The following is a 144,179-nucleotide window of genomic DNA, read 5'->3' on the forward strand; positions in this document are numbered from 1 at the left end:
TACGATTTAGGAGACAGTCCTGGCACTTGCTGAACTTTTTTGGGTGCCACAAAACCTTATTCACAGCAAATTAACCTCTCTTTCAAGTTATAGCTGATACGATAAATAGTTGATCTAGGGGCAATGTTACAAGCAGCAATGTCCTTACCTGTAAATCCCTTTTCATGCACTGCAATGATGACTGCACATGCTTTCTTGGAGCAAGCCATCCTTAACAGGAGACAAAACTGATTTCAAGCACCAGCCCCTTTTTGAAGCAATCGGTCTGCTCTTATAATTTAGTCAGCCTGGCAGATTGATATCAGCTGCATTGCCCTTGTTAACACTTTCTCATGAGCTAACAAGAAGATCACTGAAATATTGTAAGCAGTTTACTGCGTGGTAGGACTGAAATTCAGTAGATTTTTTTGTGATTAAATTGATTTTCATGGCAAAGAAAAGACTTTGAAGTTTTTACAGTTCCTCTGATCGTTCACCATAACTATCTGGAGTTAAAGAGAATTGTGAAAACTAAAACTTGTGACTAGAGTTGAGCGAAACGGGTCGGTCAAATTCATAAGTCGCCGACTTTCGCTAAAGTTGGGTTTCATGAAACAAAACCCGACCATAGCGTGAGGTCGGCCATAAGGTCGGCGACCAGAGAGCCAAAGTCGTGTTTCAAATGATGCTTACAGCGCCCTTTTTCAGCCAATGATGGAGGACACACACTGTGGGCAACGCGATGACATGGGCAGCGGTCACCACCATCTTTGAGAAGGCGGCATCAGTGCTTGCGAAACGCGCGTCGGAGGCGGACATCTGGCTGTGGGGCCCTCTTTCTGACATCTATTCACCTCAGTAAGCTGCATTGTCTTTATTATTTCTTCTTTGGGGTCACTTGACCGGAGCGCTTACAAACATAGGATTATACTGTCAGACGGGTGCCCCTTTGCTTGCCTGCATGTTCCTTGGTGCACTATGACTATTTTGTTATACCTTTTATGTATTTTTGTATGTACAATAAACATTTATATTTATTTATTTCTTTTGTTTCCACCGTGTACTCCTGTTTCTCTGGTATATCATCTTTGAGAAGGGCATACAAGTGATTGGCTTGCTTTGTGTGGCGTCACAGGGGCTTAAAAGGGCGTGCACGCCGACCGCCATCTTATTTCTGCTGATCTGAGCATAGGGAGAGGTTGCTGCTGCTGATTCTGAATAAGGGAGAGCGTTAGGCAGGGAAGAAGAACAAAAAAACTGCTTCTGCTGGTAGCAATTTTCACTGTACAACACAACAGTTTGTGTGCAGTGACAGGGGAGGCTATATTTTTGTGCATCAGCTCTGTTGGTTATTAGGCTGCCTTATAAGGCTCCCTGATTGCTGTTTGCACACTGCTGTGCAAACTGCTTTTTTAAAAGCAAAAATACTTTTCTTCCTCTTTTCTGCACAGCTACCAAGCGTTCATTTTTCCACACTTTTGTGTGCAGCAGTCTTGCTTATTAGGCTGCCTGCTGCCATACTTGGACTGAAAGCATCATTGGGTGGGCTGTGCTGGGGCAGCTGTGCTGGGGCTGGGGCAGCTGCGCTGGGGCAAGGGCAGCTGTGCTGGGGCAAGGGCAGCTGTGCTGGGGCAGGTGGGCTCTGCGGGGTAAGGGTGGCGGCAAGCTGTGCTCCGGTGCAGGGGCAGCGGCTCTGCTGGCATTTCCTCGCAGCCCGGAGGCCCCCGCACACCCCTTGCTGGCTGCCGCCATGTTGCGGTGGCCTCCGGGAACATGGACGCCGGAAAGATGGCCGCCGGTCCGGGGACGGCGCATGCGCGGGATCAGATCTCGTCCCGATCTGCCACCACCGCACCGCAGAGCCCCGCCCGCTGCCACCACCGCATCGGAGGTTAGTATATTTCGACCATAAGACGCACCCCCAACTTTCCCCAAAAATTTTGGGGGAAAAAAGTGCGTCTTATGGTCCGAAAAATACGGTAATCTATAGTGGGCCTGAGATAATAGTTCAGCCTCCTAAAATCTCTAGGGAGATTCAAATTCTCCCCAATACTATATAAACACCTTGTACTTTGTCACACACCAGCCAATTTCAGCCTGTTAAATTGAGGTGTAATCTATAGTGGGCCTGAGATAATAGTTCAGCCTCCTAAAATCTCTAGGGAGATTCAAATTCTCCCCAATACTATATATACACCTTGTACCTTGTGTGGCAGGGCTAAGGGTCGTGTAATCGATGGGCGATATGTGCCTCATAAATGGCTTGTCTCTATAATGTAAAGCCTACCAGATATTATTATTGTTGTTGTTTGAAGGACCTGTGGTGAGGTCACAGTCAGGTGACCAGTCAGCTACTGGGTTCGTGGGTGTGGCTACAGCCTTATAATGTGGCCTGCTCCTGAACCAGGGAGCTGTATGTGGGGAGGACTAAGCCTCCCATGTGTGCTGAGACTCCTGCTCTGAGTCTACAACCACGGACATTTTGTGTTATTTTGCCCGAGCTAAAGGCTACTTTTGGTGTTATGCTGCCTTGTGCGTTTATGACGTGAATAAACCGCAAGCACTGTTGAAGAACCTGTCTCATATTTGTCTCCCGCTGCACCTAAGCGAGTCACATCCCCACAATTGGTGGTACACGTGCGGGCAGCGGTCCCAGCAGAGACTTGAGACAGTTGCTGCATGTCCTGGGTGAAGTTTGCAGCGGGGCAACAAGCACTGCCGGGAATCATGGAGGACCTGCTGAAACACCTGGTCCAGTCCCAGGCACTGCAGCAGGAAACCAACAAGCTGTTGTTACAACAGATCCAGCAAGGTCAGCAGGAGCAGCGGCAGCAGTTCCAGCAGAGCCAGCAGGAACAACGGCAGCAGATGCAGCTTCTGGCAAGACGAGCGCCCCAACTCCAGGTCGCGCTGATGCCACTGACGTCGAGAAGGCGGTAAGACGCGCATTACAAAAAATGACCCCTGAGGATGATGTTGAGGCCTTCCTGACGGTGTTTGAAAGGGTGGCTGAGAGGGAAAAACTTCAGCCACAGCGGTGGGCGGAGGTACTGGCCCCATACCTAACGGGAGAGCCCCAGAAGGCGTACTTTGACCTGACGGTACAAGATGCCAGAGAGTATCCCAAATTAAAAGCTGAAATTCTCGCCCGCTTGGGGGTAACAATGACTACCAGGGCACAGAGAGTTCATCGTTGGGCCTATCACCGGGACAAACCCCCGCGCTCCCAAATGTTTGACCTGTTGCACCTGGTCCAGAAATGACTGCAGCCAGAGTTGGCTTCCCCTGCACAGATGGTAGAGCGAGTTGTGATGGATCGGTTTGTGCATTCCCTGCCGAGACCTCTACAGACTTGGCTTGCCCAGGGTGATCCCCAAAATGCTGATGAACTGGTTGGGCTGGTCGAGAGATACCAGGGGATGGAAGGTTCCTTGGGGAAGCAGCCCATTCCGTATTGGGGGTCCCAGCAGGGGGCGGAGTCACAAAAAGGGGTGGTGTGTCCAAGGTCAAAAGGGGCGGGAGAGGCGGTGCCCAAGGTCCCCTCGGGTGTTATTTGCTAGAAGTGTCATGAGCCAGGACATATAGATATATAGACATATAGCCCAGACCACCGAGCAGATGGACTGCAGCATGGGACGCCGTAGTTCATACTACGCATATCCAGCCTGCAGTGTGAACTCGCTACCTAACAAGGGGCCACAAGCGTGTCCCGCGAAGGTGAACGGTCGAGCAGTAATGGCACTTCTGGACTCCGGGAGCTTGGTGACCCTTGTGAGGGCCAGTTTTCCTCTAAACATACTCCCGAGTAAAAAGATTGGTGTTCGGTGCATACATGGCGATGCAAAGGACTACCCTATGGCTAGGGTGAAGATTGAAACGGCGCATGGCACCGAGTCGCATGAAGTTGGCGTTGTTCGAGACTTGTTGCATCCCATAATTATTGGCCGGGATTTCTGTCTGTTTTGGGATCTGTGGGGGATGGGTTCTGAGTGTGCTAGCAAGAGCAGGAAACCAATCCACCCCACTGAGGTATCGCCACCACCAGACGCAGACGAGTTTCCTTTATGTGTCCTTGTGGGGGATGAAGAGGAAGGGTCCCCTGTACCTGACATCCCAGAGTTAGGTGTGGCCGGGGAGAATTTTGGGACTGCCCAACATAGGGACCCCACACTAAGGGAAGCCTTTAACAATGTCACCGTCATTAATGGGGTTGCACAAGAGCCGGGAGCAGACACAAGGTTTCCCCATTTTATGTTGAGTGGGGAATTGTTGTTCCGGGTCACGAAAATAAGGGAGGAGGTGGCAAAGCAGTTAATAGTACCAGCCCCCTATAGACGAAAAGTGTTGGACATGGCCCATTCACACATCTTGGGGGGACACCTGGGGGTGGAAAAAACCCAGGAATGGATTGTACAGAGGTTCTATTGGCCAGGGTGTCACCGGGAAATAGTAAACTATTGCAGGTCCTGCCCGACATGTCAGTTAACTGCCCCCACATCTCATTTTCGGAACCCTCTTGTGCCACTGCCCATTATTGAGGTGCCATTTGAGAGAATTGCCATGGACTTGGTCGGTCCCTTAGTTAAATCAGCTCGGGGCCATCAGTATATATTAGTCATCCTGGACTATGCCACACGCTATCCTGAGGCCATTCCCCTGAGAAACTCCTCCGCGAAGAGTATAGCCCGCGAGCTGGTCCATGTGTTTTCCCAGACGGGTTTGCTGAAGGAGATCCTGACCGACCAGGGGACACCTTTTATGAGCAAGGTGATGAGAGAATTGTGCAGAGTCTTGCAAATTTCCCAGTTAAGGACTTCAGTGTACCATCCGCAGTCAGATGGCCTTGTTGAGAGGTTTAACAAGACACTGAAGAGCATGCTGAGAAAAGTCATAGAGGAAGATGGTAGAGACTGGGATTGTCTCTTACCGTATTTACTGTTTTCTATCCGTGAAGTTCCCCAGGACTCCACGGGGTTCTCCCCCTTCGAGCTTCTGTACGGCCGGCATCCGCGAGGTCTCCTAGATATAGCCAAGAAAACCTGGGAAGCCGAAGTCACGCCCCACAGAAGCGTCATTGAGCATGTGGCAATGATGCAGCAGAGGGTTGCGAAGGTGATGCCCATTGTTAAAGAACATCTCCGCCAGGCACAAGAGGCTCAGGCCAGGGTCTACAACCGGTCAGCCAGAGTGAGGCAGTTCAATCCGGGAGACCGAGTTCTCGTGCTAATCCCGACGGTGGAAAGTAAGTTCTTGGCCAAGTGGCAAGGGCCATATGAGGTGGTGGAGAAGCTGGGAGACGTAAACTACAAGATCCACCAACCAGGAAGACGGAAGCCATACCAGGTTTACCATGTTAACCTTATCAAGCCATGGCAAGATAGAGAGCCAGCGGTAACTCCGTGCTTGCTGAGCAACCTAGAAGGGGAGGTTGGAGCCGTTACCATAGCGGAGACTCTGTCGAAGGCCCAGAAACAGCAGTGCCGGGAGTTACTCCAGAAAAACCGCGACCTGTTCTCAGAGTTGCCGGGGTGCACGAAGGTGGTGGAGCACGAAATTCTGACCGAGCCACATGTACGGGTGAACGTAAACCCTATCGTATTCCTGAGGCCCGGCGAGAGGTAATCTCCAAGGAGGTGCAGCGTATGTTGAAGCTCGGGGTCATTGAGGAATCCAAGAGCGGCTGGTCGAGCCCGATTGTCCTGGTCCCAAAACCTGATGGTGAATGGAGGTTCTGCAACAGTTACCGAAAGCTGAATGAGGTCTCCAAGTTCGACGCTTATCCCATGCCACGCATTGATGAGCTCATCGAGAGACTTGGACCGGCCAGATACATAACCACTTTGGATCTGACAAAGGGATATTGGCAGATTCCCATGGCACAGGAAGCCAAGGAGAAGACGGCATTCTCCACACCAGACGGGTGCTTCCAGTATGTCCGGATGCCGTTTGGCCTACAGGGAGCTCCAGCAACCTTCCAGAGGGCGATGGATAGAATCCTTGCGCCTCATAAGCTATATGCTGCCGCATATCTAGATGATATCGTCATCTTTACCCCGGACTGGGAGACTCACCTGGAGAAGGTCCAAGCAGTGTTTGATGCTCTAAGAGAGGCGGGGTTTACAATAAACCCGAAGAAGTGTGCCTTGGGGAGAGAAGAAGCCAAGTACCTCGGATATGTAGTGGGGCGTGGCGAGATCAAACCCCAAATCAATAAAGTGGAAGCAATTCAGACATGGCCGAGACCTCTGTCAAAGAAGCAAGTTAAAGCTTTCCTGGGGATTGTGGGATATTACAGGAGGTTGATCCCAAACTTCGCCACAATGGCTGCACCTCTAACTGATCTGCTAAGGGGACGAAGTCAGTGATGGTCAGCTGGTCCGAAGAAGCAGAGTCAGCCTTCCAAGAAATGAAGGGAGCTCTTTGTAAGCAACCCGTTTTGGTGGCCCCAGACTTTAAACGTGAATTTGTCCTCCAGACAGATGCCTCAGATGTCGGGGTAGGAGCAGTCCTCTCCCAAGAGATACATGGGGAGGAGCATCCTGTTCTCTACTTGAGTAGGAAGTTGACTTCTTGTGAGAGAAATTACTCAGTTGTAGAGAAGGAGTGTTTGGCCATAAAATGGGCAGTGGACACACTACGGTACTACCTGGTGGGACGGAAGTTTAGGTTAATATCCGACCATGCCCCACTCAGGTGGATGAGGGAAACAAAGAGCAAGAATGCTAGGGTCACCCGCTGGTTCTTAGCCCTACAAGACTTCAGCTTCCATGTAGAGCATAGGGCCGGGAAGCTACATGGGAATGCCGATGCCCTCTCCAGAATTCCTTGTCTGGTAGGTGAAAGTGCCAAGCCCTACGGCTTTAGGCAGAGGGGGAGGTATGTGGCAGGGCTAAGGGTCGTGTAATCGATGGGCGATATGTGCCTCATAAATGGCTTGTCTCTATAATGTAAAGCCTACCAGATATTATTATTGTTGTTGTTTGAAGGACCTGTGGTGAGGTCACAGTCAGGTGACCAGTCAGCTGCTGGGTTCGTGGGTGTGGCTACAGCCTTATAATGTGGCCTGCTCCTGAACCAGGGAGCTGTATGTGGGGAGGACTAAGCCTCCCATGTGTGCTGAGACTCCTGCTCTGAGTCTACAACCACGGACATTTTGTGTTATTTTGCCCGAGCTAAAGGCTACTTTTGGTGTTATGCTGCCTTGTGCGTTTATGACGTGAATAAACCGCAAGCACTGTTGAAGAACCTGTCTCATATTTGTCTCCTGCTGCACCTAAGCGAGTCACATCCCCACACTTGTTTTACAGTACCATATAGCTGGTGGTATTTTGGGTACATTTTCCCAAAAATGAGGAAGTCTGGTGGAAGAGGCCACGTGGGCTGGGGATGTCAGCTAGTACTGATGGTGGTGGTGGTGCATCTGCTGGTAGTGGCAAAAGCACAATAGCACTTAAGGCAGGAGGTGTTGAGCCTGCGTCATCGTCTGGCTCCACAAGGCCCCGAAGGCTCCCTTTTCTGGGAGTAGGTAAACCACTTTTAAAGCCGGAGCTTCAGGAACAAGTTTTGGCTTACATTGCTGACACAGCCTCCAGCTCTATTGTCTCCTCTTCTGAAGTTTCAAAAAATAAAAGCACTGAGTCGTCAGTTGAGGCTCCTGGTCAGGAACAACACGTTTCCTTGTGTCCTTCACCCCTACCAAAAGTGAAGGATGAGGCAGGCCACACTACAGATTACTCCATGGAGCTCTTTTCACATACCATGCCTGGGTTATCAAGTCAAATCGTGAATTCCCCAGTCCAAGATGAATCTGACATGGAGTGCACTGATGCACAGCCACTGCTAGATTTTTCTGCTGGTACATTCACTCAGAGCACTACATTGTCCTCGCAGTGTACTTAGCCAGAATCTGATCCTGATGAAACTCAGGTGCCCCTTCCAGATTACTAATGTATACCAACTTACACGGTGACACAGAGGAAGGTGTACATGAAATTGAAGAGGAGGTGATGGATGACCCAGTTGTTGACCCAGATTGGCATCCATTGGGGGAAGAGGGTGCCGCTGCCAATAGCTCAGAAGAGGAGGATCCGCAGCAGGCATCGACATCGCAACAGCTGTTAGCTGGCAGGCCCGTAGCAGTCCAAAAACGGGTTACAAAAACCAAAAGAGTTGCAGGGCAACTTTTCCAGACGGTCAAATTAGCACAGCGTGCAAGGCCTCAAAATGTCTTCCATAGTAGGAAGAGTGCAGTGTGGCACTTTTTTGAACAAAATCATAATGATCAGGCAAAGGTTATCTGTAAGAAGTGCACAAAGACCTTTAGCCGAGGGAAAAATCTGAGAAATTTGAATGCCAGTTGCATGCTTAGACATTTAACCACCATGCACTTGCAATCGTGGACGGACTACCAAACCTCTCTTACCACATGTGCACCTGCTCCGAATGAAGGTAGTCAGCAACGCTACATCGCTTCCCCCACTGTAAGCCCACCGGTTAGCACACCACCAGCAGCAAATGTTGAGGTGTCATCGCAAGGCCAAAGCAGTCAGGGAATCACAATGTTATTGCTACAAAAGACTGAATCTAGGCCATCAGCAAGACCACCAACACCATCAGCATCACCAACCCTGTCTCAGTCCGCCATGTCCACCGCTAGTTCCACCATATGCAACTCTCAAGTACAGCTCACCCTACCAGAGACTCTGAGTAGGACAAGAAAATACTCATCCTCTCATCCGCGTACACTGTGTTTGAACGCCCACATTGCTAAACTAATCTCGTTAGAGATGATGCCCTACCGGTTGGTTGAAAGCAAAGCTTTCCGCGAGCTCATGGCCTACGCAGTACCACGCTATGACCTACCCAGTCGGCACTTCTTTTCTCGAAAAGCCATCCCAGCCCTCCACCTGCATGTGAAAGACCGCATTGTCCATGCACTCAAGCAATCAGTGAGTGGAAAGGTGCACCTCACAACAGATGCATGGTCCAGTAGGCATGGCCAGAGCCGTTACGTGTCCATCACTGCGCACTGGGTTAATGTGGTGGATGCAGGGGCCACAGGGGACAGCAGCGGTGGGACAGTGCTGCCTAGCCCACGGTATAGGAAACAGTTGGCTGTAGGCCTTCGACCCTCCTCCTCCTCCAGAAGTGAAAGCTCTTCCACAGAGCGCAGTCGCATGAGCACTCCATCCGCAGCTGCCAGTGTTGCACACGAGGTGTCCGACTATCAAACAGCTAGTGGTAAGCGTCAGTAGGCTGTGTTGAAGATGATGTGTTTGGGCGACAACAGACACACTGCGGAGGTATTGGCCGACTACTTGCAGCGACAAACTGAGTCATGGCTGGGCAGTCTACAACTTGAGGCAGGCAAGGTAGTTAGTGATAACGGCCGGAATTTTGTGGCAGCCATAGCCCTTTCAAAACTCAGACACATACCTTGCCTGGCTCACACCTTGAACCTGGTGGTGCAGTGCTTCCTCAATAATTATCCGGAGTTAACAGCCCTGCTCCATAAGGTGCGAAGACTGCGCTCGCACTTCCGCCGGTCGCCTGTACACTCCAGTCGTATGCAGAATCTGCAGCGATTGCTCCACCTTCTCAAGCACCGCCTAATTATCGACGTTGCAACAAGGTGGAACGCCACCCTGCACATGGTTGAGAGGCTGTGAGAACAGAGGCAGGCTGTAATGCGTTTGTGGGAGGATACATGGGCAGGCAGTTTGAGGGCAGACATGGAGTTGTCTGGTGTGCAGTGGTCGAAGCTGAAAGACCTCTGTAAAGTCCTTCAGTGTTTTGAGGAATGCACACGGCTGGTAAGCGTAGACGACGCCATCATAAGCATGAGCATCCCACTTATGCGTCTGCTCATGCAAACTTTGACGCACATTAAGGAGCAGGTGTCTGCAGCCGAGGAGGAGAGGAAGAGGAGGAGGGAAGCCTTGATGACAGTCAGTCATTGTCTGCTCAGGGAACTCTCCTGGACAAGGTGGAGGAAGATGAGGAGGAGGAGGAGGATGATGGGGATGATTATTTAGGGGAGGAGGATGCTTGTCAGGGGGCAAGAGAAAATGTTGGCGTGGCAAGGTCAGGTACAGGGTTTGTGCGTGACTGGAGGGATGTGGATTTGCTCCTCCACCCAGCACTCGCAGTGGATCATTGACACCTGGAACATTGGCCCACATGTGTGATTATGCCTTGCAGATCCTAAAAAGGGACCCCCGCATTGCCAAAATGATGAACGATGACGACTACTGGTTGGCCAGCATCCTGGATACATGCTATAAAGGCAAATTCCAAAACATCATGCCACAGGAGAACCTAGAGCTAATATTGGCTAACAAACAGGCAACTCTGGTAAACCGTTTGTTTGAGGCATTCCCAGCACACAGCGGCAGTGTTGGTTCTCACACGAGCCGTAGGGGGCAACATGGAAGAGGTGTTCGTCGTGCACACATCCGAAGTGGCATTGGAGACAGGGGTTTCATGACCATGTTGTGGACTAATTTTTCAAGTGCCGCTCACACGACTGGTTAATACTGCATCAATTGAAAGTGACAGGAGACAGCAGTTGTCAACTATGGTTACAAACTACTTCTCCCATATCGATGTTCTCCCTCACAGGTCATTCCCCTTTGACTATTGGGCCTGTAAACTGGACACCTGGCCTGAATTGGCACAATATGCCTTACAGGAGCTTGCTTGCCCTGCTGCTAGTGTGCTATCCGAAAGAGTCTTCAGTGCTGCTGGATCAATCCTGACATAAAAAAGGACCCGTCTGTCGACCCAAAATGTTGATGATCTAACCTTCATTAAAATGAACCATGCATGGGTTTCAAAGGATTTTGTCCCACCTTCCCCTGCAGACACATAGGTTGCCAGAAAAATGGTTCGCTTTTCTCCTCCTCTTCCTCGGACTTCTCCAATTCCTCCATTTGCAGCTGCTGAATGTCCAACATCAACATATGCCATTTTTTAAACATAACTAGGCTGCCTCCCCCCCAGGACCGGGGTCACCACCTGGCGCACGCACCTGTGCGAGTGACGTTGCCCTGGACAGGTGGGTGGGCCCACTCTTGGGCGACGGCACTGGCACAGGGTCCCTCATAGTACAATCAAGTGTCTCTCACGGTGGGGGTGCACACCCGCCGTCAGACACACCGGCGGACTATGAGGGGCCGTTTGTCGAACTCGAACACTTTGCTTAAAATTCGGCTGCTCGAGGTTCCGTTCAAGAACGGTTCGTTCACCAAAAGCGTAACTTTATTTTCACATTAATAATGCTTTTCAATGTTAATAGACAGTTTCTTGGCATAGCAGTGGTGTCTGGTAGCCAGCGGTGTAGTACACCTGTCAAGGAGCTACACCGTGTGTGTTTCTAATAAATTTTTACCGCATCTTGTCCAGGAAATCCTTTTGGGCCTTGTAGCACTGTCTGCTACTCAGCAGAGGAGACCACCCATGAACCTAGCTATGCCGCCTGTTTATGAAAGAACCAGTTTTTGACTGCATTTAGCCCAGTTAATACTTTAGGCCTAGTAACTGTGTCTGCTACTCAGCAGAGGAGCCCACCCGTGAACTAAGCTGTGCCATCTGTTTATGTAAGAACCATTTTTTAACTCCATTTAGCCCAGTCAATACTTTGGGCCTAGTACCTGTGTCTACTGCTCAACAAAGGAGCCCACCCGGGAACCTAGCTATGCCGCCTGTTTATGTAAGCACTGTCTGCTACTCAGCAGAGTTGCCCACCCGTGAACCAAGCTATGCCGCCTGTTTATGTAAGAACTGTGTGCTACTCAGCAGAGGAGCCCAGCTGTTAAGCAAGCTACAGCACCTGTGGTTTGGACACTTAATTTTTGCACATTCTTTCTGGAATGCCGGTTAGGCATAATTCCGGAATTCCGGTTGACCTGCACTTACTGGGAAATCCTCGTTCGCGGGGAAGAATTGGAATCCCAGATCCCCATCACTAATGGGGTTCAGCGGGTTATCCGCACCTGTAAGCGACACACGCTGGTCCTTTCAGTGTAGCGCGCGTGGAGCCCCGGACATGTAAGGTCATGACAGACCGGTTATTGCTCGATCTCGCGTGTCAGAGCCTCGCGTGTCCCTCTAGTAAGCTGGCCCTGGACCACGGGGGCATGCCGGAGTCTCGTTCGTTAACGGAATTAAGCTGACAAATCGCTAGCACAACTAAAAACGGCCATGCACCACCACCCACAGAATCCAGAAAGTTTGCAATCTGTCCATCTTTTCCGTGGCTGGCATGGTTAAGGTTGCCCGTGTGGAGTCCAATGAATCTGGTGATAATGTACCCTTTCTGCCAGAAAGTCCTCCTCCACCCACCACTCTAAGTGTATCATTGACACCTGGAGCATTGGCCCACATGTGTGATTATTTCTTGCGGATCTTCTTTTTATATTGTGGTGTGATCCATCCTGAGCATGTGAGAGCCTGTGGATTACTCCTGCAATTTATATGTAGATTTAAAAATTACCCCAACACTGTATACAGCTCTACGCTTGTGATACATTACCCATTTACTGGTTTTTATATTCTGGTCTAATCCAAACTGAGCAAGTGAGAGTCTGTTTCTGACTCTGGAAATAAATACTGAGATTGACAATGACCCCTACACTGTATACAGCTGTACGCTTCAGATCCATTACCGTTTTACACCATTTTATATTGTGTTGCATTCCATACTAAGCCTGAGAGCGTCTGTGTCTGCCTCCTGAAATATATACGGAGATTTAGAATGTTTAAACTATACTATATATACCTGCTATCTGATGATACTATACCCTTTTTCTACTTTTTATATTCTTGTCTAATCCATACTGAGCCTGTGAGTGTCTCTGTGTGACTCATGAAATATATACGGAGATTTACAATTATTCTTTGACTGTATACAGCTGTACACTTCTGATACAGTACCGTATATCTGATGTTATTTTGGGTACATTTTCTCCAAAATTTGAAAGTATGGTGGAAGAGGCCGCGGACGTGGGCGTGGGGGGGCCAGCTGGTACTGATGGTGGTGGTGCATCTGCTGGTAGTGGCAAAAGCACAATAGCAGCTAAGGCAGGAGGTGTTGAGCCTGCATCATGGTCTGGCTCCGGAAGGCCTGGAAGGCTACCTTTTCTGGGAGTAGGTAAACCGCTTTTAAAGCCGGAGCATCAGGAACTTGTTTTGGCTTACATTGCCGAAACAGACTCCAGCTAATATGCCCTCCTCTTCTGAAGTTTCAAAAGATGCAAGCACTGAGTCGTCAAGTGCTGGCTCCTGGTCAGGAAGAACCCCTTTCCTTGTGTCCTTCACCCCCACCAAAAGTGAATGATGCAGCAGGCCACACTTCACATTAGTCCATGTAGCTCTTTCTCACATACCATGCCTGGGTTATCAAGTCAAATCGTGAATTCCCCAGTCCAAGATTAATCTGACATGGAGTGTGGGTCGCCAGCCAGGGCAGTGGGGTTAATCGGTACCGGGCCGGTGTCTCAGAGGGATGTGTCACCGTGGTGGTGACCCGGTCCGTGGCCCTGGGCGTCCATGCAAAGGGGTGAATAACGTTTATAGGTGAATGATACGTAACGCCACCTGTGGTTTCTGATCAGATTGACCAGCGCTGCAGTGTCGCTTCTCTGGGACAGATGTTGTGGTGCAGCTAAGATGTAAAAGCCCTGCACAGGTAGGGCCGTAGTCTCAGGGCAGATGAAAGAGTTGGTAGATGCTGTGCAGTGCAGGATGTAGCAAAGCCGTGCGCCAGGCGCGGAGAAAGATGACATATACAGTCGTGCAGTTCCTTTACATGTACTTGGTAAGTGCCGTCCAGGACCCAGAGTACAGATGGAGAAGGAGTTGGTCAGCCTGGAAGCAATTTAGGAATTCTCTCTCTGCAGATAGGTAGTGTGGCCTCCGTTCTAGCGCTTATCTGAGGTACTCGCAGTACTGAGTTCACTTAAGTTCCCCCTGTTGACTCTCTTTTGGAACTTTCTCGTATGGCAGGCAGCCGTAGCCTTTTCCTTCTGGCTCACACACGTCGCTGTTGGGGACTCCGTGCCTTAGTTGGGACAGAGCATTTACAGCTGCTTCCTCCGGTTTCTGCTGCAGGACCGTCAGTGTCCCTACAAACTCGGAGACCGGAATCAGGACCATGCGCTCCAGCTAGGAGTGAGCCTTAACTTTGCTCATCCTCCAGCTCCCCTTCTCACGTCCACACACTTCCCCTTCCCTTCACAGACTGCCCTAACTTCCCTCCTCCCGACCACAGATAGCAGCGCCTCAGCAGTCAGGTTCAGAGCTCTCCCTGCTGGCCTGGAGTGGGAACTGTGTTGTGTGTTGGTTTAACTGCTAGAAAGATCCTTCGTTGCTCCCAAGCATGACATCGCACTCCCTAGGAGGAAGGTAATGACACTGTGGCGACCGTACTCCTGGGGGTGCCACAAGTGCACTGATGCCCAGCCACTGCTAGATGATTCTGCTGGTACATTGACCCAGACCACAACATTCCCCTCGCACTCTACACAGCCAGAATCTGACCCTGATGAAACTCAGGTTCCCCTTCCCGCATACTATACCACCTTACACGGTGACAAAGAGGAAGATGCAGATGAAAGTGCAGGTTCCTTGAGCAGGTGGGGGGGGAGCATACTCATGGGCGACGGCACTGGCACAGGGCCCCTCATAGTACGCAAAAGTGAGGGCCCACCCACCGTCAGACACATCGCCGTACTATTAGGGGCCCTGTGCCAGTGCCGTCGCCAACGAGTGGGCCCCCCTGTTTGCTCAGGATCACAGCACTTGCAAAGTTAAAATACTTACCTCTCCCTGCTCCACCGCCGTGACGTCTTCCGCATTTCGTGACAGTGACATTCTGGTCAGAGAGTGTGATGACATCACGTCTGTACGCCCTCTGCCAAAACAGTCCAAGTGCAGAGAGATGGAAGATGGGGACGACGAGGAGTCCAGAGTACAGGGATTGCCTAGCGAGAACACTTATTTGATTGGTTTAAAAGTTGGGAGCAATTTTTGGGGAGCACTATACTCTGGAGAATGATATATGGGGCCCACCATACACTGGAGCATTCCAAAGGTGGACATCAGACACTGGAGCAGCATTTACAGGTCCCATTATACAATGGAGCATTAGAAATGGGGCCCATTATATATGGAGCATTACTTGGGCCCATAAGACAGTGGAGCTTCATCCATGGGGACCAACATATACTGTAGCATTATGTGGAGCTCATCATATACTGTATCGAACATTATATGGGACCAATGATTCTGTATGGAGAAATATATGGGCCTCATTACTCTGTATGGCGCACTATGCGGTGGCCATAATACTGTATGGAGTAATATACTGTCCGTTTTTGGAGCTATTGGACAATTTTAAATGGATATCAGTCATGTGATGTAAGAAGTGAAGTATTTTTCATTTTACTATAACGCTATTTCTCTGCCGTATCAAAGGATCATGAATTGTGGCATGTGTTAAAGGAGCCCAGTGACACTCTTTGGCCCTGGGCCCACGAAAATCTGGACCCAGCCCTACGCCCCACAACTTTAGCCAAATAACCCCTAGTTTTCAATGCCTAGCTATTATAATAAAGTAAATAAAGGTTGACAAGCTTAAGTAATAAGAATTGATGTTTTTGGCATTAAAATGGGCACTGTAGGTGTGTTTCCTGTCCTCCACTCACTGCCGACTTTTCTTCCCCATTGACTTGCATTGGGTTTCGTGTTTCAGTCGGCCTTCGACTTTTCACGATAATCGGCCGATTGCGTTCGACCCGACTTCTGCGAAAGTCGGGTTTCATGAAACCCGACTCGACCCGAAAAAAGGCAAAATCGCTCATCTCTACTTGTGACAGTATATACTACTAATGAACCCCGATACTCCATCATCTGTAATAATGATATACAAGAAAATATCAGCTCATCAACTGTCATACTGACACATCCAGTAATTCAGGTTATATTAGTAAAATAGGAGATTAATTGACGTGTATTTGTAGATGATATTTTGGAATGTACTGTATCTTCATTACCTGTGATGAGGACATGAGGGTTTTAGTAGTAAAGGTGACGATACAGGGGATATATATGGGAGTGTATTATTACTGTATATAGTTTGGGGTGATATTTTGGGGTGTATTTAGCAGTATATATAGTTTGGGGTGATATTTTAGGGTGAGTGAGCAGTATACAGTATATAGTTTGGGGTGTGTGAGGCAGTGACCGGTGTCATATGCGATGGTCGCTATGTGTCCCCCAGGATGCACACAGGGGCGTATTGAGTCCACGGGATTGCATTGCAGTCACAGGCATAGCTGTGATTGCAATGCAAAATAAAAGTAAGTGCTGGTCTTGGGCGAGCTACTTGTTCAAGGCAGATTTAAGAAAACCTGCTCTGGGCTTTTATTTTTGAAACGGACTACAGGATGGTAGTGGGACAGTCCATTTCCTTCCCAGCTGTGTTTTCCATGTGGCCTATGGCCACATGTTCCTTGTAGAGACCCCTGTAGGAGAGGGTTGGGTGTGTCAGTTTGGTTTTGCAAGAATGCAGAGCAGAAGGCTCTGCAGAGAGCTCCATCAGTATGAAGCAACACAGGGCCAAGCGGAGCCAAAAGGCCTGGCACCCCTCAGCGTACACGGCGGTGCAGTCGCCCACGGAAAGGGTCCCAGTTATGGACTATCTTGTTTCCCGGCTGCGATCCGGAGGATCATATTTACTTTCTGTTTGTGATTACGCTGAGCATTCAAGAGCCGTTTTGCTTTGAACTTTGCTGGTTCACTGCCTCGTCACTGCACAGTGTGGATACCGCTGCACTACAGGTGATATTTCTGATGTATTAGCAGTATACAGTGTCGGACTGGGATTTCAAAGGCCCACCAATGACTGACATTGAGGGGGCTCTCTGTTCACCTGCATACAAATATTTCACTACTTTTGTTCACAAATTTACCTATATCGGTATATAATAATAAACTGGATAATTTGCTTAATGAATGGTGAGATGCTGCTTTTTTCTGTACAAAGTGAATCAAGTGAATTATGCCAAATACTGCCCATACAGTAGGATTGAGGGCCCAGATCTGCACAGGGGTCCACCGGGGGGATTCCCCTGTTACCCTATGGGCCAGTCCGAGCCTGGCAGTATATATAGTGTGGGGTAATATTTTGGGTGTATTAGCAGTATAAATAGTTTGGGGGGAAATTTCTGGTGTGTTAGGCCTCTTTCACACATCAGGTTTTCGCCGTCAGGCGCGATCCGGCGCTTTTGACAGAAACCGGATCCGGCGAAATGCAATGCCGGATCCGGTTTCCCCCCCATTGACTTGCATTTGCGCCGGATCGCGCCGGATGGCCATGCGTTTCATCCGGTTTTCGCCGGATCCGGCAATGTGTCGCGATCCGGCGTCTGGAAAAAACGGCTACTGTAACGTTTTTTGTCTCCGGCGAAAAAGCCGGACACGCCGGATCCGGCGCGTCCGGCTTTTTCACACAATGAAAGCCTATGAGCGCCGCAATGCGCCTGATCCGGCGAAAGCCGGATCCGGTGGCCGGATCCGGTTTTTTTGGTCTGAGCATGCTCAGTAGCTCTGCCCACAAGACATATATAAAAGCAAGACAGTGGGACCCACAGCCACCCCAACATGCCACCCAAGAAAGCAACCAAGCGCAGCAGGAGAAGGCAGGAGACCACTGCAGCACCATCAGCACCACCACCACCCCAAATGGAGCAGCAAATGGAACATGCTGAGGAGGGGAGGCCAGCAGCAGATGAGAGACGGTAATTATCAAATCCCCCATTCCTCCAAACTAGGAGGAGGTGAAGACACTTCTGCAAACCATGCATTCAGAAGCAAGATCTTCGCCAAACCACACCTTTTTCAGGTCTGTTGTGGAGCGCATGGCAACACTATCTCCTACCCAGCAGATGCATGTAATGCATTCGTGCCACGGTGCTCTACAGCAGGTTACCTCCCAACCTCCACCTCCCACCACTATAGTTCCTCCACCTGCACCCCCTCCAGCCACTTTCCATCCTCCCCCTCCTATTACATCTGCACCCCCTCCAGCCACTTTCCATCCTCCCCCTCCTATTACATCTGCACCCCCTCCAGCCACTTTCCATCCTCCCCCTCCTATTACATCTGCACCCCCTCCAGCCACTTTCCATCCTCACCCTCCTATTACATACCAGCAACCTCACCAGTACCAGCAACCTTCCCAGTACCAGCAACCTCCCCACTTCCAGCAACCTGCCCCGTACCAAACTCCTTCCCCGTACCAAACTCCTTCCCCATACAACTTTCCATCAACATCATCTGCTCCTACAGTCCCTGCCCAACCCTCCACTCCACCGCCCACCACCTCTTCTGCCTCCCACATGTCCACCCATTCTGTAGCTTTTTCCACACCATCACCTCTAACTGTTCCTTCCCCACCACGATCGCAGTCCTCTCTCCACACTCCCATTGTCGAAGTGTCCCGCAGCCCCTCCAGCAGTATTTCCACCCCACACTACACCGAGTTATAATGTTTTTTTTGTAATAAAAATGCCCATTTGGTTGGTTTCAAACCTTTATTAAAAAAGTTTTTTTAACTTTAAAAACAGTTTACACAAAAAAAAATATTTTAAATAAAAGTTAAATTATTGTTTACACTGGTTGTCTGTCATTTCTTTCTGCGGCGAAATATGTTTAAAAAAAAGGTTAAATACAGGGTATTTAAAAGGTAAAAAGGTATTCAAAACCAGGTATATAACTGTGGGTAAATTTTAGCTTTTTGCCACAGTTGTGTTCCTGGTTGTGTTTGAAGCAAAGTATTTCACCTGAAAAGTTGTGTTTATTGTTGGTGATTTCCTAACAATGTACACAACTTTTGTTAAAAGGTGAAATACTTTGCATAAAACACAACCAGGTACACACCTGTGGCCTAAAGCTAAAAATAGTAAGACCATGACAAGATAGCCAACTTTGGTTGGCAAAGGTATATACTGTTGGTCCAGAAGGTACACAAGTTTGGTTAGGGCACAAATCTTTCACACTCTGTCATCCTGCCAGTGTACTCTGCCTTGAGGTGACATAAAGTATAGTGCAAAATTGTCCCTCATTACTGAAACCGTCACAGAACTTCTAGTGGTAATATTTCCAATGACAACATCCATCTTCGCCAGTAACTTGCTCTTCTCTCCAACCTGCACTTTCTCCTCTACAACCTGTCAAAGAAGGGCTGTAGGAACATGCTATATATAGTTTTCCAGTAGCCAATCCCGTTCGGAAGGCCACAAGGGTCAATTTTAAAAACCAGATCCGGCGTAATCCGTCGAAAAACGGATAGAAAAACGGATGAACCGGATGAGACGGATCTGGTTTTGTCTGTCAAGAACAAGACGGATCCGGCAGAAAACCGGATCCGGCACATCAGGTTTTACAAAACATTTGCCGGATCCGGCATTCCGGCACGACGCCGGATCGCGCCTGACGCCGAAAACCTGATGTGTGAAAGTAGCCTTAGCAGTATATATAGTGTGGGGTGATGTTTTGGGGTATGTTAGCAGTATATATTAGTTTGGTGTGATATTTCAGGGTGTATTAGCAGTATATATCATTTAGAGTGATATGTCGGGTGTCTTAGCAGTATATATAGTTTGGGGTGATATTTCGGGGTGTATTAGCAGTATATATATAGTTTGGGGTGATTTTTGGGTATATTAGCATTATATATAGTTTGGGGTGATATGTCAGGTGTATTAGCGGTATATATAGTTTGAGGTGATTTTCGGGTGTAGCAGTATACATGGTTTGGCGTGATATTTTGGGTATATTAGCATTATATATAGTTTGCGGTGATATTTTTGGGTGTATTAGCAGTATATATAGTTTGGGGTGATATGTCGGGTGTATTAGCAGTACATATGATAGTGTTGGTCCCCTTAAAAATAGTCTGGGCGTAATGGTGGATGAGGATGAGGAAAAAGCCAGTATACTAAATGACTTTTTTTCAACAGTATTTACACAAGAAAATCCCATGACGGATAACATGTTCAGTGATAAAAATTCTCCATTAAATGTCACCTGCTTAACCCAGCAGGAAGTACGGCGGCGTCTAAAAATCACTAAAATTGACAAATCCCCGAGTCCGGATGGGATACACCCCCGAGTACTGCAGGAATTAAGAGCAGTCATAGATAGACCAGTACTTTTAATCTTTAAAGATTCCATAATAACAGGGTCTGTACCACAGGACTGGCGTATGGAAAATGTGGTGCCAATATTCAAAAAAGGGACAAAAACTGAACTTGGAAATTATAGGCCAGTAAGTTTAACCTCAACTGTGGGTAAAATCCTGGAGGGTTTTCTAAGAGATACTATACTAGAGTATCTGAAGAAGAATAACCTCATAACCCATTATCACCATGGGTTTACAAGGGACCGTTTATGTCAGACTAATCTGATAAGCTTTTATGAAGAGGTAAGTTCAGGACTGGACCAAGGGAATGCAGTGGACGTGGTGTACATGGACTTTTCAAAAGTTTTTGATACGGTGTCACACAAAAGGTTGATACATAAAATGAGAACAATGGGGATAGAGTAAAATATGTGTAAGTGGGTTAAGAGCTGGCTCAGGGATAGGAAACAAAGGGTGGTTATTAATGGAGCACACTCGGACTGGGTCACGGTTAGCAGTGGGGTACCACAGGGGTCAGTATTTGGCCCGCTTCTTTTTAACATATTTATTAATGACCTTGTAGGGGGCATAGAGAGTAGAATTTCAATATTTGCAGATGACACTAAACTCTGCAGGGTAATCAATACAGAGGAGGACAATTTTATATTACAGGAGAATTTATGTAAACTAGAAGCTTGGGCTGATAAATGGCAAATGAGCTTTAATGGGGATAAATGTAAGGTCATGCACTTGGGTAGAACGAACAAGATGTATAATTATGTGCTTAATTGTAAAACACTGGGCAAAACTGTCACTGAAAAAGACCTGGGTGTATGGGTGGACAACAAACTCACATTTAGTGCCCAGTGTCAGGCAGATGCTGCAAAGGCATTTAAAATAATGGGATGCATTAAAAGAGGCATAGATGCTCATAAGGAGAACACAATTTTACCTCTATATAAGTCACCAGTGCGACCACACTTAGAATACTGCGTACAGTTCTGGTCTCCGGTGTATAAGAAAGACATAGCTGAACTGGAATACTACGTACAGTTCTGGTCTCCGGTGTATAAGAAAGACATAGCTGAACATGGAGCGGGTGCAGAGAAGAGCGACCAAGGTTATTAGGGAACTGGGGGGTCTGCAATACCAAGACAGGTTATTTATTTAGTTTGGAAAATCGAAGGCTTAGTGCTGATCTTATTACAATGTATAAATATATGCGGGGACAGTACAAAGACCTTTCTAATGATCTTTTTACTCTTAGACCTGTGACAGGGACAAGAGCACATCCTCTATGTCTGGAGGAAAGAAGGTTTAAGCATAATCACAGACGCGGATTCTTTACTAAAGAAAACAAAAAGCAAAAAACACAAATATCCTGAACTAAGAGTAAAAAATATACTGCAAGTAATGCATAAAGGTAATAATAATAATAAGGGTGTTTAGTAAACATAATTTTGATCAAAATAATGTACAAGCCATCCCGCCACGTCACGGCAACCCTTGTGGGACAGTCCCTACTCTAGTATTTAAAACCTTTTCACTTGCCAAGTGGCGTGAATGTGAATAAGGGTCGAGCGGCTGAACCACTAGTAACAGCTTAGGCCAGACTGGATGGCTTTCCCAGCTCAGAAAGAGGGCGGTCACACCCATATATGCACTGAATGCACAATGAAATGAATAAAAAAACAAATCTGAACTGAGAAAAGTAAGTTAATGTGTATGCACAATGTAAGTGCATATTATCACATGACCATTAACCAGAGAAAACAAAAAGCAAAAAACACAAATATCCTGAACTAAGAGTAAAAAATATACTGCAAGTAATGCATAAAGGTAATAATAATAATAAGGGTGTTTAGTAAACATAATTTTGATCAAAATAATGTACAAGCCATCCCGCCACGTCACGGCAACCCTTGTGGGACAGTCCCTACTCTAGTATTTAAAACCTTTTCACTTGCCAAGTGGCGTGAATGTGAATAAGGGTCGAGCGGCTGAACCACTAGTAACAGCTTAGGCCAGACTGGATGGCTTTCCCAGCTCAGAAAGAGGGCGGTCACACCCATATATGCACTGAATGCACAATGAAATGAATAAAAAAACAAATCTGAACTGAGAAAAGTAAGTTAATGTGTATGCACAATGTAAGTGCATATTATCACATGACCATTAACCAGAGAAAACAAAAAGCAAAAAACACAAATATCCTGAACTAAGAGTAAAAAATATACTGCAAGTAATGCATAAAGGTAATAATAATAATAAGGGTGTTTAGTAAACATAATTTTGATCAAAATAATGTACAAGCCATCCCGCCACGTCACGGCAACCCTTGTGGGACAGTCCCTACTCTAGTATTTAAAACCTTTTCACTTGCCAAGTGGCGTGAATGTGAATAAGGGTCGAGCGGCTGAACCACTAGTAACAGCTTAGGCCAGACTGGATGGCTTTCCCAGCTCAGAAAGAGGGCGGTCACACCCATATATGCACTGAATGCACAATGAAATGAATAAAAAAACAAATCTGAACTGAGAAAAGTAAGTTAATGTGTATGCACAATGTAAGTGCATATTATCACATGACCATTAACCAGAGAAAACAAAAAGCAAAAAACACAAATATCCTGAACTAAGAGTAAAAAATATACTGCAAGTAATGCATAAAGGTAATAATAATAATAAGGGTGTTTAGTAAACATAATTTTGATCAAAATAATGTACAAGCCATCCTGCTTTTTGTTTTCTCTGGTTAATGGTCATGTGATAATATGCACTTACATTGTGCATACACATTAACTTACTTTTCTCAGTTCAGATTTGTTTTTTTATTCATTTCATTGTGCATTCAGTGCATATATGGGTGTGACCGCCCTCTTTCTGAGCTGGGAAAGCCATCCAGTCTGGCCTAAGCTGTTACTAGTGGTTCAGCCGCTCGACCCTTATTCACATTCACGCCACTTGGCAAGTGAAAAGGTTTTAAATACTAGAGTATGGACTGCCCCACAAGGGTTGCCGTGACGTGGCGGGATGGCTTGTACATTATTTTGATCAAAATTATGTTTACTAAACACCCTTATTATTATTATTACCTTTATGCATTACTTGCAGTATATTTTTTACTCTTAGTTCAGGATATTTGTGTTTTTTGCTTTTTGTTTTCTCTGGTTAATGGTCATGTGATAATATGCACTTACATTGTGCATACACATTAACTTACTTTTCTCAGTTCAGATTTGTTTTTTGTTTTTTTTTGTTTTTGCGGATTCTTTACTGTAAGAGCAGTGAGACTATGGAACTCTCTGCCATATGATGTTGTAATGAGTCATTCACTACTAAAATTTAAGAAGGGACTGGATGCCTTTCTTGAAAAGTATAATATTACAGGGTATATACACTAGTTTCCTTGATATTGCGTTGATCCAGGGAGCTAGTCTGATTGCCGTATGTGGAGTCGGGAAGGATTTACTGTTTGCCACATGGTTTTTTTTTGCCTTCCTCTGGATCAACATGTTGAACTAGATGGACTTAAAGTCTTCCTTCAACCTTAATAACTATGTTACTATATAGTTTGGGGTGATATGTCGGGTGTATTAGCAGTATATATAGTTTGGGGTGATATGTCGGGTGTATTAGCAGTATCTATAGTTTGAGGTGATTTTCAGGTGTATTAGCAGCATATATAGTTTGGCGTGATATTTCGGGTGTATTAGCAGTATACAGTGGGGCAAAAAAGTATTTAGTCAGTCTGCAATAGTGCAAGTTCCACCACTTAAAAAGATGAGAGGCGTCTGTAATTTACATCATAGGTAGACCTCAACTATGGGAGACAAACTGAGAAAAAAAAATCCAGAAAATCACATTGTCTGTTTTTGTTTCATTTTATTTGCATATTATGGTGGAAAATAAGTATTTGGTCAGAAACAAAATTTCATCTCAATACTTTGTGATATATCCTTTGTTGGCAATGACAGAGGTCAAACGTTTTCTGTAAGTCTTCACAAGGTTGCCACACACTGTTGTTGGTATGTTGGCCCATTCCTCCATGCAGATCTCCTCTAGAGCAGTGATGTTTTTGGCTTTTCGCTTGGCAACACAGACTTTCAACTCCCTCCAAAGGTTTTCTATAGGGTTGAGATCTGGAGACTGGGTAGGCCACTCCAGGACCTTGAAATGCTTCTTACGAAGCCACTCCTTCGTTGCCCTGGCGGTGTGCTTTGGATCATTGTCATGTTGAAAGACCCAGCCACGTTTCATCTTCAATGCCCTTGCTGATGGAAGGAGGTTTGCACTCAAAATCTCACGATACATGGCCCCATTCATTCTTTCATGTACCCGGATCAGTCGTCCTGGCCCCTTTGCAGAGAAACAGCCCCAAAGCATGATGTTTCCACCACCATGCTTTACAGTAGGTATGGTGTTTGATGGATGCAACTCAGTATTCTTTTTCCTCCAAACACGACAAGTTGTGTTTCTACTAAACAGTTCCAGTTTGGTTTCATCAGACCATAGGACATTCTCCCAAAACTCCTCTGGATCATCCAAATGCTCTCTAGCAAACTTCAGACGGGCCCGGACATGTACAGGCTTAAGCAGTGGAACACGTCTGGCACTGCAGGATCTGAGTCCATGGTGGCGTAGTGTGTTACTTATGGTAGGCCTTGTTACATTGGTCCCAGCTCTCTGCAGTTCATTCACTAGGTCCCCCCGCGTGGTTCTGGGATTTTTGCTCACCGTTCTTATGATCATTCTGACCCCACAGGGTGGGATTTTGCGTGGAGCACCAGATCGAGGGAGATTATCAGTGGTCTTGTATGTCTTCCATTTTCTAATCATTGCTCCCACAGTTGATTTCTTCACTCCAAGCTGGTTGGCTATTGCAGATTCAGTTTTCCCAGCCTGGTGCAGAGCTACAATTTTGTTTCTGGTGTCCTTTGACAGCTCTTTGGTCTTCACCATAGTGGAGTTTGGAGTCGGACTGTTTGAGGGTGTGCACAGGTGTCTTTTTATACTGATAACAAGTTTAAACAGGTGCCATTACTACAGGTAATGAGTGGAGGAAAGAGGAGACACTTAAAGAAGAAGTTACAGGTCTGTGAGAGCCAGAAATCTTGATTGCTTGTTTCTGACCAAATACTTATTTTCCACCATAATATGCAAATAAAATGAAAGAAAAACAGACAATGTGATTTTCTGGATTTTTTTTTCTCAGTTTGTCTCCCATAGTTGAGGTCTACCTATGATGTAAATTACAGACGCCTCTCATCTTTTTAAGTGGTGGAACTTGCACTATTGCTGACTGACTAAATACTTTTTTGCCCCACTGTATATAGTGTGGGGTGATATGTTGGGGTGTGTTAGCAGTATATATTATTTTGGTGATATTTCAGGGTGTATTAGCAGTATATATAGTTTAGAGTGATATGTCAGGTGTATTAGCAGTATATATAGTTTGGGGTGATATGTCAGGTGTATTAGCAGTATATATAGTTTGGGGTGATATTTTGGGGTGTATTAGCATTATATATAGTTTGGGGTGATATGTCGGGTGTATTAGTGTGGCGCCCCTGGGGCTCGGTCGCCGCAGAGGTACTGCACCTTCTCCTAAGGTGTAGTGCCCCACCGCCTAGGTAAGTTGAGAGCTCCTTTCCACACTCCAACACTAGCATCCCACACAACAGGGTAGTTCTGCACAACCACATTGCGGCTCAGTGCTTAGAGAGTAGCAGAGCACCTCTGGTAGTTCCCTGCTTGGATCACTGGATGTGCTGGGAGGTGGGTGGAGTTGAGATCCATATAAAAGATGGGGAAGGTTTAGAGTTACAGGTTCAGTCTGGCGGTCAGGCGAGAGGGAGAAGGACAGTCAGTCAGGAGAGTCTGAGGACCGGTCCGAGAGGGAAGGAGATCCCTAGAAGAGGGAGAGAAGAAGGAGTGCTGCAGCTACCTCAGTGATCTGAGCCAGCTGGTACGGGAAAGGAAAAAGAAGGAGAAAGACGTAGAACTGCAACCTAAGCTTCCATAGGAAAGAGAGACAAGTACGGAATGAAGGAGTAGAGAACAGAGAGGAGTTGTGGGTTGGAAGAGGAACCCTGCCTATAAGTTCTCAGCGCAAGGTCGGGGCCCAGTCCCCGAGGTTGTATGGACACTTATGGTTCTGCAGCAGACACCAGTGGAGTAGTTGGCTGTAAATGCACTACTCCCATCTAAGACTTGGGGCACAACAGCAACTGAATAGAGAGACAGGACTCTGGAGAAGGGAGTACCCGATAGAGGCTACAGCTGTCTGCCATACGAGTAGAGTTGTTAGGAACATCTGACAGGAGGAACTCCAGAGTACCACGGTACTGGAGCTCTTCACACCTTAAGGCGCAATAGAGGAGTCGTTCAGGACAGGTACATGTTGGCGGAGTGTTGCAGAGAGCGCTGACTTGCCCGGGAGGTTGACTGAGTCTCTGCCCCGGAGGACACGGCATGGAAGCGGGCACCAGTGTGTACCACGAACTGTGAGTAAAGCCTTGAAACTGCAAGCACTGGTGTCCTCCATTCCTTCTTGCGTCTGCCCAGCACTGCTACATCCCCTGCGCCGGACACTACACCACCTAAGTGTCCCCACATCTACACTGCCCTGGGACAACAGCCCTGCCTGTGGAGGGCTATACCATCATTGCTGCATCACACCATCAGCCCAGAGGATCTGTTGCAGCGTCGGCTTAACACCTCCCTTGCCGAACACCACAGGTGGCATCACGAACTATTCCATTCCATTAACTACATATACCGCCATTGACTTGAGCGGGAGGGCGACCCATTAGCAGTATAGTTTTGGGTGATATGTCGGGTGAATTAGCAGTATATATAGTTTGGGGTGATATTTCGGGTGTATTAGCAGTATATATAGTTTGGGGTGTATTAGCAGTTTATATAGTTTGGGGTGTGTTAGCAGTATATATTGTTTTGGGTGATATGTCGGGTGTATTAGCAGTATATATAGTTTGGGGTGATTTTCGGGTGTATTAGCAGTATATATAGTTTGGGGTGATTTTCGGGTGTATTAGCAGTATATATAGTTTGGGGTGATATTTCGGGTGTACTAGCATATATATTGTTTGGGGTGATATTTTGGGGTATAATAGCAGTATATATAGTTTGGGGTGATATTCCGGGTGTATTAGCATTATAGTTTGGGGTGTATTAGCAGTATATATAGTTTGGGGTGATGTCGGGTGTATTAGCAGTATATATAGTTTGGGGTGATATTTCTGGTGTGTTTGTAGTATATATACTTTGGGGTGAGATTTCGGGTGACATTTCGGGGTTTCGGGTGATATTGCGGTCGGCACTCCTGTGAGTGAAGTTCCCGCCATTATGGCGCAAGCAGTTCCAGCCCTTCAGACACCTTAGGCCACGCCCTCCGCTTGCATCAGACGCGCGCCGGTCTGTGGACACGCCTGCTTGATTTGCATGCGCGCCCCCGCGGCGGTCGCCAGGCTGGGGATCTCCTCGGTGACGTCACGGTGACGCTGCTCCCCCGGTTTCCATGCTGCACAGGTGACGGCGGCCGCCATATTGGCGGAGCCTGTGGCGGCAGCGGGGACCGGGAACAGGCGGCTCCGGAGGGGGGTATTCTCACCTCTCCGCTCCCCCTTTAGGAGCTGGCGGGGGGCGCTTGGACCGAGCCGCCCAGGAGGGGGATGCCGCAGCGGCTCAGCTATCTGGAGGATCCGGGGATGAACATGGAGGTGTACGGGACCGGCGGCAGTGAGGTGTGTCTGCTGCTGCCCGTGTGTCGCCGTCCCTGGCCCCCAATGTCTCCGGCCCCCTGTGACACCAGCCCCGTTTCCTCCATGCTCTGCCCTTGCTCCCTGCTCTCCCCGTTCCTCATGTCTTCGTAGGTCCCCAGGTTCAGGTCATTGTGCTCCTCCGGGCCCCTGTACTGCCTTGTCCCTCCTCCCCTGCTCCTCCAGGGCTCCCCATGTCCCATGCCCTGAGTCCTCCTGCACCCCCCATGCATTCCCTGCCCCTTGTCCCCGTGTGACCTGTCTGCCCTGCTCTCAAGTATCCCCTTGTGCCCCCCGTCTCTTGTCCCCTTGTGAGTCTCACTGTGTGTCCCTCATCTACGCTGACCTCGTGATCCCTGTGCTCCCTTCTTCCCTGTCCCCTTGCAGCCCCGTCTCTGTGTGTCCCTATCTTAGTCTGCCCTTGGAGTCCCCATTTGCCTGTCTCCCCTGCCCCCCTTGTGTCCTCCCTTGCCCCCTAATCCACGTGTGTCCTCTTGTGCCCGTCTCCCTTGCCCCCTAGACCACGTGTTTCCCCTTTTGCCTGTCTCCCTTGCCCCCTAGTCCACCTTTGTCCCCTTTTGCCTGTCTCCCCTGCCCCCTTGTATCATCTTGTGCCCGTCTCCCTTGCCCCCTAATCCCTGTGTCCTCTTGTGCCCGTCTCCCCTGCCCCCTTGTCATCTTGTAGCTGTCTCCCTTGCCCCCTAATCCCCGTGTGTCCTCTTGTGCCCATCTCCCTTGCCCCCTAGTCCACCTGTCTCCCCTTTTGCCTGTCTCCCCTGCCCCCTTGTGTCATCTTGTGGCTGTCTCCCTTGCCCCCTAATCGCCGTGTGTCCTCTTGTGCCCTTCTCCCGTCTCCCCTTGTGTCCTTCTCCCCTGCCCCCTAGTCCACCTGTGTCCCCTTTTGCCTGTCTCTCCTGCCCCCTGGTGTCATCTTGTGTCCTCCCTTGCCCCCTAATCCCCGTGTGTCCTCTTGTGCCCTTCTCCCGTCTCCCCTTGTGCCCTTCTCCCCTGCTCCCCTAGTCCTCGTGTGCCCGTGTCTTTCTCACTGCCCCTGTGTGGCCCTCCACCTTACAAGGGTCTCATGTTTGCACCATCTCCTGTGCCAATATAATGTCACTTGGTTGTGAATTTTTTTCTTATCATTGATTTCCGCTTTCACAAATGCATAAACACCAGGATGCATTTTTTTTTTGCTCTGCACTTGTATATTGTGTGTAGTATTATCTGACATAACTGGTGCGGACGACGCCATGCTGCGCCACAAAGCGGAGAAACTGGTAACAGGAGGCTACAAGCGTGTGCGGAACCTAAGGCTGTGTGCACACAATAGGAATTTACAGCAGATATTTCTGCATCAAAAAACATTTCTCCTGGCAGGAAAAAAAAGTTTAAAGAATTGACAAACGGCAGATATGAAACTGCTTGAAATCTACGAGGAAAAAATGAGCACATCATTCATCAGATTTCAGAAATCCCAGTTTGTTGGTATAGGAAACCTATCATTTTTTGTGTAAAAACATTCTCTCTTGGAAGAAAAATTGCTGCAGCAGCCGATTAAGTTGCTTTACTCGCTACTTGTGGTTGGCTGGACGCCGCTCGTCTCTGCAGCGTCTCCTTCCACCGTGCGGTTTTTGCTTTGTATCGTTGTATAATGGAAAGTTCTGCAACTTTCTGATACCATTTATCTTTCAATCCCTCTTTGCTTTTGAGATCTGCCGACTGTCGGTGCCGTGTCCTTGCCTGGTCCTGCATTATGACTAGTGTTTACAATGTTTCTTTGCCCCCAGACCAGTAAATTATTGCGAATTGTCTAGTCTTGGTACATTGTAGCAGGCAGAGATCTCAACCTAGAGGCATTCATAGGTGAAGTCTATTAGAAAGTTGCAGAAGATTTTTCTCTGCAACTTTACTCTTCATTACTGCAGGAAAGCCTATGACCTATTTCTGTCGGAGACGTAATTGACGCATGTGAAGCTGGTGTGATTAATTTACAGTAAACTTTTACATCCTGTTCCATTTGGATCCACTTTTTTTTGTTTAAGCAAATCAGGAAGTTGCTTAAGGGACTTTTCAAACTTTGGAGACTTTATATGTATGAAAATGATAAAATAGTCATTTTTCGCTGCCAGTCTGTTGACTTGGCGGCAGTGGGGACATTTACGTCTAGTGCATGACTGCTGCTGCCAATCACTGGGCCTCACTGATGGAGACCGGCCGTATCGGCTGGGGGTAGAATTGATGATCTTTGTACTTTCTTACACATTGAGCTTATGGACAAATAAAGATTGAAATTCAATTCGACCATTAAGCAGTGGTCTCTTTAGATATTGAAAGAGTTGCTGCAGCTGAAGGGATGGTCGCAGAAATCTCTGCAACAGATCTGTCATTTCTGAACATCCCCTATAGGTGTTGGTGTATAGGTTTTGTACACTGAGGCAGTCTGCTCCATCCGTATCATCCGCCTGGTATTCGGTCATTGGGTTGTGGAGGATTCAGAGCCCCATGCCCTGTGTGTCCATCCGCAGAATACAAGTCGCTGTGTGTGGTCTATCGATAAGCACATACAGACTTGCCCTAAAATAGTTGAGGTCGCTCACAGCGGCTGAGAGTTCTATTCGCAGGAGATTTTCTGATAATAGACTCTTAGGGAATTGCTTTTCTTGCAGTCGTCTTCCCGGTGTTGTGAATAATACAGGTGGGAGGTTTTGGAGAGCGCTGCAGTGACTGTGAGCTGCCGCCTCTCATGCGTTCTCTTGAGTTTGGTGTCGACGTTATGTTTTGAGCTGCAGATCTTGGGGCGCTCTCTTTTGATTGAAATAAAAATCAGTGTGCGGTTTTTTAAGATAAGGAATTGGTCGCCCGCCCTGGCCTTGCTGACGCCAAGATCTGTTACTTTTCCTATTTCTCTTTCTCATTACTGCAGGTTTTATACTCTCGTTACTAAGGTAATGGTTGTGACACGGGTTGTGCGTCTTCATTACGGCTCGTCTTGATCGTTTAGCCTCATTCCAGGTCACGCTTCTCTTTGTTGCATACAACTCCAGGGGAAAAAAAGCAAAGAAAATCTTTGCCATCAGAGCAAGGATTAATTAAAGGACCAACGTTCGCTCTTATTGTAAAAGTTAACATAACTTAGTTTTGAAGGCTGAAGGAAGACCTTATGTCCATCTAGTTCAGCCTATTTTTAGTGCAGCTGTTCTGCATTGTTGATCCTGGGGAAAGCAAAAAAACCCACAGAGTAGAAGACAATTTTCTCCATAGGGAAAATATTTCCTTCCCCTAAGCTGGGTCAACCATCTACCTATAATATTATGTTATTTGTAACCTTCTATACTGTTACTCACACAAGAAAAGCATCCATTCCTTTCTTAAATTCATTCAGTGAGTTGGCCATCACCACTTCCTCAGGAAGAGAATTCCAGAGCCTCACTGCTCTTACCGTGAAGAACCCTCTTCTATGCTGGTGCAGAAATTGTCTTTCCTCCAAACAAAGAGAATGCCCCCTTGTTCTTGTCACAGTCCTTGGTACAAACAGTTCATTGGAGAGATCTCTGTATTGGCCTCTGATATACTTGTACATATATATTAAGTCTTCTCTTTTCTAGAGTAAGTAGACCTAATTTTGATAACCTTTCTGGGTATTGTAGTGAACCAACTCCATTTATCATTTTAGTAGCCCGCCTTTGAACCCTTTCAAGTTCAGTAATGTCTTTCTTGAGCACCGGCGTCAAAAATTGCACACAATACTCCAAGTGTGGTCTGACGAGTGATTTGTACAGAGGGAGAATTATGTTTTTATCTCGTGTCCCCAGACCTCTTCTAATGCATCCCATGACCCTATTTGCTTTGGTGGCAGCTGCCTGACACTGGGCACTCCAATTTAGCTTCTTATTGACTAAGAAGCCTAAGTCTTTTTCCATGTCTGATTTCCCCAGCAGTTTCCCATTTAGTAAGTAATTGTAGCATCTGTTTCTCTTTCCCATGTGCATAACCTTACACTTATGTGTGTTAAACCTCATTTGCCATTTTTCAGCCCAATTCTCCAATTTACTCAAATCTGTCTGTAGTTGCAAACTGTCCTCCTTTGTGTTAACTACCTTAGGCTACTTTCACACATCCGGTGTGTGGGGTCCGGCGGCGTGCGGCGAAAATCCGGGCCGCCGGATCCGGCCTGCAGCCGTGACACCGGATGTGTGTGCGGCGAGACGATACGGCTCGGACATTATTAAAGGAGCCGCAGGACAGAGGCAGCCAATGAGACAGCTGCTGAAAGGGAGGTGAGGGGAGGAGAGGGGAGGGGGGTGGAGAGAGACATGGGGGGTTAACATTAGTGTCCAGGCAAGAGAATCTCTCTCTTGCTGGGCACTTGTGGGGTTAACCCCACAGAGAGATCTCTCTCTCTCACCCAGACACTGTGAGTGTTAACCCCACAAGTCCCCGGCGAGAGAGATCTCTCACAAGTGTCAGGGTGACAGAGAGAGATCTCTCTCTCTCTCGCCGGGCACTTGTGGGGTTAACATTCACAGAGTCCGGGCATGCGCTGTGGAAAAAGCCGGTCCGGCGCTGACAAAAAACGTTGCAGGGAACGTTTTTTTGCAGATGCCGGACGGCTAATTTATGCCGTGTCCGGCAACAACCGGACACGACGCATAACCATCCGGCACGATGCGGCGCCCATGAAAGCTTATGGGACAAAACCGGATCCGGTGCTGGATCCAGTTATTAAAAATTTTGCCGCATCGTGCCGGATGACAAAAACCGGATGTGTGAAAGAGGCAAATACTGATATTTTACTGTGTAAGCCATCCACTAGATCATTAATAAATATATTAAATAGTAGGGGGCCCAATACAGAACCCTGTGGTACCCCACTAGTAACCCTGGCCCAATCTGAGTATGCACCATTAATAACCACTCTTGTTTTCTATCACTAAGCCAGCTACCCACCCATCTACACACATTTTCCCCTAGACCAAGCTTTCTTATCTTACTTACCAATCTTTTATGTGGGACAGTGTCAAATGCTTTAGAGAAGTCGAGATAAATGACATCCAATGATTCTCCTTGGTCCATTTGAGAGCTTACATCCTCATAGAAGCTGATCAGGTTAGTTTGACAGGAGCGATCCTTCATGAATCCATGTTGATATGGAGTTAAACATTTATTAACATTGAGATATTCCATAATGGTATCCCTTAGAAACCCTTCAAAAATGTTACCCACAACAGATGTTAAGCTTATCGGCCTATAGTTTCCAGGTTCCCTTTTACACCCCTTTTTGAATATTGGTACCACATTTGCTTGCCGCCAATCAAAAGGAACAGACCCTGTTTCTATAGTCTTTAAATATAAGGAATAGAGGCCTGTCTATCACATTACTTAACTCCCTTAATACCCGAGGGTGAATGCCATCAGGGCCTGGTGATTTGTCAATTTTAATCTTACTAAGGCGGTTCTGTACTTCTTCCAGGGTTAGGCAGGTAATACTTAATGCAGGGTGGATAAAAATCAATGTTTTTTTAAAAAAAAATCAAAAAAATCGGATTTTTTTATTTAAATCGGATTTTTTTTATTTAAATCGGATTTTTTTCAATAAACTGCTTTTTGAGGAAAATATTTTACCATCCAAAGGTTCTTCCATCATGAGATAAAGCTGAGTTGTTTAACTCAGTAGAATAAAGGCTGTATATGTGTAACATTCACAATGCCATGCTCTTCCAGAGGTTTCTGTAGGATTAGTGGGCAGTTTCTCTCCTATATTATCACAGACGCTCGCTTTACTTACGCAGTTCTCAAAACTGAATTTGACTCCGCAGAGGTCCCAGCCTCTTCTTCACGGCAAAAATGTTACAACATGAACAGAGTTGAGAAAAAGACCTTAATCCTATTGTTCTACAAATCTATGAATACAGAATCAACCCCTTCAGTGCCAAGTCCAAGAAGTTAGACAATATGTTTCTGATTGTTTGGAGTGGAATAGATCTGCACAACACAAGAAGAATGTGAATCTAAGTGTGAGGAGGAGGAAGGGCAAGCAGACAAGAAAATGAAAGTGAAACTTTGAGCACAATACTGCAGCATAGCCACAGACAGACAAGTCTGGATCTGTTTGTGTGTACGATCTGAGGTTTATTACATTCTTTCCTTATAATGGCAGCAGGCCGTAAAAGAGACCCAGTTTGGGAATATTTTAATGAAGCTCCTTCGCCTATCGGTAAGGCAGGCATGCGTGCAAAATGCAAACGATGCAACAAAGAGATGCAAGGCCTGGTGGCGCGAATGAGGCAACATCATGAGAAGTGCGGTGATGAAGATGACCAAAGAAACACTTCTGAACAGGCAGGATCTTCAGGTTGGTAAACATTTTTATTGAATCCTATTTCTAAAGACTGAACTGTCATGTGTGAGAAAAATTATATTTCTTATTATTACTGCATGTTACTGTCATTTGGTACAGTTATGAAGAAAAACAAATATTCCTTTTGGGGCAGGGGCAGTGATGTGTTGTGTACAATAAGCAGAAATTGTATAAACAATAAAATAACAGCATTGACTTTTTTTGTTTAGGGGAATTCATGGATTCTGGAAACTATCCACCTCCAAGATCACCATCATCCTGTTCTACAGTTTATTATTATTATTATTATTTATTGTTATAGCGCCATTTATTCCATGGCGCTTTACATGTGAGGGGGGTATACATAAAAACAAGTACAATAATCTTAAACAATACAAGTCATAACTGGTACAGGAGGAGAGAGGACCCTGCCCGCGAGGGCTCACAATCTTCAAGGGATGGGTGATAATACAGTAGGCGAGGGTAGAGCTGGTCGTGCAGCGGTTTGGTCGATCGGTGGTTACTGCAGGTTATAGGCTTGTCGGAAGAGGTGGGTCTTCAGGCTCTTTTTGAAGGTTTCGATGGTAGGTGAGAGTCTGATATGTTGTGGTAGAGAGTTCCAGAGTAGGGGTGATGCGCGAGAGAAATCTTGTATGCGATTGTGGGAAGAGGAGATAAGAGGGGAGTAGAGAAGGAGATCTTGTGAGGATCGGAGGTTGCGTGCAGGAAAGTACCGGGAGACGAGGTCACAGATGTATGGAGGAGACAAGTTGTGGATGGCTTTGTATGTCATGGTTAGGGTTTTGTAATGGAGTCTCTGGGCAATTGGGAGCCAGTGAAGGGATTGACAGAGGGGAGAAGCTGGGGAATAGCGGGGGGACAGGTGGATTAGTCGGGCAGCAGAGTTTAGAATAGATTGGAGGGGTGCGAGAGTGTTTGAGGGGAGGCCGCAGAGCATGAGGTTGCAGTAGTCAAGGCGAGAGATGATGAGGGCATGGACTAGGGTTTTTGCAGATTCTTGGGTGAGGAATGAACGGATGCGTGAAATATTTTTGAGTTGAAGTCGGCAGGAAGTGGAAAGGGTTTGGATATGTGGTTTGAAGGAGAGATCAGCATCAAGGATTACTCCGAGGCAGCGAGCTTGTGGGACTGGGGAGAGTGGGCAGTCATTTACTGTAATTGATAGGTTCGTAGGGGGGGTCACGTGAGATGGGGGAAAGATGATGAATTCTGTTTTGTCCATGTTGAGTTTCAGATATCTAGTGGAGAAGAAGGATGAAATAGTGGACAGACATTGAGGGATTCTGGTTAGTAGGGAGGTGATATCTGGTCCAGAGATGTAGATCTGTGTGTCATCAGCATAAAGATGATACTGAAAGCCATGAGATTCTATGAGCTGTCCCAGGCCAAAGGTGTAAATAGAGAACAGCAGGGGCCCTAGGACTGAACCTTGTGGGACTCCGACAGATAGGGGGCGAGGTGAGGAGGTGATGTGTGAGTGGGAGACGCTGAATGTCCGGTCTGTTAGGTATGATGAGATCCAGGAGAGGGCCAAGTCTGTGATGCCGAGGGATGAGAGGGTCTGTAATAATAGGGAATGGTCCACTGTGTCAAAGGCAGCCGACAGGTCCAGGAGGAGGAGGACAGAGTAGTGTCGCTTGCTCTTGGCAGTTAAGAGGTCATTGGTGACCTTAGTAAGGGCAGTTTCAGTGGAGTGGTGTGACCGGAAGCCAGATTGTAAGCGGTCGAAGAGGGAGCAAGAAGAGAGATGGGAGGACAGTTCAAGGTAGACGTGTTGTTCCAGTAGCTTGGAGGCGTATGGGAGAAGTGATATAGGGCGATAGCTAGATACAGAGGATGGGTCAAGAGAGGGCTTTTTGAGGATAGGTGTGATGGAGGCATGTTTAAAGCTTGAGGGGAAAACACCAGTTGTTAGTGATAGGTTGAAGAGATGGGTTAGGGTTGGGATGAAGACTGTGGTGAGGTTTGGGATGAAGTGGGATGGGATCGGGTCGAGTGCACAGGTGGTGAGATGTGATCTTGAGAGTAGAGTGGAGAGTCGATCTTCTGTAATGGTGGAGAAGTTGGTTTTGAAGGTGGAGGGCTGGGAAGTCGGGAGGAAGGGCTCTGGGGGTTGTTGACCAAAACTGTCCCTGATGTTATCAATTTTCTGCTTGAAAAATGAGGCAAAGTCTTCAGCTGAGATGAGTGGGGAGGGAGGAGGTGCTGGGGGGCGGAGGAGAGAATTGAAGGTGTTGAATAACTGTTTAGGGTTGTGAGACAGGGAGGATATGAGAGATGAGAAGTTTCAGAGTTATCCATCCAGGATAGTGCTTCATTAGCAGCAGCATCATCATCAGACACCCACAGCCACATATCACCATCACCCAAAAGGAAGAAAAAACCTTTACCTCCTGGAACCACCATAGATAGGTTTGTGATAAGAACTAGCAGATTAGAAAAAAAGTTGATTGATGAAAAAATTGCCCAGTTTATTTATGCAACGAACTCTTCTTTCCGTCTGACTGAGAACCCACATTTCATTAATATGGTTGAGTCACTGAGACCAGGATACAGTCCACCCAGCAGAGCTGATGTTGCAGGGAAACTGCTGGATCAAGTGTATGACAGAGAAATGGAGCAATGTGCAACAGCTCTGGAGGGTAAAATTGTTAACCTAAGTATTGATGGGTGGAGTAATGTCCACTGATCCTATTGTATGTGCTTGTATAACAACAGAAGAAGGTAAAGTCTTCCTTGCACAAACAACTGATACGTCAGGAAATGCACACACAGCAGAATACTTACAAGAAGTGGCAGTAAAAGCTATAACGACATGTGAACAAAAATTCAAATGTCTAGTACGCAGTTTGGTCACTGACAATGCTGCAAACGTATCCAAGATGAGAAGAGATTTAGAAGAGCAGGGAGGGAATACAAAGCTGCAAATAACATATGGTTGCAGTGCTCATTTGCTGCACCTCTTAGCCAAAGACTTAAGTGTTCCAGAAATAAAGGCTAATGTTGTTGAAATTGCTAAATACTTCCGTAATAATCATTTTTCTGCAGCAGCTCTGAAAAGGATGGGTGGAACCAAGCTAACGCTCCCACAAGATGTTAGATGGAACTCTGTGGTGGACTGTTTTGAGCAGTATATCAAAAACTGGCCTATTCTGATGACACTTTGTGAAGAAAATCGAGATAAAATAGATGGCACTGTCACGGCCAAAATCCTCAACATTGGGCTTAAGAGAAATGTTGAACATATGCTGAGCTTCCTGAAACCCATCTCTCAAGCTTTAAACAAAATACAGAAAAATAGCTGTTTTATTGCGGATGCTGTTGAAATTTGGAAGGAACTGAGTGAACACTTAAAAACAGAACTACACATGGACAGAATTAAATTACAAGCAGTAAACAAACAAATGGGACAAGCACTGACTCCAGCTCATTTTTTGGCAAATATTGTCAATATCCAATATCAGGGTCAAAACCTAAGTGCTGAGGAAGAGGAGTTAGCTATGACATGGGTATCCAGCAATCATCCATCTTTAATGCCAACTATAATAAACTTCAGAGCTAAGGGGGAACCATTCAAGAAATATATGTTTGCTGAAGATATTTTAAGGAAGGTCACACCAGTAAACTGGTGGAAGTCACTTAAGAGCTTGGATTTAGAGACTGTTCAAGTAATGATTTCACTTTTAACAGCAGTAGCTTCTTCTGCAGGCTTTGAAAGAATATTCTCTTCCTTTGGACTCATTCATTCTAAATTGAGAAACCGGTTGGGACCCAATAAAGCAGGAAAGCTTGTTTTTCTTTTCCAGATTATGAATAGGAACAAAGAAGAAGATGATGATGAAGATGACGACAAGTGAGCTACAGAGGACAGCAGGGACAGTAGTATTTAAGTTTTTCATGTGTCGGCTGGGCTGACAGTCTAAGTTTCTTAAAATATATATATATTTTGTTTAGCCAAATTAGTTAACAAACATGGATGTTTGTTTAAGCAAATAACTTATGCTGTAATGTTGTTATTGTTTCAGTTGAATAAATCTATTTAAATTGTTATTAAGGTCAGGATTATTTTTCTCCTTCCTAAGTACAACAGAACAGTGGTGTCCAAATATGAATGATTAACCCATTAAACTGGGGAGCAAAAAGTAATATAAAAAGTGATTCTAAAAATCTTCATCTACTTGCATGTTAAAGTAGCAAGAACTAGTTTAGGTAGAAACTTTGATTTAAATCACTGATTTAAAACAAGCCTTACTGACTAGTGATTTAAATCGTGATTTAAATCAGTTAGATTTAAATCAAATCCACCCTGACTTAATGGGGAGTTTACATTATCACTCTGCATTTCCCCTGGCAAATCCTTTTCCTGTGTGAACACTGTTGAGAAAAAAGTATTTAAAACATTTACTTTTCCCACATCGCTCTCTATGATTTCACCCTCATTGTTCTTTAAAGGGCCGACACCTTCAATTTTAATCATTTTACTGTTTATATAATTAAAGAATAGTTTGGGGTTTGTTTTACTTTCCTTAGCAATGAGTCTCGGTTTCCACTTTTGCTAAATGTATTTGTTTTTTACACATTTTATTTTTTTCTCTAACTTTTTAATGTTTTTTCATTGCCGCCTTGTTTTAGCTTCTTAAATGCCTTGTTCTTGTTATTTATTGCCCTTTTTACATCCTTATTTAGCCACATTGGTGTTCTCCTGTTCCTAGCCCTTTTATTTCTGTACGGTATGGCTAGCTCGCAGTGGGTGTGTAAAACTGATTTAAATATTTCCCATTTATTTTCTGTGCTCCTATTTTTGAGTACATTGTCCCAATCAATTCGGCGAAGGTCCTCTCTAAGCTGATCAAACTTTCCTTCCTGAAATTCAGCGTTTTTGTAATCCCCTTCCAGGGCACCTTACTAAAAGACAAGTGGAATTGTATTATATTGTGGTCACTGTTCCCTATGTGCCCATCGACTCGTACTTCTGTTATTCTATCTGGCCTGTTGCTTAAAATTAAGTCCAGAAGGGTTGTCCCTCTAGTTGGGCCCTGCACAAGTTGTGACAGATAATTATCCTTGGTCACTGACAGAAATTGGTTTCCTTTCTGAGGTACGCATGTTTCAGCTTCACAGTCTATGTCGGGGTAGTTGAAGTCCCCCATAATAATCACCTCATTGTGATTTGCTGCTTTGTCTATTTGTTTCAATAATACATTTTCAGTGATTTCTGTTATATTTGGTGGCTTATAACAAACCTCTATGAGGATTTTATTACTTTTCCCTCCTTGTATCTCCACCCATAGAGACTCCACCTCTTCATTTCCCTCTTGTATATCTTCTCTTAGTGTGGGCTTTATATATAGACAGACTCCACCCCCTTTCCTTTTTTTTACGATCCCTCCTAAACAAATCATATCCTTGCAAGTTAGCCGCCCAGTCATAGCTGTCGTCTAACCATGTCTCAGTTATTCCTACTATGTCGTATTTTTCCTCATACATTACCCCAGATCTTCAATCTTATTGGTCAGGCTTCTTGCGTTGGTCAGCATGCAGGAAAGAAGTTTTGCTTCCTTTTTCTTAGCTTCCTTCTGAGTACCCTGTCTTGGGTCCTCTTTACCACATCTAGTATCCTTGATTAGTTTGTCCTTCTGCTGCATGTTCTTGTCTGCTGTTTTTCCTCCCATCCTCTCTTCTTCTAGCTTAAAGCCCTCCTGATGAGTGTGGCAAGTCTTCTGGCGAATGTGTGTTTCCCCGGTTTTGTGAGGTGTATCCCATCTCTTGCGAGAAGCCATCGTAGAGGTAATTCACGCCATGGTCCAAGAATCCAAATCCTTGCTGCCTGCACCACCATCGTAGCCAGTTGTTCACCTCTAGTATCCTATTCCATCTTCTGATGCCATGGCCATCGACTGGGAGGATTGATGAGAAAACAACCTGTACATTCCCTTCCTTTATTTTCTTCCCCAGAATTTCAAAGTCTTCGCAGATAGTTGGTAGGTCATTTCTTGCCGTGTCGTTTGTGCCTACATGTATCAGTAGGAAAGGGTAGTCGTCCTTGGATTTGAGGATAGTTGGTATCCTGTTGGCCACATCCTTGATTTTTGCTCCTGGGAGGCAGCATACTTCTCGTGCGGTTATGTCTGGCCTGCAGATAGTTGCCTCCGTGCCTCTTAGTAGTGAGTCGCCCATAACTACCACTCTTTTCTTTCCGGACGCACGGCTTGTTGCTCGTGAGTTTTTGAGTGTCATTTGTTTCCGCTTTTGTTGACGGAGTAACTTCTTTTGTTGATAGTGTGTCTTCTCTTGTAGATACGGTATCATCCTGAGCTGTGCCATTTTCGTTCTCCAGCATGAGGGCTTCATATTGGTTGCTAAGCTGTGTGGGTGGTGATGACCACTTGATCTGTTTGCTTCTTTTCGTCACATGGCTCCACTTTTCAGCCTCTGTATGTGCTCTGAAGCTTTTCTCACTTTCCAAATTCTGAATGGTTGCTTCTTCTTCATCCAAGAAGTCCTCATGTTCTTTACCTTCAATGTTGCTATTCTTTCTTCCAGTCCCTGCACCTTTTCCTCTGAGAGGGCAACAAGTTTGCACTTCTGACAGGTAAAGTTGAGTTTTTGGGCCAGAAGATCCGTAAACATGTATACAGCATGTGTTGCAGGTGACCATGTGGATTTTCTTCTCTTCCATATTGCTATTGCTGATGCAGTCTTGATGTCCTCAAACAGCGAGATCCGGCAAGTCCCAGCAAATCGATCAGCTTAAGGCGACTCTTCTCCTCTTCCCAGAATGCACCGGAAATATGCAGATGAGCATCCTGCTTCTCCAATCCCTGGTTTTGCGATGTCCTCAAACAGCGAGACCCAGCAAGTCCCAGCGATCAATCAGCTTAAGGCGACTCTTCTCCTCTTCCCAGAATGCTCAGGAAATATGCAGATGAGCTTCCTGCTTCTCCAATCCCATAGACTTTAGAGGCAACGTACAATTAAGATCACTTTTTGCGCTTATAGCTTGTTGCAGCATTCATTAAAAATATATTTTTGGGGGGTGTACGTTGTGCCATAAATTTGTAACAAGATCATTAAATGAACTAATAAGTAACAGTTCAAAATATTATTCTCATGATAACTATACCCACATTTTGTCTCTTTCTTTTAACTTTCGATTCATAAATTTGCAGAGATTCTTTAGCCAAAATAAAAGGGATGCAAGGTGCAAATCATCAGAAAAATAGTGCAAAAACCTGTCCTGGTCCAACTACAATGCTGTTGCACTTGGTAAAGGAATAGGTTTAGCGTGCACTCGGTCTTATTAAGGACGAGGTGCTGGTGTAACGGACCTGGTGGTCCCAATATAGAATAATTATATAATTCACCGCACACTCTTGTGGATTATCATGCCAAATAGTTTAAATTTTATTAACACACAATCTGGGAGCGTAACAGAATAATGCAATGGAAGCGATATATAGAACGTTTCGGCTCCACCGGAGCCTTTATCACACAATCGCTTAATCCAGTGCCATACAAGAGAAGGGTATAGAGAAGAGGGATGAAAATCCCTGTGGTGTCCCGCGCCTGGCTGAGTCGGGAGCGCCGCTTTAGACAGCAACCCCTGCAGGTCCCCACTAGCCATTGATGGTGATCCGGCACCTTTATAAGGATTTTAGCATATGACTAGTCTCTGTGACACCACAGGGATTTTCATCCCTCTTCTCTATACCCTTCTCTTGTATGGCACTGGATTAAGCGATTGTGTGATAAAGGCTCCGGTGGAGCCGAAACGTTCTATATATCGCTTCCATTGCATTATTCTGTTACGCTCCCAGATTGTGTGTTAATAAAATTTAAACTATTTGGCATGATAATCCACAAGAGTGTGCGGTGAATTATATAATTATTCTTTGTTGCACTTGGTAAGGCATGTTCACACTGTGCTTTTTTTTTTTTTTTTTTTCCATGGGAAATGCAGTGTTACATTACTTTTTTTGCTTGCATTTTTTATGTGTTCAATCACATGGGTATAAAAACAGAAAATATGCTGAAAAAATTGACAAGCTGTGTTTAAAAACAAACACCGTGTGAATGAGTTTTATACCATCATTTATTTTTCTCCTACTGTAAAATATTTTTCCCATATGGAAAGCAGACTAGAAATGCTGCATGTATACAAGTCCTTACAGTTTGTTAGTATCCGCAATACTGTGATCTAAGCGCAGCACAAATCTGATCCTCTGTATGGTATCCACCGTGGGTATCTTTTTTTGAGGTGGTCAGCAGGTCACGTGGGGTAGTTGTGACGGCCTGGCTTTACTGTGTAACGCATGTAGGCCACTGGTGGCGGATAACCTGCCTCTGGGGGTAGCATGTACAATAATAACTTTTCTTCAGAGGCTGATAACCATTGCAGGCTGTTCTCAATATTGGGCCACATTCACACATTCAGCATTTGGTCAGTATTTTCCATCAGTATTTGTAACCAGGAGAGGAACAATCAGAGGAAAAGTGTAATAGAATCACGTCACCACTTCTGGATTTATCACCCACTCCGGGTTTTGGCTCATATATACGGATGTAAAATTCTGAGCAAACACTGATAGTGTGACCATAGTCTTAGTGTTTTTCTCTGTTACCAGTTTTTGTGCTGTTGTCTCATTTGCAATCTGTTGTCACAATCAGGTGTCAGCTGTTTTTTACATAAACTTCCCTTTCAACTTTTCCCTTAGTCACCTTCTCCCGGGAATATGTCATTGCGCTTTGGGTGTGGGTTTCCAAATGAGTTTAGTGTTAGAAGCAGGAGGAGCACAGAACATGAGCTGTACAGCCCCGTCCCGGGGAGACGCCGCCGCTGGTCGTTCAGGTGTGTTCTCCTCTGAAGGTCCTGCTGAGACGTGAGAGTGCGATGTGGCAAAGGGCAGCGGGGTAACTGTACAGGCCCTGTCCCGGGGAGAGGCAGATGCTGGTCGTTCAGGTGTGTTCTCCTCTGCAGCACCTGCTGAGAAGTGAGGGTGCGTTGTGGCAAAGGGTAGCGGGGTAAATATAAAGGATTGGTCCAGGGAGACGCTACCACTGATCGTTCAGGTGCATAATCTACTTCAGCATCTGTTGCGATGTAGCAGAGGGCATCCAGGTTATTGTACAGGACCCATCCCAAAGAGGTGCTACCGCTGATCGTTCAGGTGCACTCTTATCTGCAGCACGTGCTGAGACGTTAGGGTGTGATGTAGCAGAGGGCAGTGGGGTGCACCTGGAGACGCCGCTGATGGTTCAGGTGTATTGTCCCCATCTGTATTGATAATGTATTTCTCCCTCAAATTAGACGCCACTTACAAAAGAATTGGAGAAAAGATATGCGGGTACAGATGGTGGTTAGGTTCAAGGAAGGATGGAGCTAGGAGCCCTGCAAATTTTCAGCACCTCTGTGGATGGATGTTATGAGTTGTCCAAAGAGCTGGGAACAGCCACCTTCAGCACTCGAGCTTGTGTTGCACTACAAATCCCAGCACGCTGGCTGTCGGGTCATGCTTTTGGTTAAGGTTTAACAGTTAAGGGTAGATGAGGACCCTGTGGTCAGTCTGGAATCCTCACGATCAGCCACTGGTCATCAGTGCTCTGAAGTCAATGTCGTCCATGTGGGCTCTCCAGAGCGGGGGGAGGAGCCTTATAGATTGGGGCTCTATTGAGCTGTAAAGCTACTTTAGTCTGGCACTGATGATGGGGTGCGGATTATCAGATTTTCTCCTTGTCTTGATATTGTGCGTTGTCTGGGATCAGTGCTGCTTATTGGATGCATTGCTCTGGAGGTCTGATCACATTTCATTATTCTCTGCAGATTATTCTGCTTTTCATTCCTGCTCCAGGGTGCTTTCAGGTTTTCCTGGATTTTGGGCAGCAGCCTGGTGCTCGGCTCTGACAGCTCAGCTCCTTAGTGTTTCTCGCCGTCTGTGTCAGTGGGTGGAGGTCACCAGGATAATTGCTATCTCTCACAGCACAGTAATTCCTGCAGGAAAATCCCATCCAGCAGGTCGGCTTCACCCTCTGTGCGTAAATCATGGTACCTTTTAATTAGTGGCTTCCTCTTCAGGCAGAGACATGTAGATCTGTCGCACTTCCAGCCCGCAGAGCTCCAGCAGCCACGTGAGCTACACTGACAGTCCAGGATCTGGCCTATCAGTAATGGTGGCTGCTGGGGACCCCGCATGGTACCCTGACCCATGCAATGCAGGACACACACTAGTGCAGCCATGTTCAGCATGAGTCTCATGGTTCTTGACTAGATGTAAGACTGACCCAGGCAGAGCTGAAAAACATGCTGGGAGTTGTAGCCTTACATTCACTTTCGTGTTACAGATTGAGGACCACCACAGCGTCCGCACCAGTGATTGTCTTTTGTGGAAGTATTTTTTTTTTCCACTTCTGTCACTTCAGACATCCCCATTTCCATTTGGAATCTAGGCGCAGAGATCTGACCTGCGGCACTCCCTCTTCTGTGACACCACAACTCCCAGCATTTCCTACCGGCTGCCGCTGACTCGTGATCAGGAGCTTACAGGTGCATGAATGCAATGTCAAAACTACAGTGAAAACTGACAACCAAAGCAGCAAAGGTGTGAATATGACCCAGTACTACAATGCAGGATTTGTAAAGTATTGCAGCCTCTTTCACACATTTACTTTCCTCTCCTTGGTAACGCCTCCAAATAAGAAAAGCCTCTAAATGATTTTACTGGAGTTTCCCTTTAAGTCAGCAGCGTTCAGTCTCCGGCTGCTACGTCTTCTGTGCATTAGTCATTACAGGTAAGATAATTGTCGTCTTATGCACAGAAATTTTTGGCATCTAATAGATTATTGAATCTTTGTGATCCATTGATTATAGGGGCAGGAGATGGTCTGTGACGTTTCTTCTGCGTTCCTCAGTCTCTGCAGTATGAGATCATCTCCCTGCCTCCAGCTCATCGCATCCTCCTCTAAAGATGAGCAGGAAATGGGTATGACCAGATCCATAGACTATCCAGTGCCCACCACAGCTTCAGTACTGGCAGCCATGTCACCTGTAATTACCCCTGAAACTGTCATCTGTAATATGATATCCATCAACTCAGATCACCATTATGTATCCGCAGTCTCTGTAATCATATTACATTACTGATCCTGGGTTACATTCTGCATTATCCTCCAGAGCTGCACTCACTATTCTGCTGGTGCAGTCACTGTGAACATACATTGCATTACTGATCCTGAGTTACATCCTGTATTATACTCCAGAGCTGCACTCACTATTCTGCTGGTACAGTCACTGTGTACATACATTACATTACTGATCCTGAGTTACCTCCTGTATTACACTCCAGAGCTGCACTCACTATTCTTCTGGTGCAGTCACTGTGTACATACATTATATTACTGATCCTGAGTTACATCCTGTATTATGCTCCAGAGCTGCACTCACTATTCTGCTGGTGCAGTCACTGTGTACATGCATTACTGATCCTGTACTGATCCTGAGTTACATCCTGTATTATACCCCAGAGCTGTACTCACTATTCTGCTGGTGCAGTCACTGTGTACATATATTACATTACTGATCCTGAGTTGCATACTGTATTATACTCCAGAGCTGTACTCACTATTCTGCTGGTGCAGTCACTGTGTACATGCATTACATTACTGATCCTGAGTTACATACTGTATTATACTCCAGAGCTGTACTCACTATTCTGCTGGTGCAGGCACTGTGTACATACATTACATTACTGATCCTGAGTTACCTCCTGCATTATACCCCAGAGCTGCACTCACTATTCTGCTGGTGCTGTCACTGTGTACATACATTACTGATTCTGAGTTATATTCTGTATTATACCCCAGAGATGCACTCACTATTCTGCTGGTGCAGTCACTGTGTACATACATTACATTACTGATCCTGAGTTGCCTCCTGTATTATTCTCCAGAGCTGCACTCACTGTTCTGCTGGTGCAGACACTGTGTACATATATTACATTACTGATCCTGAGTTACATCCTGTATTATACTCCAGAGCTGCACTCACTATTCTGCTGGTGCAGTCACTGTGTACATACATTACATTACTGATCCTGAGTTACATCCTGTATTATACTCCAGAGCTGCACTCACTATTCTGCTGGTGCAGTCACTGTGTACATACATTACATTACTGATCCTGAGTTACATCCTGTATTATACTCCAGAGCTGCACTCACTATTCTGCTGGTGGTCACTATGTACATACATTACATTACTGATCCTGAGTTACTTCCTGTATTATACTCCAGAGCTGCACTCACTATTCTGCTGGTGCAGTCACTGTGTACATACATTACATTACTGATCCTGAGTTACATCCTGTATTATACTCCAGAGCTGCACTCGCTATTCTGCTGGTGCAGTCATTGTGTACATACATTACATTACTGATCCTGAGTTACATCCTGTATTATACTCCAGAGCTGCACTCACTATTGTGCTGGTGCAGTCACTGTGTACATACATTACATTACTGATCCTGAGTTACATCCTGTATTATACTCCAGAGCTGCACTCACTATTGTGCTGGTGCAGTCACTGTGTACATACATTACATTACTGATCCTGAGTTACATCCTGCCTGCATCCCACACTCCGGCGACCTTCGGTTGTTGTGTTGTAAATCCGGGATTTGTTTTTTTTCACATTATATCAGTGCAGCGTGCCAGTGATGAGTGTTTGATTGTGGTGCTTCAGCATTGATCTGTCAAGAGATCTTAAAATAAATACTAAATAAATTGATAAATAGATCTCAGACCTAATATTGCAGAGTGCTTTGAAACTCGCTGACCGGCTGCTTAATTCTGATATTAAAGTATCCTCCTCTTGCTCAGCTCGTAAAATGTTTGGTTTAATATTAAGAAGAAAAACTTTCTGAAATGGATTATTCAGCCATTGTGACGTGGATTATAACTAAGTGCAACAGTGTCATCTGGTCTAAGATTCATTTAATAATGTATACATGTTGCTTTGTGAAAACCAATGACTTTCTGATAGATGTGGGTCCCATCTCTGAGACTGTCCCTTATCTGACTCTCTAGTGTGATGGTGCAGTTGGGCTCTGCACCTTGTGAGAACATGTATAATACTGAATGTATAGTGGATAGAAGGGACTGGCAGGTTGGGAGTGAGACTGCAGGACCAGACTACCTCCAAGATACATTATTTTGCTGGAGACACTAAACAGCTTTTTTGCTGTTTTTATGATCAGTTGTGAATAATCCGCCAATGATATTTGCAGTTTAATAATCGCCGTTTTCTTGTAGGATGTGACCGGCACCACTCACTCACCTCAGTCATTGGATACTTTGTGGCTTCTTCTGCTTATTTAGTAATTTTGTTTTTTCTGTGTTTGTTTTGCAGATAAATGGTATGAAGATGGTGGACGAGCCGATGGATGAAGGGGAATCCTTATTACCTTATGTGAGTGGTGACCATAAAGGGGACACGTCACAATACAACCACGGCTCATATGCCTCATTACCCTATGTCGTTGTCTCAGTGGAGTATTCCCCATTTCAGCCTGGACAGTTATAGCGGCTCCAGCTCTCCGACCTGGAAAACCTTTGTGACTAGACTCCATTCAATGATACGTATCTCTGTGGGGGAGTCATGTGGTGATTTCCGCAACAATCAGAGCTTATTGTGGGGATTTTACGGTGATCCGCTGATTTCTAGCAGTAGCCCCTTTAATTCTGATAGTTTTATTAGACTTTGGTTCCTCACAGTTCCATTTTCGGTGCTTGCTGCAAGTGAATAGAAACAAGTTGATGAATTTTCAAGTGTGTTACCATTTGCATAATGTTTCCAAAATATTAACCCTTTAGATGGGTATTCCCATCTCCAAGATCCTATTAATAATAATATATTATAGCGCCATTTATTCCATGGAGCTTTACATGTGAGGAGGGGTATGCATAATAAAAACAAGTACAATAATCTTAAACAATACAAGTCACGACTGGTACAGGAGGAGCGAGGACCCTGCCTGGGAGGGCTCACAGTCTACACGGGATGGGTGAGGGTAGAGCTGGTCGTGCAGCGGTTTGGTGGATCGGTGGTTACTGCAGTTTGTAGGCTAAGGCTTGTCAGAAGAGGTCGGTCTTCAGGTTTCTTTTGAAAGTTCCCATGGTAGGCGAGATTCTGATACGTTGTGGCAGAGAGTTCCAGAGTAGGGGGGATGCGCATGAGAAATCTTGTATGCTATTGTGGGAAGAGGAGATAAGAGCGGAGTGGAGAAGGAGATGATCTAAGGATTGGAGGTTTCTTGCTAGTTGGTACCGGGAGACGAGGTGTATGGAGGAGAAAGATTGTGGATGTCTTTGTATATTATGGTTAGGGTCTTGAACTTGATTCTCTGGGTAATGGGGAGCCAGTGAAGAGATTGACAGAGAAGAGAGACTGGGAAATAGTGGTGGGGGGGAGGGTGGACAGGTGGCTTAGTCGGGCAGCAGTGTTTAGGATAGACTGCAGGGAAACGAGTGTCGCATTAGTTGAGGCGGAAGATGATGAAGGCATGCACTAGGGTTTTTGCAGATTCTTGGTTGAGGAATGTATGGATCCGGGAAATATTTTTGAGTTGAAGTCGGAAGGAAGTGGAAAAGGGCTTGGATATGTGGTTTGAAGGAGAAATCAGAATCAAGGATTACCCCAAGGCAGCGAGCTTGTGGGACTGGGGAGAGGTAGTAATTAATGGATAGGTCTGTTGTGTGAGGGGTTGAGTGAGATGGCGGAAAGATGATGAATTCTGTTTTGTCCGTATTAAGTTTTAGAAGTCTAGCAGAGAAAAAGAATGAAGTAGCACACAGGCATTGTTAGATTCTGGTTAGTAGGGAGGGGATATCTGGTCCAGAGAGGTAGATCTGTGTGACATCAGCATAGAGGTGATACTGCAAGCCATGAGATTCTATGAGCTGTCCCAGGCCTAAGGTGTAAATGGAGAAGAGCAGGGGCCTTTGGACTGATTCTTGCGGGACTCCGACAGATAGGGGCGAGGTGAGGAGGTGGTGTGTGAGTGGGAGATGCTGAATGTCTGGTCTGTTAGGTATAACGAGATCCAAGATGGGGCCAAGTCAGTGATGCCAAGAGATGAGAGGGTCTGTAGTATTAGGTAGTGGTTCACTGTGTAAAAGGCAGAGGACAGGTCCCGGAGGAGGAGGACAGAGTAGTGTCACTTGGCTTTGGCAGTTAGTAGGTCATTGGTGACTTTAGTTAGGGCAGTTTCAGTGGAGTGATGCGGTCAGAAGCCAGATCGTAAGCGGTCGAAGAAGGAGCAGAAAGAGAGGTGGGAGGACAGTTCAAGATGAATGTGTTCCAGTAGTTTTGAGGCATAGGGAGAAGTTATATGGGCAATAGCTAGATACAGAGGATAGGTCTTGAGAGGGCTTTTTGAGGATGGGTGTGATTGAGGCATGTTTGAAGTTTGAGGGGAAAATGACAGTTGTTAGTGCTACATTGAAAAGATGGGTTAGGTTGAAGACTGGTGAAGTTTAGGATGAAGTGGGATGGGATTCGGTCAAGTGCACAGGTGGTGAGATGTGATCTTGAGAGAGCGGAGAGTCAATCTCTAATGGCGGAGAAGCTGGTTTTGGAGGAGGAGGGGCTGTGGGGGTTGTAGGTCAAAGCTTTCTCTGATGTTATCAATCTTCTGCTTGAAGAATGAGGCAAAGTCTTCAGCTGAGATAAGTGTAGAGGGAGGAGGTTCAGGGGATGGAGGAGAGATTTGAAAGTGATGAATAGCTGTGTAGGGTTGTGAGACGGGGAGAATATGAGAGATAAGTAGGTTTGATTTGCTGTGGCGAGTGTGGCCTTGAACATAGTACAGCGTACCTGTGATTCGGTGTACCGGTGACTGCAGCGTACCGGTCACTACAACAGCAGTTTGCAATTTTCACTGAGCAACATCCACTGCTGCCTGTTTCTGGAAAACACCCATGGAGTCAAAATCAGCTCTACATCTGTACATAAATTCTCAAAGGGTTATAATTTCCAAAATAGGGTCACTTGAGGGGGGAATTCTGCTTTTCTGGGGCTCTTTATAAGAAATCAGCAAACTATTCAAGGAAAATCTGCCACCCAGGAGGCAAATAGTGCTCTGTTCCTCCCGAGTCTCTCCGTATGGCTAAGTAGTATTGTACAGCCAAATATGGGGTATTGCCACTTTCAGTAGAATTTGTGGGACAAATTTTGGTGCCATTTTTAGCCACTACTTGTGTGAAAATGTAACATTTGGGGCTAAAACTAAATTTTGATCGTAAAATTTATTTTTTCTTCACTGCCCAATGGTATAAATTTCTGTGACACACAGATGGTGTCAGTATGATCACTGCACCCCTATATTGTATAATGGGGTCACTTATGGGGGGTTCTGCTGTTCTGGCACCTCATGGGCTCTCCCAGTGGGTCATGGCACCTGCAAACCATAACATTAAAATCTGGCGCTCCTCCCCTTCTGAACTTTGCACTGTGCCTGAAAAATATTTCCCGATTACATGTAGGGTATTGACGCATTCAAGAAAAAATGGACCTCAGCTTGTTGTAAAAAAAATTTCCTACTAGCCCTTAGAAAAATTAAAAACTTGGCTAAAACAACATTTCTGTGAGGAAAATGTGATTTTATTATTTTCACTACTCAACGTTATAAACTTCTGTGAAGCACCTGGGGGGGGTTTCAAGGTGCTCACCACGCATCTATATACATTCTTTGAGGGGTCTGTTTTCCAAAATGCTGTCACTTGTGGAGGCTTTCCACTATTAAAGCACGTCAGGGGCTCTCCAAATCGGATATGACTTCCACTAATGATTCCAGGAAATTTTACATTCAAAAAGGGAAATGGCACTCCTTCCCTTCCGAGCCTTGCCGTGCGCCCAAACAGTAGTTTTCTCCCTCATCTGGGGTATCGGGAGAAATTGCACTATAAATTGTATGGTGCAATTTCTCCTGTTATGCAGAATTTTTTTGCTGAAAAGTTATTTGTGGGGAAAATTTGATATATATGGCTCAATGTTATAAACTTCTGTGAAGCACCTGAGGGTTCAATATGCTTGCCACACATCTGGATCAGTTCCCTGAGAGGTCTAGTTTCCAAAATGGTGTCACTTGTTGGAGATTTTCACTGTTTAGGCACATCAGAGGCTCTCCAAACGCGACATGGCATCTGCTAATTGTTCCAGCAAACATTGCATTCAAAAAGTCAAATGACGCTCCTTCCCTTCAGAGCTCTGCCGTGCGCCCAAACAGTGGTTTTCTCCCTCATATGGGGTACTCAGGAAAAATTACACAAAATTTTGGGGTCCATTTTTTTTCCTGTTACGATTGTCAAAATAAAAAAAATGGATCTGAAGTCAGTTTTTTGTGAAAAACAGTTAAATGTTAATTTTTTCATTTTTTTTTTTCCCAACAAATTCCTGTGAAGCACCTAAAGGGTTAATAAACTTCTTCAATGTGGTTTTGAGCACCTTGAGTGGTGCAGTTTTTAGAATCGTGTCACTTTTGGGTATCTTCTTTCATATAGACCCCTCAAAGTGACTTCAAATGTGAGGTGGTCCCTAAAAAAAATGGTTTTGTAAATTTTGTTGGAAAAATTAGAAATCGCTGGTCAACTATTAACCCTTATAACTTCCTAACCAAAAAAAAATTGGTTACAAAATTGTTCTGATGTAAAGTAGACATGTGGGAAATGTTATTAACTATTTTGTGTGACATATTTCTGTGATTTAAGGGCATGAAAATCTAGTTTTAAATTTTCCAAATTTTCACCAAATTTACATTTTTTTCAACAAAAAACAACAAGTCATACCAAAGAAATTTTACCACTGTCATGTCACGAGAAAACAATGTCAGAATCACCGGGATCCATTGAAGCGTTCCAGATTTATTACTTCATAAAGTGACAGTGGTCAGAATTTAAAAAATTGGCCTGGTCATTAACAAGCAAACCACTCTCGGGGTAAAGGGGTTAATGACAAAGTCTTGTTTTTTTCCGTTTTTTTTTATTGTTACGTTTTCATTTCTTCCTGCAGCCATAATTTATATTTATCGGTCGTCCATGACAGCACCACCTGAGAGAGGGGATCCGCCCTTCAGGAACAGGAAACCTACAGATACAAAAGGGCGGCACCTCTCCCACGCATCAGTTGGTTTCCTGTTCCTGACAAGGACAGAACTCCCTACAGATCGTCCGTCATGGATAACCGAATTCCCAGGCCAGCGGACCGACTCAGGTAGCGGGGGGTTCTCCTACCTCGGTCTCGCTGGAGGCCCTGGATGCGCCACGGTGGGTCCGGGTAGGATTTCCACGGCAGTGGTAAGAGCAGGCGGAGACAGGGTCCGGTGGGCGCCTTCTCCATGGAGCCGGTGAGGTAAGCGGGTCCCCCTGTGTCTCCTTCCCCCGGGGGTGCGGTCCGTTCGGGCGGGCGCCGCCAGCGGTGTCCCACAAAGGGAGCGGCGGTTCCGAGCCGGCGGCGCAGTGCTAGCCCCTTGCCGCGCGTCCCCGCAGCCTCTGGCGCGCGGCGGAAGTGACGCGGCGGAGGGAGCGGGGCCTAGCACCGAAACCGGAAGTCGGATGCCGGTCGACTTCCGGTTGTTGAGGACGCGCGCCGATGCGCGCCCGCCGCCTGAGGGGGCCGGGCACCTGAAGGGGAGGGGGAGGATCGCGGGGAGCGGTCCAATAGGGGGCCCAAACGCCGGACAGAGTTCCTGCTGATCCGGAGGGGAAGCCTTCTTAAGACAGAAGGCAGCGCTGCTGAGGTGCTTCTGGAGGCCCAGCGATGGACACGACAGAAGCCCCCATGGACCCACAAGAGGTGCAGCCCGTGGCAAAGCACCCCAGTGACCAGCCTAAGAGGCGGAAGGAGGTTACGTTCTAGTGGACAGAGCCACAGTAGTTCCTCTAGGTCAAAGGATCCTCCTGCAGCCCCCCATGATCCGGTACCTGTCCTCATCTGCAAGGGTAAGAGATCTGCGAGAATGTACCCTGATGCAGTGTCCCCTTATGTTTTTTGATTCTCAGGGGAAGAAGGCCACAGGGAAGCAGAAGCACAAGGAATGTGCCCTCTGTAGTTGCCCCTTACCAGATGGCCACCCTAAAAGATTGTGTCAGTCTTGCGTGAGACAGACGGTAGGGACGGAGATGAGGGGTAGAACGTGAGTGGAGTATCAGACTCTTACACTCTTCCCTATTTATGCAGGTAGCGGAAGAAGCTCCAAGCTTCGCTACAGACCTGAGGCAGTTAATCAGGACTGAAATAAAAGCCCTATCAAAAGAAGATTCTTCTAAAAGAAGACGGGCTAGTGGTTCAGGCTCAGAATCTTCAGTCGGCCCTAGGAGGGAAGATATCTCCTCAGAGTACTCGGCCTCCTCTTCTTCTTCCGAAGAGGATTCCAGCCGGTTCTGTTTTCCCTTGGACCAAATGGATAAATTAATTAGAACCATAAGGTCAACCATGGGGATAGAAGAAAAAAAGACAAAACTGTCTGCTCAGGACATTATGTTCGGGGGTCTAGACCCCAGAAAGCAAAAGACTTTTCCACTAAACGAAAGAGTCCAGAGCCTGATAGACAGGGAGTGGAAAAAAACGGAAAAAAGGGGTTCTATGCCGCCTGCTTTCAAGCGAAGATACCCCTTTGAGGACCCAATAGTAAATCGATGGGATAAGGCCCCCAAGCTGGATGCAGCGGTAGCTAAGGCCTCCAAAAAGTCATCTATACCCTTCGACGACATGGCCTCCCTTAAAGACCCTCTAGATAAAAAGGCAGATTCCTTTTTAAAGGGCACATGGGAGATGTCAGCAGGCGCCCTAAGGCCAGCAATAGCAGCCACGTGCGCAGCCAGATCCATGATGGTTTGGCTGGATCAATTGGACTCCCAGCTAAAGGAGGGAACCTCGCGAGCTTCCATCCGTAAGTCTCTTACAATTATCCAAAATGCTGCTGCCTTTCTGGCAGACGCCTCGGCAGACTCAATAAGCATGGCGGCCAGGTCTGCAAGTTTGTCTAATTCAGCCCGACGAGCCCTCTGGTTAAAATGCTGGCCGGGAGATATCCAAGCCAGGTCCCATCTCTGTTCTATCCCCTGTGAGGGTGAATACTTGTTCGGCCCCGTCCTAGACGAACTGTTAGAGAAAGCCGGGGATGACAAAAAGAAATTCCCGAGTCTGCCGAATACATCCTGGAGACGTCCTTTTTCTAGGAAAGGGTATTCCCGCAGGAGGCAGGCCAGAGATCAGAACAGATGGGACAACAAGAAAACCAGAGGTACGGGCTTCATGTTTGGAGGAGGGGGGCGCCAAGAAGGTCCATCACGGGATAATAAGAAGCCGCCCCAATGACTAGTGGCCCCGGTAGGAGGAAGATTATCTGCCTTCTACCCGGCCTGGGCCAGAATCTCAAATAGCAGCTGGATACTGGGGGTGATAGCTACAGGACTGCATCTAGAGTTCTCCTGCGTTCCCCAAGATCGGTTCAGGGTAACTCCGCTCAATTCTTCCCCGCTAGAACAAGCTGCCCTGGAGACCGAGGTCCTCGAGCTACTGGACAAAAAAGTCCTGACGAGAGTTCCAGAGGAAGAGAGGGGGAAATGCTTCTATTCCCCCCTGTTCTTGGTCCGTAAACCGGACGGCTCATTTAAAGCTATATTTAACCTAAAAGCCCTCAATAAATTCTTGGTCGTACGTCCGTTTAAAATGGAAACTATTAACACCGCAATAAAAATGCTGTTTCAAAACTGCTTCATGGTGGTCCTAGATCTGAAAGACGCTTACTACCATATACCCATATGTCTAGCACACCAACCTTTCCTTAGACTGGCGGTTCAGTTGGAGGGGTCAATCCAGCACTTCCGGTACGCGACCTTACCCTTCGGGGTGGCAGTTGCGCCCCGAGTATTCACCAAAGTGATGGCAGAGGTGATGGCCCACCTGCGCGAGCTAAACATTCTAGTCGTTCCCTACCTAGATGACCTCCTTTATAATAGGCAGTTCAGCCGAGCAATGTTTAGAACAATTACAGAAAACAACGGCGGCTCTAGAGCGGTTGGGATGGCTACTTAATATCAAAAAATCCCGTTTGCAGCCATTAAAAATTCAACAATTTTTAGGCCTAACCCTAGATTCTAAAAAGCAGGAATGCCGTCTGCCCCCAGAGAAGCTGCTGCACCTGCATGGCCGGGTCCTGAACGCTTCCAACAACCCCTCCATGTCCCTCAGGAAAGCCATGTCCCTGTTGGGTTCCCTCTCGTCCTGCATTCCCGCGGTCCAGTGGGCCCAAGTTCATACGAGAACTCTACAGGGCGAAGTTTTATGGTATCAGAGGATTCTTGGGGGTAACTTAGAAGGTCGACTGACCTTATCCAGAAACACAATAGAGTCCCTGGAGTGGTGGCTAGAAAGAAATAATTTGTCTAGAGGGGTCCCTTGGGAGTATAACATTACCCGCGTGGTCACCACGGATGCAAGTCCTTCCGGTTGGGGGGCGCATATGGAGGAAATTCTGGTCCAGGGCCTATGGGAACGGGATCAGATACCAATGTCTTCTAATTTAAAAGAATTGACAGCGGTAGTACACGCAGCTAAAGAGCTCCTTATGTATCTACAGGGCAATCACGTACGAGTTCTCTCGGACAATCGAGTGGTCGTGGCCTATATCAACCACCAAGGCGGAACTCGATCCAAAACTCTGATGAATGTGGCAGGACAGTTGTTCCAGCTAGCAGAGCGGCATTTTTTATCTCTCACGGCTCTTCACATAAGAGGGAAAGAAAACGTCGCGGCAGATTTCCTAAGCCGCAATCTGTTAAAACAAGGAGAGTGGGCCTTAAACACCTCCATTTTCGTTCAGATCGTGCAGAGATGGGGTCAACCAGAGGTGGATCTATTCGCCACCAAGGAGAACTCGAAAACGAGACAGTTTTGCTCCCTAAATCCCAGGGAGACTCCTCTGGCAGTAGATGCACTACTGATAAAATGAGACTTCACGCTAGCCTACGCCTTTCCTCCCCTATCTCTACTTCCTCTGGTGTTGAGGAAGATCAGGAAGGACAGGGCAAGGGTCATAGTCATCGCCCCGTTCTGGCCCAGAAGGGCATGGTTCTCGAACCTCAGGATCATGTCGGTAGACGATCCTTGGGTTCTCCCGGACATCCCGGACCTTCTGTCCCAGGGCCCGGTCTTCCACCCTCAGGTGGCTGGCCTACATCTCACGGCGTGGAATTTGAGCGGTCACTGCTAAAAAGTAAAGGCTTCTCCCCAGACCTAATTGACACTCTACTAAAAAGTAGGAAAGTGGTGACAACTAAGATTTACGTCAGAATTTGGAAAAGATTCCTCCAAAGCTCAAATATAAATACTGATGATTCCGTCCCTATAGGCCAGATCTTGGAATTTTTACAAAAAGGGCTGGACCTGGGTCTCTCCACCAGTACCCTCAAAGTACAGGTATCCGCCTTAGGGGCCCTCTTTAGCTGCAACATCGCGGCTAATTACTGGGTCAATAGGTTTATCAAAGCAGCGAGTAGATCCAGACCAATAGTAAAGAATAGACTCACGCCATGGGATTTGAACCTAGTCCTCACAGCTATGACAGAAGTGCCATTTGAACCCATCTCGTCAGCCTCTATTAGGAGCCTGTCCCTCAAGATAGCTTTCCTGATAGCCATAACGTCAGCCCGTAGGGTAAGCGACATTCAGGCATTGTCTAGGCGCCCACCTTTTCTTCAGGTAAAAGAGGATAGGGTAATACTTAGACCGGACCCAGCGTATTTACCAAAAGTAGCCTCCAGCTTTCATAGGTCGCAGGAAATAGTCCTTCCATCCTTCCTCCCTAAACCAACTAATGAGAAAGAGGAGAAGCTACACACTTTAGACGTTAGGAGATGCCTCTTGGAGTATCTAGCGGCTACCGATCCCTGGAAGAAGGACAATGCCCTCTTTGTCTCCTACCAAGGCCCTAGGAAAGGTCTTAGGGTGTCCAAAAGTACACTAGCCAGATGGATTAGAGAAGCAATCTCGCTAGCTTACACCTCAAAAGGTAGAGTAGCTCCGGAGAAATTGAAGGCGCATTCCACCAGAGCCGTGGCGACCTCGTGGGCCGAGAGATCGGAAGTCTCCATCGACCAGATTTGTAAGGCGGCCACTTGGTCCTCTCCGAGCACTTTTTATAGTCATTATAGGCTAGACTTGGGTGCTTCTGCAGACCTCTCCTTCGGTATCAGGGTTCTGCAGGCTGTAGTCCCCCCCTAAAGTGGTGATTACTCTCTGTAATTCTCTCAGGTGGTGCTGTCATGGACGACCGATAAAGTCTTAGTTACTCACCGGTTAACGGTGTTTTTCGGAGTCCATGACAGCACCCGTATATTCCCTCCCTTTAGTTTAAATTTGGGTGTGCACTTCTTCTTCTTGTATGTACACTGGTAAGGAATAGTTGTGTAAAAGTACTGTATATAAATTTTGCCATTAACCATTGTGGTCCTCTTGTGCTCTGTAATCCAACTGATGCGTGGGAGAGGTGCCGCCCTTTTGTATCTGTAGGTTTCCTGTTCCTGAAGGGCGGATCCCCTCTCTCAGGTGGTGCTGTCATGGACTCCGAAAAACACCGTTAACCGGTGAGTAACTAAGACTTTTTTCTATAGACCTCGCCGTATGAGGTTTTATTTTTTTTGCAGGATGAGTTGTAATTTTTTTGAAAGGCACCATCCACTTTTCCATATAATGTACTAAATAAATGCGGAATTTCTTTTTCTAAGTGACTACCTCCAAAACAACGCAACTCTGCATTTTTTTTTAAGCTGTTAGGTGTTCACTTTCCAGTGTGACTGACCCGCAGTCGTGATTTTTCAGGTCGGTATATTTACGGCGATGCAATGTGATTTTTTTTTTTCTATTCGTGTTATTTTAGTGGCTTAAAAAAAATTCTCAACTTTTGTTTAGAAAAAAAAAGTTATTTAGTTTGACGCTATTTTCTGAGACCCGCGACATTTTTATTCTGGCGTTGGGGCTGTGTGACAGCTTGAGTTTTGCGCACTTAGTTGAAGTTTTTAATGATCCCATTCTTAAGACGTTTTGCAGAAATTTTAATAATAATTTTACAATGTGCTTAAATTAATATTTTCCTTGAATTTTTCCAATGTGGCAATACTGAATATTCTTATTTTCTCTATTTATTTATTTATTTTTTTTATTAAACCTGAAACTTTTTTTTTTTTTTTTAAACTCACCTTTGTATGTATTCTATAGTTCTAATCACGGTCTTCTGTGAAGCCCTGCCTGGCCTGTGTCTGGGCTTCATAAGAATATCAACGTGGCAGCCGGGGGTCTTTAGGAGCTCCTGCCTGCCATGGCCACATATCAACACTCGGTGGTAATGTCAGATCGAGTGAAGGGTTAAAATGATTTTCTAACCGGTCATCATCTTGTTTTAATAGTCGGTAGATATGCGCGAGATATTGATGATCAGTCCGGCTGTGAATCGACACATTCTTTATAAATTAATTCAGACAATGGTTTCTGTCTTCCCAGGACGAAGGAAACGTCAAAGAGATTCCCATCACGCACCATGTGAAGGAGGGATGCGAGAAGGCAGACCCTGCACAATTTGAGCTGCTGAAGGTCCTGGGACAAGGGTCTTTTGGAAAGGTAAGCCCCTTCTGATTCCGTACGATGATCACTAACCGTGCTTGCAGTTCTGGCCGTTCTTATATATTCCAAGGTCTGCGTAGGAGGGAAGAGACCCTATAATTCTGTTTCTGTTTCCATTGTGACGGTTTCCCTTTATTTGTTGGCTAACAAATATGGGGTCTGTATAGAGGGTGGTCCCTTGTCTGGTCCACACAGACAAGATCTGTCCTGCCTAACGTCTATCGGAGGTGTCCGAATGTGTCACTCTGATGGAAGCTCAGCGGCAACGATGTAGCGATAGTGGTCCTGAGAGTCCTGACCACATCAGCCATCAGGTAATTGCATTATTTGCGCTTTCTTTTCTTCCCTTTTAGGTTTTTCTTGTGAGGAAGATGGTGGGACCAGATGCTGAGCAGCTGTATGCAATGAAAGTGTTAAAAAAGGCATCTTTGAAAGGTGAGAAGTGAAGAACGGGACCAATAAGTGACACCTTGTGAGTGAGATCCTGCACCAAGTGTACTGTAATGCGACTGGATTATCACAGTGTTTCATGCGGTTTGATAAATCTAAGGGCTTGTTCACACCTTGTGGTTTACCGCCGTTCTGCACATTTTTACCACAAAAAAAACTGCAGGTAAAAATCTGTGTGTGCAGGAGGCATCAGAAATCTCATTCACTTTGCTGCTTTTGTAATTTGCAGCTTTTGTAATTTGCAGCCATTTTACTCTTCAAAACCGCGTAAATGAAAGAAAGCTACAAAAACGCAGCATTATTATTATAGGGACATTTATTCCATGGAGCTTTATATGTGAAAAGGGGTACACATAATAAAAACGAGTAAAGTAATTTTAAACAATACAAGTCACGACTGATATAGGAGGAGAGAGGACCCTGCCGCAAAGGGCTCCCTGTCTTCAAGATACACATGTGGTCAAAATTGTCGGTACTCCTCGTTAAATGACAGAAACGCCCACATTGGTCACAGAAATAACTTGAATCTGACAAAAGTAACAATAAAAAATCTATGAAATTGAACAAATGAAAGTCAGACATTGCTTTTCACCATGCTTCCGCAGAATTTAAAAAAAAAATAAAACTCATGAAATAGACCTGGGCAGAAATGATGGTACCCCTGAAAATAATGTGACAAAAGGGACATGTTAAATCGTGGTGTGTCCACTAATTAGCATCACAGGTGTCTACAATCTTGGAATCAGTGAGTGGCCTGTATAGAGGGCTACAGATACTCACTGTGCTGTTTGGTGACATGGTGTGTATCACACTCAACATGGACCAGAGGAAGCGAAGGAAAGAGTTGTCTCAGGAGATGAGAGAGAAAATTATAGACAAACATGTTAAAGGTAAATTTTATAAGACCACCTCCAAGCAGCTTGATGTTCCTGTGACTACAGTTACACATATTATTCAGAAATTTAAGTTCCATGGGACTGTAGCCAACCTCCCTGGACGTGGCCGCAGGAGGAAAATTGATGACAAGTCAAAATGATAGATTATACGAATGGTAACAAAAGATCCCAGAAAAACATCTAAACAGATTAAAGGTGAACTTCATTCTCAAGGAACATCAGTGTCAGATCGCACCATCCGTCTTTGTATGAGCCAAAGTGGACTTCTTGGGAGACGACCAAGGAGGACACCATTGTTGAAAAAAAATCATAAAAAAGGCAGACTGGAATTTTCCAAACTACTTGTTGACGAGCCACAAAGCTTCTGGGAGAATATCCTATGGACAGATGAGAACAAAAATTGAACTTTTTGGAAGGCACATCAGCTCTATGCTCACAGATGGAAAAAATGAAGCATATCAAGAAAAGAACACTGTCCCTACTGTGAAACATGGAGGAGGCTCTGTTATGTTCTGGGGCAGCTTTGCTGCATCTGGCACAGGGTGTCTAGAATCTGTGCAGGGTACAATGAAATCTCAAGACTATCAAGGGATTCTAGAGAGAAATGTGCTGCCCAGTGTCAGAAAGCTTGGTCTCAGTCGCAGGTCATGGATCTTGCAACAGGATAATGACCCAAAACATACAGCTAAAAACACCCAAGAATGGCTAAGAGGAAAACATTGGACTATTCTAAAGTGCCCTTCTATGACCCCTGACCTAAATCCAATTGAGCATCTTTGGAAAGAGGTGAAACATGCCGTCTGGAAAAGGCAACCTTCAAACACAAGACAACTGGAGCAGTTTGCTCTTGAGGAGTGGACCAAAATACCTGCTGAGAGGTGCAGAAGTCTCATTGACAATTACAGGAATCGTTTGATTGCAGTGATTGCCTCAAAAGGTTATGCAACAAAATATTAAGTTAAGGGTACCATCATTTCTGTCCAGGCCTATTTCATGAGGTTTATTTTTTTTTTAATTCTGTGGTAGCATAGTTGAAAAGCAATGTCTGACTTTCATTTGTTCATTTTTGTAGATTTTTGATTTATTACTTTTGTTAGATTCTAGTTATTTCTGTGACCATTGTGGGTTTTTCTGTCATTAAACGAGGGGTACCATCAATTCTGACCACATGTGTATGAACAAGCTCTCATAGCACCAGTAAAGGGAAGCAGTGCACATGCTGCTTATGTATTGCTTGCAGATTTGAACCATTGAAGCATTTTTTTTTTTTTCTAGTATGCAGCGCGTCGGTTCCTTCAGCGCTTTTGCAGAGTTTTTCACACATTCATGGGAAAGAAAGCGTGAAAATTGTGCAGAGTTTTCCATCCACCATAAGGGTTTTTGGTGGTGAAAAATAACAGCTATTAAAAAGCACTTTTAAACATAACATGAGGCTGTCTAGTTTAAGCTCAAACCATGGAGTAGTTGGTTTACTTGTTGTCCAAGTCATGATAGATTGTTTTTTTTTTTTTCTCCCTGCAAAATTTTCCAAAATTCTGGCATCCCTTATACATTGTGAGTCATAGAGATTAGATTGTAAGCTCCGGGGTTCAGGGAATCTGACTTCTATATTTATTTTTCTTCTCTTTTCCACTTCCAGTAAGAGACCGAGTCCGTACAAAGATGGAGCGCGACATCCTTGTGGAGGTGAACCATCCGTTTATTGTCAAGTTGCACTATGGTAGGTGTTGGGCGGTAATGAAGCAGTGGTCACTGTATGATGCGGTGTCACCAGGTACTTGATGTAATGGGGTCATCTCCCTGTGTAATACAAGGATGCACCAGATCCGCCATAACTTGCTCCCTTCCTTCTATTTCAGCCTTCCAGACAGAAGGGAAATTATACCTAATCCTGGATTTTCTCAGGGGAGGCGACGTCTTCACACGATTATCCAAAGAGGTAACTATCTGCTTTTAAACCATTTTCCTCGTTCGCCAATTTTCCACATGATGGCGGCCCACAATCCTGGATGCCAGGAACAGATCGTGCACCTTAAGTGTAGCAGCCATTGTTTGACAGCAGCATTTAAGAGGTTAACGACAGCGATCGTAGATCAGCTCCAGTCGCTGCTGCTAAAGGCAGATTCTGGCTCCATGATGAGTACATCGGTCACAAAGCGTTGCAGGGTTTGGGTAAAGAGACGCTCGTTATCTGAGCAGTGTGAATCTGTAAAAAATGTAGAAGAAGTAGTTCAACTCACTGCTGTCACACTCTGGATCTAGAGTAAGCCGCCCCGTGATCTGTGCCAGACCCAGATGTGATGATGACACCATGTAACCAGCACAAGGACTGCTGAGACTTGTGATGGGTTGCAGTAGTCAGGTGACTTAATCCGCATCACTAGATGTTTATCTGATGACATGCGGTACATCAGGCCACCCAAACTACACGGCGCCCTGCGGGTGTCAGCAGGGAGTAGCACTTGGTCATGGCTGAAGTGTTGGCACCCTTGAAATTTTTGCAAAAAATGAAGTATTTCACACAGAAAATTATTGCAATTACACATGTGTTGTTATACACATTTATTACCTTTTGATGGTATTGGAACAGCAAAAAAAAAGCAGAGGAAAAAAGGCAAGCTAAACATAATTTCACACAAGAACCCCAAAAAGGGCCGGACAGAATTGTTGGCACCTTTCCAAAATTGTGGGTGAACAACTTTGTTTCAAGCATGTGATGCTTGTTCATGCTCAACTGTGGCAAGTACAGTGGGGAAAAAAAGTATTTAGTCAGTCAGCAATAGTGCAAGTTCCACCACTTAAAAAGATGAGAGGCGTCTGTAATTTACATCATAGGTAGACCTCAACTATGGGAGACAAACTGAGAAAAAAAAATCCAGAAAATTACATTGTCTGTTTTTTTTTCATTTTATTTGCATATTATGGTGGAAAATAAGTATTTGGTCAGAAACAAGCAATCAAGATTTCTGGCTCTCACAGACCTGTAACTTCTTCTTTAAGAGTCTCCTCTTTCCTCCACTCATTACCTGTAGTAATGGCACCTGTTTAAACTTGTTATCAGTATAAAAAGACACCTGTGCACACCCTCAAACAGTCTGACTCCAAACTCCACTATGGTGAAGACCAAAGAGCTGTCAAAGGACACCAGAAACAAAATTGTAGCCCTGCACCAGGCTGGGAAGACTGAATCTGCAATAGCCAACCAGCTTGGAGTGAAGAAATCAACTGTGGGAGCAATAATTAGAAAATGGAAGACATACAAGACCACTGATAATCTCCCTCGATCTGGTGCTCCACGCAAAATCCCACCCCGTGGGGTCAGAATGATCACAAGAACGGTGAGCAAAAATCCCAGAACCACGCGGGGGGACCTAGTGAATGAACTGCAGAGAGCTGGGACCAATGTAACAAGGCCTACCATAAGTAACACTCTACGCCACCATGGACTCAGATCCTGCAGTGCCAGACGTGTCCCACTGCTTAAGCCTGTACATGTCCGGGCCCGTCTGAAGTTTGCTAGAGAGCATTTGGATGATCCAGAGGAGTTTTGGGAGAATGTCCTATGGTCTGATGAAACCAAACTGGAACTGTTTGGTAGAAACACAACTTGTCGTGCTTGGAGGAAAAAGAATACTGAGTTGCATCCATCAAACACCATACCTACTGTAAAGCATGGTGGTGGAAACATCATGCTTTGGGGCTGTTTCACTGCAAAGGGGCCAGGACGACTGATCCGGGTACATGAAAGAATGAATGGGGCCATGTATCGTGAGATTTTGAGTGCAAACCTCCTTCCATCAGCAAGGGCATTGAAGATGAAACGTGGCTGGGTCTTTCAATATGACAATGATCCAAAGCAAACCGCCAGGGCAACGATGGAGTGGCTTCGTAAGAAGCATTTCAAGGTCCTGGAGTGGCCTAGACAGTCTCCAGATCTCAACCCTATAGAAAACCTTTGGAGGGAGTTGAAAGTCCGTGTTGCCAAGCGAAAAGCCAAAAACATCACTGCTCTAGAGGAGATCTGCATGGAGGAATGGGCCAACATACCAACAACAGTGTGTGGCAACCTTGTGAAGACTTACAGAAAACGTTTGACCTCTGTCATTGCCAACAAAGGATATATCACAAAGTATTGAGATGAAATTTTGTTTCTGACCAAATACTTATTTTCCACCATAATATGCAAATAAAATGAAAACAAAACAGACAATGTGATTTTCTGGATTTTTTTTTCTCAGTTTGTCTCCCATAGTTGAGGTCTACCTATGATGTAAATTACAGACGCCTCTCATCTTTTTAAGTGGTGGAACTTGCACTATTGCTGACTGACTAAATACTTTTTTTCCCCACTCTAACAGGTGTGGGCAAAATGAAAATCACATCTGAAACTAGATAATAAGGGGGGAGAAGTTGACTCAATCTTTGAATTGTGTGTCTGTGTGCTACACTAATCATGGAGATCAGAAAGATGAGAAGAGAACTGTTTGAGGACTTGAGAACCAACAATGTTAAAAAATATCTACTTATATTAAGGTTACAAGTCCGTCTCAAGAGATCTTGATGTTCCCTTGTCCATGGTGAGCAACATAATCAAGAAGTTTACTATCCATGGCACTGCAACCAATCTCCCTGGACGTGGACGGCAGAGAGAAATTGATGAATGGTTACAACACAGGATGGTGGATAAGCAGCTCCAACCAAGGTCCAAAGAAATTCAAGCTGTCCTGCATGTTCAGAGGGCTTCAGTGTCTGCGCAGACTATCCATCCACATTTGAATGAAATGCTATAGCAGACTCATGGAGGACCCCACTGCTGACAAAGAAATAAAAAAAGCTAGAATGCAGTTAGCCAGAATGTACGTGAGTAAGCCAAAATCCTTCTGGGAAAACATCTTGTAGACAGATGAGACCAAGATAGTTTTTTTGGTAAAACATATCATTCTACAGATTACCGAAAACCGAATGAGGCCTTCAAAAAAAAGAATACAGTACATACAGTCAAATATGGTGGCGGTTCAGAGATGTTTTGGGGTTGTTTTGCGGCCTCTGGCAATGAGTGCCTTTACTGTGTGTAAGGCATCATAAAATCTGAAGATTACAAAGGATTTTGGGTGGCACTGTAGTGTCCAGTGTGAAAAAGCTGGGTTTGCTTCCTTAGGGTTCATGAGTTTTACATCAGGAGAATGACCCCAAACATAATTCAAGACCTCACCAGAAATGGATGGAAACAAAACCCTGGAGAGTTGTGAAGTGGCAGCAATGAGGCCTGATCTAAAACCCTTTGATCACCTGTGGAGAGATCTTAATACTGCTGTTTGGGAAAAGGCACCTTCACATATGAGAGACCTGGAGCAGTTTGCAAAATGAGTCATCCAAAATTCCAGCTGAGTGGTGTAAGAAGCTTGTGATGGTTATAGGATGCGATTGCAGGTATTTATTCCAATAGGGGTGCAAACATATGTTACGGAGGGTGCCAACAATTTTGTCTAGACCGGTTTTAGGGTTTTGTGTGAAATTATGTCCAATTTCCATGTTTTTCTCTGCTTTCTGTTGTTCCAATACACACAATGGAAGTAAATGTGTATGACAAAACGGGTGTAATTGTGATAATTTTCTGGGAGCGATACTTAATTTTCAGGAACAATTTCAAGGATGCAAAGACTTTCAGGCATGATTGTATTATGTTATTTACAGAATCTGACCCCCAGGTATCGAGCACTTTTTGCCCGGACAACTCCTTTACGACCTGTGACATATGGGTGCGTCATAGGTCACCTCCCCCTGTTTGATGCTGGCTCTGACGATGAGCCTGCAACTTTTCCAGCACATGCCAGCTGATTTCATCAGCTGACACCTGCCCCTAACAGTCATGAGTGAAATTGCGATCCACCCATGGCTTTTAACATGTTAAATGCCGCAGTCTGACAGCAGCATTTAACATGATCAGGTCAGAAGCGCATCACAAACCTCGCCCATCGGCTCCCGTGTCACAAGACCGTGGGTCGCAAATGGGTTGGCATGACAACCCAGGGTCTGCAGGAGACCCATGTGGTTTTCATCGCTGATCAGCTATGATCGCTGCTATGTGTAGCACAAGCGATCAGAAGATTGCAGCTTCTAGTCTTCCTTGGAGACTACTGAAGCAAGTAAAAAGTGAAACAATAGAAAATATTTTTAAAAATATTTACATATTTAACAAAATTTAAGATTAAATCACCCCCCCCCCCCTTTTTGCACCATTCAAAATAAAACAAAAAAAAATACATTTGTTATCACAAGGTTCAGAATCACACGATATATCAATATATAAAAACAGTTAATCCGAACGGTAAACGGCGTAACGGAAAAAAAAACAAAGCGCCAGAATAATGGTTTTTGGTCGCCACAACATTGCAATAGTATGCAATAACGGGCGATAAAAAGATTGCATCTACCCCAAAATGATATTAATAAAAATGTCAGTGCTCAAAAAAATAAGCCCTCACCCAGATCACGAAAAATGGTGACTTTTTTTTTTTTTTTTTTATACAAACTTTGGATTTTGTTTTCACCAATTAAACAAAAAAGAACCTAGACATGTTTGGTGTCTACGAACTTTTAATGACCTAGAGACTCATAATAGCAGATTTCAATATTTAGTGAACAAAAAAAAAAAAAGTTTAATTGCTCTTTTGTTGCAGTTTTTTTTTCCTGTTTTCCAGTACACTGTATGGTAAAAGCAATGTGGTGTCATTAAAAATTCCAACTCGTCCCACAAAAAACAAGCCCTCACATGGCCATATTGACAGAAAAATAGTTAAGCCTCTGTGAAGAAGGGGAGAAAAAAAAAAACCGGAAACTCAAAAACTGAAAATCCCAAGGTGGTGAAGGGGTTAATCCTTTTTTTATGGCATATTTTAAGTCCCAATGCAAAACAAGCAGCGCAGAGCGATGGCAGTCACGCGTGTGGGTCACATGAATGTTTTTACATGCGGTCAGGTGTTTTTTCCGTTCCTTTGCAATAACATAGAGCACTGTATTATTTGGCCTTTTATTATTTTTAAGAGGTTACAGTATCAGACGACTTGCAGATGAAAATCGAAAGATTTTTGTTTGCGGCTGTATATCATTTAGATGCTGTCAGTTTCTAAATAAAAAGTAATGCACGTTGGTGCTGGATCATGACTGACCAATTGGTTTACTATGGCAGACTGGACCTACCTAAGACCCCCTCTACCACTGGCATTTTGGTGCGTTGGTGAAGCCACTGGTTGAGCTCGATGATAGACTATTGTTTTCACGATATTCTGCAGTATTTCAGTATAAGCGATTGGATGATCGCAGGCAGTTTGAAGTTCTCGTAAGGAAACTAAAATAAAATAATGGAGAAAATAAAAGTATTTAAATGCAGAAAAAACAAAAATCATCCCCTTCTTTTCCCGCCATTAAAATAAATAAAAAAAACACTTAATGTCAGTGCGTCAGTCTTTTATCAAAACATAGAAATATTCACCTACCGTAAAGAGAGCAAAATCCCAAAAGTGCATGTGCAAGAAAAACTATTTTTTTCACTTTTGTTTTTCCTCTTTTTTCCCCAAGACCAATTGCTTTATTTTTCGGTCGTCATTGCTGCATGAGGGATGCTTTATTTCAGACAAGTTAGTTTTTTAATGAAAAAATATAAAAAAAAAATTAAATATATACCGGTATATATGCGCAAGTGAAATATGAGGTCCTGCAGCCTGAGAGCCAACAGGAGGGGAGTCTAGAGTATGATGTAACTCTAGATCTCTGGGGAGGTGTCAGGACCCCCCCTTTGTGCTGATATGAGGAGCAGATATCGCATCTCCCTCAGGTCACCGACTGCAGACAATCCTTCCTCTTCTGCCTCCTCTTCTTGGAATGGTATCAGAGATAAGCGCGTGTCGCAGAGCCATCTGTCTACATAGACTAATTACTTAAATTAATTGGTGAATGGACTAAAAAGCAAGCGGCGCAGCTTACCTGTAATTCAGTTACCATTAAAACGCGTAATGGAAGCAAATGGTTATTACATTAGGAGACGATGAAATGTGCAGGAAGCCGCGGCACAGGGAGGCCGCTGCCGATAGGAGCTCCGTGTAATGTCGTATCAGGGAGCAGCACTGTGGAGTCGGTAAGCCAAACCTCCTACTCCTCAATTTCTTTCTCCGACTCCACAGCCCTGGTCACTACTGAGCATCTGTATAAGGTGCAGCAGAAATTAATCTCCACTAACAGCCGAGATCCTCAGATCTGAAATAAAGCAGACCTTTATAGGACATTTCATAACTTTCCCAAATTCTTATGTAAAAATATTCAGCCCATCCTTCACTTGAACTACTCAACCCAATGTGTTGTATATATTAGGAGTCAATCCATTTTATACTGACTCCAACTCCACAGACCTCGTTACTGTACTGATCAGACTCTATCAGCGGAGAGGTATTATAACCAGAAAATGCTACCGTGTAATCAGTGCAGTGCAGCTCTGGAGTGTAATACAGGATGTAACTCAGGATCAGTAATGTATGCACACAGTGACTGCACCAGCAGAATAGTGAGTGCAGCTCTGGAGTGTAATGCAAGATGTAACTCAGGATCAGTAATGTATGCACACAGTGACTGCACCAGCAGAAGAGTGAATGCAGCTCTGGAGTGTAATACAGGATGTAACTCAGGATCAGTAATGTATGCACACAGTGACTGCACCAGCAGAATAGTGAGTGCAGCTCTGGAGTGTAATACAGGATGTAACTCAGGATCAGTAATGTATGCACACAGTGACTGCACCAGCAGAATAGTGAGTGCAGCTCTGGAGTATAATACAGGAGGTAACTCAGGATCAGTACAGGATATGTAATGTATGTACACAGTGACTGCACCTGCAGAATGAGTGCAGCTCTGGGGTATAATACAGGATGTAACGCAGGATCAGTAATGTAATGTATGTACACAGTGACTGCACCAGCAGAATAGTGAGTGCAGCTCTGGAGTATACAGGATGTAACTCAGGATCAGTAATGTAATGTATGTACACAGTGACTGCACCAGCAGAATAGTGAGTGCAGCTCTGGAGTATAATACAGGAGGTAACTCAGGATCAGTCATGTATGTACACAGTGACTGCACCAGCAGAATAGTGAGTGCAGCTCTGGGGTATAATACAGGAGGTAACTCAGGATCAGTAATGTAATGTATGTACATAGTGACTGCATCAGCAGAATAGTGAGTGCAGCTCTGGAGTATAATACAGGAGGTAACTCGGGATCAGTACAGGATTAGTAATGTATGTACACAGTGACTGCACCAGCAGAATAGTGAGTGCAGCTCTGGGGTATAATACAGGATGTAACTCAGGATCAGTAATGTAATGTATGTACACACTATTCTGCTGGTGCAGTCACTGAGTGCAGCTCTGGGGTATAATACAGGATGTAACTCAGGATCAGTAATGTATGTACACAGTGACTGCACCAGCAGAATAGTGAGTGCAGCTCTGGAGTATAATACAGGATGTAACTCAGGATCAGTAATGTATGTACACAGTGACTGCACCAGCAGAATAGTGAGTGCAGCTCTGGGGTATAATACAGGATGTAACTCAGGATCAGTAATGTATGTACACAGTGACTGCACCAGCAGAATAGTGAGTACAGTTCTGGAGTATAATACAGGATGTAACTCAGGATCAGTGCAAGATCAATAATGTAATGTATGTACACAGTGACTTTACCAGCCGAATAGTGAGTGCAGCTCTGGGGTATAATACAAGATGTAACTCAGGATCAGTAATGTATGTACACAGTGACTGCACCAGCAGAATAGTGAGTGCAGCTCTGGGGTATAATAAAGGATGTAGCCCAGGATCAGTCATGTATGTACACAGTGACTGCACCAGCAGAATAGTGAGTGCAGCTCTGGAGTATAATACAGGAGGTAACTCAGGATCAGTAATGTAATGTATGTACATAGTGACTGCATCAGCAGAATAGTGAGTGCAGCCCTGGAGTATAATACAGGAGGTAACTCAGGATCAGTACAGGATTAGTAATGTATGTACACAGTGACTGCACCAGCAGTATAGTGAGTGCAGCTCTGGAGTGTAATACAGGATGTAACTCAGGATCAGTAATGTATGCACACAGTGACTGCATCAGCATAATAGTGAGTGCAGCTCTGGAGTATAATACTGGATGTAACTCAGGATCAGTAATGTAATGTATGTACACAGTGACTGCACCAGCAGAATAGTGAGTGCAGCTCTGGAGTATAATACAGGAGGTAACTCAGGATCAGTAATGTATGTACACAGTGACTGCACCAGCAGAATAGTGAGTGCAGCACTGGGGTATAATACAGAATGTAACTCAGGATCAGTACAGGATAAGTAATGTATGTACACAGTGACTGCACCTGCAGAATGAGTGCAGCTCTGGGGTATAATACAGGATGTAACGCAGGATCAGTAATGTAATGTATGTACACAGTGACTGCACCAGCAGAATAGTGAGTGCAGCTCTGGAGTATAATACAGGAGGTAACTCAGGATCAGTAATGTAATGTATGTACACAGTGACTGCACCAGCAGAATAGTGAGTGCAGCTCTGGGGTATAATAAAGGATGTAACCCAGGATCAGTCATGTATGTACACAGTGACTGCACCAGCAGAATAGTGAGTGCAGCTCTGGGGTATAATACAGGAGGTAACTCCGGATCAGTAATGTAATCTATGTACATAGTGACTGCATCAGCAGAATAGTGAGTGCAGCTCTGGAGTATAATACAGGAGGTAACTCGGGATCAGTACAGGATTAGTAATGTATGTACACAGTGACTGCACCAGCAGAATAGTGAGTGCAGCTCTGGGGTATAATACAGGATGTAACTCAGGATCAGTAATGTATGTACACAGTGACTGCACCAGCAGAATAGTGAGTACAGTTCTGGAGTATAATACAGGATGTAACTCAGGATCAGTGCAAGATCAATAATGTAATGTATGTACACAGTGACTTTACCAGCCGAATAGTGAGTGCAGCTCTGGGGTATAATACAAGATGTAACTCAGGATCAGTAATGTATGTACACAGTGACTGCACCAGCAGAATAGTGAGTGCAGCTCTGGGGTATAATAAAGGATGTAGCCCAGGATCAGTCATGTATGTACACAGTGACTGCACCAGCAGAATAGTGAGTGCAGCTCTGGGGTATAATACAGGATGTAACTCAGGATCAGTAATGTATGTACACAGTGACTGCACCAGCAGAATAGTGAGTGCAGCTCTGGAGTATAATACAGGATGTAACTCAGGATCAGTAATGTATGTTCACAGTGACTGCACCAGCAGAATAGTGAGTGCAGCTCTGGGGTATAATACAGGATGCAACTCAGGATCCGTACAGGATTAGTAATGTATGTACACAGTGAGTGCAGCTCTGGAATATAATACAGTATGTAACGTGTGATACTCCATGTAGAGGTAAGGCTACTTTCACACTTGCGTTAGGAGGCGCAGTGTATGATCGTCGTGAAGCTCCGCCCCCTGCCGCGTCTCCTCCGGTCAGCTCCACCTATGGGCGCATGACGCTGCATGCGACCTGCGTACCCTATCTTTAGCATTGGGTACGCAGGCCGTGCGCAGGTATCCTTTTGCCGGCGCCTGCGTCGTTTTGACGGTGTGCCGACCTGCGTCAAACGCAACGTGTTGTATTTGGGTGTGGCCGGCGCATCATCAAAAGGACTCATGCGCCGGCAAAAGCATACCTGCCCACGGCCTGCGTACCCAATGCTAAAGATAGGGTACGCAGGTTGCATGCAGCGTCATGCGCCGATAGGCGGAGGTGCGGCAGGGGGCGGAGCTTCACGCCGAGCGTATGCTGCGCCTCCTAACGCAAGTGTGAAAGTAGCCTTAGTGATGAGTTGGTTCAGTATTTTTCCCTGAATTACAGTAATTCCATATTTCATGTTCTTCTGAGCAGCGTCCTGACTTTGCACAGAGCTGGAGAATGTTCTTGCCGACGTGTCTCCATTCTCCTTGTGGGGAACATCTTCAGCCGCCCACGTCCCTCCTCTCAGAAAGCAGTTGTGACTGTATGATTTCATTCTGGATGCGTAATGAGGACAGGGGGATTTCATCCTGCGCTCACTTCCTCGCTGCCTGCTCTGTTTTGCTGCTGAACGCTTGATCCACTGCAACCTCGTCCGCATCCTTATTGTGATTCTCCCATCTTCCGTAATTCTCCACTCACAGCTGAAGCTGCAGTCGGGGCCAGCATGGTGGCTCAGTGGTTAGCACTGCAGCCTTGCAGCGAGTCCTGGATTCGAATTCCACCAAGGACAACATTTGCAAGGCGTTTGTATGTTCTCCCCATGTTTGCGTGGGTTTCCTCCGGGCACTCCGGTTTCCTCCCACATTCCAATATCATACTGATAGGGAATTTAGATTGTAAGCCCCATCAGGGACAGTGATGATAATGTGTGCAAACTGTAAAGCGCTGCGGAATATGTTGGCGCTATATAAAAATAAAAATTATTATTCACCAGGCAGCTACCTCTCCTGCTTCTTCCATACACTTGTTCGCTTCTCTGTTCTCTATGAGGCTCTGCAGAGTTGTGATTGCAGCTTTTGATTTTGTAGCTTTTGTAGCTATAGAATAAAGCATTCTTTGCTCATCGGTGCTCTGGCGGACTGCAGTAGTGGAGTGAGGAGGATTTTTCTTGCCATGGACTTAATACCAGGCTGTCCTTTTACGTTCCCAGCATGCCTTGTTTTGCCGTCCACAGTGAGGAACTCTCTGTTTCCAAAATTCACTTCCTTTTCTAACATATGCGGTAAATGTTTGCAGGATTTGGTTACTGAAATGTTTTGCTTTGAAAAGGTCGCAGCCTCACGGGGCATTATTGAATTATTTACCGTGAGAGTGTAACCAGCGGGGGTCGCCTTTTTACCAGCTGTTGCTGCTGTGATCTCGTTACTCAATTTCATCTCGTGTTATTGGCTGCAAATATTGACGTGCCGTGAGTATTTATAGACGCTAGGGAAGAATGAATCACGACCGTGCGTTGCCGACCTTTATAGAGTAGAGAGCGAGGCCGGCACCACTCCTCGAAATCATGGTTGGCACACTATGGGAAGGCCTTATCAGTGCACTCATACCCATCCGGCTGATCACACGGGCGCAGTGACTGTGGCTGTGACATCAGAAGCCAGGCATAGCCTGTAAAACATGGCAGGATCTAAAGTCCTAGATCAGAGGAATCCCTGATCCCGGCCTTTCAGCCTTTTGAAGCCCAAAAAGTGGGTAAAAATCATGTGAGCCACGCTCCTTGGAAAATTCTATAAAAATTAGCACTGAATAAAGAGGTCCATAAAGGTTTCAAAAAATGGAAAAAAATAACATGCAGCTCCACAGCAAAAAAGAATGATCCATGTTTTAGTTACTAGTCTCAAGCACTCATTATATTTGTGAATTCTCTCCAAATACATCCTTGCTGCCTTGTTGTGTTTGCCCCCTTGTTGTGTTTGCCCCCTTGTTACCATTTCCCATGTTTTGCATGGAGCAGGTGGGGTGGGTATTCTTGTCTTATCTATGTGATGTTTTCCATTTTGATAGAACATAAAGTAAATCTATACAGTTCTTATTAGGTTATGTTTACAGAGGAAGATGTGAAATTCTACTTGGCAGAGCTGGCCCTAGCACTTGATCACCTGCACAGCCTGGGAATCGTCTACAGAGACCTAAAGCCAGAAAAGTAAAGTAAAACCCAGATATTATCTAGTTTGTTTCCTGTGTCTGTTTTCTGAGACCATTGTCTCCATCTTTGCATGTTGTTTCACCCTCTGGTACTTGGGGGTACTGATTTCTCTAGAGTTAGTGCAAAGTTCTGTTTCTGAATTTTCCTGGTTACTTTGTGTCTTTATTTCTTATTACTGTGACCTTTTCTACCAAATCCTGTTATGTGTGTTGGTGAATGTACATTTTAATTTTCAGCATTTTGCTTGATGAAGCAGGACATATCAAGTTAACAGGTAGGTGACGATTCTCCAGCGAAGCATTTCATTCATCTCGTTTGTGTGTAATGGTGGCCTGTCCACGTCTCCTGTCTGCATTTACAGTTTGTTCATTTCTTTTTGCTGCTCGTTGTCCCCTCTGACTGTGATGTGGCATCATTATCTGGAGCTCTGTGACTATACGTGTGAGAATGACGCTTCTGATCTCCCCATTTTTTTTATTCCTGGCCTCATCTCTGGGTGCTGAAGCTAGGCGAATGTGCTCAATATCACGTGCATCTAAAAATCACAAGAACGTAGCAACTCCACCCTGCATGGGTGATTCAGCTATTATGGTGTAGCTTTTTACATTATCTAATAATTGTGCTACACCTGTGGCTGAGCCAGCCTCCTTCTGCCAGAGCCATTGCATAGTCCTAGGATGGAGCTAGCTGCAGCTATTAACATCCCATCAGCCAGCCCCTTTATTAGCAAGGAAACCGTACCCCTTAGGTGATTGTAGCATTGTCTCTGAGCTTACTGACTGATAGAGAAAAATTAAAAATCCATAAGACCTCTCTAGAATGGGGACATGTCACCTTCACATTGAACATATGGGATTAATTATAGGTAGGGAAGAGAGAGCTGACACTTCCATCTCCATTGAAGTAGTTGCCTCATGCAATGACCAGGAAATTACAACAGGTAGATTTGCTGGGAAAAAGACACCAAGTCTGAGATAAGTTTACCAAGAGATGGGGAAGTACACTTCCAAACCAAAGAGCATCCTCTGATCAAAGCACGGCTTCTTAGACCTTTTTGAGCCAGTGGTCATTGATGAATATTGGTTTCTGCATCGATCCCGATATTTATGGGAGATTTTCGGCATTATAAGAAACGAGAGGACACCACAGGGCAATAATCGTGGGATATTCCCAAGGCCTGTATATAATGTTACACATGAACAAGGAGAAGAGTTACAGGCCATATAGAGGGGATCACCACACAATGTAGAAAAATCACATATATTTTTGAGTACAAAAAACACCACAATGACACAACATTAAAAACATTAAAAAGTCACATATGTGACATTACCTAACTAACATTTGTGCTCATAATGGAGCTGCAGCCTGAAACCTGTCACTCATGTATGTAAGCGAATAATGCCTGTACACACATATATAAACAGCATACCATCCAATATGGAAAAAATGGAAAAGGGAAATAGATTCAGAAATGTAAATATAACCCCAGTCCCACTTGGATAACCCACAGGTTACCCAATAATGAATCTACCCACCGCAGATGAAACAAGCCAGAACAGTACACATACATTGGCCTAACCAAATGGAAGCCAAAGAGCCTAATAAGGTTTGTGCCAACATGAAGTGGCTGCAGAGATTGCATAGGACCACAAGAGGACGGGGAACCCTTATCCAAATACATAAAGACTGGCTGTAAATGAAAGAAAAGTCACGGGCTAGCGCAGAATAAATACCCATATGCAGGTGTTTTGAAGCAAATGCAAGGGCAGCCAGTGAAGCACACATGGAGACAGGTAAAGGCAGAAGAGAATGCCCGACGCGTGTCGCCACTCTCGGTGGCTTCGTCAGGGGCAGTCATTACTGGCGTCCCATACCCAATGTATATGTATAAATCAAGCAAAAATGAGTTGCAGTTGTGTTGCTTACCAGAGATGCGTGGAGAATACCAAGCAGGAAATACATAATTGCCGTGCGACGGTAACTCTAAACGTAGCGTTGCTTTGGACGGCGCATAAACAAACATGGTGCGCATGCGCGGGTAAAGTGGCCTGAAGTTGCCAGCACAAAGGCATACAATGCGCAGGCACAGATAATCAATAAGAAGTAGATTGACACACGCGGCTGCGTTGCTATGGACGGCACATAAACAAGCATGGTGCGCATGCGCGGATAAAGAATGGAATGCGATGCCAGTAAAATGGCCAGAAGTTGCAAGCACAAAGGCATACAATGCGAAGGCGTGGATAACCATTAAGAAGTAGATTATGACACACACGCGGCTGATAAACAGAAATAGTAAAAACCGTGCTCAAGGTAAATAAATATTCACGTGGGCACAATGAAAACATGATACTACTGACACAGTTATGAGCGGCGCATGCAAAATACACACTGCACAGGCGCGAGTATAGAACTGGAAATGAACGATCGCGTTAGTGCAGCCAGCATAAAGACCCCCGCGTTTCGGCGTTGTAGCAAAGGGGCAAATATAACACATTCACTCACATCGCTGTAAGGCCATTCTAACTCCTCCAACTTAATAACATTCCTATGGATGATGATATCCAGACCATGTTTCAGCTCGATATTAATGTAAAATCACGATGACAATATCTACAGCCTTTGACCTTCTGGGGTGAAGATATCTTGTAAGTTGGAGATGTGATAATTAATGAATGAGCTAGCACATCCCACAGCCCCCACATGAGCTCATCAAGAGGAGGAATGTAGGCGGTACTTTGATCTGATAAAAAGCAGAAATTGAGTTTTGTCCTGTGTCCATCCTGGAAGGTGCAGCTTGATGTAGTTTTTCCCATTTTTCTTAAGAGTGCTTCCCTCCACGAAGCTCTGAGCCATTTTCAGATTTAGACATCAGATTTAGTACTTTTATTTTGTTCTCCCTTTTATTTTATGTTATTATATACAGTGGGTACGGAAAGTATTCAGACCCCTTTAAATTTTTCACTTTGTTTCATTGCAGCCATTTGGTAAATTTAAAAAAGTTTTTTTTTTTTTTCCTCATTAATGTACATCTGCACCCCATCTTGACTGAAAAAAAACAAATGTAGAAATCTTTGCAAATGTATTAAAAAATAAAAACTGACATATCACATTGTCATAAGTATTCAGACCCTTTGCTCAGTATTGAGTAGAAGCATCCTTTTGAGCTACTACAGCTATGAGTCTTCTTGGGAATGATGCAACAAGTTTTTCACACCTGGATTTGGGGATCCTCTGCCATTCTTCCTGGCAGATCCTCTCCAGTTCCTTCAGGTTGGATGGTGAATGTTGGTGGACAGCCATTTTCAGGGCTCTCCAGAGATGCTCAATTGGGTTTAGGTCAGGGCTCTGGCTGGGCCAGTCAAGAATGGTCACAGAATTGTTCTGAAGCCACTCCTTTGTTATTTTAGCTGTCTGGTTAGGGTCATTGTCTTGGTGGAAGGTGAAGCTTCGGCCAAGTCTGAGGTCCAGAGCACTCTAGAAGAGGTTTTTATCCTGGATATCTCTGTACTTTGCCGCATTCATGTTACCTTCAATTGCAACCTGTCGTCCTGTCCCTGCAGCTGAAAAACACCCCCATAGCATGATGCTGCCACCACCATGTTTCACTGTTGGGATTGTATTGGGCAGTCGATGAGCTGTGCCTGTTTTCTCCACACATACCGCTTAGAATTATCACCAAAAGTTCTATCTTCGTCTTATTAGACCACAGAATCTTATTTCTCATAGTCTGGGAGTCCTTCATGTGTATTTTAGCAAACTCTATGCAGGCTTTCATATGTCTTGCACTGAGGAGAGGCTTTTGTCTGGCTATTCTGCCATAAAGACTCGACTGGTGGAGTGCAGTGCAGTGATAGCTGACTTTGTGGAACTTTCTCCCATCTCCCTACTGCATCTGTGGAGCTGAGCCACAGTGATCTTGGGGCTTCTTTACCGCTCTCACCAAGGCTCTTCTCCCACGATTGCTCAGTTTGGCTGTACGGCCAGGTTTAGGAAGTCTTCTGGTGGTCCCAAACCTCTTCCATTTAAGGATTATAGAGACCACTATGCTCTTAGGAGCCTTGAGTATTGCAGAAATTGTTTTGCAACCTTGGCCAGATCTATGCCTTGCTACAATTCTGTCTCTGAGCTCCTTGGCCAGTTCCCTTGACCTCATGATTCTCTTTTGGTGTGATACGCTTAATTAAACACAGCTGGACTCCAATGAAGGAGTAGAACCATCTCAAGGAGGATCACAAAGAAATGGACAGCATGTGACTTAAATATGTGTCTGAGCAAAGGGTCTGAATACTTATGACCATGTGATATTTCAGTCTTTTTTAAATAAATTTGCAAAAATTCCTAAATTTCTGTTTTGTTTTTTTGTCAGTCAAGATGGGGTGCAGAGTGTACATCAATGAGAAAAAATTAACTTTTTTGAATTTACCAAATGGCTGCAATGAAACAGAGTGAAAAATTTAAAGGGGTCTGAATACTTTCCGTACCCACTGTATATTGTATTGTTCCAGTTTTATATCATCTTGTATATCTTTAGAAGTACTCCCCATTGTTCTGTTCCTCTTGCTCTGTAAGGCTGTGTGCACACGATGCAGATTTGCAGCGGATCCGCAGCGGATTTTACCGCGCAGAAACGTTGCATATCCCCATTGTGATGTACAGTAGCCTTAAAATCAATGAAAAAAAAACCTGCTGTGCAGACGCTGTGGATTTTTCGCACGGTTTTCCTGCGGTACAAAATCCACAGCATGTTACTACTTTTGTGTGGTTTTCCATCTCCCCTGTCACCAAATCCGCAGGGGGGAATCCGCAGTGGAAAACCGCACAAAAACCGCAATAAAACCGCAGGAAAAATGGAAGAAATCCGCAGGAAAAATGCAGGTCATTTGACCTGCGGATTTCTTCCATTCTGCGCCGAAAAATCTGCAGGGCTAAAAAGTCCGTCTGCACTCAGCCTAAACCGCACTCCTGAAGACATACGCTACCTGTAAAATGTGTCCAATCGGCCTGTATAAATGATTGGAGGAGGCAGCTAGTTGTTCTACCGTTATTGCGGAGCTGGCAGTGGCCGTACCGATGTGTTTATATGTGTGTGACCCAGCAGTAGAAGCAGCCGCGGCTTCGTCAGTCAGTTGTGTAATTGTCCTTACGATTGGAGGCAGCGGAGTTGCGTTCCCTGACAGTTGGTTGGATCTGTGTGATCTTTCCAGTGTCATCTGTGACATAATGGTAACAGTGGTGGGTGGGATCTGTGGCACCTAGCCTCCCCTGGCTGTGTATGCATGACACTTACCATCACTGTGGCTCCTTGCACCCAGGGGCCACAGTGTGTGCTTTCAGCCCGCAGTGTTATCTGGCGTATTCTAATATTACCTGGATCACTTGGGGGTTCTTTTAAAGCAGGAAGTGGATCCAATAAGAAGAATTGTTTACCATAAATTCCCATTTTCTTTAACATTTGCTCCTGACTTGACCTAAAAATAGCGCTAGTGATTCCAGCCTTACAAGGTTGTCGAGGGTTAAAGATCATGGTCCCTTTTTTCCATGAATAGTGGCACTCCCGTGTACAGCTCATGTGCAGTATTGCGGTTCAGGTCTGTGAACGTGAATAGGGATCCGCTGCAGTACCACTGATAACCTGTAGGCAGAAGGGGGCTCCTCTAGTCCTAGACAAGACCTTCATGGGGAATCCCTGTTGTCTGCAATTAGTATCATTGTCTTATAACGACTTTCTGCAGCTTTCTCATAGATTTAGCACTTTCTTTCCTATTTCCAGGATCTTTTCTTGCTGTCAGTGAAGAATAGATTTATTCTCATTTTATAGACAGTGCCTTCTTAAAGAGGTTGTTCCAAGTATTTATCTCCTGTTTATTGCTGGGTATGTGACTGCTTAGACACCTTCAGCACGGAGCCTTGTTTTGAATGGCACGTAGGTCAAGCATTTGCCTCTCCTCTCCAGTGATTCTCTGGGGCTCAGAGTGCTGGACCTGGCTGTCTCCGGCGGTCCCAGAGGGGAGAGGAGCACGCTCGATTTCGGCTCCATTTAGATGAGGCCTTGCAGAGCACAATACTCCAGATAAGCACTCGGGCCCTCTTTAATCTATAAATTATCATCTTTCTTGTTGATCCGGAATAACGTCTATACTTGGTATAAACCCTTTACGTCTTAGGCCTGTTTCACACTTCAGTTTTTTGTGTCAGTTAAAATCCGCCAAAAAGGCGGAAAAGCGGATCCGTTCCAAACTGATGTGAACGGATGCCACAGGAACCGTTTTTTTGACGGATCCGCAGAATTAAGAATTTTAAAGGAATCGCTGCCCGGGAAGGGGGGGGGGGAGAGAGAGAATTTTTTTTTTCTCTCACCGCCAGAAATGATTTCAGGGTTAAATTTCCTCCTGACTTCATTCCTCCGGGCATGCGCTCTATAAAAATGCGGATCCTGCAGTAGAAAAAACGTTGCATGGTCCGTCCAGGCATCTCAGCGGACGCTAAAAAATTGACGGATCTGCAAAAAAAAGGATCCAACGGATAGCCATCCGTCAAGATCCGCCGGTAATGCAAGTCAATGTGGAAAAAAACGGATCCGCCAAAAAAAATGGCGGATCCGTTTTTTTTGCAAAAACGGCAGATTTTTACTGATGGTCAAAAACGGAAGTGTGAAACAGGCCTTAGAGCTGAGAGTTCTGGCACTAATTCCAAACGTGCACATTGCTACATTGTATCCGTGCAGTTAAAGTATCAGTCTGGATGCGTTGCGGTTGATGGAGCTTTATTTGCATGGTAGTTGCAGGAGACGTCGTTCTTCCCGCACGTGAACTCCTCCAACACTTCATACATTTTCACTTGTCTTGTTCTATCTGCAGCATGTGAACAGCCGTCTTTGTTATAGATGAGCCCTGACCAATAATATGGTGTAGACAGACCCTAATAACCCCCACCAGAAGGTGGCGCCTCCTTGTATCCATCAGTGGTGGCGATCACCCCCATAATTTCACCCCCGTTATAGGGATGTGATAATGGTGCCAATCTGTCACTGGTGGCGCGATCAGGACTCAGTAATGTTATGATAGGGGGCACTTTTGCATTTCTTTTGTTTTCCAGACTTTGGCCTCAGCAAAGAATCGGTGGACCATGAAAAAAAGGCGTACTCCTTCTGTGGTACCGTGGAGTACATGGCCCCGGAAGTGGTGAACCGGCGGGGACACACACAGAGCGCCGACTGGTGGTCCTTCGGTGTCCTCATGGTAAGTTCCTCGTGGCATAAGTGCGGCTGTAACTGATTATTTGGGTTATTGTCTATGTTCACGTGTGTGATGTCGCCTCTATGTACCGCAGAGGACACAACAGGATACAGAGTAGGGAAAGATGGTGACATGTAAAGGCCCCGTCACGCTTAGCGATGGACCAGCGATCCCGACAACGATATGACGCGGTCAGGATCGCTGGTGCATCGCTAAGTGGTCGCTAGTGAGCTGCCACACAGGCAGATCTCACCAGCGACATCGCTGGGGACGGGGGTCGCTACTTACCTGTCAGAATAGGCGATGAAGACGTCCTCCCTCCCGCGTCGCTCGTCGCCACAGCAGGAAGCTGGCGACGAGAAACGGTCCAGGACGTGCTGCTGCGTCACAAAACCAGTGACGTTATAGCGATAATGCTAGAGATATCGCTTAGTGTGACGGGGCCTTAAGTCAGCCCACTGTCTGCAGGTTCCACAGCAGCCAGGGAATACAAACAGGTTCACATTGGACATTTTGAACTAAACACTGAATTTTAGCAAAATGGCTAAAAAATAATCAGTTTTACTAGTGAAAATTTGAGAACTGCTGTCACAATTATGAAGCAATAGAGAAGAATTTCCCGCTTGTTAACTGCAATAAACCAAGGTTCCTGTGATAATTTACATTGTCCAAAATGTAATAATTACACCAAGGTCCATAAAAGCATCTCATGTAGCAAAAAACGACTACACCCCCTCTGTACCAGCAGAAAAGTGATTGCAGCTCTGTAGTATAGTACAGGATGTAACTCAGGATCAGTAATGTACTGTATGTACACAGTGACTGCACCAGCAGAAAAGTGATTGCAGCTCTGGACTATAATACAGGATGTAACTCAGGATCAGTAATGTATGTACACAGTGACTGCACCAGCAGAATAGTGAGTGCAGCTCTGGACTATAATACAGGATGTAACTCAGGATCAGTAATGTAATGTATGCACACAGTGACTGCACCAGCAGAATAGTGAGTGCAGCTCTGCAGTATAATACAGGATGTAACTCAGGATCAGTAATGTAATGTACAGCTCTGTTAAAAATTAAGAGACAGCTGCAAAATTTTCAGTATCTGATTTTTCTCTTCATAGGTATATTTGTGAGTAAACTGTAAATTGCTCTATTCTATATTAGATGTGGGCCCAATGCTATCGCATCGGGAGGGCAGTGTGTGTGGTGTATGTGTTCCGCCGCTGCCTCCCACCCACCTCCGTGCAGTCACAGCCAGTAGGAAAGACGGTGGTTTGTGGCCTGTGCTGGAGATAGGGTGCGCCACCAGAGGGCGCCCGCACCCCATCTCCAGTACAGGCCACAAGCCGCGGTCTTTCCTGCCGGCTGTGACTGCATGGAGGTGGGTGGGCAGGCAGCAGCTGGATCCGGCGTGTGTAGTCAGGTGGTGGCGGGGGGTCCTGGCGGTGTCCCGCTGGTGGTACTGCAGAAGGGCCTGGTACCACCAGCAGGTGCCATATTGGAATACCCATCACTTGGGTATTCCAGTATGGCGGTCAATGTACTTCTGTTGCAGCGCGGTGGATTGTGGGATTCGAGGACATCTGGACGGAAGTGGATGAAGGACAATTTTAGGTAAGTATATAATTGAAACTACTGACAACATGTCTTTGAGTTTCCAAGCACTAAATTTTGTATTTTCAGAAAATGAGATGGTCAAAATAACAAAAATATGCAGTGCTTGCAGACCTCAAATAATGCTAAGAAAACAAGTTCATAACCATTTAGTAACAACAATACTAATGTTTTAACTCCGGAAGAATTCTGAAATCAATATTTTGTGGAATAACCATGATTTTTAATCACAGCTTTCATGCGTCTTGGCATGCTTTCCACCAGTCTTTCACATTGCTTTTGGGTGACCTTATGCCACTCCTGGTACAAAAATATAAGCAGTTCTTCTTTGTCTGATGGCTTGTCACTATCCATCTTCCTCTTGATTACATTCCAGAGGTTTTCAATGGGGTTCAGGTCTGGAGATTGGGCTGGCCATGACAGGGATTTGATGTGGTGGTCCTTCATCCACACATTGATTGACCTAGCTGTGTGGCATGGCGCATTGTCCTGCTGGAAAAAACTGTCCTCAGAGTTGGGGAACATTGCCTGAGAAGAAGGAATCAACTGTTTTTCCAGGATAACCTTGTATGCGGCTTGATTCATACGTCCTTCGCAAAGATTATCCTGCCCAATTCCAGCCTTGCTGAAGAATCCCCAGATCATCACCAATCCTCCACCAAATTTCACAGTGGGTGCAAGACACTGTGGCTGGTATGTCTCTCCAGGTCTCCGTCTAACCATTAGATGACAGGTGTTGAGCAAAGCTGAAAATTAGACTCATCAGAGAAGATTACCTTACTCCAGTCCTCTATGGTCCAATCCTTATGGTCTTTGGAAAACTTCAGCCTGCCGCTCCTTTGCTTCTCATTGATGAAAGGCTTTTTTCTAGCTTTACATGACTTGAGCCCTTCCTCTAGGAGCCTTTTACAAACTGTTCTTGCTGTGCACTTCACCCCAGCTGCCATTTGCCATTCCTTTTGTAGGTCACTTGATATCATCCTGCGGCTACCACAATTGGATCATGGAGAGATCCGTTCCTGTCCTGGACTGGTAGAAAAAACCTTCTGAAATGCCTGATTTTACCAAAGTTCACCTATATGTTCCAAATGCTGCCCATCCACATACCAGATTCCTATTTGTCTAGAGTAAATACCCTCTTCTCCAAACACATGTGGAACAAGACGAGACCACGAATAGCTTTTCACACACTGGCCTGTACCTAAGGCAAGAGGGGAATGGGTGCTCCCGACATAAGAAAATACCTCGGTGCTAACTCGCTCAGTGCACCTGATTCGTGGTTCACAAGACAATGGGTAACAATAGAGAAAGAGCTCTCACACTTGCCCATCCTACAGCTTTTATTGACCTATCCTAGAGGGAGCTTTCTCCCTTCCCACCCAAATCTGTTGACTCGCTCATTACTAAGGATTTGGGCGAAAGCACACGGCATACTGGTACCCCCCTCATCACCAATATTGACACTATCAGATATCTTAGTTCACTCTCTTGATACCTTGACTGGAGACGCCCCGCTCGGGCTGAAAACCATGATAGACCAATTGTTAATGGATGGAGTGCTTCCATCACTCCCAGAGCTCTGTAAACTACCCAGGCTAGCAAACATAAACTTCATACAATACTCCACAATAAAAGAGACATTGAAAAGAATGTTATAACACAGATCTCACGCGCAAACTCACACCTTTCGAGACTCTATGCTCCAAATTAAATGAACCCACAAAAATATCCACAATATACCAAGAACTTTTTCTTGAAGACCAATGCTTTAAGCGAGCCTTTATTAGCAAGGTGGGAAAAAGACTTAGGTTACACGTTCTTGCAAGAACAAATACTTCACATATATAAACATTCCCATGGCCTTACTAAATGTGTTAAAACCCAGGAAAACTCATGATAGTGTCCAGATGGTACATTTCACAAGCACAGTTTCAGGCCTGGCGGGTGAATCTTCACACAAACTGCTGGAGATGTGGTACTGGTGAGGGTGACTATCTCCATCTATGGTGGACTTGACCAATCATAAAATGCTTCTGGGTGCTCACAGAAAAAGTTATACAGGAAGTAACTGGGAAGAAAGCCATTCTAACGCCTGAAAATGCATTGCTGAACTTTCCGGTGTGGCCGGGGAGTAAGAAATTCTCTATATTGGCACATAACATAATAGCGGCAGCCAAGCTTCTGATACCCACACACTGGAAAACCACTAACAGTCCCACGTCTCAACAATTACTCTATATGATAGATCAACTGTACTACACGGCTGAATTGGTGGCACATGTGAACCTCTAACAAGCTTTATTCCAGGATTCCTGGAGACCATGGATTCTCTTCAGATCGAACATACATTCAGACTTGACTCAGGTTACTGCCTAGAGATGCCTCTGTAATCCCTGCCCCCTCTTTCCCCTCCTTTTTCTATCTTTTCCTATCTTTTCTGTCCTGCTTTTCCCCTCTTTTACTACTACTCTCTATTAGTCTTTTGTTTGCTGTTTCAGTCAGTTATTCCGAAAAAGTTGTGTACTGTAGGTGAGCCTGGGATATTTGGTTTCATGATAGGTAGTGTACACTAAACCCCCCAGGTGTCAATTTAATATCCCTAATATGGTTCTATAATACATGTTGCAATACAATGACTTAAATTGTAGGGGTTTTGGTTAGTTGCTGTCTGTCTATATTAGAATACTGTAAACCCAATATGTAACATTGTAATAACATATTAATGCATTTGTTGATATGATTTAAAAATTAATAAAAAGAACATTGAAAAGAAAAGATATCATCCTGCGTTTGTCGTGGAGAGTCGTTTTCGCCCTCTGCCGGTCTGTAGCTTCGTTGTCCCCAATATCTGCTGCGTGACCTTGTTGTAATGGACTGCCGTCTTAGAAATTTTAAAGATGGAGGCAACCTAACGCTCACTGTATCCCTCTGCTAGTAAACCCAGAATTGAGCCCTTCTTTTCCTCACTCAAGACTTTTCTTTTCAACTCCTTTGGCATGGAGAAAAGTTATTTTTTCATTCCTATTACTTTTGGGATATTACTAGCACTTGTTTTGCCATCCAGCTTGTGATATTGCAAGAGGATTATGAACACCACAGCAGGGTCTTTTTTATACTTTCCTTTGTTAAATAAGATTTGGTTCTGGTGATCACCTAATCAGAAGCACATTAAGTAGAATGAGGCGTACTCTGGTTGGAATTCAACTGACACTGGAATGGAATGGCTGTCAGACATGTAGAGAAGCTGACATTTCTAAAACTGTGCAGTGGTCTCTTAATTTTTGACAGAGCTGTATGTACACAGTGACTGCACCGCCAGAATTGTGAGTGCAGCTCTGGAGTATAATGCAGGATGTAACTCAGAATCAGTATTGTAATGTACAGGTGTTTGTCCTGAAATTAGAATATCATCAAAAAGTTAATTTATTTCAGTTCTTCAATACAAAAAGGGAAACTCATATTATATAGAGTCATTACAGAGTGATCTATTTCACGTGTTTATTTCTGTTAATGTTGATGATTATGGCTTACAGCCAATGAAAACCCAAAAGCCATTATCTCAGTAAATTAGAATACTTAATAGCATCAGCTTGAAAAATGACTGCAAAATCCGAAATGTTGGCCTCCTGAAATGTATGTACAGTAAATGCACTCAGTACTTGGTCGGGGCTCCTTTTGCATCAACTACAGCATCAATGCGGGGTGGCATGGAGGCGATCAGCCTGTGGCACTGCTGAGGTGTTATGGAATCCCAGGTTGCTTTGATAGCAGCCTTCAGCTCGTCTGCATTGTTGGGTCTGGTGTCTCTCATCTTCCTCTTGAAAATCCCCCACAAATTCTCTATGGGGTTAAGGTCAGGCGAGTTTGCTGGCCACCCAAGCACAGTGATACTGTTGTTTATTGGCAGATGGAAGCATGAAGTGCTCTAAAATGTCCTGGTAGATGGTTGCACTGACTTTGGTCTTGATAAAACACAGTGGACCTACACCAGCAGATGATATGGCTCCCCAAATCATCACTGATTTTGGAAACTTCACACTAGACCTCCAGCAGCTTGGATTGTGGCCGCTCCACTCTTCCTCCAGCCTCTGGGACCTTGATTTCCAAATGAAATGCAAAATTTACTTTCATCTAAAAAAAAACACCTTGGACAACTGAGCAACAGTCCAGTTTTTTTTCTCCTTGGCCCAGGTAAGATGCTTCTCTCTATTGGTCATGAGTGGCTAGACACAAGGAATGTGACACTTGTAGCCCATGTCCTGGATACATATGTGTGTGTTGTGGCTCTTGAAGCAATGACTCCAGCAGCAGTCCGCTCCTTGTGAATCTCCCCAAATGTTTGAATGGCCTTTTCTTAACAATCCCTCCAAGGCTTCGTTTATCCCGGTGACTTTTGCACCTTTTTCTACCACACTTTTTCATTCCACTCAACCTTCCATTATAATCTCCTTGGATACAGCACTCTGTGAACGGCCAGCTTCTTTAACAATGATCTTTTGTGGCTTACCCTCCTTGTGGAGTGTGGACTGTCTTCTGGACATCTATCAAGTCAGTAGTCTTCCCCATGATTGTGGAGCTACTGAAACAAGCTAAGGGACCTTTTTAAACGCTTAGGAAGCCTTTGCAGGGGTTTTTGTTAATCTTATTTACTGAGATAATGACTTTTGGGTTTTCATTGGCTATAAGCCATAATCCTCAACATTAACAGAAATAAACAGGTGAATAGATCACTGTCTGTAATAACTCCTATATGAGATTCACTTTTTGTATAGAAGAACTGAAATAAATTAACTTTTTGGTGATATTCTAATTTTGTGAGAACCACCTGTATGTACACAGTGACTGCACCAGCAGAATAGTGAGTGCAGCTCTGGAGTATAATACATTACATTACTGATCCTGAGTTACATCCTGTATTATACGCCAGAGCTGCACTCACTGTTCTGCTGGTGCAGTCACTGTGTACATACATTACATTACTGATCCTGAGTTACATCCTGTATGTACACAGTGACTGCACCAGCAGAACAGTGAGTGCAGCTCTGGCGTATAATACAGGATGCAACTTAGGATCAGTAATGTAATGTATGTACACAGTGACTGCACCAGCAGAATAGTGAGTGCAGCTCTGGAGTATAATACAGGATGTAACTCAGGATCAGTAATGTATGTACACAGTGACTGCACCAGCAGAATAGTGAGTGCAGCTCTGGAGTATAATACAGGATGTAACTCAGGATCAGTAATGTAATGTATGTACACAGTGACTGCACCAGCAGAATAGGGAGTGCAGCTCTGGAGTATAATACAGGATGTAACTCAGGATCAGTAATGTATGTACACAGTGACTGCACCAGCAGAATAGTGAGTGCAGCTCTGGAGTATAATACAGGATGTAACTCAGGATCAGTAATGTAATGTATGTACACAGTGACTGCACCAGCAGAATAGTGAGTGCAGCTCTGGAGTATAATACAGGATGTAACTCAGGATCAGTAATGTATGTACACAGTGACTGCACCAGCAGAATAGTGAGTGCAGCTCTGGAGTATAATGCAGGATATGACTCGGGATCACTTGTACATTCTATGTGGAGTTTTTGTAGCTGGACTTTGTTTCGTCTTCCTTTCCTCAGTTGTGTAACGCTCTACTTTTTGTCTTTTGTTATAATGTAATATTTCTGCAATTTTCTGTTCTCAGAATCTGATGTAAAATAAGATTTTTTAAATTACCATAACACGTATGAGAAGAGCTAAATATGGAAAAACCACTTCAGACACTTTTTCCTGTTTGCGTTTCCAGTTTGAGATGCTGACGGGGACGCTGCCGTTTCAAGGAAAAGACAGGAATGAAACGATGAACATGATACTGAAGTAAGTGCCCCCTCTGCCCTGTGAGCTGCGACTCCTAGAGGATCGGACACAACACCTTTGTATGTTTTATTAATCTTGTTGAAGCTGCATCTTACGTAGCGCATCCCCTCCTCTGTTTACAGCATCTGCACAAATCTCTTGTCACAATGTATCAGTGCAGGTAAGAGTGATCGGCCTCAAGTCCAGGACAGAAGAGAATTGTCCTTTTCTTGGTTTTACTCTTATAGAGTGCCTATGCTGATACATTGTAACAAACCCAATCACTCTGAGCTGAACATTCCTGTCTGACAGTCTTGTTGCTATGGATACATTGTAACAATGACATGTTTTGTTACCACTCTCTAGTTTTGTGTTTGTGTCCTACAAATGATGGCAATGATCCGAAGAAATCCTCAAGGTGTCAGGATATAACTATTTTCTCATAGAATTCTCTCCATAAATGCAATAAGCCGTCAATAATACACATTACATTAATTCCTGACAAAAGATGATAGGACTTGAATAAAAGATAAAGTACATTGGTGCAATAAAAGTGATAGCAAAGGAGGAAAATGTGTTTCTCTCACCCAATTCATGTCATCCGGGTCATGTCCACATGGGTAGAAGCGTCCCTCACTCTGCCCTGTTGTGCTCCCTGCATTAGCCCCTGCCCTGACAAGGGCAGTACCCAAGTAGGGCTATTTCCCCAGAAAAGATCCCTATCGACGCGTTTCTTTCTCCGTTAGAAGAAGACATCAGGGCAGTGTGCATGTTATTGGGGAGGCACCAGCTAGGAGAGACCAAAACAAAAGTGAGGGAAGTGTCTTGTAAAGTGCCTATTTATCAAAAGTATCATACGAGTCCCACAGTCGTGGCATTCCCATAGGGTGCAAAGCGCTGTTGCCATATTAACCAGGTGTTATTTCCCCAACTCCTGGTTCATACTGAGGAGATACCCTGTTATGTACATATTTAAATGCATTTGAGCTTTTCTGTCTTGTCCCTCATTGCTCAAGGGGAATGTTCTCTGCCCTGGTGGCCCTCTGGATGTCTGTCGCTTTTACGTTTCAAGGACTTTTTTTAACTTCCTTTTTCTGACCACCTCAGATCAAAGCTCGGGATGCCGCAGTTTTTAAGCCCCGAAGCTCAAAGTCTCCTCCGAATGTTGTTCAAGCGGAATCCTCTAAACCGATTAGGTGAGTTTCCCTGTGATTATCACGGTTTGTGCTCAGCCCCTCCATACACCTTTTATTTCTGGCCTTCAGGGGTCTCTCCCTTGACTATGGGATGTAAAGACTTTCTTTGACCTTCTAATAATCTAGAGCACTTGTTTATCCAGCATCGAACAGCTGATATTGATGCCGGACTAATCACTGGACAGGATCGCAGGTCTTGCTATGGGATCTGCAAAAATAGAAATACAAAAATAAATATATTAACAAAAATATATAATAGAAATATATAATAAAGAAAACCTATTTACATTGTCATCCTTTCTCCATTCCAACAATTTAAAAAGAAATAAAAATAAAATGTATATATATCCTAATTAGCATCATTAACTCCAGTAAAAGTCTGATCTGTCACGATGTAAAAACTGTTACCCGTCTCGTCATCGCCATGAAAAAAAACATTTTACGATGTGGGCCATTTATATGGATACACCTAACTAAAATGGGAATGGTTGGTGACATCAACTTTCTGTTTGTGGCACGTTAGTATATGGGAGGGGGGAAAACTTCAAGATGGATGGGGACCATGGCGGCCGTTTTGAAGTCGGCTATTTTGGATCCAACTTTATTTTTTTTCAATGGGAAGAGGGTCATGTGACACATCAAACTTATTGAGAATTTCACAAGAAAAACAATGTTGTGCTTGGTTTTAACGTAACCTTATTCTTTCATGAGTTATTTACAAGATTATGACCACTTATAAAATGTGTTCAAAGTGCTGCCCATTGTGTTGGATTGTCACTGCAACCCTCTTCTCCCACTCTTGACTCATGAAAGAATAAAGTTACATTAAAACCAAGCACACCATGGTTTTTCTTGTGAAATTCTCAATAAGTTTGATGTGTCACATGAACCTCTTCCCATTGGAAAAAATAAAGTTGGATCCAAAATGACCAACTTCAAAACGGCCGCCATGGTCACCACCCATCTTGAAAAGTTTCCCCCCTCCCATATACTAATGTGCCACAAACAGGAAGTTGATATCACCAACCATTCCCATTTTATCTAGGTGTATCCATATAAATGGCCCACCCTGTAGAACTGTTTTTTTTTTTTTTTTGGTCACAGCAGCTAGCAGCTCCATTATGCATTGAAAGTGAACAAACCTTTGTATTTACCACAAAATTATATCAATATATCAATAAAAACTACAATTTGTCCGGTATAAAATCGAGCCCTCATACAAAAGAAGTTAGAGCTAAAGTTATAGCACTTGGAATGAGGGAGAAAAAAAGGGAAAATATATTTCTGGGAAAGAGTTAAGTGGAAAGGCCACAGCCACATAGGTCAGGTCTGGTCGCCCCTGCCATATCATCAGACTCACCGGCCTCATCCAGGACTCCTCCAGTACAGTTTCCCTGTTGATAATTGGGCGTCCGTGTCCTGAGACCCCTCGCGTTGCTCGAGCCGAGGGAGAGAAGTGCTTTAGAAGGGGCAAGTGGTGTACAGATCTGTGGACTCTGTGTGCCCACACCGCTCTGCTTAATGCTGCTGCCCTGAGCTTTGGGGTCCTGCTATGATCAACAGCACTTAAAGGGGTTGTCTACTACTTGGACAACCACATATTAAAGGCTGCAGTTCCCATTAATACAAAATTAAAAACCTTTATTCTCCCTTCTGGCACCAGGTCACCTGGCGCTCGCATCGTGCCACACAAGCCCTGCGCCCAGTCAGTGCCGATAGTCCGGACTTCGGTTGCTCTATGACTTCCTCTTGATCAATTTATCCGAAGCCGGGGACAGTGACGTCGGTGCTGGTTGTGCACAGGGCTCACATAACGTCCTCATGTGAGCAGTAGGATCGGCACCGGAGAGGAAAATTAGGGTTTTTTTAATGGGGGCAAACATGGAGAATGAGAAGGGTTGCCCAAGCAGCAGACAAACCTTTTACCTTGTCATGTGCAGCAGAATTTGCCATCTGTCCTAGTGTCTAATGTCAGTTTCTCTGCTCCTAGGGGCTGGGCTGGACCGAGTAGAAGAAATCAAACGGCATCCGTTTTTTGCTACCATTGACTGGAATGTAAGTCGTGTGCGTCTGTCCGGGTAACTTTTTGCTTCAAATTCTCACCATTGTCAAGATCTCTGCTGTCTGTCAGCAAAAGGATAAAAGCTGAAAACTTTAAGGATTGTTCCTAATAAGCAAGTTGCCTTCTCTCCATGGTATAGGGGATAACATGTTGATCTCTGCAGACCCCACCGCTGAGACTCCCAGGGATCCTGAGATCGGGGCTCTGTAGTGAACAGTGCAGAGATGTGCCTGGTCAGCATTTGCTCTAATCAAGAAGGCACTGATATTGGGACTCCCGTGTGTCCCAATATTTGGCCCCCAGCGATAAGCACTTTGTGACTTGTATTTTTGGGAATAACCCTTCTACTCGGTCCTTCTCACAGCTGATTGGTTGTTGCAGTGTGTCAGTGTTGGTAAAAAGCTAGCAGTGTAGTTTCTAAAGTCAGGAGATAGGTGTGCTGCAGACACTAACAATCCCATCAGCTGTGTGAGCCAGAAAGTCGTCTTATTCAGATTTCTACTAATATTTCACTCTTCTGTCTGATCCCTAGAAGCTGTACAGACGTGAAATTCAGCCTCCGTTTAAACCGGCATCTGGGAAACCTGAAGACACTTTCTGCTTTGATCCTGAGTTTACAGCAAAAACGCCAAAAGGTGAGAAGTTCTGGGATCCCAGGAGGAGACCTACTGCTGATTGTGGGGGATCTCAGAATGAGACGTATTGCTGAATGTGGGGGATCACAGGAGGCGACATACTGCTGAATGTGGGGGATCACAGGAGGAGACATACTGCTGAATGTGGGGGATCACAGGAGGAGACATACTGCTGAATGTGGGGGATCACAGGAGGAGACATACTGCTGAATGTGGGGGATCACAGGAGGAGACATACTGCTGAATGTGGGGGATCACAGGAGGAGACATACTGCTGAATGTGGGGGATCACAGGAGGAGACATACTGCTGAATGTGGGGGATCACAGGAGGAGACATACTGCTGAATGTGGGGGATCACAGGAGGAGACATACTGCTGAATGTGGGGGATCACAGGAGGAGACATACTGCTGAATGTGGGGGATCACAGGAGGAGACATACTGCTGAATGTGGGGGATCACAGGAGGAGACATACTGCTGAATGTGGGGGATCACAGGAGGAGACCTACTGCTGAATGTGGGGGATCACAGGAGGAGACACTGCTGAATGTGGGGGATCACAGGAGGAGACCTACTGCTGAATGTGGGGGATCACAGGAGGCGACACTGCTGAATGTGGGGGATCACAGGAGACCTACTGCTGAATGTTGGTGGATCACAGGAGGAGACATGCTGCTGAATGTTGGGGATCACAGGAGACCTACTGCTGAATGTGGGGGATCACAGGAGGCAACATACTGCTGAATGTGGGGGATCACAGGAGACCTACTGCTGAATGTGAGGGATCACAGGAGACCTACTGCTGAATGTGGGGGATCACAGGAGGAGACCTACTGCTGAATGTGAGGGATCCCAGGAGGAGACCTACTGCTGATTGTGGGGGATCTCAGAATGAGACGTATTGCTGAATGTGGGGGATCACAGGAGGCGACATACTGCTGAATGTGGGGGATCACAGGAGGAGACATACTGCTGAATGTGGGGGATCACAGGAGGAGACATACTGCTGAATGTGGGGGATCACAGGAGGAGACATACTGCTGAATGTGGGGGATCACAGGAGGAGACATACTGCTGAATGTGGGGGATCACAGGAGGAGACATACTGCTGAATGTGGGGGATCACAGGAGGAGACATACTGCTGAATGTGGGGGATCACAGGAGGAGACATACTGCTGAATGTGGGGGATCACAGGAGGAGACATACTGCTGAATGTGGGGGATCACAGGAGGAGACATACTGCTGAATGTGGGGGATCACAGGAGGAGACCTACTGCTGAATGTGGGGGATCACAGGAGGAGACCTACTGCTGAATGTGGGGGATCACAGGAGGAGACCTACTGCTGAATGTGGGGGATCACAGGAGGCGACACTGCTGAATGTGGGGGATCACAGGAGACCTACTGCTGAATGTTGGTGGATCACAGGAGGAGACATGCTGCTGAATGTTGGGGATCACAGGAGACCTACTGCTGAATGTGGGGGATCACAGGAGGCAACATACTGCTGAATGTGGGGGATCACAGGAGACCTACTGCTGAATGTGAGGGATCACAGGAGACCTACTGCTGAATGTGGGGGATCACAGGAGGAGACCTACTGCTGAATGTGGGGGATCACAGGAGGAGACCTACTGCTGATTGTGGGGAATCACAGGAGGACACCTACTGCTGAATGTGAGGGATCACAGGAGGACACCTACTGCTGAATGTGGAGGATCATAGGAGGACACCTACTGCTGAATGTGGAGGATCACAGGAGACCTGCTGAATGTGGGGGATCACAGGAGGACACCTACTGCTGATTGTGGGGGATCACAGGAGACCTACTGCTGAATGTTGATGGATCACAGGAGGAGACCTACTGCTGAATGTGGAGAATCACAGGAGGACACCTGCTGAATGTGAGGGATCACAGGAGGACACCTGCTGAATGTGAGGGATCACAGGAGGACACCTACTGCTGAATGTGAGGGAGCACAGGAGGAGACATACTGCTAAATGTGAGGGATCACAGGAGGACACCTACTGCTGAATGTGGAGAATCACAGGAGGACACCTACAGCTGAATGTGGAGAATCACAGGAGGACACCTACAGCTGAATGTGGAGAATCACAGGAGGACACCTACAGCTGAATGTGAGGGATTACAGGAGGACACCTACAGCTGAATGTGAGGGATCACAGGAGGACACCTACTGCTGAATGTGGAGGATCATAGGAGGACACCTACTGCTGAATGTGGGGGATCACAGGAGGAGACATACTGCTGAATGTGGCGGATCACAGGAGGAGACACACTGCTGAATGTGGTGTATTCCACCTAACCCTTCCTGCTGTGTCCATACCATCCTATTCTGCAGTCATCACCGATCATAGCAACAGCTGATTCATATGCTCACACCCTGGGTCTACAGGGGAGACGTTAGGGTGCACCTTGAGGATCTCCATATACCGGAGCTGTGGTATGTCTGCAAGCTTTATATTATAATAGACACAAATAGTGAAATGCCCCCAATATAAAAGATATCTGTCCTCCATGCACCTCAACATTTTATCTGATCACGTAAAAACAGTCTGAGGAGAAGGCCATTGGATTAAACCGCCACAAATTAAAAAGGCGAAGTCAGAAAAGGAAATCTGCATCTCCTACGACCAGAAGAGAATTTGCAAAAATATTTCTGAAATTACCCTGCATGAAGTAGAAATGAAATGTGGGCAATATATTTTTTTTTTTTACGCTTAAATACATGAATTTTAGGCCAAAATAATTTTTAGAATTGGGTTTCATAATTTGTGCCATTTTAGTTTTCAGGCTGTTGAAACTTGCCTGCTTATTTCTGGCTCCAGAATGAGTTAACTGAGGATCCATCATTGAGCTCGCTCTGATGGTTGGCATATAACTCTTATTCTGTTCTGTGATTCCTGTTGTAGGAACTGATGACAGCGGTGATGTTTTACACGTTTCGTAACTTTTTGGAGAAGTTTTTGGTTTCCTGAATTGTTTTTGCAGCCTTCTGATTGGACAGTGCCAAATTTTAGAGCAGATTCCATTCGGAGCCGTTTCAGAAAAGTGACTGCACTTTATTCCTTCTCCAGCAGATGTTTCACAACCTGAAATGGTGGAATAATCACTCTGACCACTCTGAACACATGAGCGGTGGGAGGTATTACTATAAGAGTGAATAGTACGAGACTTTATCACCTTCGCCCGTACTAGTTCTGCTCTGCGGGTGGTGCATTTGTTCCCAGAGCAGTACTAGTACGGTGGCACGATCGCACATCCTCACGCTGAGCGCCGCTGCGATTGCTTGCGGGTGTCAGCTGTATGTGACTGCTGACACCCCGCAGCAACTCCCACGATCGGTGTTGGCATCAATCGTGGGCATTTAACCCCTCTGATGCTGCTGTCAGTAGTGACAGCGGCATAGAGAAGCATCTCATAGCAATGTCATGATGGTCTCCATGGAGACCCCGGCACCAAGATGGCCGTGGGGTCCTTCAGGGTCCTGCAGGTAAGGTGGCTTGTGAGCGCCGACTTGCCTCATTCCCTGCCTGTCAGATCCTGATCTGATAATCTGTAGTGCAGGCGTGTCAGATCAGCGATCTGATGTTATAATATACAGTAATATGCGGCGAACAAAAAGTGCAATAAAATGCGATCAAAAAGACGGATGTAAATAAAAATTGTAACTCTGAAAACGTCATCTTGTCCTTCAAAAAACAAGCCGCCATATAGCAGAAAAATAAGTTATAACTCTCAGACTAAAGAGATGCAAAAATATTTTCTTCTATAAAATAGTTTTTGTGTAAAAGTGCCAAAACATTAAAAAAAACATGTACGTGAGGTATCGATGTAATCGTACTGACCCGAAGAATGAGGCTATGTACACGCGCTGCGGTTTTTGCTGCGGATCCGCTGCGGTTTTGGCCGCTGCGGATCTGCAGCAGTTCTGCAGACAGTGTACAGTACAAAAATTATAGCTCACAAAATGTGGTAACACAAAAACTAGTTTTCACAATAAAAAACTTCTTTTAGTGGTTGACAGCAGCCAAACATAAAACCCCGATATAAATCTGGTATCGCTTTAATCTCACCGACCCGAAGAATAAAGTCGCCTAATTACTTATTCCGCACGAGAAACGGCGTAAAAAATAAATCCAATTCTTCACATGCTGTTGATTTTTTTCATTCTGCTTCATAAAAATCACAGTAAGGCTCAGCGCACATTTATCCTGCGCTCTGTGCTGAGTGCTTACATCGGGGTTTTCGTGGGGTCACTTGAGGGGGGGATTCTACTTTTCTAGCACTTAAGGGCTCTTTATATGGAATCCACAAACTAGTCTAGGAAAATCTGTGTTTCAGGAGGCAAAAAACGTTCTGTCCCTCCCGAGTCACTCTGTATGGCAAAGCACGACTGTACAGCCACATATGAGGTATTTCTACAGTCACCAGAAATTGTGGGACAAATTCTGGTGCCATTTTTACCCATTTCCCAGTGTGAAAATGTAAAACTTAGTGCTAACACACAATATTGGTGGTAAAAATGTAAATTTATTTTTTCTTCACTGCCCAATGGTATAAAAGTTTGTGACACACCTGTGGTGTCAATATAATCACTGCACCTCTAAATGAATTCATTGAGAGGTTTAACCCCACAGATTTTTTTTTTCAGTTTTGCGTTTTCGTTTTTCGCTCCACTCCCTCCCAGAGCCATAACTTTTCTATTTTTCCATCAATATGGCCATGTGAGGGCTTATTTTTTGCGGGATAAGTTGTAATTTTGAAAGACACCATTGGTTTTACCATGTCAGGTGCTAGAAAACGGGGGAAAAAAAATCCAAGTGCGGTGAAATTGCAAAAAAGTGCAAACCCACACTTCTTTTTTGTTTAGCTTTTTTTGCTAGGTTCACTACATGCTAAAACTGACCTCCTGCCATTATGATTCTCCAGGTCATTACGAGTTCATAAACACCAAATATGTCTAGGTTCTTTGTTATCTAAGTGGTGGAAAAAAAATTCCAAAGTTTGCTTAAAAAATAAAAAAATTGTGCCATTTTCCGAGACCCGTAGCATCTCCATTTTTCTGAATCTCGAGTTGGTTGAAGGCTTATTTTCTGGGCGCTGAATTTACGTTTTTAATTATACCATTTTGGTGCAGATAAGATCTTTTGATCACCCGTTACTGCATTTTAATACAATGTCAGGGCGACCAAAAAAACGTAATTCTGTCGTTTTGAATTGTTTCTGTCTACGCCGTTTAGCGATCAGGTTAATCCTATTTTCTTATTCATCTACAGCAATTCTGAACTTGGCGATACCAAATATGTATATGTTTGATTTCATTTTTGTTTTATTTTGAACTAGCTGAAGAGCCCAGCGTTGCCCAGGCATAGTAACTAACTGTGGTTAATTATAACAAATTATAATGGTTATCCTCCATCCCATAGTCCAGTGCCCATATACCATCATACATATCCTCCATTCCGTAGTCTAATGCCCATATACCCATCATACATATCCTCCATCCCATAGTCCAGTTCCCATATACCCATCATACATATCCTCCTTCCCATAGTCCAGTGCCCATATACCCATCATACATATCCTCCATCCCATAGTCCAGTGCCCATATACCCATCATATATAGTCACCATCCCATAGTCCAGTGCCCATATAACCATCATACATATCCTCCCTCCCATAGTTCAGTGCCCATCTTGTGACTGTGCCAAATTTTGTGGCTGTAGCTGGGACGGTGCGGATGCCAATCCCGGACATACATACATACCACACTTGAGCTTTATATATATATAAATTTTTTTATTTTTTTTTTTGAAAGGGGATGATTTGAACTGGTTTTAATGTAACTGAATTACTGACTTGTTATGAGTGCTAACCACTGGGTGGCGCTCACAGAAATTCGGCACTGACAACCATAGAGGTCTCCAGGAAACCTCGCGTTGCCATGCCGACACACCGTTGACCCGCGATCACATGACATGGGTCACCGGTGTATTTCCGGCGCACTTGCCGGAAGCGCCATTTAAATGCCGCTGTCGGCGTTTGACAGCGGCATTTAACTAGTTAATAGCCGCGGGTGGATCGCGATTCCACCCATGGCTATGGCGGGCACATGTCAGCTGTTCAAAACAGCGGACATGTCCCGGGAAAGATGTGCGCTCACCGCCCACATCAAAGAAAGAGATACCGACATACAGTACAGACCAAAAGTTTGGACACACCTTCTCATTCAAAGAGTTTTATTTATTTTCATGACTTTGAAAATTGTAGATTCACTCTGAAGGCATCAAAACTATGAATTAACACATGTGGAATTATATAATTAACAAAAAAGTGTGAACCAACTGAAAATAAGGCTTATATTCTAGGTTCTTCAAAGTAGACACCTTTTGCTTTGTTTACTGCTTTGCACACTCTTGGCATTTTCGTGATCAGCTTCAAGAGGTAGTCACCAGAAATGGTTTTCATTTCACAGGTGTGCCCTGTCAGGTTTAATAAGTGTGATTTCTTGCCTTATAAATGGGGTTGGGACCATCAGTTGTGTTGTGCAGAAGTCTGGTGGATACACAGCTGATAGTCCTACTGAATGGACTGTTAGAATTTGTATTATGGCAAGAAAAAAGCAGCTAAGTAAAGAAAAACGAGTGGCCCTCATTACTTTAAGAATTCAAATTTTTCGCCAAATTTTTGTTTTTTTAACCCCTTTCTGCCATTGGACGTACTATCCCGTCCATGTGACCTAGGACTTAATTCCCACGGACGGGATAGTACATCATAGCGATCAGCGGAGCGCCGCTGATCGCGGCCGGGTGTCAGCTGATTATCACAGCTGACACCCCGCACTATGTGCCAGGGGCGGTCACGGGTTGCACCCGGCACATTAACTCCTGGCACACTGCGATCAAACATGAACGCAGTGTACCGGGGGCATAGGGAAGAATCGCGCAGGGAGGGGGATCCCTGCATGCTTCCCTAAGACCCCCGAAGCGACGCGATGTGCTGCGTCGCTCCGAGGGTCTCCTCCCTGCAGGCCCCGGATACAATATGGCTGGGGGGGCCTTCGGAGTCCTGCAGGGAGGCGGCTTTTACACTTGTAAAAATAATTTTTTTTAAATTCCTAAATAAATAAAAAAAAAATATTCCCTAATAAATTCTTTTTTTTTTTTTCTAAATAAAAAAATAAATACACGTACAAATATTTAGAATCGCCACGTCCGTAACGACCCGCCCTATAAATCTGTCCCACTAGTTAACCCCTTTATTGAACCCCTTAAAAAAAGCAAAAACAATGCTTTATCATACTGCCGAACAAAAAGTGCAATAACACTCTATCAAAAAGACAGATATGAATAAACATGGTACCCCTGAAAACGTCATCTTGTTCCGCAAAAAACGAGCCGCCACACAGCGTCATCAGTGAAAAAATAAAAAAGCTATAGCTCGCAGAATAAAGCGATGCAAAAATAATTCTTTTTTATATAAAATTTTTTATTGTATAAAAGCGCCAAAACATAAAAAAATATAAATGAGGTATCATTGTAATCGTACTGTCCCAAAGAATAAAACCACTTTATTAATTTTACACACGTGGAGCGGTATAAACGCCCCCCAAAAGAAATTCATGAATTGCTGGTTTCTGTTCATTCTTCGTCTCAAAAATCGGAATAAAAAGCGATCACAAAATGTCACGTGCCCCGAAAATGGTACCAATAAAAACGTCAATTCGTCCCACAATAAATAAGACCTCACCTGACTCGGTGGGTCAAAATATGGAAATATTATAGCTCTCAAAATGTGGTGATGCAAAAACTATTTTTACAATAAAAAGCGTCTTTTAGCGTATGACAGCTGCCAAATATAGGAACCCACCATAAATAGTAAATCAAACCCCCCTTTATCACCCCTTTAGTTACGGAAAAATAATAAAATTAAAAAGAAAGTTTCCATTTTCCCGTTAGGGTTTGGGCTAGGCGTGTGTTGTGGTTAGGGTTGGAGTTAGAATTGGGGGGTTTCCACTGTTTAGGCACATCAGGGGCTCTCGCAACATGGCGTCTGATCTCAATTCCAGCCAATTCTGCGTTGAAAAAGTCAAACAGTGCGCCTTCCCTTCCAAGCTCTGCCATGCGCCCAAACAGTGGTTTACCCCTACATATGGGGTATCAGCGTACTCAGGACAAATTTCACAACAACTATTGGAGTCCCATTTCTCCTTTTACCCTTGGGAAAATAAAAAATTAGGGGCAAAAATATCATTTTTGTGGAAAAAAATATTTTTTTTCTATTTGTATGGCTCATTATAAAGTTCTGTGAAGCACTTGGAGGTTCAAAGTGCTCACCACACGTCTAGATAAGTTCCTTGGGGGGGGTCTAGGTTCCAAAATGGGGTCACTTGTGGGGGGTTTCCACAGTTTAGGCACATCAGGGACTCTCCAAATGCGACATGACACCCCCAGACCATTCCATCAAAGTCTGCATTCCAAAACGTCACTACTTCCCTTCCGAGCCCCGACGTGTGCCCATACAGTAGTTTTCTCCCACATATGGGGTATCAGCGTACTCAGGACAAATTGGACAACAACTTTTATTGTCCAATTTCTCCTGTTACCCTTGGGAAAATAAAAAAAATTGGGGACTAAAAGGTCATGTTTGTGGGAAAAAATGATTTTTTTTATTTTCACGCCTGGGCATTATAACGTTCTGTGACGCACTTGGGGGTTCAAAGTGCTCACCACACATCTAGATAAGGTCCTTGGGGGGGGGGGGTGTCTAGTTTCCAAAATGGTGTTATTTGTGGGGGGTTTCCACTGTTTAGGCACATCAGGGGCTCCAAAAAGCAGCCTGGCGTCCAATCTCAGTTCCAGCCAAAAAAGTCAAATGGCACTGCTTCCCCTCTGAGCTCTGCCATGCGCCCAAATAGTGGTTTACCCCCACATATGGGGTATCAGAGTACTCAGGGCAAATTGCACAATAACTTTTGGGGTCCTGTTTCCCTTGGGAAAATAAAAATTGGGGGTGAAAAGATCATTTTTGTGGAAAAAGTATGATTTTTAATTGTACGACTGTACGTTATAAACTTCTGTGAATCCCTAGGGATTTCCACCTTGGATCTCACTAGTGGGTATTGGCAGGTTCCCGTGGCAGAGGCAGACAAGGAGGGGGTTCAAAGTTCTCACCACATATCTACATAAGTTCCTTGGGTCTAGTTTCCAAAATGGGATTACTTGTGGGGAGTTTCCACTGTTTAGGCACATCAGGGACTCTCCAAGCGTGACATGGCATCCGATCTGAATTCCAGCCAATTTTGCTTTGAAAAAGTCAAACGGCGCTCGTTCCCTTCCGAGCTCTGCCATGCGCCCAAACAGTGGTTCCCCCCCACATATCAGGTATCGGCGTACTCAGGACAAATTGCACAATAACTTTTGCAGTCCAATTTCTCCTGTTACTCTTTGGTAAAATAAAAAAAAATTGGACCTGAAGTAATTTTTTTTGTGAAAAAAAGTTAAATGTTCATTTTTTATTTTTTTTTTTTTTTAAACATTCAAAAAATTCCTGTGACGCACCTGAAGGGTTAATAAACTTCTTGAATGTGGTTTTGAGCACCTTGAGGAGTGCAATTTTTAGAATGGTGTCACTTTTGGGAATTTTCTATTTTATAGACCCCTCAAAGTGACTTCAAATGTGATGTGATCCCTAAAAATAAAATGGTGATGTAAAAATGATAAATTGCTGGTCAAATTTTAACCCTTATAACTTCCTAACAAAAAAACTTGGTTCCAAAATTGTGCTGATGTAAAGTAAACGTGTGAAATGTTACTTAAGTTTTTTTGTGTGCCATATCTCTCTGATTTAAGGGCATAAAAATTAAAAGTTGGAAAATTGCAAAATTTTCGGCAAATTTCCGGTTTTTTTTTTGGTTTTTTTTCCACAAATAAACGCAAGTTATTTGAATTAAATTTTACCACCATGAAGTACAATATGTCACGAGAAAGCAACGTCGGAAACACCGGGATCCATGGAAGCGTTTCAGAGTTATTACCTCATAAAGGAACAGTGGTCAGAATTGTAAAAATTGGCCCGTTCATGAACGTGCAAACCATCCTTGGGGGTAAAGGGGTTAACAAATAAATGCAAGTCATATCGAAGAAATTTTACCACTATCATAAAGTACAATGTATCACGAGAAAACAGTCTCCTGGATCCGTTGAAGCGCCAGAGTTATCACCTCATAAAGTGACACTGGTCAGAATTGTAAAAATTGTCCTGGTCAGGAAGGTGAAAACAGGCTTAGTCTCAAAGGGGTCAAAGCGTTTAAAGGGAACCCGTCAGCAGTTTTTGCCGCTATAAGATACAGCTACTGCCTTTCAGGGCTTATCTACAGCATTCTATAATACTATAGATAAGCCCTCTTGTCCGACCTTAAAGATAAGAAAAATAATTTTTATTATACTCACTGATGGGGGGGGGGGGGGGCGGTCCAGTCCGATGGGTGCCGAAGGACCGGGTCCGGCGCCGCCCATCTTCTTGCGATGCCGCTCTCCTGTTGCTTCATGGTTCCCCGGCATCGCACTCCTGCGCAGGTGTACTTATCTGCCCTGTTGAGGGCAGAGCAGAGTGCTCCAGTGCGCAGGGGCTTGGCCTCTCTGACCTTTGCCTGCGCAGTGCAGTACTTTGCTCTGCCCTCAACAGGGCAGAGAAGTACGCCTGCGCAGGAGCGCGATGCCGGGGAACCATGAAGCAAGCAGGAGGGCAGCGTCGCAAGAAGATGAGTCGCCGGACCTGTGACACCCATAAGGACCGGCCCTCCCCCCACTGGGTGAGTATAATCAAACTTATTTTTCTTATCTTTCAGGTTGGACTGGGGGCTTATCTACAACATTATAGAATGCTGTAGATAAGCTCTGAAAGGCAGTGACTGCACCTTATAGCGGCCATAACTGCTGACAGGTTCGCTTTAAGTGATTTTTCAGTCATTCTCACAATCCTGTGTGCACGCAACCTTAGGACCAGCACTGGTCAGATCGAGACTTCCCTATGTTCGTTCTTCTGTCTGCACTTCCTGGCAGACACTTCTGACCTCTCCGTCTTGTCCTGCAGATTCCCCAGGCGTCCCACCCAGCGCCAACGCTCACCAGCTCTTCAAAGGCTTCAGCTTTGTGGCACCTTCTTCCATCGAGGAGCATAAAATCTCTTCTGTGACGAGCGTCCTACCGATCGTACAGGTGACGGGGGTGAGGCTGGGTCTGTGCGGTCACCAGCACCTTGGCTGAGAGTTCACTCTACTTTTACTTCTATCACAGCAGTTTCATGGGAGCCGTGCACAATTCACAGATATCTATGACCTGAAGGAAGACATCGGTGTCGGCTCCTACTCCATCTGCAAACGGTGTATTCATAGGGCCACGAACATGGAGTACGCCGTCAAGGTGTGTGTGTGGGGGGGGGGGGGGGCAAATACTTAATGCAAAGGATGATTTGTAATAGCCGGATACTGTTGTTCTGTTATCAGCCTCTTGGGGTATGTGCACACATTGCGGATTCGTCCGCTGCGGATTTCCATGCGGTGTACAGTACAGTGTTATCCTGTGGAGAAAAAAAAACCGCTGTGCACATGCTGCAGAAAATTCCACGCGGAAACGCAGTGGTTTATTTTCCACAGTGTGTCAATTCTTTGTGCAGATTTCCGCACTGTTTTTACACTTATTCCATTATAGGAATCCGCAGGTGTAGACACACAGGCCAAATCCGCTAGAAATCCGCAGTAAATCCACAGGTTAAAACACAGGCTTTTTGACCTGCGGATTCTGCAGATTGCGCGTGGAAAAATCCGCAGACAAATCCGCAACGTATGCACATACCCTTAAAGCTTCTGTCTCTTTCAGATCATAGACAAAAGCAAGCGGGATCCATCGGAAGAGATCGAGATCCTGATGCGATACGGACAACATCCAAACATCATCACCCTGAAGGACGTAAGTGCTGATCGTTGTCGTCACGTCCTGTCCCCCTCGGATCTTCCCGCTGACACCGTGTTGTGAAATTTGGCAGGTGTATGACGATGATGGCCACTACGTTTACCTGGTTACGGAGCTGATGAAGGGGGGAGAGCTGCTGGATCGAATACTTCGACAGAAGTTCTTCTCTGAGCGGGAGGCCGGCGCCGTACTGTACACAATCACCAAGACTGTGGACTACCTGCACTGCCAAGGGGTAAGAGCCGCACTGAATTCCCTACAGTGTTATATACAGCGCTGTGCAAAAGTGTTAGGCAGGTGTGGAAACAATGCTGCTGAGTAAGAACTTCATCTATAGAAGTGATAAAAGAGAAATGTAAATCTCATCAGTAACTGGTGACCACCTGTCGCCTCCATCATCGTTACATGGTGACCGTCCGTTGCCTCAGTCATCGGTATTTGGTAACTGCCCGTCGCCAGTATCTGGTAAGCGCCCGTCACCTGCATCATCAGTATCTGGTGATCACCCATCGCCTCCATCATCGGTACATAGTGACCGCCCGTCGCTCCGTCATCGGTATCTGGTGACTGCCCGTCGCCTCCTTCATCAGTGTCTGGTGACCTCCCATCGCCTCCATCATAGGTATCTGGTGACCCCCTGGCGCCTTAATCATCGGTGTCTGGTGAATACCCATCACCTCCACCTCTATGTGTGAAGCTTCTTACTCTGCAGCACTTGTTACAAACACGCCTCAGACTTGCACAGCGCTGTGTATCCTAAATTTCCCCCTTTTCTACCTCTTCATACTTCTTTCTGCAGGTGGTTCACCGAGACCTGAAGCCCAGTAACATCCTGTACATGGATGACTCCAGTAACGCTGACTCCATCAGGATATGTGACTTTGGTTTTGCCAAGCAGCTGAGGGGCGACAACGGGCTCCTCCTGACTCCATGTTATACAGCGAACTTCGTGGCTCCGGAGGTATAAAAATCCGCAAACACGGAGCAGAGCACACAATAATGCCAAGTATAAGCACCGTCTCGCTGAGCCACCTCCGCAGGCACCACCTGATTGTGGCTACACAGTGATCAGCTCACATAAAGCCTGGCTTTGGTCAGAACTCGAAATTTCAGTGTAAAGTATGGGGGACAGACATAGCATTGTTTTCCTACTACTCTCACACACAGTTCACAGTGTAATATCGATGATGCACTGAACAGCTTTTTACATAGCGTCCATTACTGACAGTGATCTCTATGAGGGGCTGCTTATACCAATGATATCCAGCACATCCCCCACCCTAAAATGGCTGATAATGGGGAACAAGCAGTGATCCTGTCCAGTAAATGGCGATACGACCCTGGGCTGTCAGTGTGATGTATATTGTGAAGGACGGGATTACTTTCTTGCTCCGGATGATGAGACTACGTGCTCCTGTTTGCAGGTTCTGATGAGGCAGGGGTACGACGCAGCTTGTGACATCTGGAGCCTCGGTGTCCTCCTCTACACGATGCTCGCGGGGTAAGAATGGTGTTGTACGGTAACCCAGGGGAGCCAGGTTGTTTCTGATAACGGGGGACATGTGGAATAAAGTGATGAGATTCTTGTACTACAGATGAATGACCACCGGAGGGTGCCAGTAATCTTGTGTGGCATGCATGGAGATCTCTGTGGTGTTTTGGGTGCGCTCTTATATTTACTCCCCTGTTATCAGCACCTCGTGCTTCTTACAGGTACACGCCTTTTGCGAATGGCCCTAATGACACTCCAGAGGAAATCCTACTGCGAATAGGAAGTGGGAATTTCTCCCTGAGTGGTGGGAATTGGGATACTGTGTCTGATGCAGCAAAAGTAAGTGCACCCCAGGAATGGTAAATGAGTGACTTGTTATCTTTGAGTGACCTGAATCGGTTTCTTCCTGATGTAAGGACCTGTTGTCGCACATGCTCCACGTGGATCCACATCAGCGATACACCGCCGAGAAGGTGTTAAAGCATTCCTGGATCGCCTGCCGGGACCAGCTCCCCCATTACCAGCTCAACCGACAGGATGCCCCCCACCTCGTCAAGGTAACGGCTGAGCATGCGACAGGGGACGCAGGACTGATTGATGCTGTGTCCCAATGTGAAAATTATAATAAAAAGTATGCCCTATGAGCTACAAAATAGACTAAAAAATTAGGGTCCAGCCCAGAGGGTAAAATGTGCTAAAGGCTTAGAAGAAAAATATACACAATTGCCATCTTACTGTTCCTCTGCTGCTCTGTGGCGGCTTTGTTGCGCCTCCCTTCGCTCTGTGGCGCTGCCTGGCCTCCCAGAAAAATGGCACAAAACTTTGCTAAGCGAATCAGGCTGAGTTGCCTCTCCAGTGATCGGCTAAGACCACATGGTAGAAGGGGAGCAGTGAGGAGAGTATTGCTGCTTTTGTGTGTTATCCATTTTGTGCCACTGGTGACACTTTTTGTTTTGTGCACACCCCCTTTAAGAGCATAAAATAAAAGTTATAGAAGTTTTGCTGACAAGAGGAGACTATAGCTAAAATTGTCTTGGTAATTAAGGCCCAAAAACCATTATTGTACCATCTTACCTGTTCAATTCTGAGAGGCCGAATGTGGTGTTGTCTAGAAGCCTCCATGTTTACATCAAGTTTATTGGTGCAGTTACAGAAATTGTCATGGATGGCAATTATAGAGGGGTATCGACGACATCTGCAGGGGCAAGATCATTCAGTCCTTTCCAAGGATTCTCTTCTCCAGGTCGTGTGCGCGGGAGCTTGAAGCTTCCGGAGTTGCCTGCATATTTGTGGATGATAGTCAGCGACCTCACCGTAACTTTTTTTTCCCATTCCAGGGAGCCATGGCCGCCACATACTCTGCGCTGAACCACAAGACTTTTCAACCCCTCCTGGAGCCAGTCGCCGCCTCTAATCTAGCCCAGAGACGCAGCATGAAAAAGCGAACGTCAATGGACTTGTAGGGCAGCAGAGCCATGGAGGAGGGACGAGGATCCCGATTACTTGAATATTCTGTACAGGTCTCCAGGGAGGATCATACTGTGCTTCATTATTACTTTATTATCAGGGTACGACACAGGGCCGCGCTGACAACTCCTCACCTGACAACTACACCTTCATCAAGATGCTGTAAATTCTGCGTTTATTCCAAGCCAGACCGCGCACATGTAAAGGATCGGGGCTGGAGGTTGCCCGTTATCTCTTAATATGGAGTCTGTCTCTTGGAGGTGACTTGGATCAGTGTTCAGCAGATTAGACGGGGATGTCAAGTTTTCACAACCCATCAATCCTGTACTGTGGGGGAAGGGCACGGTCCGGCCCAGACACTATAACTTATTCTATTGGCTATCACTGTGTTCACCTTGTCGCTGTAGTCGTTAGGAAATCCTAGGGGCGGCGGCCGCTGCCGGTTACCGATACAAGTGCTTTACTCCCTGCTGTAAAGGCCTGCACTGCTGGTAGTTCCCGGGCCACATGCCACCGCCTGGACTCTGCCGTGGATTTGCTGTGCATTAATTTATCTAGGGTTGTATATAAGTTGTGCGTCACGTTCAATTGTACAAATTTCTGTTTTTTTATGTTATTTTATTTTCTCGGTTCCAGGAGATGATTTTACCCTCGATGGTAAAGTTTATATTTTTGTAGAATCAAGAACCAAAATAATAACGATGGGAGGAAGCAGGAGGACAGTGAGGATCTCTGCCAAATGTCAGTGGAGGAAGGAGGTGCTGAGTGGGAAACGGGAGGAATAACACGGGGTGGGGGGATCGAATGGGGGAGGTCGAGGAAATCGCTTCTGTCATTTTTAAAAATGGTGGAGCTGCAGATGGAAGAGGGGGAGAAACACTTTACAGCTAATGTGCACTATGTATTATATCCTGTGCAAGGTTCATCTCTTGTTCTTCGTCTTTGCCTTGTTCTTCGGTGCGTTGTTGGTGTGCAGTGCCCGGGGTCGGCTGTTCTACCCACAAGTCAGATTGCGCCGTTAATTTTGCTTGGAGTGGTTTGGGCCATGCTTTTACGTTTCTGTGCACCTGTCGAGTGGCGGGTACAAGGATTGGCTTGCTTCCTTCACTTTAGGACCAGTTTGTCCCTTTTAGTCACAAACATGAGCCGCTGGACCCCAGTCTGCCTCTTAGTCTCCTTTTTTTGAAAACGATCCTATCATTTATGCCATTGCCCACACAGCTCATGAACTCGTCAGTGTAGCAGTGGGGATAAGAGCCAAGGGGAAAACAAGAGGTTAAACCACACTGTGTAGGCGCCTTAAACAGGAATTCCACCTTATTTCTCTCTCATAACCCTTCGGCACATTTATTACACCGATGCTGTACGACACATACGTAAAATGGTGCCTGTACTGTCGGGTGAATCAGAAGTGAAGACAGTGTGGCTCCATATTTAGCACCACGACCCATCACACTGGTATCTAATGGTCGCCCAGACTGACAATTTCTATGGAAGATAACGGGACTGTCTCCAGCAAAACTGATTTTAATTAACTCTTATGGTCGTTTGCAGGGGCTTAGTCCTGATGATGATCACCCTGTTTTCACTCCCTTTTTCCACAAAAAGCACTTAGATCCTTATGCAGAGGCGGGTGCTCCGCTCCAACCCCTCAGTCACAGTGCCGCACACCCCCCCTTACATTGATTACTTCCCTATGGCGAGCATTGCCTGACTGCATACCCGGTCATGCACACTGACACTGCAGGAGCCGAGCTAGTGTGTTTACCCGGTCAGTGCAGGTGCGCTATCATCCTTGTTACCCGCGGCAGCTCATTACAGAGATACAACCGAAAACTGCTGATTAGTGCAGTGATCAGCCATCGCAGACAGAGGAATTAGAGTGCCCCTGCTTGGCTCCTGCAGTGTCAATGTGCAGGGCTGGGGTATCCGTTCCAGAAAGCAAGAGCTGTTAACATGAGGGGTGGCACGTAATTGAGGGGGCAGAGCGGTGCCCTGATTTCCAGCAGCAGCTAAGAAAGTAAAAATTACACTACAAGTATGATTGGATAGGAGGGAAGTTGTGTAAGTGACTGTATAACGTGTGACACTCCCTTTAATATTGGAGTTTTCCCCTGAAGTGACAAAACCCAACAATCTCTGCTCCAGATAAATATAGAGTACCCCAGTCACCATTTCGCTGTCCAGATTTAGATTCCAATGTTTAGTGCTGCCCCTTTAAGAGCCAAAATCTCCTGTTACACTTGTTACTTTTGATACTTGAACGTTGATACATTAAGGGCTGTTTCTGTCTGTAGGTTTGTTCTGTGTAGGGACGTTCTCGCGCCTTCCGATACTGTGAGTAGCAGCGTTTAGTGTAGTGAAATGGCGCAATGGCCAACGTTGCGTCTATCCTCCGTGCTGTCACCGGTGAGTGGCATTTCTTCACTGTTCTGTATCTTTCCCCCCGATGACAGGCCTCCTGTACAGTAGATTCCTGTGTGTAGTCTGTAGATGCTCGGTGTTGGGCGCGCAGCGTCGCTGCCTGCATCAGTGGCGGCCGTCGCTTTGTTACATTATTCGCTGGAAATGACGGGACAGAGCGCTTTTGTCCGTGGTTATTAGAAACGGTCATACTCCTCCTGCAACGCCGGCGGTGGCGGCCCCGACTTGTGCCATGTTTGTATAAAGACGTCTTGTGATAGAGCAGTCAGGACACCCGCGCCTGTGTTTTTTATTTTATGGCCTTTTTCATGCATGATGCAGGAAAATCCAACGCAACATAAATTATTTTTGTTAAAAAAAAATAAAAATTAAAAAAATATCCCGACATCTGTATTATTGTGTATTGTTAATACTGTCAAACAAATGTCCTGATGTTCCCGAGTCTTCATCTCCGCTGTTCAGGTCACAGGACTGGCAGCAAATCTTCACACCCTGTGTAAACCACGTATAAATGGACAGGAGGTAAGAAATGTAACTCCTTTCTCTGTATGTGATGGATACGATCAGATGCTGTCACCGGTAATATGCAATTTATTGTAGCTCCCAAATGGAATCTGTCAGCAGGTTTTTTCAGTCACCCATGACGCACCACGAGAGAGGGGATCCGCCCTTCAGGGACAGGAAACTTTTAGGACGGCTCCTCTCGGCATCAGTTTGTTTCCTGTCCTTCATGGGGAAACCCTCAGTAAGATCTGCGGTGCCTGGGACGGTCGGGGTTTGGCAGGCGTTGGTCTACTGTGGCCGTGGCCAGGTACCGGTAATAATAATAATAATCTTTATTTCTCGTTCGCCTTATTGGGGGACACAGAGACCATGGGTGTATGCTGCTGCCACTAGGAGGGTGACACTATGCACAAAAAAAAGGTTAACTCCTCCGCAGTGTACACCCCACCAACCGGCAGGGATTTCCCCAGTTTAACTTAGTGTCAGTAGGAGGTGGACACGGGTCTTTGATTAGACCCATATCTACCTCGTTGTGCGTCGTTTCTTTTCAGGTTTTTTCCGGAGGGATACAGAGTGAATAGTCACATCTGTACTCCCACAAGGAGTCTGTGAGTACGGCGTGTACTGTCACCCCGTATCCTCGCAGCTCTCCGTGGCAGGACCAGCAGCCTTCCAGGCGGACGCCAACACGAAGATGTGTCAGCGATTCTAAGGGTCCTTGTCGTCCGTCTCCCACCCACTCGCCTACCACAGAGCCTGTCGGTTGGACGAGACACAGACACTCTTCAGGAACAAGGTGCCTTTATTCGACAGGAATCCGGGCCCGGGACGGCTAAGTATTGGGGCCCATTCGCCTCCTCCTCAGTTGGCTCGGTTGCAGCATTCTCCTTGGAGAAGAGATACGGTAGCGCTGCGGACACCCGCGGCCATCCCGCGCCTCTAGGCAGCCTCCGCTCTCACAGCCCGTTCCCTTCACTCCTGACAGATGTTTCACAGCAGCGCTCATGCTGCGGCACCTCCGCGCCGACCCCGTGCTGACAGGCGGCCGCCGCTATTAATTTAGGCCCCGGCTTCATTTCGGGCCTACTTCAGCGGCGCGGCCACGCCCCCCGCCCCTTTCTACTAAGCGGGCTTCTCCCGCCCGTTCTAGGCCCTCCCACCGCCTCTCTCTTGCTCCCCAGCCTGTTCTTGGCCAGCGGGCGGTGCCTATTTCAGCCCGGCTGTTAGCTCCACCCTTCTTCCCATGGAAGCGCGCATTTTCCCTGTTCCTCTCAGGCGGCCGCCATCTTCTCAGCCGGTCGCCATCTTCTCAGCCGGTCGCCATTCTCTGTCAGCCGGATATCGCTCTCTTCTGACCTGCATCTGCAGACAAGTCTGATAGCATCGTCTCTGGGGACACCGCACCGTGAGTAGCTCTGCATCTGCAGACTGACACCCTTCTCTGCCTTCTGTCCCCCAACCTCCCGGCACTACCTCAGTTACTCACTATGTCTAACTCTAAATCTGATCGCACCCGCCCTACGGCTCCCTCCTGCACTCTAGTCAAGTTCTTTGCATGTTCTTGCAATCGCAAACTTCCCTCAGGTCAGTCCACTCCCCTCTGCCTAGACTGCAGCAATCCAATTCAGACTGACGCTGCTCAGGAGCAATCTATGGCCCCATGTGAGAGTGAACCCCCCCATGCCTGGCTGGGCTTCGTCTCTATCACAATCAGTGGCAGATCTCACCAGGGTGTCTCAGTCCCTAGTAGCCGTTCTTGATAAGTTGCCCCTGGACACTTCTGCAGGGTCCAGCAGGTCTCAAGAGATTCCATTTGAGCCAGCCAGTGTTAGTCGCAAAAGACCCAGGCAGGATCTCCAGCCGGAATCCTCTCCTCGTCCTATCTCACCACATAGCCCTTCTCAGCAGCCTCCTTCCCGGGCCTCCTCTCCCAAGTCAGGTGAAGCATTCTTGGACAGGTCATCTGAGGGGATTTTAGAGCTGGATTCGGACCAGGATGCGAATATGAAGGTTACGGTGCAGGACCTCATTGCAGCGATTCACCATACCTTCGACATTGCTGACTCCCCTGCGAAATCCTCAGATCAGGAGGTTTCGTTCAGATGGGCGGAAACACCCTCCAGGGTATTTCCTTTCCATTCCGAGTTTGGAAAGATTTTTACCAGGGAAAGAGAAGATCCGAGCAGACGCTTTCAAAGAGCAAAGCGTCTCGGCGTGCTGTACCCGTTTGCCAAAGAGCTCACGGACAACTGGTCTGCTTCTCCCTCGGTGGACCCACCCATGTCCAGACTTTCTAATAACACAGTTCTCCCGCTGTCAGGTGTGGCGTCTTTAAAGGATTCTAATGATAGGATTATAGAATCCCTAGCAAAGTCTGCCTTTGAAGCGGCTTCAGTGGCGGTATGTCCAATCTTTGCTTCATCTTAGGCAGCAAAGGCCATAGCTACTTGGGCAGAGGATCTTCGTAAGGGCATCCTAGATAAAGCACAACAAGAGCGATTGGCTGATCTCGCCAATCGGATCTCCCATACGGGGGATTATCTGCTTTCTGCTTCTTTGGATGCCGCATCCTGCGCAGTTCAGGCGTCAAGCAACGTAGTGGCAATCCGACGTACGATTTGGCTCAAGGCCTGGCAGGCGGACTTGTCTTCTAAGAAGTCTCTTACTAATCTGCCTTTTCAGGGAGTGCGCCTCTTTGGATCCCAATTGGATCAGATTATTAAGGACGCCACCGGAGGCACAAGTTCCCTCCTCCCTCAGTTGAAGCCTCGCAGACCTCCACTAAGGCGTCAGTTTCGTCCCTTTCGGGCTTTCCGCCGTTTCAATACGGCGGAGAACCTCTCCAACCAACAAAGACTGCAGGCACGCCAGGATAGAAAGAAAGTTTCCTTCAGACCCACCCCCTCCTGGCGATCACACTCTTCCCAGGGCAGACCATCCAGATCCAGATCTGGACGGTCCACATCAGCATGACTATCGTCAGACTTCCGAGGGTCCCTTCCAATTGGGAGGTCGACTCCTTTTCTTCAGGGACGTCTGGCTGGCCTCAGTGGAGGACGCTTGTGTCAGGGAGGTTGTATCGTCAGGATACAAGATAGAGTTCGTTTCTCATCCGCAAGATCGTTTCTTCGAATCCCGTCCTCCAAAAGATCCAGCCTTGATTCCGGGGTTCTTTACAGCCATCGCCTCTCTCCTCCGTTCCGGGGTGATTGTGTCCGTTCCCGGGGCAGAGCGTTTTACTGGGTTTTATTCGAACCTATTTGTGGTGCCGAAAAAAGACGGGGCGGTCCGACCCATCTTGGATCTCAAGCTACTCAACAAAAGAGTCTGCCGCTTCCAGATGGAGTCTGTTCGTTCGGTAATCACTTCCATGGAGGAGCAGGAATTCATGTGTTCAATAGGCATCCAAGATGCCTATCTACACGTTCCCATATTCTCCGGACATCAGAAGTTCCTGCGTTTTGCGATTCGCCAGGAACATTACCAGTTCGTCGCGCTGCCCTTTGGTCTCGCCACCTCACCCAGAGTATTCACGAAGGTCATGGCTGCGTTGATGGCCTTGTTGAGGATCAGAGGTCTCGTTCTTTTTCCGTACCTCGACGACATTCTGATCAAAGCTCCCTCTTTTCAACAGGTTCGCCTAAGTCTGACGATCGTCCTAGACACCCTTTCCAATTTCGGGTGGATCATCAACAGGAAAAAGTCCTGTCTGGTTCCTACTCAACGTCTTGTGTTTCTGGGCCTACTGTTCGACACTTGTCGGTAAAGGGTCTTTCTCCCACAAGAGAAGATTCTTTCACTGCAGCAGGATGTACGATCGCTGCAGATCACACGATTGCCGTCCCTCCGAACAACCATGAGGGTCCTGGGAAAGATGGTGGCGGCGATAGAGGCAGTTCCCTTTGCCCAATTTCACGGCAGACCTCTCCAACACGCCATCCTGTCGAGGTGGAACAGGTCGGCTCTGTCCCTGGATCATCCTGTTCGTCTTTCATGCCGGATCAAACGGTCACTCAACTGGTGGTTGATGTCACCTCTCATCTCCTTGGGACGGTCATTTCTTCCCATTCACTGGCAGATTGTAACAACGGATGCCAGTCTCCTCGGCTGGGGGGCAGTGTTCCGCAATAACAATGTTCAGGGTCGATGGTCGTCTCAGGAATCAGCTCTGCCGATCAATGTCCTAGAGATACGAGCGATTCATCTGGCTCTCGTTCACTGGGAGAGGCTCCTCGGGCCTGCCTGGATTCAGACAGACAATGCCACAGCGGTGGCATATGTCAACCGCCAAGGAGGGACACGGAGTGTCTCAGCCCTAGCAGAAGTGTCCAAGATTCTTCATTGGGCAGAGGTTTCCGTGCCGACAATTTCCGCGGTACACATTCTCGGCGTAGACAACTGGGCCGCCAATTTTCTCAGCCGCGAGGGTCTCGCGGCGGGAGAGTGGTCCCTACATCTGGAGGTGTTTCATCTGCTCTGCTGTCGGTGGGGAACCCCGGACGTAGACCTGCTGGCGTCTCGCCTCAACAGGAGAGTCCCACAGTTTGTATCCAGGTCTCGAGACCCTATGGCAGTGGGCGCCGACGCTCTGGCTGCTCCTTGGTCGCAGTTCGAGCTCCCCTACCTGTTTCCTCCCCTGCCTCTTCTTCCCAAACTGTTGAAGAAGATCAAAGCAGAAGGAATCCCAGTCATTCTCATTGCCCCGAATTGGCCCAGAAGGTCTTGGTTTGCGGACACTGTCAATCTTCTCGCGGACGCCCCCTGGAAGCTTCCAGACAGGGCAGATCTGTCTCAAGGCCCGATTTGCCACCCCAATTCTCGGTCGCTTAATTTAACGGCGTGGCTGTTGAGACCGAGGTTTTGAAACGGGCAGGATTTTACGATCGAGTAATTCAGACCATGATCCAAGCCAGAAAGCCATCATCTTCCAAAATGTATTACCGTGTCTGGAAGGCCTATTTCACTTGGTGTGAGGCCAATGACATCGCCCCCATGTGCTTTTCGCTCCCTTCGGTTCTGGCGGTTCGTCAGGCAGGGCTGGATGCGGGGCTTGCCCTCAGCTCTTTGAAGGGTCAAGTTTCGGCGCTGTCCATTTTATTTCAGAAGACGTTGGCCTCCCGTCCTCAGGTCAAAACCTTTCTTCAAGGCGTGGCTCACATGCCTCCTCCGTTCCGAGCGCCCGTAGATCCATGGGATCTTAATCTGGTTCTCAAGGTTCTGCAAGGTCCTCCTTTTGAACCTCTCAGGGATGTTTCCCTTTCTCTCCTTTCTTGGAAGGTAGCCTTTCTGGTGGCCATCACTTCCATCCGGCGTGTGTCGGAATTGGCAGCTTTTTCTTGCCGCTCCCCTTTTTTGGTACTCCACCAGGATAATGTAGTTCTGCGGCTTCTGCCCTCTTTCCTTCCTAAGGTGGTGTCCTCTTTCCACCTCAATGAGGATATTGTTCTTCCGTCCTTCTGTCCGAGTCCAACTCATCCTCGGGAGCGGTCCTTGAACAAGCTTGATCTGGTCAGGGCGATGAGTCTATCTATCTAGGACAACTTCCTTGCGAAAGACAGTCTCTTTTCATCATTCCAGATGGAGCGTGGAAAGGTCACCCAGCTTCAAAGGCCACTATTGCTCGCTGGATCAGATCAGCAATTTTGGAGGCCTACTGAGTTAAGCATCGAGTGGCTCCTCCAGGGATCAGAACGCACTCTACCCGGGCAGTGGGTGCCTCCTGGGCGGTACGCCACAGGGCTTCTGCGCTGCAGCTTTGCAAAGCTGCAACCTGGTCTTCGGTTCACACGTTTGTAGAATTTCACAAAGTCCACACCTACGCTTCGGCGGACGCCAGCCTAGGTAGGAGGATTCTGCAGGCTGCGGTGGTGAGTCCGTTGACCTGATGGAAGTTTGTTTTCCCACCCCAGGGACTGCTTTGGGACGTCCCATGGTCTCTGTGTCTTCCAATAAGGCGACCGAGAAAACAGGATTTTTTGGCTTGCTTACTGTAAAATCTGTTTCTCGTAGCCTTCATTGGGGGACACAGCACCCTCCCATGTTCTACAACTCCTGTTCTTATTTTGGTTGATTGGTTACAGTTGAGTTGTTTGTTCTGTTTTCAATCTATACAGTTACTTCTACTGCTTTCTCACTAACTGAGGAACTCCCTGCCGGTCGGTGGGGTGTACACCGCGGAGGAGGAGCTAACCTTTTTTTGTGCATAGTGTCAGCAGCATACACCCATGGTCTCTGTGTCCCCCAATGAAGGCTACAAGAAACAGATTTTATGGTAAGCAACCCAAAAAAATCCTGTTTTTTATATAGCGCTAACATATTCTGCAGCGCTTTACAGTTTGCACACATAATCATCACTGTCCCTGATAGGGAATTTAGATTGTCAGCCCCATCAGTATGTCTTTGGAATGTGGGAGGAAACCAGAGAACCCGGAGGAAACCCACACAAACATGGGGAGAACATTCAAGCTCCTTGCAGATGTTGTCCTTGGTGGGATTCAAACCCAGGACTCCAGTGCTGCAGTGCTATCAACTGAGCCACTGTGCTCCACGGAGGTCCCCGCAGGGTGCCCTCCCTGAGCAAGTGTGTGCTGTCGTTTGTTGGCCACACTGCCCGTGTGCACATCGGTGTGCTGGGTGAAATCATGTCAAGAGAATGTCTGGGGCGGTCTGGATGGGGGTCAGCAGCAGCTGCCATGTGCCAGTAGCGCCACGGAGCAGGTATGTGGGAGGACCGCCAAGCAGCGGTGGAGCCTCAACTGTTGGATGGCAGGGCTTCCTCCATGGGTGAGAGCACGGTGGGGCCAGCACTGGAGTGCGCACCGGAAGTCGCGGCCGGATGACGTGCGGTGTGAGCTGTGCGTCCCGGAAGTGAATAATGATGGCTTCCGCAGAAAGGGTCGGTACCAGAGGTAGTGTGGACCGGCTGTCCCATATAAGTATGAAAAGGGACCCTGCCGGCAGGCAGATGGTGGTGTCGGGATGGAAGCCCAGCAGTCGCCTGAGCAGCTTCAGCTACCACGTCAGCAGGATCAACAGGAGTTTCCCCAGCAGCCATGGAGCAGTTACCCGCCACGTCCTCATGAAAGAAGGAAGCAAGCACCCGTGTAGCCTCGTTGAGCCAGCAGCAGTGTGGGGGCCACTCGGCCAGCGCACGGGGTACAACGGACGGCCATTACAATGCCAGGACGGAGGAATCTGCAGTCTCCAAGGGGGATCTTTCCGACGTCATCCAGCCTCCGTATCTTGTACCTGTATAAAGTGTCCGAGTGGTGAATGAGCTACGAGAAAGTACAGCAGACTAATGTTCGATTTTCCTTCTCTCTTGTTGTCTTTCCTCCGCTGTTATTTTGTGGGGCGGGGGTTAGGGAGTCCTTAGGAAATGCAGGTCTAAGTCTAATAGGGAGTGCCCCCTCTGCGGACAACAGTTGGATAGGTCTTGGGCAAAGAATCTTTGCCAGGACTGTATTGAAAAGACAATTTCAGGGGAATCCCCTAGCTTCCTGGCCAGCCTAAGAAGCTTCATTAGATCGGAGGTGCAAAAGACTATTACTGCACTAGGCCCTCCAGAGGATAAAAGGAGTAGGGATGGGAAATCCAGACTATCCTTTTCAACACTCGAAGAATCTTTGGGGTCTGGGGAAGAGGACCCTTGGGATTCTGACCAGACCAGTTCTTCAGACAGTAGCACAGAGGACAGTCACTGCTTCCCTGTAGAAGGGACAGATAAACTGGTGAAGGCCATACGATCTACAATGGGGTCTAGTGGAACAGAAAACAAAGAAATCTGAGCACAATTTAGTGTTCGGGGGCCTGGGACAGAAAAAGCACAGAACCTTCATGTGAGCGAGCACATACAAAATCTCATTAAGAGGGAGTGGGAGAGACCGGACAGGAAAGGACAAGGGTTTGCCTCCCTTAAAATGAAGTACACCTTTGAAGAGGAAGCTTCTTCCTCTTGGGATAAAGCCTCAAAATCAGATGTAGCGATATCCAAGATTTCAAGAAGATCATCTTTACCTTTTGAAGGACAGCGTGTTCAGGCAGATAATAGAGATGTGGGGTCGCCTATGAATAGACCTTTTTGCTTCTAAAGTCAACAGGAAGGTCCAAAAATTCTGCTTTCTGAATCCAGGGGACAGTCCCCTCATGGTGGACGCTTTCAAGATGAGATGGACCCCAGGACTGTTCTATGCCTTCCCTCCAATATGCTTCATCCCGGCTGTCTTGAGAAAGATCCGAGAAGACAAGGCAAGGATCATCCTGGTGGCTCCGTTTTGGCCGAAGAGGCTGTGGTTTTATTGGCTGAGGACAGTGTCTATGTCTGATCCATGGGTCCTTCCAGAGGATCAGGACCTATTGTCACAGAGGCCGTTTCTACATCCTCAGATGTCCAGGCTGCATTTAACAGCCTGGAATTTTAGCGATCAATATTGAGAGAAGGGATTCTCAGCTATGTTAATTTCTACCCTGCTTAGTAGCAGGAAATTGGTCACCACATAAATCTATGGGAGAATTTGGCGATGGTTCCTATCTTTCTCAGGGACAGGACTGGGGGAGGCTCCAGTTACATCAATACAAGAGTTCCTACAGAAAGGCCTAGAATTAGGCCTCTCCTTGAGTACCCTTAAATTTCAGGTTTCGGCCCTGGGGGCCCTGTATAACGCCGACCTAGTAAGGAATAGATGGATTTCCAGATTTATTAAGGCCTGCAATAGAAAGTGTTCAGTCCCTTCAAGTAGGACCCACGTAAATTTTGTGTTCAATGCACTGGGAGTCCATTTGAGCCGTTACATTCCGCATCAGAAAAACTAATATCCCTAAAAACATCCCTACTGGTGGCACTTCAGCCCGCAGGCTCCTTACACTCAAAATATTGAAGACCTAGTGGAATTGAGATTAGACCCAGCATATCTCCCTAAAGTGGTTACCAGATTTCATAGGTCACGAGATAGTGTTGCCATCCTTTTGTTTCAATCCCAGTAATCTGAAGGAGGAGACGCTGCACACCCTAGACATCAGGAGGTGCTTACTGCGGTATCTAGAAGTAACAGAACCCTTGAGGAAGCAAAGGGGCCCTATTTGTATCTTTTCAGTGAGCTAGGAAAGGCCTTAGAGTATCTACACGGACTCTAGGAAGATGAGTTAGGGAGGCCATCAAGCTATGTTAGTGCAGGCAGGGCCATTCCTGAAGGTATAAAAGCCCATTCGACAAGCTGTGGCTGCATCCAAGGTGGAGAAAGCAGACTCCTCTACTGACCAGATTTGTAAGGTGGCCACATGGTCCTTGCCGTCCATCTTTTTTAAGCACTACAAGCTAGATTTATCGGCCTCCTCTGACCTCATGTTTGGGAGTATGGTTCTACAGGCTGTAGTCCCTCCCTAAAGAATATAAGTCTCTAATTCTCTCGTGGTGCCGTCATGGGTGACTGAAAAATACAGGTATTACTTACCGGTAACATGTTTTTTTCATAACCGATGACGGCACCCTTATATTCCCTCCCTATCGAATCACTCCTTTTTGGCTCTTTGAGTCTTTAGTTTGGTGCATCCACTCCCGATAGGTGCTAATAGTCAAGAAGTAATATGAACATAAGTATATGACTTAAGCCCCCGTTACACATAGAGATATCGCTAGCAATATCGCTGTAACGTCACTGGTTTTGTGACGCAGCAACGATATTGCTAGCGATATCGCTACATGTGATACCTCCGACCGGCTCCCCCGCTGATTATAGCTGGTCACGCGAGAACGTCCTGGACCATTTCTCGTCGGGCGCTTCTTGTGGCGCCGATGAGCGACGCGTGGACGCGGGCGGGAGGACGTCAGGCACGCCGCGTCTGACAGGTAAGTAGCGACCCCTGACCCCAGCGATGTCGCTGGTGAGATCTGCCTGTGTGGCAGCTCACTAGCGACCACTTAGCGATGCACCAGCAATCCATATCGTTGTCGGGATCGCTGGTGCATCGCTAAGTGTAACAGTACCCTTAGGTGTGTACACTAACCTGGGAGTTTCCTCTCGTGCTCTGTAAACTAAAGCCCCCGTTACACATAGCGATATCGCTAGCAATATCGCTGTAACGTCACCGATTTTGTGATGCAGCAGCGATATTGCTAGCGATATCGCTATGTGTGATACTTACCTCCGACCGGCTCCCCCGCTGCTCATCGCTGGTCGCGCGAGACCGTCCTGGACCATTTCTCGTCGGGCGCTTCCTGCTTGGCTTCCTGTGGCGCCGACGAGCGACGCGTGGACGCGGGCGGGAGGACGTCAGGATCGCCGCGTCTGACAGGTAAGTAGCGATCCCTGTCCCCAGCGATGTCGCTGGTGAGATCTGCCTGTGTGGCAGCTCACTAGTGACCACTTAGCGATGCACCAGCGATCCATATCGTTGTCGGGATCGCAGGTGCATCGCTAAGTGTAACGGTACCCTTACTGATGCGGAGAGAGGAGCCATCCTTTTTATCTTGAAGGTTTCCTGACCTCGAAGGGCAGATTCCCTTTCTCGTGGTGCCGTTATGGTTTACGAAAAAGCGCATTACCAGTAATTAATATCTGTGTTTTGCGCTGCAATCTGAGGACAGCATGCTGTTAGGGTTAAAACACAGATTACAGCAATGCTGTTTATCAAGTTCCTTGGTTTTGTTTGCATACAATGATTGAGCAGCAGGAGATTATCATTACTGGACACAGCAGCTTGTGCCTCCTGGTCCAGCGCCCCCTACTATGATGAGCACCTCACTGTCTATGGACTTGTACACACAGAGCGTGGTGTGGGTGGAGGCAGCTTACTCAGATCTGCTTCATGCTGATTCTAAACACTCTGTGTCAGAATGGCTGCACCCAGTAATCTAAGTGACACCGCTGGATTTAGCCTCACTTTACCTACATCAGCCTGCTCTCAGATGAGGTACCAAAACCTGCTGACAGATTCCGTTTAAATCCCTGTGATTGAGAGTGTGCGTATGCCCACTTGTGATCCTCAACTTGCAGTTCATATATAACTAGCTGAAGAACCCGGCGTTGCCTGGGCATAGTAACCAACTGTGGTTAGTAAAAACAAATTATGATTATATTGCACATAAAAAACGTGCATCTAATCCTATCCTGTGTGATAGTGACTGCTGAGCCGTGTCTCTAATCCTATTCTGTGTGATACTGTCTGCTGAGCCGTGTATCTAATCCTCTCCTGCGTGATACTGACTGCTGAGCCGTGTATCTAATCCCATCCTGTGTGATACTGACTGCTGAGCCGTGTCTCTAATCCTATCCTGTGTGATACTGTCTGCTGAGCCGTGTATCTAATATTCTGTGTGCTGAGCTGCGTATCTAATCCTATCCTGTGTGATACTGACTGCTGAGCTGTGTATCTAATCCTATCCTGTGATACTGACTGCTGAGCCGTGTATCTAATCCTATCCTGTGATACTGACTGCTGAGCCGTGTATCTAATCCTATCCTGTGTGATACTGTCTGCTGAGCCATGTATCTAATCCTATCCTGTGTGATACTGACTGCTGAGCCGTGTATCTAATCCTATCCTGTGTGATACTGTCTGCTGAGCCGTGTATCTAATCCTATCCTGTGTGATACTGTCTGCTGAGCCTTGTATCTAATCCTATCCTGTGTGATACTGGGCTCCCCCTGCAGTCTGTGTCAGAGGGTGGTTTGTGTTGGCACAGTAATAAATTGTGTTTTTACTCTTCACCACAACAGCACCCACTTGGAGAGAGGGATCCGCCCATAGGAACAGGAAACCTACAGAGATAAAAGAGGGTGGTCCGCCTCTCCTCCTCAGTTGGTTTCCTGTTCCTATAGGAACCGCAGGATTTTCTACAGAAGACATACAGTACCTGGGCCAGGGAACCGCCTGTGCAGTATCTGTGCGAACGACAGGGGTTCCGGTCCAGAAGCAGCGACATGGGAGTGCTGGAATCCAGCTCCCTCCTCGACTGGGTCAGCGGCAGCGCAATAAGAAACGCCGGTACCGGGTGAGGCCGACCGGGCGTTTTCTGATCAGACACACGCCATCGGGATATTGGGGAAAGAGCCATCCCGGTCCGTGTGGGAGTGCAGAACCGAGGGCGGTAAATCTCTGGCATTCCTGGGGCTTCAGCTTCTAGGAGGACGCGCATGCAGCGCTGACAGGAGGTAAGGAGGAACTTCCGGGTTACCGGAGGTTCCTCAGTGCACAGCGCAGGCGCGGTCTCAGAGCCGTGCGAGACTAGGCATGAAGGAGCACTACCCGCCCCCTCCAGGAAGAATGAAAAAAAAAAAAGTTGGTTTAATGTTGCTGCGCCGGCGGCGGTAATCCAGGCCGGTCGCATGCTAATTAGCACCTGGGGGGGTACCCGGTAATGAAGGGGGCTATAAGAAGACAGTGGGGATTTGGATAGAGCATGCAAGCATGTCTTCCCCAAGACAGGACACGCATCCCCAGGCAGGTGATACAGCGGCAGCCAAGGATCACTCACGTCGAGGCTCCTCGGATAGAAGCCACGCCAACAAGCCTCCTGAGCCGGTACCTACAGCTTCTCTGGGTGAGTGGACGACTCTTTCTTTCCTCCGCCATGTCCACCATAGGCTAAGAGGAAAGAAAAATCAAAAATAAGGAATGTGCCCTCTGTACACGTCCTCTACCGGACTCTTATGCAAAGAGGCTATGCAAAAAATGTATTAACGAAACCGCAAAGCAGGCTTCAACATCAGCCACAGATATAAGGGCTATAATAAGGGAGGAATTACAAGCCCTAACCCAGTCTAGCAGCATACCTAAAAAATCTAAGACTAAGAAGCCGACTGCAGTAAGCTTAGATACGGATGAAGACGAGGCAATAGTCTCAGACAGTTCCAATACATCCACATCATCTTCCTCTGATATTGAGGGGCATTCATGTTTTCCATTAGATAACATGGATAACTTGGTTAAATCGGTGAGAAACACCATGGGATGCACAGAGACTAAGGAGCCGCAAATGGCACAAGAAATTATGTTTGCAGGGCTAACAGATAGGAAGAGGAGAGCGTTTCCCGTAATACCAGCTATAAAGGCCTTGGTGAAAAAGTAATGGGAGAAGCAGGACCAGAGAAGTTATCTTACCTCAGCATCAAAAAGAAGGTACCCCTTCAGCGACGAGGAGTTGTCATCATGGTCTAAGGTCCCGAAAGTTGACGTGGCAGTCGCCTCAGCCTCAAAACAGTCAGCCTTACCAGTGGAAGACGCAGGGATTCTAAAAGACCCATTGGACCGGAAAGCGGATGCCTCACTAAAGAGGGCATGGGAGGCAGCTACGGGCATGTTTAAACCGGCAATAGCCAGTACATGCACAGCTCTCTCTATGCTGGTCTGGATTGATCAACTAGACTAGCAAATAGAGCAAAAAATTTCCAGAGACAAGCTGCGAGCTGCTATACCACTAATTCGTGGCGCAGCGGCATATATAGCGGATGCTTCAGCCGATTCACTATGCATGGCAGCCAGAACAGCTGGCTTGCTTAATAACGCCAGATGTAGCCTGTGGCTTAAAAGCTGGAAAAGTGACACCCTATCCAAGGCAAAGCTCTGTGCCATACCTTGTGAGCGTGAGTTTTTGTTTGGGAAAGCTTTAGATGAAATCCTTACCAAAGGAAAGGAAAAAAGGGTTCCCTAACCCCTCTCTCCCATTTTATAGGAGGGCGTTTAGGAGACGACCATTTGGCAGGGGAAGACCAGCAGAGAATCAAAATCGCTGGACCCCGAAGGAAGAAAGAGGCAAAGGTGCTATGTTTAGAGATCCTCCTTCTGCAGATCCTCCAGTGGGAGGGAGACTAAAATTTTTCCTCCAGGAATGGGAAAAAATTACGGCCAGCCTTTGGGTTTTGGGCATTATTAGGGAAGGATTAAAATTAGAGTTCCATCACGTACCCCGTAACTCAGTCATCGTAACATCCCTCAGATCACCAGTCCAACAACAAGCTTTAGAGACTGAAATTTTCAGTCTGCTGGACAAAAAAAGTTTTGGTCCGGGTGCCTGAAGGACAGGAAGGGAGAGGATTTTACTCCCCTCTTTTTCTGATGCCTAAACCAGATGGCTCATTCAGGACTATAATTAACCTGAGGAAACTAAATTCATTTATAATAAATCATAGATTTAAAATGGAGTCCATTAGATCTGCAATTAAGCTCCTTTTCCCCAATTGTATGATGGCAGGCCTGGATCTGAAGGATGCCTATTATCATCTTCCCATTCATTACAGGTTCCAGAAATACCTCAGAGTGGCGGTCTTCCTCGAGGGTACCATACAACACCTCCAGTTCACTGCCGTGCCATTCGGCCTTTACATCGCACCAAGAGTCTTTACAAAGGTGATGCTGGAAGTAATGGCTTTCTTACGACAGAAGGACACACTGATAGTTCCCTATTTGGATGATTTTTTGATAAAAGGAAACTCAACTAGACAATGTAATAAACGAGTTGCTGATGCAATCTTGTCCCTACAGGCTCTTGGGTGGATAATAAACTTCAAGAAGTCCAGAATCGAGTCACAGTCAGTTCAGTCCTTCCTGGGTCTCCAACTAGATTCCATAAGCCAAAAAAGTCTGCTACCATAGGTAAAGATTACAGCAATTAAAATGAAGGTCAGGGTAGCAATAGACAAACCACACATATCCTTAAGGGAAGCAACGTCCCTCCTAGGGTCCCTTACTTCCTGCATCCCGGCAGTTCGGTGGGCTCAATTCCACACGAGAGAATTACAGCATCAAATTCTCTTAGAGGAAACTCAGGACCGTGGAAATTTGAGGAAGAAAATCACTTTATCTCAGACGGTCCTAACCTCCCTAGCATGGTGGCTAGACGAGGATAACCTATCGGGAGGAGTACCATGGGTAATAACACCCTCCCGTATAATTACTACTGACGCCAGCCCCACAGAATGGGGAGCTCATATGGGAAGCACCTTCGCCCAAGGCCTATGGGATATAAGTGAGGAGCAGGATTCATCAAATTTGAAAGAACTGAAGGTGGTTAGTCATGCATTATATCATTTTATTCCACAGTTACAAGGAGAAAATGTGAGGATCCTGTCAGACAACACTACAGTGGTCGCATATCTGAACAGGCAAGGCTGGACTCGATCAGTCGCATTAATGTCTTCCGCAAGAAAGATCTTGTCCTTGGCCGAAAAACATTTTTTGTCTCTCTCAGCCCTCCACATAAGAGGGAAAGACAATTCAGAAGCAGACTTTCTAAGCCGCCATACACTACGGCAAGGAGAGTGGTGCCTGAGCCGGCAAATATTCACACACATTGTGTCATTATGGGGTCTTCCCCAGATAGATCTCTTCGCCACCAGGGAGAACAGGCAGGTGCGAAGATTCGCCTCTTTAAAAATGGCAGACAGTCCGGAAATTCTGGATGCCCTCCAAGCCCCATGGCGGTTCAAGCTTGCATATGCATTTCCCCCAGTCATACTATTACCGCAGGTGATCAGGAAGATCAGGGCAGAGAAGGCACGAATAATCTTGATAGCGCCATTCTGGCCCAGGAGGCCATGGTTCTCTTGTCTCCAGGCAATGTCAGTGACAGACCTTTGGGTGCTTCCTTCAATCCCCAAGCTCCTCTCGCAGGGGTCATTCTTCCATCCTCAAGTGGACAACCTCCACTTGACGGCTTGGAACTTGAAAGGGAAATGTTGAGAGCAAGAGGTTTCTCGGAGGGGTTAGTCAATACTCTCCTGCAGAGTCAAAAGTTAGCTACAACAAAAATTTACACCAGAATATGGAGAAAATTCCTAGAATTCCATAAGGCTCCCGACTCTAGAGAAATTCCGATAACATCAATCCTAGAGTTTCTACAGAAAGGGAAGAGTTAGGACTATCTGTTAACACACTAAAAGTCCAAGTCTCTGTGCTAGGAGCCCTTTATAGTTATAACGTGGCAGGCAATAGGTGAATAGCCAGGTTCATCTCGGCCTGTGAGAGAAGCGAACCAGTACACCTACCTAGAGTTCCTCCTTGGGACTTGAATCTGGTACTAGAGGCCCTTACACGTCCTCTCTTTGAATCTTTAGACTCAATATCCCTTAAGCACCTATCTCTCAAGACAGTACTACTAGTGGCACTAACCTCAGCCAGAAGAGTTAGCGACATACATGCACTCTCGATAGAACCCCCTTTTTTGTTGACATTCCAGGATTAACTACAACTAGTATTAAAACCAGACCCTTCATACTTGCCAAAAGTGGCCGGGAAGTTTCATAGGTCACAAGAAATTCACCTCCCCTCATTTTTTAGTAACCCTTATACTCCGGAGGAAGAAAAGTTCCATACTCTAGATGTTAGAAGGGCAGTATTACAATACATTGAGAGGTCCTTCCAGGGCCAAAAGAAGGGATATGAGGTCACAAGGGGTACTCTGTCTCGGTGGATCAGAGATGCGATCAGTCTGGCATACGCAGAGAGCAATGAAGATCCTCCGGAAGGTATCAGGGCACACTCTGCCAGAGCTATGGCTTCCTCGTGGGCAGAAAGGGGAGACGTCGCAATCGAGTCTATATGTAAGGCTGCAACTTGGTCTATGCCCTCTACCTTTTATAACCACTATAGGCTTGATTTATCATGCTCGTCTGACCTAGCCTTTGGTAGAGCGGTCCTCAGCACGGTGGTCCCTCCCAGGTGAAGGTCTCTGAAAGTCTCTCCAAGTGGGTGCTGTTGTGGCGAAGAGTAAAAAGCCGGATTACTTACCGGTAATGCTCTTTTAATGAGTTCATAACAGCACCCGTTCACTAACCCTCCCTAGAAGTTAACATAATGTATATACACCTTCTTAGATGTAAAATTAATAAAATTTAAATATTGAATAATATAATGGCCTAATAATTGGCGGTCCTCCGGGTACTCTGAAATCCAACTGAGGAGAAGAGGCGGACCGCCCTCTTTTATCTCTGTAGGTTTCCTGTTCCTATGGGCGGATCCCTCTCTCCAAGTGGGTGCTGTTGTGGACTCATTAAAAGAGCATTACCGGTAAGTAATCCAGCTTATTTCCAGCTTTACAGAAGGCCGATAACACCATAGAAATGATAAGAATAATAGGCCTCAGTTACCACAACTGTCTACAAAGAAAACTGTTGCTGATAGCAACCAATCACAGCTCATTTTTCATCTTTTAAACAGCTGTGGGACAGCGTGGTGAGTTTTGAGTGGCGACTTTTGTGTGGCGACTTTTGTGTTTCAACTTTTATGTGGCGAGGTTGGTGTATGTGTGGTGAAATGTATGCTGAGGGTGGTATATGTGTTGAAGCACGTGGTAGTGTGTGGCGCATTTTGTGTGGGTGTTCATATCCCCGTTTGTGGTGAGTATCCCATGTCAGGGCCCCACCTTAGCAAATGTACAGTATATACTCTTTGGCGCCATCGCTCTCATTCTTTAAGTCTCCCTTGTTCACATCTGGCAGCTGTCAATTTGCCTCCAACACTTTTCCTTTCACTTTTTCCCCATTATGTAGATAGGGGCAAAATTGTTTGGTGAATTGGAACGCACGGGGTTAAAATTTCGCCTCACAACATAGTCTATGACGCTCTCGGGGTCCAGACGTGTGACTGTGCAAAATGTTGTGGCTGTAGCAACGACGGTGCAGATGCCAATACATACACTTTTTCCCCATTATGTACAAAGGGGCAAAATTGTTTGGTGAATTGGAACGCGCGGGGTTAAAATTTTGCCTCATAACATAGCCTATGACACTCTCGGGGTCCAGACGTGTGACTGTGCAAAATTTTGTGGCTGTAGCTGCGATGGTGCGGATGCCAGTCCCGGACATGCATACATACACACCCACATTGAGCTTTACATACTAGATGAATCTGCAGTAACATTAAGGGTACGTGCACACGCTGCGGATTGGGGTGCGACTTTGGCCGCGTGGATTTTGTAAAATTCTCAGGTCAAAAGACCTGCGGTTTTACCTGCGTATTGGCCTGCGGTTCTGCCCTGCGGTTTTTCATCTCCACAATGGAGGCGATGGCAAACCGCAGCGGAATCCGCAGAAAGAATTGACATGTCAATTCTTTCTGCGGTTTCAAAACCGCAGGAAAACCACGCGGAAAAATCCGCACCGTCTGCACAGCGGTTTTTTATTCCCATAGAGAATAATGGTACTGTACACCGCAGCAAAAACTGCTGCGGACCCGCAGCGGCCAAATCCGCAGCAGAATCCGCAGCGTGTGCACACACCCTTAGGCTATGTGCACACGTAGCGGAACTCTCGCGGAAGTTACAGCGAGAATTCCGGAATTCCATTCCACGGGAAAATCGCAATTTAAATTCCCTTGATTTTCCCGCTGAAAAACTAGCGTTTTGCAAGCGTAATTATCTTGCAGAATGCTAGCGTTTTCCAAGCAATCTGGAGCATCGCTTGGAGAACTGATTGACAGGTTGGTCACACTCGTCAAACATAGTGTTTGATGAGTGTGACCAAGTTTTTACTACTGAGGCTGCCTATGCAGCATCAGTAGTAAAAGATAAAATGTAAAAAATAATAAAAAATATTTTTATTCTCACCTTCCGGCGTCCCGCGCAGCCTTCCCGCCTCTCCACGCTCCCGGTCCCAGAAATCCTTTGCGCGAATGACCGCAAGACGTAGCGCTCCCGCGACACGTCGTGCTTCCGCGAGATCTCGACGTCATCGCGGTCATTCTCGCAAAGAATTACTGGGACCGGGAGCGTGGAGAGAGGCGGGAAGGCTGCGCGGACACCGGAAGGTGAGAATAACAATATTTTTTATTTTAATTCTATTTTTTTACAGGGATATGGTACCCACAGCCCGGAGGACAGTCTCCTCTCCTCCGGACCATAGGTACCATCCGCAAATGTTCTGCTTTTCGCATGGTGGGCACAGCCACATGCGGGAAGTTAGCGGAACAATGCAATCCTATGGGTGCGGGATCGCCACGATTCCGCTAAATTAATGAGCATGCTGCGTTTTTTACCACGAAGCGATTCCGCTGCGGAAAAAAACGCAGCATTAGCACAGCATTGCGGAATCCCATAGGATTGCATGGGATGCTTATTTTTCGCGTTTTCGTGGCAAAATCGCGAGTTTGAAAACGCAAAGAAACCGCGACGTGTGAACTCAGGCATAGTCTCTGCGGTCAGTGTGTACATGCATACATTACATTACTGATCCTGTACTGATCCTGAGTTACGTCCTGTATTATACCCCAGAGCTGCACTCACTATTCTGCTGATGCAGTCATTGTTCACATACATTACTGCTCTTGAGTTACATACTATAGATCTTTTATTATAAAAATGAAAAATATAACAATAATAATAACAATCAAAACAGAAATATCAGCCAGAAAATAATCATTATAATGAACACTGGTCCAGCTGCTTATTCTCTCCTCACACACGTTACATATATATAAAGAATAATAACTACTTTACTTTCACCTTCTGGTCGGGTCACCAAGCAAAATAACCACAAACAAATAAAATAAAAGCAAATAAAAACTATGTACATAAACTTTTTTTAGTACATACATACATACACACACAAACTATACAAATGTAAACAAGACTAAACTGGACACCCCACACTCAAGCCCACCATTCCCAACCACCGCCATGACCTGAGAGCTGGTCCTGCGTCTCACGCCTCAGTCAATGTCCAACGTCCATAGGTCAGATCAGGCAGTGCCAGTTTTTCCCCCCAAACACCCCAGTGTCCCATAGTCCCACAAGATAAAACCACCTCGCCCCTCTTCCCAGCACCCAACCTAACACCTACACCCAAATCTAGATCCCCATATACAGTATATACAGAAACAAACACTACCCTAACCACAGACAAAGCCCAAGTTTGGCGCCTGCACACCTACATAACTGTATACTGATAAAACAAAACAAAAATCTACACCTGCACCCTGTTAAATATTAATAATCCGTTAATTTCTTATAAGACCCAGTTCTGTAGAATGCTTTAGCTTACATGACATAGGCTATTTTTAAGCTTGGCTCATGGTAGAAATGTCAGCTCACTACATATTTAAGTTTAGCCTTGAGGTAAATGTCAAACTCCATATATACCGAGATCACGTGTTTCAAGAGACGTATATAATTCATGGCTAACTGTAGAGGGTGCTCTCTTCTTCCCTCACCATCATGAGAGACAGACGCAAGATGACATGACATAACAGCTGGTATATTACTTGACGGCGATGAGAGAAGCCGAACTGAGACACAGCAGCCATTTGCTATTCAGGATCTCGGAGAGAAGAAGAATACATGTTGCTTTTGCCATGTGGGATCTCAGAACATGATCTAATGGACAATTTCTCTTTCACCTATTTTTATTCACCTGTTTTTCTGTAATAACCTTTCTTTGATGGAAGTAAGCAAATAAACCACTATATTTTTATCTGGTAACTAGTCCTGAGTATTTTACAGGATATGCATTATTTTACATTGGAGAGCCAGCCAGATCTGAATTTTTGTACTTTTTTGCGGATTTCCCTCAACTTGCACACACGGGGGATTGGACTTTGCTAACGTCAAATCATATGTGCAAGTTATCGGGAATTCCACTACTTACAAGAATCACATAGAACCTAGAAGTAAGAAGTACCAGATAGATTGAGAAGTACTACAAGTGCCAAAAGTACCAGACGTAAGCCAGACGTGTAAAGACAGGAACCCAGCGTTGTCCATCAAAGGGAACAAGCTGAGACATTTCAAGGTAAGATAAAATGGATGTCATTAATTGTCTTGCTAAGCAGAGTAAATTGAAATTTAAGTCTGTAGACAATTCTAATTCAGAAGTTTTATGGTTAAGTTTATATGCCGAGTGTGAACTCGAGAATCAGAGGTTAGATTCTAAGTTTTTCAATAGAGAAAGAGAGAGATTAAAAAATATTCTACAGATGGTAGATATATTTCATAGATCTGTGTCAGAGAAATCCAAAAATGATTGTTGTGATGTTCTCGAGATTGGCTGTAAAGTTAGTGAGATTGACTGTAATCAAGTGTCTGTAGCAGCCATTGAAGGTGACCTTGCAGACGTGGAACAAGATGGAGAAGTAGGAGGAGACTTCAGAACTGACGTAGAGGACGTACAAGGGAAAGACGTACCACTAAAAATAGAAGACTCACAGGCCCAAATCCGAAGTAGCGTGAGGAAGAATTTGATAAAGATATGCCAAATAATTCCTGCTTATGACAACAAAATAGATGTTTATAGAAACTCTGAGATCTTTGAAAGTTGTTCTGATAACTTTGATTTATCTAACGAGGAGAAGAATCAGTTGTTCAAAATGTGGATCCCTGTAACCTTTGCTAGGAGATTGTCTTTAAAGTTATCTGGTGAGACACATGAGAATTTAACTGATAAGGACAGATTAAAAATTCTCATTTTTTGTTCATCAAATGAAAATCATCCAGATATTGATATTCTTCAAAAATTAAGGATTGGTCGGAAGGAATGTATTTTTACGTTCATGTCCATATATGAACGTTTGTATAGAATGCTGAGTGAGAATGTCAAAACACCGTCCCTCATAAGGAGTTTTGTAAGCAAATTTTGGTTTCTAAATCCTGCATCTCGTGTTATTGCGTCACAAAAAGATTCTTTGTTTGAATGTGCGCAATTTCTTGATTTTGCCAGAAAACACGAGAATCGTGAGAGGAAAGTAAATTGTGCTAATTTTGGGAAGACAGGCAGAGTAAAATCTTATCAGAAGCCTGTATTAGCAAAGCCTTCTAAAATGAGATTTCCCCAAAATCAAATCTACGAAGAAAGAAAAAGAAAATCACATGTTTGTTATAAACCATATGGAATGATGCAAAAGAACACCGAAAAGACACAAATTGAATTAAGAAAAATTATGAGTTCTGATTTTCTTTCTGTAACAAAGATGGCCGAATTTAACAGACAGAAACAGGTGGTGAGTGACATCATGGCCTGTAAACTGAATACTCTGCTCCAAGAATCTATCAGCTTTAAAATGGCAAGAACCTTTCAGGATATTTTTTGCAGAGAAATAAGTATGGGTGTAGGAATTGGTTAGAAAAAGTAATATATATATTGTGTAACAGTGTTATACAATTAGTGAGTTATATGTAATTATTTTATAGAGTATAATCCTGTAGTTTTATGGTTTGTGGATATATACATAGTCATACAGTATATATATATAGAGTGTTTGTAGAAGTAGAAATAGTAGAACTGTATTTTTTAATGAAAATTAAAATCTACATCAGTAATAATATTTAGAATATGAATATGATATTAACCTTATTTTTTTATGTTTCCTTAGAATTTTCATTTCAAAGCAGGACTTAATCGAGAAAAATTCTCTTCCAAGGATTTATGCCTTTATTTACACAGGAAGTTGCAATATTGCATGATTTTATATATCTAACCCTTAAAAGGAAATAACCAATTGCTTTTTAAAATGTTCTGGGTGTGTGTTTTTTTTACTGCATGGTTTGAATGACAACCACAGCAGGGGAATTTGAACCTTGTTCTAATAATACAAGTATACCAGTATACTATGTCCCTGTTCCTTAGGAAAAGAATTTTAAAGGGGGTCTCAACTTTTGCAAAGCAATGGAATTTTTTTTCCAGGCCTAAATGTCAAGTATAGCTATACATATATATTTATGTCATGTGTATTTGGGGAATATTCAAAGAAATATTAAGAGACTAAATTGAAATAGTTTACAATGCATTGATAATTAGGATAATTTGGGTTAAAATACGTGTATTCATCACACTTTCATATGTGAGGTATAAAGTTAATATGTGACACAGTCTGAGTGACAGTGACTGAGTGTATGAGCAGCTGCTGAGCGAGTAATGTGATACGTTTGTGAGACCTCAGGATCCTGAATGCATGAGAGAAAGGAAAAAAAAAAAAACCCCCAAAGCTTTTATCTTTAGGAAATTATTAGAATATTAAGATACATAATGAAATATTATCTATACAAACATATATTTCTATATTTCTATAGTAATTATTATTTCTTGATTTAGTTAATTGTGGATAAGTGCAATCGCACAACAAAATAGAAAATAGTTTAGGAAGAAAATCTATTCTTTCCTTATCAGCTTTAGCTCTTTTAAACAGGCACCAGCACAGAGCCTGGTATTCACCAGCTGCATCTGGGAATAGTGGACCTTCCTTCTCTGTCCAAGTGTGTTAATCTTAAACTACATTTAAATTAATTTTTCCAAAGGATAATTTTATGATATTCAAATTAATTTTGATGGTTACACATCTTCAGACAAATAATGGTATAAGCAAGTATAAATTCACATAATTTATACATTAATTATTTTTAATTTTGGTTTTGATAAATGAATTATTTCATGAAACAATATTTTTTGGTATTAAGGGGGAAATATGTTTTTGATCCTGACTACATCATCACATTTGATTAATACCTCTTCTTCACACATTTTAATAGGAAAAAAAAATATTAATAAGGTACAATGGTATAAGTATTGGGTATAATAACAAGTATTATAAAGAGTCATTTCTTTACACTAAGAGGAATTACATGCAAAGTTGCATGATTTGAATATTTTGATAACACAAGTTTATGACCATTATGAAATAATCCAGATCATGGAAATATTAAGGGTATATGTTACTGAAGACATAACTACTCTGCATCAACATAAAAGCCTTATTCTTATTCTTATTTTTCATTCTTATTTTTCATTATTTTTAATTTTTTCACCAATATTTAGTAAAGTAATATCTACTGAGAATATTGCTTCATTAAATATAGCAATTATATGGTTCTATTACTAAGGAAAATGTTTCACTTCTGAGTTATATGCAACAATTCTTTTATTCATTCATTCGCTCACTCATATATTCTTATTTTGGTTCATGGCTATACATTCCTACATATTATTAGTATAATAAATATATTCCTTATTAATAAAGATGAAAACACTGGTTACATAAAACACAGTGACACCTATGGGTTGAAAAAGGTAATTACACCTATGACATAAAAATGTTCTATCACATGAAAAAAAAAATGGATAATAATGTATTATCACTTATTATTGGTTTATTATTTCAAATATTGAAATCCATATACAGTACAAATTCTGATAATAATTATATGGATATTACTGATTGCTATGGTACGCTGTGATATTATGGGATAGGGAAATTACCAGATTTGGTATAGAATAGGGAATGAAGACTTCAAGCAAGATACTGAAATTATGTTAATAAAGACTTTTCACATTTCTAAACTTCATTGATTTTTATCAGTTGCAAGAAGAAGAATGCCGCGATCCAGAAATCCCAGAAGGTAACAAAGCTATGATTACTGAGTAATAGACTGTGTTAATTACAAATGCAGTATCCACCACTGACAGTCACAAGTGCAGTATCCACCACTGACAGTCACAAGTGCAGTATCCACCACTAACAGTCACAATTAAAGTGTCTAACCTGACAACCAGAGGACGATGATCCTATGATGCTGAGATGAACGGTGTTATCACGTTCTTATCAAGTTCCAGAGGTTTTCAATCACCTGAAAAGCTTCGATGAAAGCTGGTGAACAATGAAGGTAATTGTCAGGAAGCTACAACCCTGACATATGTCCTGTGCATTAGGACAAGGACTGGTTATGGTGCTATGTTTAGCAAGGAAGAGTCATTTTAACCCTTGCTTTGCTGACCAAAGACGTCACACCTGTTCAAAGACCAGTACCGATGGAGGATTCCAGAATATCCAAGGCGAGCCAATGTAAGCCCAGGTTTTTAAAGATGACACTGCACAGATATTAAAGCTGCATAGACTTTGTTTTCGTATTAACATTTGAAATTATGGACTTTGATTTGATACACAACACATCTATATGCTATAAGAAAACTGTATTTTTAAAAGAACCAAGAAGAAGACAGAAGACATCAAAATGAAGACCAGATGACATCAGATGATGATGACTGGACCTGAGATGCTTCAATTTAGACTTAGGGAAGTATAATTATACATATTTTATATGAACATTGTTCACGGCTTACCATAACATGAATTCACATCAATTATGTCATTGAGTACTTATAACGGTAATCTAATATTATTATTATTATTGATATTAAATTATTTTGTCAAAGAAGAAGAAAAGAAGAAAAAAGATCGTTATATTTGAGGGTTCCAATTAATGTCTGTCTCCCTCAAAAGGGGGAATTGTTAAATATTAATAATCCGTTAATTTCTTATAAGACCCAGTTCTGTAGAATGCTTTAGCTTACATGACATAGGCTATTTTTAAGCTTGGCTCATGGTAGAAATGTCAGCTCACTACATATTTAAGTTTAGCCTTGAGGTAAATGTCAAACTCCATATATACCGAGATCACGTGTTTCAAGAGACGTATATAATTCATGGCTAACTGTAGAGGGTGCTCTCTTCTTCCCTCACCATCATGAGAGACAGACGCAAGATGACATGACATAACAGCTGGTATATTACTTGACGGCGATGAGAGAAGCCGAACTGAGACACAGCAGCCATTTGCTATTCAGGATCTCGGAGAGAAGAAGAATACATGTTGCTTTTGCCATGTGGGATCTCAGAACATGATCTAATGGACAATTTCTCTTTCACCTATTTTTATTCACCTGTTTTTCTGTAATAACCTTTCTTTGATGGAAGTAAGCAAATAAACCACTATATTTTTATCTGGTAACTAGTCCTGAGTATTTTACAGGATATGCATTATTTTACATGACAGTCACAATTAAAGTGTCTAACCTGACAACCAGAGGACGATGATCCTATGATGCTGAGATGAACGGTGTTATCACGTTCTTATCAAGTTCCAGAGGTTTTCAATCACCTGAAAAGCTTCGATGAAAGCTGGTGAACAATGAAGGTAATTGTCAGGAAGCTACAACCCTGACATATGTCCTGTGCATTAGGACAAGGACTGGTTATGGTGCTATGTTTAGCAAGGAAGAGTCATTTTAACCCTTGCTTTGCTGACCAAAGACGTCACACCTGTTCAAAGACCAGTACCGATGGAGGATTCCAGAATATCCAAGGCGAGCCAATGTAAGCCCAGGTTTTTAAAGATGACACTGCACAGATATTAAAGCTGCATAGACTTTGTTTTCGTATTAACATTTGAAATTATGGACTTTGATTTGATACACAACACATCTATATGCTATAAGAAAACTGTATTTTTAAAAGAACCAAGAAGAAGACAGAAGACATCAAAATGAAGACCAGATGACATCAGATGATGATGACTGGACCTGAGATGCTTCAATTTAGACTTAGGGAAGTATAATTATACATATTTTATATGAACATTGTTCACGGCTTACCATAACATGAATTCACATCAATTATGTCATTGAGTACTTATAACGGTAATCTAATATTATTATTATTATTATTATTATTATTGATATTAAATTATTTTGTCAAAGAAGAAGAAAAGAAGAAAAAAGATCGTTATATTTGAGGGTTCCAATTAATGTCTGTCTCCCTCAAAAGGGGGAATTGTTAAATATTAATAATCCGTTAATTTCTTATAAGACCCAGTTCTGTAGAATGCTTTAGCTTACATGACATAGGCTATTTTTAAGCTTGGCTCATGGTAGAAATGTCAGCTCACTACATATTTAAGTTTAGCCTTGAGGTAAATGTCAAACTCCATATATACCGAGATCACGTGTTTCAAGAGACGTATATAATTCATGGCTAACTGTAGAGGGTGCTCTCTTCTTCCCTCACCATCATGAGAGACAGACGCAAGATGACATGACATAACAGCTGGTATATTACTTGACGGCGATGAGAGAAGCCGAACTGAGACACAGCAGCCATTTGCTATTCAGGATCTCGGAGAGAAGAAGAATACATGTTGCTTTTGCCATGTGGGATCTCAGAACATGATCTAATGGACAATTTCTCTTTCACCTATTTTTATTCACCTGTTTTTCTGTAATAACCTTTCTTTGATGGAAGTAAGCAAATAAACCACTATATTTTTATCTGGTAACTAGTCCTGAGTATTTTACAGGATATGCATTATTTTACACACCCAAATCTATATCACTATATACAATATATACAGAAACAAACACTACAATAACCACAAAATCACAAAGCCCAAGTTTGGTGCTGCAGCCCTACATTACTGTATAACGATCAAAACAAAAATCTACAGTGTCAGCAGCAGCCCACCACCAGGAAAGGAGATGACCAGACTAGGGAACACTAAAAGAAATGCCCCTCCAGAGGAGAGCGGCCCTATGTGTGCCCTGTCTCTCATACTCCAGAGCGCACACCTTCACCAGGTCACAGAGTATAGTCCTAAACACATCTTTCACTGGGAGGATTTTCCATTGGGTCAATACTAAGCATCGTGCGTTCCATGTGTAATACCTAACCACTGTGCTAACTATAAATAAGCTGCAGCGGTCACGACCACCAAGGTCTCCAAATGCTCCATAGACCCATTCCGCATAGGAGAGATGGGTCAGCCAATGGAAAAATGCAAAGCCCAACCTGTTATACACCTCTGTGTTGAAGGGACACCGAAGCAGAAAGTGGTCCATGCTTTCCAGCACGGTACCACAATGCTCTCAAGGACAGTTCTTGTCCTCAGAGCTCCTACGCTTCAGATTGTCCCTCACACACAGTTTCCCATGGAAGCAGCACCAAGCCAAGTCCCTAAACTTCGAGGGGATCCTGATAGAATTCAAAAGATGCAAACCCACCCCAAGATCCCGACTTGGGCAATCCCTGAGCACCAGAGCCTCTGGAAATGGGTCAGCGGAACCCTATTGTCAAGGAGTTTCCTTGGCAGAGTCCTGATATCCCACATTCCCAGGCCCCACTGGCGAATTACCTTCAGAACCAAGGTAGCGTAATCCGGAAGATGTCCATGCGGTGTGCGAAGATCCTTCACTTGCCCTCCTGTCTCCCATTCCTGGGAGAAAGGCTGAAACCATCCCCTACAGGAAAAAAGCCATAGAGGAGCCCTCTCTTCTAGAGGTTTGCAATATTGATCTTAATGAAGGTATCCACAAGGAATACCACAGGGTTGACCATACCCAACCCTCCTAGTCTCCTCGTACGGTAAGTAACCTCTCTCTTGACCAGGTTCAGTCTATTCCCCCATAACAGTTGGAAGAACAAACTGAAGACTCGAGTCCAGAGAGACTTCAGCATGATGCAAACACTGCCCAGATAAATCAGTAAAGGGAACAGGTAAGTTTTGATCAGATTTACCCTTTTCCTTAGGGTCAAAGAACAACCCTTCCACTGGTTCACCTTCTGAGTGGTGATCTCTAGCCTGCTGTCCCAATTTTGTTTGGGGTAATCCCCCTGGCCAAATTCGATGCCAAGGACTTTTGCAGAGACTTTGGGTCTTGGAAAGGTGTCCGGGAGATAAAAACCAGGATCTCCTCCTTCCAGCCAGAGACTCTCACACTTATCCCAGTTGATCTTGGACCCGGATGCCTCCAAGTAGCGATCTACCTCTGACATCAGCCACTCTGCCTCCTCGTGAGAGGAAATAAAAAGTGACATCATCGACATACGCCACCACCCTCAGAGTGGCTTCCGGTGCTGCCTGGTCCATCCCGATACCGGCCAACGGTCCACGCTCCACTCTCCTAAGAAGTGGGTCAATCGCAAATATGTACAACAGTGGGCTCAAGGGACAACCCTGGTGAACACCAGATCCAATCTCAAAGAGCTGCCAATCCAACCGTTCACAAGCAGGAAACTCTCTGCCCCACCGTACAAGGTTTTAAGCCAATCAACAAACCCCCTCCCCGGCAGGCCATATCTCAGAAGGACAGACCAGAGGTACTCGTGATTAACCCGATCAAATGCTTTTGCCCGGTCCAGTGACAGCATGTACCCCTCCCAGAGACCAGCCCTACCCTGCTCCACCGCCTCCCGCACACAGAGCACAGCACTAAATGTGCTGCGGCCCAGAACAGAGCAATGCTGGGCCTCCAAAAGTAGTTGGGATGCAATTTTCACCAGCCAATTAAACAGCATCTTTACCAGAACATTCCTGTCTGCATTGAGAAGCGCTATGGGACGCCAGTTCTCAATGTAAGATGCGTCCTTACCATTTGACAAGATAATCAGGGCAGACCTTCTCATTGACTTTATTGACTTTGGCAGAGTGCCTTAGGAAAGACACTCATTGAATACCTCAGTCAAGAGTGGAACCAAAGCGTCCATAAAGGTCTTATAGAACTCAGATGTTAAGCCATCTGGACCGGGTGATTTTTTTTTTTTTTTCTTTTTTTTGGGCAAGCCCTTCAATCGCCAACTTAACTTCCTTTTCCCTGATCATCTCTGTCAAAATATCAGGAGAGGGTTCTACCGCTAGTTCGGGGATGGCTTCAGCAAGGAAAGCCACCATCTCATCCCAATCAAGATCCCTCTTCCCCAAGAGGTGCGAGTAGAAGGATCTGACAACCTCCAGGATCCCTGACCTGGATCGCCTCAGGGACTCAGTAGTGTCGACCAGTCCAGTAACCACTTTACTATTCACTGACATCTTGCAGTTTTTGTAAGGGTCCAGAGAGCGGTACTTCCCTTAATACCTCTCAAAAACCAAAGAAGCATGTCTGTTGTATTGACACCTTATAAGTAAAGATTTCACTCTGGAGATCTCGCTGCTACCTCCAGTTGAGACAAGATGCTTGATTTTGCTCCTCAGACCCGGATCCCACGGTACCTGCTCAGACTCCAGAGGCTCGACAGCTGGTGGAAGAATCTCGCCACCCTTTTCTTGGACACCTCCCACCACTCGGACTTACTACTACAAAGATCCAGTAAGGGTACGTGGCTCTGAAGAAAAACCTCAAAGGACTGTCTTATCTCCGCTTCTTCCAAAAGAGACGAATTGAGGCTCCAAAAGCCTCTTCCCATCCGGAGGTCTCTGTAACATTCAGAGAAAACAAAATTAAATAGGAAAGAACTTTGAACAAATTATTAAACAACATGTATGTCAGTACCTGGATAAGAATGAAGTGATTAAACAGAGTCAGCAAGGGTTTGTAACAAATAAGTCATGTCAGACTAACTTAAGCTCCTTCTATGACGGAATCACTGATTGGGTGGATCAAGGAAATGCTGTAGATATAGTATATCTTGACTTCAGCAAAGCATTTGACAAAGTATCTCATACAATCCTTATTGAAAAGATGACTAAGTATGGAATGGAAAAGGCAACTGTTAGGTGGATTCATAACTGGCTTAGTGATCGGACCCAAAGAGTGGTCGTAAATGGCTGCACATCCAGTTGGAAGAATGTCTCAAGTGGGGTACCACAGGGCTCTGTCCTGGGCCCTGTATTGTTCAACATCTTTATCAACGATTTAGATGAAGGAATTAAGGGTAAACTGATTAAATTTGCTGATGACACAAAGCTAGGAGGGATAGCTAATACTAGAGAAGAGAGAGGCTTCAAAAAGATATAAATACACTGGAGAAGTGGGCAGCAACTAACAGAATGGTTTTTAACAGGGAAAAATGCAAAGTACTACATCTGGGCAAAAAAAATGAAAAAAGCATATACAGATTGGGAGGAATAGTGCTAAGTGACAGCACATGTGAAAAAGACTTGGGTATACTAATAGATCACAGACTGAATATGAGTCAACAGTGTGATGCAGCAGCATAAAAGGCAGATGCAATTCTAGGATGTATTAACAGAAGCATACAGTCTAGATCACGTGAAGTCATTATGACCCTCAACTCCTCTTTGGAATATTGTGTCCAGTTTTGGGCACCACATTTTATAAAAGAGATCAACAAACTGGAGCAAGTTCAGAAAAGAGCAACCAGAATGGTGACCGGTCTGCAAACCCTGTCTTATGAGGAAAGGTTGCAGGATTTGGGATTGTTTAGTTTGCAAAAGAGAAGACTGAGAGGAGACTTAATAGCTGTCTACAAATATCTAAAGGGCTGTCACATTGTAGAAGGATCAACTTTATTCTCATTTGCACAAAGAAAGACTAGAAGCAATGGGATGAAACTGAATGGGAGGAGACACAGATTAGATATTAGAAAAAACTTTTTGACAGTTAGAGTGATCAATGAGTGGAACAAGCTGTCACGAGAAGTGGTGAGTTCTCCTTCAATGGAAGTCTTCAAACAGAGGCTGGACAGACATCTGACTGGGATGATTTAGCGAATCCTGCTTTGAGCAGGGGGTTGGACCAGATGGCCCAGGAGGTCCCTTCCAACTCTACGATTCTATGATTCTATGAAATAGTGGTCGGAGAATTCCACCTCAACAACATACACTGCTGAAGAGACAGCTTCCTCCTTTAAATAAACCCTCTCTATTCTGGACCTACAGTTACATTTATGATAGGTGAACCCCTCATGGCCTGGGGTGTGCCGGATGTGGACATCCACCTGGCGAGCCTCACTAGCTATAATATTAAGGACGACGCTATCATAAGTCAACTTGTCTCTGGAACCTCTTCTTTCTCGGGGCCTCATGACAGTATTGAAGTCCCCTAAAAAGACAACCTGCCGACTTGTAAAAAGGTAGGGCTTGATCCTCAACGAGACACTTCTGGTCCGACTTAGATTGGGGACCATAGATGTTAATGAGTTGGAGCTCTTGTCCTTTCATGAGGACATCTAAGATCAGGCATCTCCCCATTTCTAACTCAATAACCTGTCGGCATTCCACCGGTGCGGTAAAAAGGACTGCCACTCTGCTATACTTCTCAGCCGCAAGAGGCCAATAGGAGGGCCCGAGTCTCCACTCCCTCTTAGCTTTAAACATGTCTGTTTGGTAGCCTGGTCTCTTGAAAAAAGAAAATGTCAGCTTCAACCTGGCTGAGAAAATCAAAGGCTGCAAATCTGGCCTTATTTGACTTTATGCTGGCAACAATAATGGATGCCAACGTCAATGGAGTGGGTGCCGCCATCATTAGTGGTTGAGTTAGATGGCTTTCTTCTTCCCACTCCCCTTATCCTCTGCGTCAAAGGAGGAATTCTTCCCCCTCTTAAACACCACAGAGGTGTCCATTCCCACGTGTTTTTTCTTTTTATCATCTCCGGACTCTGGGCCAGTCCCTCCCTCCAAGGACCTTACATTCCCAGAAGAAGGAGACTCTGCACCCCCTGTAAGCTTCGCTGAAGCCGAAACATCACCCTCAGCTTCCTCCTCATAGGAAGAGATGTTCTCAAGGGCTTGGAACCGATTAGAAAGACCAACCAGAGGGGAGTCAGGTTTTCCTTCCATTGGTACCTTGGTCAGATCGGGAGAAGATGTTTTATCTCCCTTCTTTCTCTTCTTTTTGGTGCCGAGTTTTCGCTTGTCCTCTAGCCACTGCCTATTATTCTCATCCATATTTTCATAATGGGAGGATTTGGAGGCAGTGGCTCTTTCCTCCCTGTGGATCCTTCTAAACTCCTCCTCCAGCTCATCATCCCTCAGGTATCAGTAGCAAGATTGACGTCCAGGACGGGCCACCTCAGTAGCGCCCAGCTCCCTCTCTTGTCTGCACCTGTCTAGACGCCTCAGCTGGGCAGGCATCTTTTTATTGCTTTTCCTCCTTGGCCCCTCAGCTCCCTCACTCCTGTCAGTCCTTTCCCCAGCAGAATCAGCCTCAAGGGTTTCTCCCACTGGAGTCACGACTGCATTAGCGAAGGAGCGAGGACAACGGCTGAATGGGTGACCTAACTCACCACACAGGTGGCACCTAATCTCCACACAAGATGCAGCAAGATGGCCGATATCCCCACACAGTGCACATTTCTGCACAGTGCAGTTTGCACGAAGTGTGTGGGGTCGCCGCACCTGTGACAGAGCTTCGGTTGCCCCTGGTAGAAGACCTGGATGCAATCCCTACCCAGGAAGGCAGATGATGGAATGTGGGCAACCGTACCATCTGAACACTTAAGTTTTACCATAAACGTCCAGGCCCCTGACCAGATACCTAACTCGTCACGTTTTTTCTTTGGCATCTCCACCACCTCTCCATATAAGCCAAGCCAAGTCATGATGTCATTACAAGAAAGCAACTTGTTACAAGTCATCATGGTCACTTTCTTGACTTGGTTTTGCCTGAATGGCAAAGTCTCGCCAGCTGGGCTTATTTTATGCCACCTCATAATTCGACCAGAAGAGCTCAAGCCCTTCTGGCTGAACAAAGCTGACTTCAAACTCAGGTATGGAATAGAGATGTATCAAGGCATATATGTCAATTGCCTTGAAGCTCATCCTCAGCACGAGCTACACAACTTTAGACCTTGGAGGACATGCATCACTGCCCCCTCCACCGAAGACAGACCACATTCCTACGCACACTATCCTGCCCGGCTGCTGGGAGGGACCACACTGCATCTCCCCTTTTTGCTCTCGGAAGGCCCCAAGGCCATGCCTCTCTATCCAGATGGATAGATCAACCTCTCGACCCTCTACCATTAGTGATCTCTCCCCATTCTTTAGAGCCTCCAGGAGACACCACTGTAACATGCCGTTCCCAGAGCCCGGAGACAAGGAGGATGCCCTACTTTCCCCGGAGGTGACAGTGGCATAACTCCTCATGGGTTCTGCCACCACCGGGGGGGGCAACCGGACCAAGGGCCAACAGTATCA

General features: G+C 45.4%; 1 protein-coding gene across 4 annotated transcripts; it reads left to right on the forward strand.

The window, feature by feature from the left end:
- The first annotated feature begins 27,597 nt into the window (after window positions 1-27,597).
- On the forward strand, window positions 27,598-110,441 carry RPS6KA6 (ribosomal protein S6 kinase A6). Of its 4 annotated transcripts, XR_012234882.1 has the most exons (23): window positions 27,601-27,926; window positions 47,698-47,757; window positions 58,846-58,962; window positions 59,319-59,400; window positions 61,951-62,031; window positions 62,171-62,250; window positions 73,959-74,065; window positions 74,305-74,342; window positions 81,170-81,312; window positions 88,731-88,801; window positions 89,888-89,976; window positions 91,967-92,031; window positions 92,571-92,673; window positions 103,796-103,920; window positions 103,999-104,124; window positions 104,581-104,670; window positions 104,747-104,908; window positions 105,473-105,634; window positions 106,098-106,174; window positions 106,387-106,504; window positions 106,582-106,722; window positions 107,503-108,390; window positions 108,446-110,441. XR_012234882.1 is itself a non-coding variant. In XM_073589913.1 (22 exons), exons 1-22 carry the CDS (start codon window positions 27,855-27,857, stop codon window positions 107,626-107,628), a joined length of 2,232 nt encoding a protein of 743 aa, XP_073446014.1. In that variant the 5' UTR covers window positions 27,598-27,854; the 3' UTR covers window positions 107,629-110,441. The 4 variants fall into 4 exon arrangements, 3 of the variants coding, with proteins under 3 accessions (XP_073446014.1, XP_073446012.1, XP_073446015.1); XM_073589913.1 differs by having other exon boundaries at window positions 27,598-27,926; window positions 104,002-104,124; window positions 107,503-110,441; XM_073589911.1 differs by having other exon boundaries at window positions 107,503-110,441.
- Window positions 110,442-144,179: the final 33,738 nt, after the last annotated feature.

Source organism: Dendrobates tinctorius, unplaced genomic scaffold, assembly GCF_039654945.1.
Source record: "Dendrobates tinctorius isolate UK_male_01 unplaced genomic scaffold, ASM3965494v1 ptg000114l, whole genome shotgun sequence".
In the NCBI taxonomy this organism is placed as follows: domain Eukaryota; kingdom Metazoa; phylum Chordata; class Amphibia; order Anura; family Dendrobatidae; genus Dendrobates; species Dendrobates tinctorius.

Excerpts from the sequence above, each read along its gene's own strand:
- RPS6KA6 (XM_073589911.1), top strand. The coding sequence starts at position 27,855 with ATGCCGCAGCGGCTCAGCTATCTGGAGGATCCGGGGATGAACATGGAG. Across the intron at positions 74,066-74,304 it reads AGAGACCTAAAGCCAGAAAA|CATTTTGCTTGATGAAGCAG; the intron begins GTAAAGTAAAAC and ends TTTAATTTTCAG. Across the intron at positions 92,674-103,795 it reads TACAGCAAAAACGCCAAAAG|ATTCCCCAGGCGTCCCACCC; the intron begins GTGAGAAGTTCT and ends CTTGTCCTGCAG.